Genomic DNA, 135,357 nt, shown 5'->3' on the forward strand with positions numbered 1-135,357 from the left:
TTGCACAAAAGTTTGTCATGTGAAGTTCTTCAAGGATCTCACTGATTCCCTGTCAATACCAGCCAACTCTGAGATAGCTTGAACACCTAGGCGACGACCATTACGAACAATCTGATTCACCGTTTTAATGTTTTCATTCATCCGAGATGAGCATTGGCGACCTGGGCATTGAACATCGTCCACATTTTCTTGTCCTTCCTTGAAATGTTTGTGCCACTCAAAAACTTTTGTGCAAGACAAACTGGTATCACTGTACACTGTTTTTACCATTTTATAAGTTTCTGTGGCCATTTTGTTCAATTTCGATAGAAATTTGATGTTAATTTGCTGTTCGATTTTTTCACCCGACATTATAGTGGCAATTTGTGTAGCAATTGTTGTGCAAATACTGACTGGGCTATTCACAGGATATCGAGAGGGCATGTAGGAGGGGATATACTTCTATGATTGAAGTCCGGCCGACCTCCAGACGATTTTCCAGGAAAGCCCCAAGCCCAGTCCAGTTATTTTTGTGTCTCACCTTGTATATACATTAAAATATGATATTCTTCATGAATTTTCAATGATCATTAATGTCTTTGTTTTCTCATCCTACTTTTCTGGAAAACGTCACCACCACCTGGTCAAGGTGCTGGCCAGTCGAATGATGGTGGATGCCCCAGCTGTCCATGAGACCCACTGCATCAGATCCTCTAGGATGAAGCTTAAAATACAATAAGGATGACGTAAATTCATTTATGTTAGGTAGAATGCCCAGTGGGGTCTGGGTGGTCTTTTGTCAATGGAACCCTGCAATTTTATTTTTTTCTCCAGGTTAACTGAAGTTTTTTAAAAACTTTTCTATCCTCCCGGCCATCTGACCTTAACATTGGACTTATCTTTTCAGACTTAAAACCAATAGTCTATATAAGGACTCTACTTTATCTGTGACTTGAATGTTTATGTTATGTACAGTAAGTGCATATCAATTTATTCTTATGTACTGATCTTAGTATGTGATTTATTCATTCCTGTTCTTATCTATTTTTAATTTCCTTTTCTTAAAACCTTTTTTCTTTGACTTCTTGTAAAGCACTTTAAGCTATATTCTTTGTATGAAAATGTCTTCTAGAAGTAAATATTGTTATTGATATTTGGATTACAGTTTGGACTTGTTAGCTTGCATTTTTAGACATATCTCTGTTGCCCTGTCTTTGGTGTTTTTCCCTGGTTTGCCATTTTTGTTCTTCTTTTTGATATAAGTAAATCCACCATTTATAAAGACTCGGCAATGAACTTGCCTCTCAACCCTTAAGTTTTATGGTTTTCCTCTCCCTTGAAGGGCACCATTGGGATGTTTATAAAACATTTAAGTTATATTTTTAAATGTTGAAAGGCAGGCTCCATTTTGGGCCTGTGTAGGCCATTGCCTGCTTGTGGAGTTTGGTGTTAGGCTGCCTTTTGTGAGGCCTGTATTTAGGAATATCAGTGAAGATCCTGGCCTAGTTTGTGGTGGGTTTCTTGAAGGCCTTTCACCCTTGTCACCTTTAGTGTTGCTGCTATTTTGTTACATTTATATTAACTAATAGGACTGGAACAGAGCAATGTGAAGGTTAAACATGTTAAACCATGAAGTCTTAAAGATGTCACCCTGTTAGGCCAGGCAAACACTATGTGACTGACATGCTACACCATGAGTGCTCAGACAAGGACAATTTTTACCAATGACATTTTACAATAATTGAATAAAAGTAATATGGTCACAGGTTTCTCAAATGCCAACACAGAAAAGAGCACTGAACATGTTAGATTTCAGCTGGGGTTCAATGCCTTGTTTTTTGTGTAATTTATTTATGTTAATGTTATTTTTGTTAATTACTTGCTTTCTTCTATGCCTGTGTTATGTGTCTTGTGTCTTGGTGGTGGTTCCTCAAAAGGTGGGACCACCTGCTCATCATCGCCAGGGACTACCCTTGGCCCTAGTGGGCATTTTTAAGCATTTTTTGGGACTTGCTTGTGTTTTGGAACACTCAAGTCATAACCGACTCTCGCTGTAATGTGCTGTGAAACTACAAAGAAAAGAAAAAGGCGTAACTGGACACATGGATGGTTGAGGTGCAGAGAACGCGGTCTGTCGAATTTCCAGAAAGAACTGGAGGTACAGCTTCATCTTCTTCATCTTTTCCTACTTCTGTGTCAAATGCTTTTGAATAATTAGCATTTTGAAATCAAAGAGGCGAATATGAGGATGATAACGGCAATACCCAATGTACAATGTCCAGCCACCACACTACAACCTGCTGAAATGCAATATCAGTCATTTTTCACGGCTTCTATAAATATCCTCATCAAAGTCAAATTCAATATGGCATCTGGCCAACCTGTTGAATTAATGGTGGTGCTCATTTCTTTTCATGTTGTGATATAGATGGGAGATATGAAAGGGTTTCCACCAATGTGATTTGAGGACTTCGACTACCTTCTGGAAATTGTCACTCCTCAAATCCAGAAGCAGGACATCTAGGCATGAGGTTTGCTGCCAGCAGTCGGTTAATCTGGCCTCCATGCTCTGTCTATTGTTATTACTGTAGCCACATGCACATTCACAGCAGTTGCTACACAATGAATTTCAGGAAGTTTGATGTCAACACCAGAAAACTGAGATGTCAGACTGCTCAAACTACAATACATCCGACTAACATTTCTAACATTACAAAAAATTCTTCTGATTGTACAACAGCTCCATCGTAAGATACAGTTGGGCATCACAGCCCCTCTCATACTGCACGTGAATGATAAAGAAAGGTGAAATTCAGGACGACTCAGTTGGCGACTGCAAATTGGGCTTAAAATTTTGCCAAAAATGCCCAGCTAAACAGACTTGGATGTTGGAAGTCATGTGGCAGTACTTGCTACTCATTGGGACTCTTCATTTAAAAATGTGTTGGGGTTTCTTCTGGGCACTCTGGCTTCATGGGAATGTGCCATTGATGAGCAAGTCCTAGTTCACCAAGAACTGAAATGATGGAGCGGGATGATGGGGTTAGTTTGAGGGAAGGCGTGATTTCGACAGAAGATGGCGGAGGGCTGATAAGGAAACAGGACCCCGCAGGTGACCACTTCTACTACATATTCTTGGGGTATATACGTGAGTAGCAAAGCTGTGAAGATACAATGTGAAAATTTAATGTATTTCCAAAATAAATTTATCAACCTGCCTCACCTCTTCTGTGGATCTTTAGTGATGGTTGATGTATTAAGACAGCCACCCATACATTTTTTCCTCTGAAGTCAACATATACTTGCTTCAAATGACTTCAGACATCTACCCCATGTCACTCTCGTTTTGATCACAGCTGTCTCGACGTTTGATTATTGGACTTTTTGGGGACGTGGTTGTTTTATTCTGCGGAGTTTTCTTGGGTTTAATCATTTGTGGCCCATCTGTTCTGTCAAGCTGCTACGAGATCATGTATGGTGTACAGCAGACGCAAACCATTAAAGGAAGCAGCAGACACTGCATATTTGGGAGCAGCAATGGCTTCTGGCCAGACCTATATTGGACCCAGCTGTGTTGGCCTAAATCCCAGCTTCTGAAAGATCCCAAAAGGAAAATTTTAATAATTTTTGTGCCCCCTTGTATGCAATGACTGAATAGCCCTGCAAATGATGCTTTATTTTTTTATTTTTAAGAAGGCAAAAGCAACCATTTTGCTTTCTTCTCTCATGCCAGCTATGCCCATATACATATTCCATCCTGCAGTACTACATGAAGTGCAAGCTCACTTGTCGTAATCCCAGCACAGCAGTTATGTAGTTCTACACTTAAAGGGCCTCCTTAAAGCTACAATAGAGGGTACTGGTGTAGTCTGAACACCAAAGTTTTGCTCTAAGTGTACACATTATGAGAAGTCTCAAAATGATCATCAGGGGCCTCATGTATAAATGGTGCGTATGCACAAAAATGGTGCGTAAGAACGTTTCCACGTTCAAATGATGTATAAAACCTAAACTTGGCGTAAAGCCACGCACATTTCCACGGTAGCTTATACCCTGTCGTACACAAGTTCTCTGCTCTGTTTTGCAGACTGGCGGCACCCAGCGTCAAAGCAGTGCTACAGTTCCTGTGTGGTTATCCTTTCTTTTTTAGATCCACATCCTTGGCGTGGCTTTATAAATACACTGAAATTAATCGCATATTGTTTATTAGTTTAATGCATCTGATTGTAATTAACCTGTAACAATATAATGGTCCACAGAATGGTCAAACTATTCCAAATACCATAACTGCTTTAGCGTTGTTACTCTCACTGCACCTTCTTCTTCTTCTTCTTCTTCTTCTTCTTCTTTCAGCTGCTCCCATTAGGGGTTGTCACAGCGGATCATCTTTTTCCATATTACTCTCACTGCACCACTCGGAGTATTTATATCACTGTATCTGAGTGTGAATCACAGCTGTACAGAAGCTGATCGGAAAGAGAATTATCAGTATACAGCATCAAGCACATGCTGCCTTAGCCATTTGCTATTTGAACTGCTCTCATACGACAAACGCTTCAGAGCCTCACGGTTCACAAACAGTTTCATCCCAAGAACTCAAGTGCTCCTTGTAGAACTGTTTGTACTTATAAGTACAATCACCTCACTGTAAACTTGCGATACAGTTATAATATTGCACAACCTGAGCCACTTTATAAAGCGCGTATTTACATATGATGACAATATCATTTTTAAGATGAAATGCAGCAAAATATGTTTATTATATTATACAGATAAAACTTTAACTACACGGTGCCACAGCACTAGATAGCTGCTGGCACTCCTTTCACAAATTGTTTCTGCCTCACGCTGTATTCTTGCTGGTGCTGACACGACACTGGAAGGATAGATGGATAGAATGGTTAAACACGTACTACGAAGATATTTTGATGTTCCATAAAAGTTTTGAAGAATCAGCGTTCTAAGCTTTGTGGTGCGCCCGGCCGGGACGCCCAGGAGGAGTGGAGGGGGGCTTGTGCCTCCTTCCAGGACACGAGGGGGCGTCCTCCCTGGTGGCTTTGGGGACCACGGGTACAGAGCTTGGAAGCTCAACCCTGTAGGGGCCCGTGGTCACCGCCAGGGGGCGCCCCGATGCCTTGGGAGCGTTGGGCCTCAGTACTTCCGCCACACCGGGAAGTGCTGGGGGGAAGAGACTTGAGGACACCCGGTGGACTTCCGGCTTCACCATGGGAGCTTCCGCCACACAGGGGTGTGGCTACGGAGACCCTGAGGATGCACCTGGAGCCCATCCGGGGCACATAAAAGGGGCCGCCTCCCTCCAGTCAGAGCGAGAGTCGGGAGGAAGAAGACGAAGCGTGGTGGAGAGGAGTGGAGGCGGACCAGAGACTGTAAAAGGCATTGTAGTGTGGCCAGGACTTGAAAGGGTGATTGGTGCTTCGGCACTGGGTTTGTGCACTTTACTTTGTAAATAAACACGTGTGGTTAAAATCATCGTGTCTACCTGTCTGTGTCTGGGCTGTTCCCCACAGCTTACAGATGGCTTAACGTCTATTACAGAGCTGATTGTGTGCCGATTGGGTATTTGGAGAAAGAAAAGTAAGGACAGGAATTGAGGGTTAGTACGTTTGAAAGAGACAGTACTGCTACAATAAAGTATTTCATCGAAGGTCGCGCATCTTGTGTGAGGCAGGAATAATCACTGCACCGCCGTGTTCCCATGTTTAATAACATGCTTTAACTCCTATCATCATGAAAATGATAACAAGTATACATCTCAGTATTTTAATTATTCAGAGAGCTGTAATATTACAAATGTAATGGATTCTGTGTCCTGTCGGAGGAAAAGAAAGCCTGGAAGCACGTAGTGATTCACACACATAGAGCACATAGAAGATCAAATACAAAACAAAGCATTTAACATGCTACTTTAGTTACGATGGGATTTGAGAAACTAGTAAATTAAACGATTTTAAGATGAAGTTTATGATGTTCTACTTTAATGACAAAATAAACTATGTGATTAAAGTGGAAATTTCGAGATTAAAGTTGACATTTCGTGCTTTTTCCCCATTGTGTGCCTATTTTTTTTTTTTGCTGTACCCTAATAAGCTTTCATATGACACTCAGACGGTCTGCTACGAGTCGTCTTTTCACGGCGCGGAATTTTTCCATTGTGCCTGTGTGCTTTTGCCATTGCCTTTTCACAGAACACTGAGCTTAAGGGCTATTTATATTGATTTGCATATTTAAAGAGGCATAATTCTGGGAGGAGATGGGGCGGGACAGCAGGCACGTGCACATGCATTACTTTTCACGCTGACTGGGATTTATGTAGCAGAATAATGTGGAAGTTGGCATTCGCACAGATTTATGCATCTGGATTTTTTTGTGCGTAAGCACATTTCCGTTTTTGTGTTTACGTCATGTTACAGTGTGAGTTCTACGCACGGCATTATACATGAGGCCCCTGGACTTGAATACTTTGGACATTGATAGTTGCTGTTAATTAGAGTCATAAGTCAGAGTGTTGGCCAAAAACAACATTAAGTAAAATGAATGCATTTTTAATCCTTGTCTATTAACCCAGACACAGGGGATGCACAAACAAGTGTGTTTCTTCCTGCTGATCCCAAGCCTGGATAAATGGAGGGGGCTACGTCAGGAAAGACATCCGGTGTAAAATTTTGCCAGATCAACATGTGGACAACAATAGAGACTTCCATACCAGAACAGTCTAGGCCCAGGTTAACAACAGCCGCCACCAGTACTGTTAGACTACAGGGTGCTGACAGAAAATGTTCTACTCAGGTCCTTCCAAGATCAAGGTTCCAGTCCCAGGAGTTCATGAGTACCAGCAGGTTGCCACGCCACATTTGCTTGAAGGTCAGCAGATGCCAAAGCTGTCATTTTTTTTCTTGTGGCTTCTGCAATTTGCTTCACACTTAGCAGATGTTGCTGCTCTTCTTTTTATCTCTACCATGTCACCTTCTTTGGATAGGAAAAAAAAAACAAGCTGGTTAAATTTGTAGGTGAGACCAAGCTAAGCAGACTAGAAGATAATCTTGAATAACAAGCTTTATAATGCACTGGTGAGGCCTCATCTGGACTGCTGTGTGCAGTTTTGGTCTCCAGGCTGGAAAAGGACATAGCAGCACTAGAAAAAGTCCTGAGAAGATCAGCTAGGCTCTATCCAGGGCTACAGGGGATGAATTATGAAGAAAAATTAAAAGAGCTGAGCCTTTTCAGTTTAAGCAAAAGAAGATCAAGAGGTGACATGATTGAAGTGTTTAAAATTAGGAAGGGAATTAGTACAGTGGATTGAGACTGCTATTTTAAAATGAGTTCATCAAGAACACTAGAACACCATTGGAAACTTGTTGAAATTTTTTTTTCCCACATAGACTAAGCTACCAATAAGTGTGATAGACAGTAGGATTTTAGGGACTCATAAAACTAAACATGATGTTATTTTGGACAAATTAAGTGAATAGGACTGGTGAGCTTTGTTGGGCAGAATAGCCTGTTCTCATCTAGATTCTTCTAATATTCTAATGTCCTTGGTCAGTTTGCCTTTAATATTTGCTGTAAGGATGACAGTAACCTCAATAACTTTGCCTCGGTTGCCACCAGCCACATTTTTGCTTCATGACATAAGCTTTCAATTAAAATCAAGATCAATTTCCTAGCCACAATGACAGGTGAGTAATTGAGCAACAGACAGGTGCAGCCCTTAGCTTTTTATATTCATACTAGCTGTGTCATCTAAGACGGGTTGAAATCTAAGTAAGTAATCTAAGTAATCCCCATAGACACTCAGTGCTAACATTTGCAGTGCACCATACATACCATACCATACCTGTTATATGCTGTTAGAGCATTAATGTAAATGAACATTTTCATTTAAGCAAGTGTAGTTTTAAAAATTAGTAAAACTGGTCTGTGCTTCCAGATGTTGTGGAGGAAGAGCTAGTTTCTGTAGAGAATGCAGCGATAAAGACTTTGAACGTGTTTTAATATTTACAAACTGAGCTATAAGAATATTTGGTTATTGTTGTTCAAAATAAAGTTGAGGAACTATTAAAAGAAAGTAAAAACTTCTACTCACCAGTGCATTATAGCTACTCAAGAATTGATTTTTTTTTTATAGATAATAATTTCCTGCCTACGATCAAATCGTGCAAATACGACACAATTGTTATCTCTGACCATGCCCCTCTAGTCTTGGAGCTAAAATCATTAAGCCCCTCACACTCACCTCGCAGATGGCGTCTTAACCCTCTTCTACTGGCAGACGAGAACTGCACAGAATTTATATCCAAACAAATCAGCTTTTTCCTAGAGACAAACACGCCCACAGAGGTTTCTGCAGGAACACTCTGGGAAACTCTAAAGGCCTTCTTAAGAGGACGGATTATTTCATATCTTTCCCACAGAAATAAATTAGAAACCAAGAAAGTGTCAGAGCTAAGAAGTGAAATTACTAGAATAGATGAAGAACAAGCCAGGCGTCCAATTGAAGCTCTTCACAGGAAAAGGAAGGCCCTGCATACAGAACTTAACATCTTAACAACTAAAGAAACTGAACAACTTATTTATAAGTCAAGACATCATTACTATGAACACGGAGAAAAAGCTAATAAGCTTTTAGCTCAACAAATTCACAAACAAGAAGTTTGCAATGCAATACCAGTAATCACCAACACGAATGGAGAAGAAATCATTGACCATAAAAATATAATGCACGCATTTAGAGATTATTATAAATCCTTATATTCTACTGAGTTCAAAGAAGACAACACACAATCTAATGCATTTCTAGATACATTACAGACACCACAAATAGATGCTTTAAGTGCTGAGGAACTGGATAAACCTCTGACACTAACAGAATTACTAGATGCTATAAAGTCACTTCAAAGCGGGAAATCAGCAGGCCCGGAACGCTACCCCGTAGAATTTTATAAGAAATTACAGAAGCTAGAGACAACCAAATACTACCTCAAACATTTCGTCAAGCATTAATCACCGTCTTTCCTAAACAAAATAAGGACTTGTTACAATGTGCATCATATAGACCAATTTCACTCCTGAATAATGATGTTAAGATATTCTCAAAAATTCTAGCTAGAAGGATGGAGAAAGTGCTGCCCTCGGTAATATCACAGGATCAAACTGGATTTATTAAAGGCCGCTATCATTAGACGCAGAAAAAGCATTTGATATGATTGAATGGAACTAACTTTTCACTGCATTGGGTTTGGCCCGAATATTTGTGCATGGATCAAACTACTGTATACCAATCCAGAAGCTTCAGTTTGTATTAACAACATTTGTTCAGACTACTTTAAGCTAGAATGTGGTACCAGACAAGGATGTCCCTTGTCACCACTGCTGTTTGCAATCGCCATTGAACCACTGGTGGTTCACTGCCGTAATTCTTATCAGATAAAGGGGATTATCAGAGAAGGACTGGAACAGAAAATTTCTGTATATGCAGATGATATGGTTTTATATATATCAGACCCAGAAAACATTGTGCCTGCACTTTTAACAGCACTAACAGAATTTCAAAAGATATCCGGTCTCAGAATTAATCTGAATAAAAGTATTCTCTTTCCAGTGAATTCACAAGCATATAATATTAGATTAGACACCCTACCTTTTACCATAGCAGATCAGTTTAAATACCTAGGGGTAAATATCACAAGTAAACATAAAGCTCTTTATCAACAAAATTTTGCCATCTGTATGGAAAAAATTAAGCAAGACTTGCATAGATGGTCAACCCTTCATCTCACTCTAGCCGGAAGAATTAACGTTGTTAAGATGAATATCCTTCCTAAACTTCTTTTTTTTATTTCAAAACATTCCAATATTTATCAATAAATAATTTTTTAAGCAATTAGATTCAACAATAACCTCATTCATTTGGAACTCAAAACACCCACATATCCGAAGAGCGACCCTACAAAGACCTCAGGCAGAAGGTGGCATGGCTTTACCTAATTTTCAGTTTTATTACTGGGCAGCAAACATACAAGCCATAAAAACCTGGACACAAAAAAATGAACATACACAGGCTTGGTCAGCAATAGAAGTAAAATCCTGTAGTACTTCTTTATACTCCCTGCTCTGCTCTCCAATAAATGAAAGTTATCGCAAATATACTAATAACCCAATTGTGCTTTACTCACTCAGAATATAGAACCAACTTAGAAAGCATTTTAAGATGGAAAATCTTTTATCCGTGGCACCTCTGCAAGAGAACCACCTCTTTTAACTCTCGCAAACATATCCAGTTTTTAATACCTGGAAAAGTTTTGAGATTAAAATGCTCAGAGATCTTTATATAGACAACATATTTACATCTTTTGAACAATTATGTTACAAATTCAACCTCCCAGCTACACATTTCTTTCACTATCTTCAAATTAGAAATTTTGTTAAACAGAAATTGCCCGATTTTCCTCACCTCGTACCCTCCACCATGCTGGAAAAAATACTGCTTAATTTCGAGGAATTAAACACCATTTCCACATTATATAAAATCTTATTAGAGTCCCTACCTTTCAAAGACCCAAGAGGACATTGGGAAGAAGATCTCTTAATCAATATATCAGAAAAGGAGTGGAAGGTAGCAAAGCAGAGAATTCACTCGAGCTCCATATGCACAAAGCATAGAATTATTCAACTAAAAATTATATATCGAGCTCATCTGTCTCGCTTAAAACTGTCCAAAATGTTTCCAGGGCAGGATCCAACCTGCGAACACTGCAACCAAGTTCCTGCCTCACTGGGTCACATGTTTTGAACCTGCACCAAACTAACATCATTTTGGACCAAAATTTTTAAGTGCCTTTCAGACAGCCTTGGGGTCACAATCCCTCCTAACCCATTAACAGCTGTGTTCGGTGTTCTTCCAGACGGACTTGAAGTGGAGAAGGACAAGCAAACGGTGATTGCATTCACTACACTTTTGGCACGCAGACTTATTTTGTTAAATTGGAAGAAACCTAACTCTCCTCTGATAAGTCAGTGGGAAATCGATGTTTTATATTATTTGAAATTGGAACAAATCAAATTCTCAGTTAGAGGATCTGTACAGAATTTTTTCAAAACCTGGCAGGATTTAATTAATATTATTTTAGAATAAGAGAAATAACTATTACCGCATTTAATTCCCTTCTCCATTTTTTATTTACCTATATATATTTCTTCCTTTCTTTTGTTTATTGTTGCCTTATTAAAAAGCCCTAAGCAATTCTCCTTTGGCTAAGCTCTCCTTCTCAGGGGTGGGGTTTGATATGTCTTCAATTTTTTTTTTTTTGTTATAAATTGATCTATTTGTATGGAATGATTACAATAAAATTAATAAATAAAATTTAAAAAAAAAAAAAAGAAAGTAAAAAGCAGGGTGTATCCCAAGGCCCACCAGAGCCGAATGATTAGTGAGTCATTCTGGCCCAGTAATCATCCCCTGATTCTAACTGGCTAACTATCTCCCACCACTTCACCACAAAACAGCTCATGTGTGGTGAGAATACTGGCACAATAATGGCTGCCATTGCATCATCCAAGAGGGTGTTACACATTAGTGGTGGTTGAAGTGGCTTCACACTCACTGAAGTGACTGAGTAGTGAGAAAAGTGCTATATAAATGTAAAGAATTATTACTTATGATTATGCACGACCAGTCCTCTACGATGAACACCCTTTTCCCTCTAACTGAGGAGCACACAGTGATGCTAGCTGTGCCTCACGTTCCCCCTTTCTGGAACTCAATTTATAAATTGACTCTCCCTCACGCACACGCCTGTTTGCAGACTGCCACACAAACCTGTGCACTTTCTCCCTTTCTCTCTGTCTGTCCTTCCTACCATTCAGTAAGCATTTCTGTAAACCATTTACCTGGGCCTTTCAAAATACAGAATGCATGCTGGCTCTTTAATAATTTTTCACCTTCTCCAAAGTTGCAGTAAAGCACAGGCTGCCATCTTCTCCTGACCCAAGGCCCATGTATCCCATGTAATACTCCATGAACCTCCATACCTTGCATTTGCTCCTGTGCAGCCATTTACCCATTAACTTACCGGAGTCCCAGTCGCACTTCCTTCTCTGCAAGGTACTGTAAGGACTGTTTATTAAGGTCAAGTAAAGTAATAAGTAGTTTTCATTCTTTGAAAAATACATTTTGTGATGCAACCCATGGGCCCACCATGACAATCAGCTGGGGGACCACCTTCTGTCTATTTATTCAAGGCATTGCAAGTACTTTTGTGAGTTTTATGCTTCTGCTTATCGGATGTTACTATTGGTGTATAGACTGAACTTGTTTGCCTTGGATTGTTTTTTTAATCTTACCTATTTGTCTTATTTTTTTGCTATTTTTGCCCTAACAAATTCTTGCTTTGCTATTGTTGTTCTTTTTTGTTTAATATAAATCTTTCATTAATAAAGATTCTTTATTAACCCTGTCCTTTAAGCCAGAGGTTTTATGATCCAGAGCCAGGGACTTATGCCCAGGGTGCTATCCTGGAGAGGAGAGCCAGAGGCCAATAAGGAACCAAGGCCTCAATCCAGAAAATACTGAGCCAGAGGCCAGACACAAGCAGAAAGGTCCGGAAGGGAGGACAGGAACACCTTATATGGCTCAAAGTCCTAACCTGAAATACAGGGAGGACCAGTACAGAGACAACAGCTGATGTCCTGCAGTGTTAGGGACAGCCAGTAAAGTACACAAGTAAAGCATGTGACCAAAGGAAAGAGATCAGAGTCAAATGGCTGCCGGACAAGGGTCAGGAGCCCCTTCAAGTCTACAGGAAAGCAACCCCCAAAGGAATGTTTTTGTTGTTGTTGTTGAAGGGCATTTTTTTAAATATATTTTGGACCTTTGGGATATTTTTGAACTTTAAAAGCCTGTTACCCATTTTTAAGGTGTGGACAGGCCAAGAAATGTCAATAGAGTTTGGGGTTTGGTTGTCAGAGGCGAAGCCTATTTTGAGAGGCAGCCTGGAGTACAACTTATGAAATCCTCATTTGATTAAATCTTGTTTTTTCAATTGACGCTCATTCAGTTTCACAAATCAAAAATGTTTCTCATTAACTTAAGACAGGCTTCAGTAATCCATGATTATGCACACATGCGTGAGATTTAAGCAGCCTTGAAAAACAACTGTCATAACATCTATCACAGCTAAAAACACCCAGAGGAGAGTGCATTATTAAATGTTACTCAAATAAAAAATTTCCTGTCCGGTTTTATTTATTTTGTGTACATCATACTTGAAACACTTTAAAACAAGTAAGTATTTACTGGTAATTTGAAGTGAATTTAGCAGGAAATGATATCTATCAACAAGATCATACTGTCGAATTACTGGAATATTCTGTACATTTACAGACGTGGACAAATGTGTTGGGCCATATGCCTCCTGAAACGAGATGGAATGAAAAGCGGTTGTCCCCTTTGTACCTGCACTCCTTAGACATCGAGCAAAGCAAAGAAAGTATGAAACGAGATCAAGCATCGCTTATTCTACAAAGAGATTCTAGAGATGCTGTTTGGTATCCTTGTGTGTCTCACACTGAACTTGGAGCAGAAAAGGCAAAGGAGAGAGCTGTCTGAGGAGATCAGAAAGAAATTTATTGACAAGCATGTTAAAGACAAAGGCTAAGAAGACCATCTCCAAGCAGCTTGATGTTCATGTGATATCAGGTGCAGGTATTATTAAGATGTTTACGGTCCTTGGGACTGTAATTAACCTCATTGGACACGGCCATAAATGGAAAATCAACCACAGAATGGGCAGAAGGATAGTGAGAATGGTAAACAAAAAGCCAAGGACAACTTCCAAAGACGTACAAGCTGATCTCCTAGGTCCATCAATGTCTGTCGCTTTTTGAGAGAAAGTGGGCTCAAAGGTAGAAGACCCAGTAGGACCCCACTGTTGGAAGACAAACATAAAAAAGCCAGATTGCAATTTGCTCAAATGCACATTGGCAAGCCACAATGCTTCTAGGTGAATGTCCACTGGACAGACAGGACAATCTGGAGCTTTTTGGCACATCACAACGGCTCAATATCCACAGATGAAAAAAATGAAGCTTTTAATAAAAAGATCACCATTCCTGCTGTGAAATGTGGAGGAGGCTCGGGTTATGTTTTGGGGCTGCTTTGCTGAATGTGGCACAGGGGGGTGCCTTGAGTCTGTGTGGGGGCAACAATGAAATCTGAAGACCATCAAGACATTCTGGAGCAAAACATACTGCCCAGTGTCGGAAAGCTCAGTCTCAGCCACAGGTCATGGATCCTCCAACAGGATAATGACCCACAAGACACAGCTAAAAGCACCCAAGAATGGCTACGGTTGGACTATTCAGAAGTGGCCTTCTATAAGCTGATCTGCATCCTATCGAGTAATTAAGGAAAGAAACGTGTAGTCTGGAGAAGATGCCCTTCAAACCTGACAGATGGAGCAGTTTGCTCAGGAAGAGTGGGCCAAACGACCAGCGGACAAGTGCAGACGTCTCAAGGAGAGCGCCAGGAATCGCTAGTGTGCACTGATTACCTTTAAAGGTTGTACAAAAATATTAGGTTAAGGGTCCCATCATTTTTGTCCATGCCATTTTCATTTGTTATTATTTGAAATATTCTGTTGAATCAAAACACTAAAGTAAAGTCTGATTTCTGTTAAATACGGAAAAAGCAATGATGGCTGCCAATTACTTTTGTCAGTTTCAAGTAATTTCAGAGACAATTGTGAGTTCTTCTTACTTCATGGAGGGGTTACAACAATTCTGCCCACATCTGTATATGCAGATCTACCATAAAGCGCACATTTAGTAACTGCCCCAGTTCCAGGCCCCAGTGGCACTCCTGCTGATTAGTTTGACTTATCAGAATGTCTGATTGCACAGCACGACTGGCCATACACGTCAGTGTCACTTCAAAGGGCCGCATTGTGTTCTGATGCTGCAGAATGATTCACGTTTTATATAGTGAGCCTTTAATGAGCTCGCTGGCGCCGGTATTCACACACAAGAGCAGTCTACTGCGTCTATAACGTATGGGAAGCCTGGAGAACATCATCTAGTGTCACTGGTGTAACCTCCAATAAATGCATTTTACAGTGATTGACTTATCAAAAAAAAATCTAATCGATGCAAACAGTTTGCACAGAGGTCCGGCATTTGTTGTGGCAAGTTGATGTCCCAATATATGGCTTCAGCTGGTTTATACAATTCTACGGCCGTCAGGGAATGCCAAGAGGTCTGTGCTCTCCATTTTTTTATTACAGACAGTCCAAGCTTCCTCAATGACTGGACACTCCATGGACGACACTACAGGGTTGTTGAAAGGAACCTGACTTTTTATTCATTGAATGTAACCACAAACATCGGTTTGAAAATCATCAAAACGAACGCCAGACCAGGCTTGCTAATTTTTATAGTGAGTGCTTCTGTTTTACTGGTAGATCCCCAAGTACACAACATTTTTAATGGCTTGGTTTAGTTGTTAAGACACAACTCTTAATAATTTTACTTCTTTCAAATATCTTGCCACCACTATTAAAAGTAATATGACTGTTCTTTATGAGCCATCTGTCTTTTGCCTAAATATTAAATATTAAAATGTCTCACTTATTCATGTGTTTTCAGATTTATCATCATTACTAATCCATCCATCCATCCATTTTCCAACCCGCTGAATCCGAACACAGGGTCACGGGGGTCTGCTGGAGCCAATCCCAGCCAACACAGGGCACAAGGCAGGAAACAATCCTGGGCAGGGTGCCAACCCACCGCAGGACACACACAAACACACCCACACACCAAGCACACACTAGGGCCAATTTAGAATCGCCAATCCACCTAACCTGCATGTCTTTGGACTGTGGGAGGAAACCGGAGCGCCCGGAGAAAACCCACGCAGACACGGGGAGAACATGCAAACTCCACGCAGGGAGGACCCGGGAATTGAACCCAGGTCCCCAGATCTCCCAACTGCGAGGCAGCAGCGCTACCCACTGCGCCACCGTGCCGCCCATCATTACTAATTCCTAACTATAAGAGAATTATTATAGGCAGTGATTTTAATTTTAATGGAAAGTAATGGCCACCAGGGGGTGCTGCAGCTCCCCAAATACCTGACACAAACAGGCTTGCACACAAGTTGCCAATAAACAAGGGAATTTTTATTTGTGGGAAACTCTTTCAGGGAAAAGTTTCTCACAGCAAACTCTCTTTGCCTTCTTCTCTCTTATCCTCCTCCTCCTCCCAACTCTGGCTCCTTGAGATGAGGCCGGCAGCTTCTTTTATATAAAACCCAGGAGTACTTATGGTGTCCCATAATTATGGCCCTGGGAGCAACTCTGGGTTAGGCTGGAACCCGATAAAATAGGGCTCACCAGTCCCCATCGATCTCCCTGATAGCACCCACTGAACCCAACAGGGCTGAGCCAAAGAACTCCAATTCTCATGATGACCTGTGGCAATCTGAGTCACTGCCACAAACCCAGGGGGGCTTCTATCTAGTGATCTGGGGGAAGATAATGCCCTGTGCAATCTGTCTCCCCCTGTCCTTCAACACTGACAGCATCTCGGCCACGTAAGGCTCCCGTATGTACCTCATAAAAAATTCCTGAACATTTTGCACTGCTTTGATTTTTTATTCAGCATGGTACGGAGGATAAGACAAATTGTGGTCACATGTTGGATCTACAGTGCCCTCCATAAAGTTAGGGACAAAGGCACATTTTTCCAGAATTTACAGCTCTGCTCCACAGTTTAAAATTACAAATCAAATAATTCAGATGTGATTAAAGTGCACATGGCAGATTTTCATTTAAGGGGATTCGCATACATTTCGGTCACACCATGTAGAAATGATGGCACTATTTCTACATGGTCCCCCCATTTCAGGGCACCATAATGTTTGGGACAATTGTTGTCACAAGTGTTTGTGAGTTTCATGACTTCATAAGATATCTGGGATTGCTTCTAACCTTTGGAGTCTGTAGTTGCCATTGTTCAACATGAGGACCAGAGCTGTGCCAATGAAAGTCAAAGAAGCCATTATGAGGTGAAAAACAAGAATCAAACCATTAGATGCACCAGGAAGACCTTAAGATGACGTAAATCAACTGTTTGGAATATCATTAAGAGGAAAGAATGCACTGGTGAGCTCAGGAATAGCAAAGGGACTGGTAGACCAAGGAAAGCCAATCCTTGCTATGGTAAAGATAAAGACCCAAACGCCTGCCCAACAGATCAGAAACAGTCTTCAGGTGGCAGATGTGTATGTGTCAGAGACAACTATCTGCAGGATGTCATGGGCAGTAAAACAGAGGCCACACTGTACTAGTTAGCTAAAAACAGGATGGCCAGATTAGTAATTCAAAGAGTCTGCAGAATTCTGGAAAAAGGTCGCGTGGACAGACAAGACAAAGATGAACCTGACAAGAGCAAAGTGTGGAGACAAAAAGGAACGGACTAAGATCCAAAGCAAACCACCTCATCTATTAAATATGGTGGTGGGGATTCTTAACACTTGGGCATGCTCGGCATTGCACTCTTATCTTCATTAATGATGTAACTGCTGATGGCAGTGGCACAATAAATTCTTTAGACATTGCTTCATCCTACAACAAGATAATGTCCCAAATATACTGCTAAGGTAACACAACAGTTTTTCAAAGCTAAAAAGTGGAAAATTCTTGATGGGCCAAGCCAATCCCCCCCTATTTAAATCCAATTGAGCAGGCCTGCCATACACTGAAGAGAAAACTTAAGGGGACAAGTCTCCGAAAACAAGCAAGAGCTGAAGATGGCTGCATTAGAGGATTGGCAGAGCATCTCCAGAGAAGATTCTCAGCACCTGGTGATGTTTAGGAAGCGCAGACTTCAAGTAGTCATGCGACAAACATGCAACAAAGTTCAAAATATGAGAGCTATAATAGACCGGCCACTGCTGTGTCCCAAGCATTATGGTGCCCTGAAATATGGTGGGGGGGGGGGGACCATGTAGAAAAACTGTTATCATTTCTGCATGGTGTGGCTGGAATGTATGCAAATCCCCTTAAATGATAAGTCTGTAATGAGCATTTTCATCACGTCTGAATTGTTTAATTTATAATTTTAAACTGTGGACCAGAGGCATAAATCAAGGAAAACCATGTCTTTGTCTGAAACACCATGGAGGGCACTGTAGTCATATCAAAAGGCCATAATGTGGATATGACGCAGACTGTGGATACAAGTGTCTCTGATCATTGTGTGTCTTCTTCAATACAAGAAGGTCTAAAAATAAACAGGAACATATTCCATCCATCCAATATCCAACCCGCTATATCCTAACTACAGGGTAACGGAGGTCTGCTGGAGCCAATCCCAGCCAACACAGGGCGCAAGGCAGGAAACAAACCCCAGGCAGGGCGTCAGCCCACCGCAGGGCACACACACACACACACACACACACCAAGCAAATACTAGGGACAATTTAGGATCGCCAATGCACCTAACCTGCATGTCTTTGGACTGTGGGAGGAAACCGGAGCACCCGGAGGAAACCCACGCAGACACGGGGAGAACATGCAAACTCCACGCAGGGAGGACCCAGGAAGCGAACCCAGGTCTCCTAACTGCAAGGCAGCAGCGCTTACCCACTGCGCCACCGTGCCGAGGAACATATTAAGAAACGTTATTTTGATGCAAGTTCTACATGCACATTTTTAAGTACCATTTCACACTGAGACAGATTTAAGTACTCCTGTTGATCCTGGTAGTGATGTACGTGTCAAGGCTATCGATTTAATGCTGGACTAAAGACTGCTGCTGACATTGCAGCTCCAGGAAGACTTCAAAATAAACCATCAAGTGCTGTTGTACCACAGAAAACTCAACCTGTGTGCAATCAGAAGCAGATCTACTTCAGAGCCGAGTATAAATAGTGAAAGCATTGTGGATATATTTATAGCTATTGCTAAAATAAAATATCCAATCATTATTTGCAGAAAAAAAGGAATTTATTGTGTATACTTTGTTGCTAATATTATTTCGGTGCCACTTTACTAGCCATCTGTCTTTATCTTCCTATGGTGACTGACAAGGAAATCTTTGCATGAAGTTCACCAGGCTGCATTTAAAGTTTGAAATATGATACACAAACATGATATTAATATTATATAAGCCTACAGTATTCATTTTACAACTTCCTCAGAAATCTGGAATTGTGTAAGCAGATTCCGGCATCTTGAGCTGCATAGCAGGCAGCAAAATAAAATACGAAAAATCCTTCTATATTATTATGTAATGTGACACAGTGGTACCATGTTTAGTGCCACTGCCTCACAGCTCTGGAGGAATTGGTGAAAGTCATCGTCTGTGCAGAGTTTCAATCTTCTGCACTTGTGCCCACTTTAGGTTAACCCTAAAGTGACCTGGCACTGTATGAGTGTCAAAGCCAGACTTTGGTCTCTGCCTTACACTCAGCAATGGACTCCAGGAGCCTCACGATGCATGGATTCAAGCATGAAAATATGCTAAGGTGTAGGAGTTACGCATCCAATAAACTTCTTTCAGCACCACTCTGCTTCAGGTCAATTCAGAAGACTTTTTAATCTGCACAAGTCGTGTAAGCCTGTAGCGTTTTCTCAGCAATCCTTTTCTAACTAGAGGGTTGCATTCCCTCATACCCACTTCAGTGGTGCTTCTGAACTAGCGCGCATCTTTTGCTTTGTCTAGTCTCCCTCACAACTGTTCTCTCACACACACACACACACACACGAGGACCTAGCCATGAGCTTTAAATATCATTATCTATATACTGTAGACTGTTACTGACTGGGCCAATATACCTAATAATTGATTTAACATTTATATTATTACATCTTTGAATAAATGCAGGAACATGATTTTGTGAGTAAATATATTAGTAATTTTGAAATCTTAGGTAGTGCAATGAGCATGGCCCTGTGTAAATAAAACATATTTTTATCTTTAACATAACACTCTCAGACACATTGAAGTAAAGCATATGTGTGAATATAAAATTGATTTTTTTTTCCCCAGCTGACACTGCATTTCTTTGGGCTTATAAATCTGAATTTATAAACATTTCACCATAGTTTTGTCAAAATTTGCTCTGTTTCAGTAACTATCCTCAAACCTTTTGATGCAATATGATGTTATTTAAATGGAAACATGGCTGCTACCAGTAGTTCAAAAAGTGGTGAAAACATTTTGAGGATGTGTGTGTGTGGTCAGGTCAGGTCAGGGAACAATGCACTGGTACAGCACGTTGTCGCACCCACCACACGACGAAACAGCCTGGGATCCTGGTTGGCAATCCCCCAGGCAGATACGCAGTACAACCTCACCCGCTAGAAATGACCCTCTATCTGCCACAGCCAGGTGTTACATGGGCGTCACCTTGGCCTGGTCCAGCCACTCGGACCCTCAACAATGAGGTTCCTGGGAGCCAGATCACCGTCGGGGAATCACACCACATGGCCGTAGTGCCATAACTGACACTCCCTCATAATTCAGGACTCCATGAGCAACCACTCATTCGAAACAAAATTAAACCAACAGTACCCAAGAATTTTCTGCAAAGACACAGTACCAAAGGCGTCCAGTCTTTGTCTCAGGTCACTGGATAGCGTCCATGTCTCGTAACCATATAGCAAGACAGGAAGCACCAGGACTCTATAAAGACTTAGACCTTCATCCTTTTACATAGATAATGGAAGCGCCACTGATAACTCATGCCTGATTTTCGAGGGCATTATGAAGAGATATTTTACACTGTTAGTAATAAAAAGCATGAATTTCAATTGGTAACAGATTAAACAAGTCAAACAGAGTTACAGCTGTCACTTATCCATCCTGCAGTCATTCATTCATTTCACATGATGTCAATTTTTGTGGATTGTTTACTGTTATACTTAACTTGCTGTGTAAACCCGTGCTGTAAAAAGCACAGGGCCCTAGAAACTATTGAATTGTCAGAAAAAAAATTGAAATATAGAGATGTCAGGTAATTGAAAGGAACTACTCTGGGCATCTCTCTCCTAGGAGGATTTGTTTTGCCAATGTGCTCGCATCGCTTGTACATTAGTGGCGGGAGGAAAAGTAAAAGGGATACAGTTTTGCTCATGTTAGCGGCTAAGCGACTTTGTTCTTCTTCTGAGGTTTCATTTTGCTGACGTGCTGGCCTCGCTTGTGTTATTTGTGGCTAAGCGAGTTTTCTGTTTTCTCGGAAGCAAATCCCTTACCCTGACTCCATCTCACACACACACACACACACACACACTTCCACGCATAGACGTTTATATATAAGATGAACAATCAAGTGTAGAAGGTAGTTAAGATGTGTGTCACAGTTACTATAAACAATGTCTTCAGAACAATTAGATTACTCCAGATAAGTAAACTTCAGAGGTATATAAATAAATATCAAAATATCATTCCATCTTCATTTGCCCAATGAAAAACAAGTGCCATATATTACAGTTGTTTAAGAATTAATAAAGCATGTAAGCCTGAAACAATAAAAGCAAACAGCAAGAGTATATCATAAATTGTGACACTGTCAAATGTTTAAAAAAAAAAAAAGATAAATATATTTCAAGCAACCAAGACCGTTTATCAAACATAGTACAGCTTAGTGTTAGTCATGTGTTTTATCACAGAACTTAAGTTTTATGCAATGTAGAAGACTTTACTACACCACTATGATTGTTTTATAATAAGCAAAAGAGCTTCTGATGTAGAGCCACATCTACAAATTTACCGCATCTACTGCTGAACATTATAATAATACTGATATTTTCCTAATTATCCAGGTTGATACCTCCTCCCTGGTTATATTTCTTCAGTAAATGTTTTACAAACTTTGTGAATTCCATCACAATTCTGGAGGACTATTACATGGTATGCACCATCTTTTATAGAATACTATAAACGAATCTGCAAAATTGCTCACACAAGTGAAGGAATGATTTTCTTTATTTAAGCTAGAATACCAAGCTAGCTGTTGCACAAAATGTAAATTACACGTAACTACATGAACAAGTACATTTGTTATATATACACACAAATAACAAAAGCAGTGCAAACAGAAAGCAGATTTTAAGTGCTAATACCAGGTGGTTGTTTTGAGAGATTGCTCATCATTGTATTCTCTTTTTAAATTTTAATTGCATTTTGTATATGGATGTTTTGGAGTAAATAATCATTTTGTGCAGCAGATGGCAAGATACTCAACAGCACACGGAGAAAAGTAAACTATCATCATCTTTCAAATACAGTGGCCCAATTTCATCACTTTATAGTCCCCTTTGCACGTTAAGAAGTAGAAAAATGAGGGTGTAACAGAACAGAGTGTCATATGAGAAAAATTATTTCACTGAAAGCTTAACCACATGTCTAATAATCAAGAGAAAACAATTGGAAGATAAACCTGTATTTCACAATTTTTTAATGGTTTCTTAACACAGTACCTGTTTGGCCATGGATTAGACATGTAAAACAGGTAAAACAAGAACTACTTTATCAATTTTAAAAGAAATTACTGTTTTTGCCAAACTTGTATGAATAAATACCCCGCCCTAACTTATTCTTAAAAATAATTTATTACTAAACCTTTTTGCTAGGCTCTCCATAGTTCACAATTCATTTATTTTACTGGAACATAAATGATGATGTAAAAAAATAAAAAAGGGAGACAAAAAATAGCCCAGTGAAATAATAGCAACTCTTATGACTCCAAATTCTAACTATGCTCCAGACTGATTCAACTCAACATCATCTTTCATGAGGATTAAGTGCTTTGACTAGATTTAACCAAATCAGCTGTAAGCTCTTATCAGAGAACTAAATGAAGTACTGGGGTTATGACTTTACAAAAATTGACATTTAACAAGTACTGGGTAAGTGTTACATTTGTTTAGGATGAGGATTTTTTTTTGTTTGTTTAGAATTGCTTTTACATAGTAATAAAGAGAGAGGAACTTGTGGCATGTGCTAAATTTCCTTCCTGGCACAGAACCATCTTCTCTGCATGAAATTAACAAATGACTAGAGGAGGTCAAAGCATCAGAATCCAAATCACTTTCTACAGCTGAGCCTAAGTCTCATCATTCAGCTGACAACACATCCTTATGATGTCGCATGATATGCTGGTTCTTTTCAGAAGGTCTACGGAAACCTTTTTTGCAGTATTCACAGCGGTGTGGATAGTCCTTTGTGTGAATAGAAATAACATGTCGCTTGAAGCCAGAAGCATCTGCAGTACTATATTCACAGTATTGGCACTGGTACATTCGCCTTCCACGGTGAGTCTTCAGATGCTTTTTAAGTTCATTTCTCTGGGCAAAATGTCTTTTGCAGCGTTTACATGCAAAGGGCTGTTCTTTGGTGTGTACAGAAAGTATGTGGCGACTAAGAGTGAATGGGTCAGATATTTTAAAGTCGCAGTGCCTGCACTGATGTATTTTTTTGGTTTTGTGGGACATCTTATGCTTCTTGAGTTCAGATGGTCGATGAAAGCCTTTTTCACACACATCACATTTATGAGGATAGTCTTTTGTGTGAACAGAAATTATGTGCCTTTTTAAATCACTGGAGTTGGAGCTTTTGTGATCGCAGTGAGAACACTGGTGAGTTTTATTTTCTTCATGAGTAAAGTTGTGCTGCAGCAGCTCTTCAGCCTCTGAAAATGTCTGAAAGCAACGCTCACACTTGTATGGCATTTCTTTACTATGCTTAGTCTTTATATGGGTCTTAAGGTTTGATGAATCCGCAGATTTGTATTCACAGTACATACAATGATATGGTTTTTCTCCAGTGTGTGTTCTCATGTGTTTTTTGAGCTCTGAAGGATGACGAAATCCCTTGCCACAATCTACACAAATGTGAGGAAAACTTTTGCTGTGTACTGCAAGAAGATGGCGATTCAACAAACCTTGCTCTGCAGTTTCATAATCACAGAATTTACATTTGTACATCTTTGTAGATCCTTTATCCCTGTGGACCAACTTATGCGCAAACAACAAAGCAGCATTGGAAAATTCCTTTCCACATTCCTCACATTCACTGGTTTTCTCAGCTTTGTTCATCAGCTTGTGGCTCTCCATGTGATTATGCAAACTAATCTTCTTATTTGTAGTAAAGTCACAATCTGTGCACTGATACTTCTTTCGATTCATAATTTCGGGATGATTTTTCATGTGCCTCTTTAGAAATCCTCTAGACTTAAATTTCTTTCCACATATTGCACAAGGGTAAACAGTCAATGGCTGCCCATAAGGACCAATTATAATTGCTGGAAAGAAAAAATAAAGTTTACAATAAATATATTAGGAATTTTCTAATATCTTTAAGTGGAAACTAGGATCAGAAAGCAGAACTACAGTACGTACAGGTAATATCTAAAAAAATATTTTAAACCATAGTAGTAAAATTACATACACAAGAGATACAAAACAAAATCTACAGCATTCAACATTCTTAAACCTGATCAATCCAATCCAGTGTCATGGAGGGCCAGATCTAGGAGCAAGCATCAAGTCCATCCTAGGGCCCACACACCCACATCACCCAATAACCTATCAAAAGTGTCTCTGAGATGTGGAAGGGAAACCAAAGTGCCAAGAGAAAAACTCATGCAAACTCAAAATGAGAATTAAATAAAGCTGTGAAGAAAATTTACATAGCATAAATTTTGGGGTATTAGAATTTTTATTGGTTTATTTAAAAATGTTATTGGTTTATTTAAATGTGTATTTAAAAAAATACACATTTTAATTTTTTTTAAAATAAAATACATAGCAGATTATTTAAAAAAAATCACACCTAAACAGCAGGAAAAATATAAAAAAAAAATACTAGAAAGTATTTAAAAAATTACTGAACTGAAAAATAGTAATCATTTGTAATATTCAATTGATGAAAGTGCTGCCACCACCTGGACATTTGTGAAAAAATTAATCTATATGGCAAAATAAGCAAAATTTGTACTGTTTCATATTTCAGTAGAACATCTGTCTGAACAAGATTATATATTTAAATGTGTCCCTTAAAACAGAAACTATACTAAAGCTGTATAGGGCACTTTTCAGACATGTTTCTTATCTAAAAATATTTTCTTATGTCATTTATTTCAAAATACACATTTTCACCACAACTACTTTTGCTCTAGAAACAGAAATACTTTCTATTTCCCTCTAGCAAAGGTAGGGTTTTATGATCAATGGTTTGCACACAGCTACTTTCTTGAAGAGGTTTTACGGAGGCATTAATCATGATTTTACTTCTATGGCTATCAGCCATTTAAGTTTTCTTTCATTTTACAATCATGTTGTTTACTAATGAGCAAAATGTTTTTATATATTTAAAGGTCTTTGTTTTATACCTGTACTTAACACCATAGTAAAACATTGAATATGTATATAGGATTTTATTATGAAATGAAATTTTAAAAAATCCATAACTACCTGTCTGAAATTGTCTAGCATCCAGCCTTTTCCTCCTTTTTGCTTTTTGTTTTAAAAGCTTTTCACCATCATCTGATTCATCAATATGAAGAAGCACACTCGCAGCTCCATTTCCATTTTCTACAGTTTTGATATCTTCGTGGCCTTAAAAATAAACATTTTTAAATAAACATCAGTTCAAATTTCACATTTTAAAAAACATCCTTTACTGAACCAACAGCTTTCCATTCAGCAAATACAAACTACACCTTTTTTTACTGTATGTATGACAGGTAACGTCTAAAACATACTGAAAAATATTAGGTACCTGCCAATCTGATTACTAAAACTTAATGAAGAAATATTATTATTTTACCAAAAATGCTTCTTCATTCAGTAATTGTTTAAGATCAGTTGATTAAACTGTTCCACATAAAAAAAACTTGTTTCAACCATTCTCATCAGACAGAGAAACTTGTCCTAAATTAACATCATTTTCTGTGCTACTTATGCAAGAGATGGTAACACAAAGGTGACTAAGCAATTCAAGTTGTGATTGTTGTTTTTTCGTAGTTATAAATATAAAAGATACCAGCACATCTAACAATATACAGAGCAATCACTGATACTTCTTTGCCACAAAACCGAGAAGTCAGCATCAAATAGTGGAAGAAATAGTCGCTTAATACCCGGAGTGAACCCTGTAGGTCAGACAGTACTTAGCTACAGGAGCTAACAATGAACAGTTGGTGTATCTAGTAGCAATTTTGGCAAGTCTGTACAACTATGGAATTTCTAAGGTGAGGAGTGATTGGGTTTTTCTTCATATAAACTTTACTTTGCCTCATAAATTCTTCTGATTCAGGAAATATCAGAGTCAACTTAATCTATCAAAGTACAACGTTTTTTAAAACAAAATTCATTGGTTTTGTTACTCTGTGAAATATTTTTCTCAATGCCACGCAAGTGAATGTTCTGTAAGCATATATTTAGATTCTAAAACATTATATTCCATTATTATTTTTTTTATCGAGTATAGATTAGACATGGCCAGCAAAAGGTTCCAAAATATTTATTCTAATAACCAATACTACTGAAGTCAAAAACTGATTTGCTGCTGTCATCCAAGACCTTTGCATTTACCAGTGTAATTACTGCTTGTAGCATGCATATCAGCAATAAAGCATGTTATTAGGGCTTTCTTGTACAATGTATTTAATCAGATGGGGGAATGGCAAGGCTGGGTGGGTGCTGTTGATTAACCAAATCAAATACATCTATTAACTCATCTACCCAATGCAAATTCTGGTGTATATTTAACATTTTCAAAAAGATTTCACTTAGGGTATTGAAAATTATATTTAATAAATGTTGCAGTTATGTCATTAAATGGTAACATTTTCTTAGGTGGAATGGCCCATTTTTGTCATGCACATTCTGACTGATTGGTCAAATGTTATCTTTTGCATAGGTGCACACTAAAACTGTTTCATAATGGGCCTAAAAATTATTAGCAATGGGCACTGAGGGACAGAGCAGCTGGGGTGGTGAAGGGATGGGATGTGGAAATGTTACCTATTATAAGAGGTCTGTCTCTTATGTTACAATTCATTAAAATGTATTAAATTGTAAGGGAGTAATACAGTAGAAAACCTATTTTTCAATAAAACAAACTGAATAACCAACCATTAGCTTAACTGAAAAATATAACTTAATAATGATAATTATAATTACTGGTACCCCTCCTTTAACCGTCACCTTATCGTGGTGGAGGGGTTTGCGTGTCCCAATGATCCTAGGAGCTCTGTTGTCCGGGGCTTTATGCCCCTGGTAGGGCCACCCAAGGCAAACTGGTCCTAGGTGAGGGATGAGACAAAGAGCGGTTAAACAAACCTCCTATGAAGAAAAACAATTTTGGACGGCGTTTTCCCTTGCCCGGACGCGGGTCACCGGGGCCCCACTCTGGAGCCAGGCCTGGAGGTGGGGCTCGATGGCGAGCGCCTGGTGGCCGGGCCTGCACCCATGGGGCTCGGCCGGGCACAGCCCGAAGAGGCAACGTGGGTCCCCCTTCCCATGGGCTCACCACCTATGGGAGGGGCCAAGGAGGTCGGGTGCAGTGTGAGTTGGGTGGTGGCCGAAGGCGGGGACCTTGGCGGTCCGATCCTCGGCTACAGAAACTGGCTCTTGGGACGTGGAATGGATGGATGGATAATTACTGGTAACTCTTGTTTTCAGTCTCCAACTTCCATAAAAAGAGTTCTAATTTTGATGCTGTCAAGTCTTATAACATGTTTTTAATGTGACAAGTAACAGTATGTCATTATAAGCAAATCTGTTTAAACTTGTCTGTATTACCAGGGCACTTTCCCATTTTTTAAAATCATTACTTTTTTGTTATAATTAGCTTTTGAAGTACTCTCCTGCACATGTGAGACTTTAGGTTCAATGCTCTATTTTAGAGATGTGCATCACTACAGTCCAATACATCATAGGGTTATGGGCAGTAAAAGAATAAGGTGCAGAACTAACTTAATTGCAATGTTAAAAAGCATGTTTGATTTTTTGAGCTGCTGAGCTAAGAATAAGCATAAGAATACAGACACTCTGGAAGGTCCATTTGTTGTGTGTTAGTGGAAACACACTTTAAAACTTGTGAATGTAAAGCCACCAATAGAATTTAACATTTTATAGATTTCTTTCTGCTTCTACCCCTCTCCATTTTCTGAATTTATGACATGTGTCAGGTATACAGTATTGCGTAGATAATAAATATGGACCCATAGTAGACTTTAAGACTGTTAGAGAGAAATGATAATGAAATGTCCTGTGGAACAAAAGAATGGTCAAAGCAGGCCAATTAAGGCCCATGGTTTGAGCAGATATTTTACACTTTTTAGACTAGGTATGACACTTTGTAAAGTTGTTCTTTTTCCAAAATTGTGGTTTCTTGAATAAAAATTTAACATTCGTCTTTCACTTACCACTCTTTACCATAGAATACTTATTTGGCTTTTAAACAAATGTGTGATGACTGATGTGCAAATATTGTTTGCTTTTAGTTAACTTTAAGCTGTCATGGGTTATTACATCTGTGAAAAATAACACCTTGTATCACAAAGCTGTTAAATCTCTACTTCATAATTTCAGCCTAACATTTCTGCTTCATGGCATTCTCTTTATCAACAAATTCTACTTATTGCCCTTGCTTTTGGCATCCACATCACCACTATATCTAAAAGCTCTAACTTACTGCCTCTAGTCTCTTTGAAATTTGACAATTAAACTTCAAAGTGTAATGCTTCAAAAATAAGTTGACTTATCATTCAGCCAAATAAGCCACAAATATCTGTTGGAATACCTGTCTTTAAGACATTAAACTGAACACTGTTATGAAGACCTCATGAGACAACATAATGAATTAGTGTTAGGAGACACATCTACAGGATACAGGTAGAGAATTAATTAATACATTATGAAATACATAGCATAATATAAATAAATAGTATTCCTGGTATTTCCTTTTACTAGACCTTAACAGAAATACCCAGTTTCCACTTAGTTTGAGAACCATTATTCAACACATATGCAAATACCACATATTGAACCTCTAATATAATTCTGTACTAAATACAAAATTTGTAGAAACACAATCAAAAATACTTGAAGAAACACATTTTTTTTATAACTTTGTGATGAGTGGTTGCATTGAGTAACTTCAATTTATTTTTGCTCTTTACGAAAGAATCGTCACAATGAGTATCAACTTTAAAATAGTTTTAAGTTTATATAGCAATAATCATAAATTAAAATTCATTGTCATAAATACTAACCATAAGCAGCTGCCCAGGCTACAGGTATGTAGCCCTTATTGAGCACTGATGCATCATGTTGCCTTTCTTGTACAACTGCCTCTTCTCCTCCAACAACCACTTCCATATACACCTGATCTGCTATTTCAGACACATCTAAGAAAAATAAAAGTTATGTTACTTTTAAAAAAAATATCATCTCAACATTTTAAATATCAGTTAGTGGTCAGAATAAAAAAAAAAAACCACACACGCTAATATTGCATGCTGCTGGGATACATACTTAGTTCATCATCTTGCTGTGGTTCACCAACAGTCATATAAACCATTTTTTCTCTGCACATTCTTCCAGTATCACCTTGATCTAGTAACCCAACCTCATGGTCATTCTCCCCTTCACTTTCTTCTATATCTACTGTGCCTCCTTCAAAAACAAACAAACAAACCAATAAATAAGTAAACAGAAACAATGTATATGTTATTCTTAATACTTGAGCAATACTAAGGCTTCCCTTACCAAGATCCTCATCCCCAGATTCAGCTTTAAAAATATAGACCTTAATAACCTCATGTCCATCTTCTTTTGAAAGATCTTTAGGTTCTGGAATCCCCGTGTCAGCGGAAACATCTTCATTTCCATGATGTACAATTTTATCGGTTTCATCCACTAAGAGAATAAAAGGGTGATAAATGTTCTGTCAAAATGATAGCCACATAAATCTTATAATTTAAAAGGATGTTGAAAATATTTTATAGTACAAAAAAACATTTTAAATCAGTTCAAAGATGCACCATCAAAAGAAAAATACAATTCTCTAATATGTTCTACTGTGTACTTATTTTACTTTCACTAGTTTTCCATCATTATTTTTCCCAATAGTCATTTAGTTAATGTTGATATTACATATAATAATTTCGGGTGAAAATGGCAAATTTAACATACGATTTTACTTATAAAATTTTAAACACACATAATTTGATTAATGTTATTCAGTAAGATTTTGCTATAAATTGTTCAAAATATCCCAATGTTTACAAGAAAAATAAAATAAAACCCTATATTATCACAGTAAAAAGAGGTCTGTTAGAAATACAGTATATCATGATTACATTGAAAAATCCTCTACAAACAATTTCATCTATGAATGTCCCAGCTGTTACAAAAACAGTCTATCAACTTGTAAATGACATGTACATATTAAGAACCTCGTATGTAAAATAATATTTAGCTTGTATATGATGTTTGCTTTTAAACAGAACATCTTCAGCATTTTCTGCTTCATTATATATTTATATTAAAGAACATCAAGTAAAAAGACAATCCTGACATATGAGCTAAATTCCTCATATAATACATATCTGAGAGTATTTCATAAGCATACTTTTCTCCCCCTGCCCAGAGCTGGTACTACTATTTTTGTGTTTATTTCTCTGAACCATGATTGTTACAGGCAATGTTAAACTACACCAAAAATCATAATTATTAATACATATGCAGAATACATGAAAATGAAACTCAGTTATAGAAATCAAAACTGCAACAATGTGCATATCCAATACTAATCCTGCATTGTCTTGGTTCAATGTGCTTATTATTTTACTTTGTGCAAAGTAAAATTCAATTCACTTAAAAAAAATGTTTCATTATATTGTATTTCCACCATTATAATGAAGAATAAAATATTTTTACATAAAGTGATGCATCTACTACTCATTAGTAATAAGTAAGTATTAAAGAGTCATATTTAAAATAAGGAAGCAGATTAGCATTTTTGCTTATTTTTGGATATCTCATGTACTTGTTAAAAATCAAACATTTAGTAAAGAACCATGGGATATCTTTATAATAACACATTAGAATTTTAATTTAATATGTGGGTTGAAGTAATCTAGTTTTTATATTACATCAATTAAAGGTTAACTTTTTAATGTTCAATAACTTGCAATCAGCAAATTAACTATGTTTCACATTATAGTTTTGCAGATATGGGGCAGAGCTACTGCCAAATACAATGTTTGCATGAATGTCAATTTAACTTTAAAAAAAAACAAAAAACTTTGTACAATGTAAAATTATTCATGCAGGGCAACAAGTAAACATGATTAGTACTGGTGCTGCAAAGAACACATTATTCAAAGTTTTATAAAATAGCAGCTTTTGTCAAAAATCTCAGTATTATAGCAAATAATCAAGAGACATATAATGGTAGAATTAACTTTAAAATCGCATATTTATATAAATTTGACTTGATTGTACGGAATGTTATTTTCTCCCAATAAAATAAAAAAATTAAATGAATAAATAACATCACAAATTTCAACTACTTTAATGTTCCAGTTAAATGTTGTGTAAAATATTGAACACTGATGTTGAGAAAAAAGAAAATCCAGGGTGGCATGTTGTTTTTGTTTAAACAAATAAATGTACGTTGACAATGACAAAAAATAAGAAAACCTGCTGAAATTGGTTATTTTGGCCAAAGAGATATTGTAAATGCTAATTCACTACAGATAACACTTACAGGAAATCATGAGGTAATCTCCACAGTTACTTTGATAATCTGGCACTGGAATTCCATCGGCATCAATCACAGCTTCAGTGGCATTATTTGTCACCAGTACATCCTCAGGGATAACATCAACCTGCAAAGCACTCACAGGAATTTCCATTTTATTGGTACTGTTATGTAAAATCTTTTCTGCAGATACAATCTCAGAGATGTGCAAATTCTGATCTACCAGTAATTGTGTGTGTGTGTCAGACAAAACCTCTGATGAAACATCTGGAGATAAAACATCTTCTGGAACAGTACAATGATTCAAAGAAATCTCTGCTTTTATGTCAGTTCCAAGAACATCAACTGTATGTGCAAAGTTTTCAGGATCATCAGCCTCTGAGCATTGTACATACTCTGCAACAACATCCTCAACTGCATCTTGTATAACAACAGCATCCAGATCTTCAGAGGTAAAATTATGCACTGTTACATCAGAACCAATGACATCAGAAACAAAAACGGTTTCTTGTAATTCCAGCACGATTTCATCTCCATTTAGATGGGCTCCAGAAGTTGTATCTGTGTCTAAAAATAAAGAAGGTTATGTAATTAAAAATATTTTAAAATAATTTACGAAAAAGCTATCAAAATAAATGTGGAAATTTAATGGTAATATCTTTGATGATGTTCAAGTCTATTATTAGGAAACTATGTTTCTTACCTAGAATGACAACTACAACACATCTTAAAGTATAATATAGGATATTTTCTGATTGACACTTCTCAGTTTAAGCCATATTATGTAACTGTAGATTTTTGCTTTAATTGGCTACAGTCAAACTATATTAAAGAATGTACAAAAAAATAAAAACAGACAGATAGCTAAACAGACTGACTGAATATACAAAGTACGGTAAGATACAGAGGACTCCAAATCTCAGCCAGATCTGAGTAACCTGTTTGTCCCATTAAAATAAGTCAATCAAAACAAAGTCACCCCTTAAGAATGCACAGGCATAAAACTAACCAAATCATATAAACCAACCATAATATTTATTATAAACACCTCAAAATTACTGAAGAAAAATTGTTTGTACACTAGAAAATGCTCACCTGATGTGTCAAATATTATATTTGCCTCCGATGGATGCAATTCTAGTTCAGTCACATCCTCATCCATTGTCTTTATACCTCATCTGAGACCTTTCCTTTATATATATGTATGAATAAAAAATAAATTCAGTTATTTGATAAAAGACTTTAGCAGACTTTTAAAGATGCCATGACAACTACATTGCATGGTAAGATAAATATGGAATCAATACAGCAATACTGATCCTAGATCATTCAAAGACCCATTTATGAGAGCACTAGGTCTTAAAATTTCAATCTTTGTACACATCAAGATGTAGATACTTTCTATAACAAATCTTTCAATTGCAACCCTTCAAAATATGACTATACATTTTAAAGGAATTTGTATCTTAATATTGATCTAGACCAATGTTTCTTAACCTTCTTTGAGTCATGGACCCCTTTAAGAATCTGATGAAAGCTATGGACCCCACTCCCGAGAAATATTCACATAAACACAACTTTGCATGCAATGAATATAATGCACTCTATTTATCAAGATTTGATTGTCCCATACATATATGACACACAAAGTATTATTAAACTTTAAAGTAAGCAATCTAAAAAAAAAACCACTCCTTTTTTATGCAAAAAGTAATGGCTGCTCATTATAATTATGAAATACAATCCTAATTAAATTAGATCTACTACTATGTTTTCTACTACCATTACTACTACTGCTACATCTACTCTAAATCAACAGTACTGGGCTATATAGTGAATATAAATGTTAATTTTTATCTGATCCTCACGGATCCCCTGAAACCATCACCTCAGGTTAAGAACCCCTGATCTAGACTAAAAAAAACAGAAAGCAATCCAGATCTACTGTAATATTTCTTAATGAGGCAGCACACAGTCACTGTTTTTATGTGTGAAAAGAGCACAAACTGAATAGAACAAAGCAGTTGTGTTTTTAAATTAAAAAAAAAAACTAGCCTGCTAAGACCATGACAGGGCTGCAACGGATAAGAAAATTTTAAAAATACTGGTCTTTCCAAAATAAATTACTGATCAATCACTGTAGAGAAAAGCCAAGCAAAATGACACCTTTTATTGGCTAACTAAAAAGATTGCAATATGCAAGCTTTCGAGGCAACTCAGGCCCCTTCTTCAGGCAACATGTAATCACCGATAGTAAAATACTTGCAGACAGTTACACTTAAATCAGAGAGGTATCGGGGATGATGATGATGATGATGATGATGATGATGTGTGTGTGTGTGTGTGTGTGTGTGTGAGAGAGAATTTCAGAAAAAGAACAACAAAACTAAACTACACTTAGTAGCATGCTAATCAAGCATATGTGGGATATTTAAATTAGCTAAGGAATTTGGACTGTACTGAGAGCAAATGGGGCACTAACTGAGCATTAAATTAGAACAACTAATGAAGCATCCAGTAAATAAAGATTAGATGTAAAAACTATAAATTAAGGCATTCATCCAATTTTTGAGCCCACCTATAAAAGGCAGGGTGGCAAGAAGCTAATGCTGTTTATTCGCAAGCACCTAGGAAAAATAGATTTTTCAGATTTTTTTTTCCCCTTAAACATTGCTGCATTGCTTTGTGCAACATTTGTTTTTCATTTAAAATTAAGTATAATGGACAGATGACAAAATGGAAGCAAGTATTGTCAATGATCCACATAACTTGGAAAATTCAGTCCATAGGACACAGTGGCGCACATACAAATACTAAAGTTCACAGAAGAGACCACAATGGAGAAAATACTGAAATTTGGAAAAGAACATAAAAAGTAACAAACTTCATTTATAGTTCTCATCTGTAATGGAAAAACACTTGCAACCAGTCGGTCTTGTTCTACTTCCTTTTAGCAACAAAAAAGAAGAAAAAACACACATTTGTGGATTCAGAAGTCTTACATGAAGGCTTCCTACTCTTTCTTTCATTACAAACATAACAGCCATCAATTATTAGGAATTTTCCCCCAGAGGGCTTCTCACAATTGAAATGGAATTTTGGCTCTGAGTTGGAATGGCTGAAAAGATACAGACTGGGAGGGACTGATGGGCTTTATGAATCAAACCCACAGGAATCAAGGCAAAAATATGGTCTTTGATTAAAAGACTGAATCCAATAAAAATCTTTTGGCTATTATGACATCCTCCAGAATAGAGACTTGCCATGCTGTTACAGACACAAAGAGTAGCATAAGCTATATCGTTTAACAAGATGTAATGTTCTCAAAAAGAGTAAACAAAAAATATATTTCTGAATATACTGACATATTCTAATCTGAGTCACTCTACCTTTAGAAATTAAGAATATGACTTGGCTTCTGTCAATAGCAATATTACAAATTAAATTTAAGCAAGGCCTTAAGTAGTTAATGAAACTGTTTAGAAAATGACAAGAATGCAGGTCAAGGGAATAAGAAAATACAATACACTCTTCTATCTATAAATTTTAGGAACCTGCTTAACCCACTTACAGGATCACTAGGGGCAAGGCAAGAGCCAATCCTAAACTATATGCTTATCCATTCCAGAAATAAAATAGATACAATGCTAAGACCTACCTAGTCAAATTTAGAATTACAAAGAGAACAATTCAGGAACCAAAACTGGCAGGATACTCATCTATCATGGGGACTACTCACCCACACTCACATTGGGACATATAAGATCATTCAAATGTAAGGATATAATAGAGGCCAAAAAAAGCAACAACTGTAACAATTTTACATAATAGATGGAAAACAGAAGTAGATACAAAACACAGTAGACAGTTATATGTATGATAGTGTAAAAAACTAAAATCAGTTCCCTGAGCCTCCATCTTTTCAGTTAAGCTGCTGGTTCCTTAATTTATCAGCTTCCAAGGAAACAGTCTATAATTAATGCTTCAGCAGACAAATTCCATCTATATACGAAACCAGTGTTTCTTGGCCTTTTTGGTGTTGTGACTCACCAATCACCATACAAATGAATCAAGCGTGATAGTCGGAGTTCCCCCTTGGTGAATTGAGGCCGATCGGAAAAGTGGGTAACCCAAAACCATTACAATGACAACTATAACTGTAAAGCTTTAAACATTATTAATATTTGTAAAGTTTGTAATGTTTTCCAGAAAAATGTACCCCTTGCAATCCATCTATTTCTTGTATGTTTTCTGTTACTGTAATTTTTATAATATAATAAAAAGTTTAAAAAAATGGGAAATTTAAACCCACCATAGGTGGAAAAAAAATCCAATTCCATACAGTAACACAATTTTAAACCTCGTGCATGTATAATGCGGTCAAATATATATATATATATATATATATATATATATAAATATATATATATATATACACACATAGTGCAAAGTTGATTGAGTGACTCACACATCAACAAAAACGCAATTTCCCATTTAGCAAACAAGATGCACTGTACATTTAGGGCAGTACGTATCTGCTAAAGAAAAAGGACATTTCACTATATCACTATTAGGGGTTAACCCTAGAAAAACTGAATACCACAAAATCTCAAAAACATTTTGACTGATTTGATTGAAATTTAGTGACGTTATAAAAAATATAATAAAAGAAAAAAAGAAAATTAATCAACCCATTTTTTTATCAATATATTTTTTAGTTATTTATTCACTTAGAGTGGGTTTTATGCAACTGAAGGCCAGAGCAGCAGCAACTGACGGACCAAACAGCAACATTAACCGAAAGGTTGGATGGAAGAATGAAGAAGGGGTGGTGATCTGGACAGAAAAAAAAGAGATGTGGTCACATTTGTGGAGTGCAGTGAGATGTGAAATGTAAGAAAAACGTTTGGTGAAGCTCAATGGTTAGCAAGCGCACTAGACACCTTGATTGTTGGTGCCAAGGACTGTGGCTGTAGCATAGACATTACCTTGCTAGAAGCAAAAACTGAAAGAGAGAGAGAGTCAAGAGGGAGAAGTGATGTCCTCAGATCCAAGACAAACCTGAAGCGGTGGGGAGGAAATAAATGGGGATGTTGAGGTTTCAGAAGCTCAAGTCCCTGATCTACTGCACCAAGACCCTGATGATCAGCCCCTGATCTTTTTGTCTGTCTTATACAATATGTCCCCTGATCAATGCAATACCATCACTTGAACGTGCATAAAAGCCCCAAATGAACCCACTACCCTATTCTTCAATTCTATATACATCTTCTTATATAATACGCTACTGTGGCTGTCCATTTATCTGTCCAGGATTTTAAATCACCTGTAGCTCAAAAAACGTTTGACATATTGACCTGAAATTTGGTACACTTATACTATGTGACTTCTCTTAAATCATTCTTGAGGCAGACTGAAGTGAAAAATTAAGGAAAATGTACTAAGTAATTGCAACACAAACTGACTTAATCAGTTTTAACGGAAAAAGATGTAGACGAAAGAAGAGAAGAAGTGGGCCGTTAGGGTGGACAAAAGAAGAGCTGATCAGGAATCAGCAAGCACATACAGAGAAAGAGTATGAAAACAATGAATGCTCAAGTCAAGTGTATTCACTGCATGTTATCATGCAGTGTGTGGTTACTGGTGTATGATATTGTGCAACAATCACAGAGGAGGCTAGGACCATGGAGCCTGCAAATTCTAGAAATACTTTTGGCCGACAGCATCACTTTAATCTTAATGGGGCTCCTACGAGCTACTATACAGTATTGTAATAAACATTCACATATACAGAATTTGAAAGTCATTTACATGTACCTGTATATGCACATCTACTTACTTTGAACGCCCTGCCCTTCACCATGGTGCTACAAAACTCTTTACAAATACATTTGCATCAGTGGACTTATAAGGGAGACCCCATACAAATGACAAAAAACACAAAAAGATATACTTGCCTAAACATACATGAAAATTGAAAAATATCAAATAATCATAATACATCCTCAGATGTCACATTATTCCTATAGATTACCTGTTTTGTTTCAAAAGAATACACTTCCTGTATAAATGTATGTTTTCAATGACCATCAACAAAAACCAAGTCAGTAGGAAAAGCAGGAATTAACTCTTGTGCATAGCATGTTCCGGTTTCCTCCCACAGTCCAAAGATGTGCAGGTTCGGTGGATTGGCGTTTCTAAATTGGCCCTAGTGTGTGCTTGGTGTGTTTGTGTGTGTCCTGTGGTGGGTTGGCACCCTGCCTGGGATTGTTTCCTGCCTTGTGCCCTGTGTTGGCTGGGATTGGCTCCAGCAGACCCCTGTGACCCTGTGTTCGGATTCAGCGGGATGGAAAATGGATGGATGTTTAAGATTATGCAGCTCCAGTGACCTAATAATATTATTACATTTTTTTTGACTAGTTCCTTTATCCAAAAGGACTTACAGCATTTGAAATTCAATTGGTTGTTTCTTTTTGTCTTCCCTGTCGGAGTACACAGGCCGGTGAAGTGACATACTTGTGGTCACAATGTCTAACAACATTTGAACGCACAACCTCAGTCTGAAATCCACAGCCTTAACCACTAATAGGGCGGTCTTATAACAGCATCATGGGCCCCCAGGGCAAAGTAGTCTGCAGGGGCCCCTAGTTTTGACTGCAAAACAGAAAAATATATAGGTATCGGAAAAATTGTGGGCTCCTAGGGCCCCCGGCCTGTGCCCATACTATAAGACAGCCCTGCCCACTACACAGCACTATCTACCAGACATTATACTGGCATATAAATATTATCCATCTGTAAATGATAGTCTACAGAATGGCACTTAGTTACAAAGTACTGATACACCTGATTAACCTAAGGCAATCTAAGTGACACCCATTGCCTTATGCAACTTCCCAGGTAACAACGGTTGTGTAACACACGTGTCACACATTTTCTGTTTTTTTTTAGTTACTATTGTAATGACACCGTTAAGTTCACTGAAGAGAGCAAACTGGGCATTGTGTGTCCTGGTTAAAAAGGGATACTTCTCGCAACTGGACTGAATACTTCAAATGATATTCGTTTACTTGTATCCCTGCCAGCCAACAAAGGAATAGCAATTCTGCATCAGGGTAGCAAGCAGGTGTCTTGGTTCAAGCAGTTTGTCAAATAATAACAGTAAAAAAAAAGACGAGATCGGCCACTTAAACACGAAAACGTGGGACCTCAACAAACGGCCGATTAAAGCGTAGTAAAATTGACTTATTCGAACACATAACAACCCAGGAAAGCGCGGCACGTTTCTTGCTCCGCCCAATCTGTTTCACTTTTATTTTTGCTCCAATTGCGTAGTTCCTCCTTCTTTTCTGTGTAAGTTATTAAAACGCAATAAGAAGGAGCCAAGATGGCGTTTAATCCCTCCTACTTTTCGTAATTCCGTTTGGAAAAAAAAATCGCCATTGTGTTAAACACAAGCACTCAAAGCGTTTTAAAAATACCAATAAAGACAATCAAACCGACGTTTCCATGCCCATCACATTATCCCTCACAGACCACAATACTTTATTACTGTATATTAACTGTAAACTCCTTTATTTCACGTTAACAATGCACCCAACCCGAGGCCTACTTGCGGCCTCCTCACGGCCTGGGCCAGCACACAAAGCCTTAGGCCTACTAAGCGAATGCGCTACACTTTTCAGATTTTAAATAAAATTACAACAATACGACACAAGACAGATGTGGTAGCTTCCCCGACTCGAGAAGTCCCGACTAAGCCCAGCTTACCAGCCAGCCGCCTTCCTTGTTATCGCTCACCGGCAACTTTGTATGTTTATTTTGGATTTTTATTTTCCGACAAACCACAGTGTTCAAGGCCGTTCGAATGCCCCCCAGTGTCGGGCCTGGCTCGATCGGGAGCTCGTCAGTGGCAGGGCGGGCCGCCGAGACGGGAGGGACCGGGGAGAGATACAGAGAGGGAGGGGCCGACAGCCTTTCCGAGCTGCACTGACACGCACAAACAGACGAGCGAGCGGCCCCCAGCTCCTCCAGCGCTGAGCCCGCCGTCAGCGCGCCACGTCACAGCCACAGAGCCGCAGGAAAATGCGGAAGGAGGTTTAACGCGAGCAGCTGTGCGGCGCTGCTCAGGCCGTGGGGCTTCTCGAGGCTGGCAGTGGCATCTCACGGACAAATTAGTGCGGTTGGGACTTACGGCTGCTGTGCCCCGTTCATAGAAACGCATCGCGACAGTTGTATTGGGAGACATTTCTACCCGCTTGTTCGTTTGGCATCGTTAACGGCGGTTACATGTTAATAAGGCTCTTGGACTGACGTTGCCGCATTTTAGACGTCTGGCCCAAGAACTCCCATACTGCCGAAACTACAAATCAGCTTTATTATTTTATTTTAAGGAAACAAAAAAAATTAGATGCTTTTGAACTGTAACATTTGTTAGAGCGCTAGACGGGTAGGTGAGAGTGCCGTTATTCTTGATTAGAACACAAAAGTGATATTTTTTAATTGCAAAGTTAAGTAAACGTTCAGTTTCTTTTAGAATATTTAAAAATAATAACCATACCCTCGATATGGTCTAACAGTGTTGTTCAATCCATTTTTAGGTTAATATGGAGAAATAAATCACACAGCTGTGGTGTGTAGTATTTAAACAAAAGGTGGCTGAGGTGCTATCAATTTTAGCAGTTGAGAGTGCATTTCAAATTAAATGGATCAAGAAGATGTTGTTGCATAATGAGTCCAACCTGACCCCAATTCCAAAAATAATCTTTAAAATTATTATTTATTTTTTTTGGTGTGACTTAGAATGTAAAAAATCTCCAACCCAGCTCACCTTTAATTTTATTATCCCTTATAGGGAAATTCATTTTGATTAGATACACTTAATTAATCCAAAGGGGACATTTAGATGCATACAGCAGCATAACAAAAGGTACAGACTTACAGGGCAAATAATACAATCAATCAATAAATAAATGTATATTTATTGAATATAAACACTTAGTTTGGGATGTCAGGAGGAAGCACCGAATTGCCTGATAACAGTGGGCAGCAAGGATCCCCCATAGGCTAAGGGTACTCAACTTTGGTCCAGAGGTCTGCAGTGGCTGCAGGTTTTTGCTTCAACCAATTTTTTTTACAGTTAGAATCCATTTATTCACTACTAAAGTAATATGTTTTCTTGGAATTAGTTTTAGTTAACTGGTTTATTACAATTCAGAATCCTTCATTGCTTATTTTAATTTTAAATAGTTGCATTAAGGTTTTAATTGTTGCAAGTTCCTGCTTTGTGCCCTATGCTAGCCAGAAGACCCCTGTAACCCTGTTCAGGACTACGCATGTTAGAAAACGACTGACTGACTGTTTTCTTAACCAGCCATCAGTTAATAGCTGATAAATGACAAAGGAGCCACCTGCTCTCCAGCTAACACTCTTCCATTGAAACATGCTATTATGCATCATGAAGTATCTGTGTTAATACAATATTTTGAAAGAAATGAATGAGAAGGGAAAGACCAAGAGGTACAAATCTATTCCAGACCACAAAATATATGGATAATGTTCTCAGAAAAATGAAAACTCTACAATTTGATAAAATTTGTCTTGGAGAAATGAAAGCACTAACGACCCATATAATTAAATACCAAGTTTCATTATCTGCCAGGCCTAGATACTAATGGAAAAACTGGCAAGAATGAAAACCTGCAGCCACTGTGGCCCTCCAGGACTGGAGTTGAGTACCCCTGCCACAGGTGCTCTTTAGCACACCATAGAGCAAGGGACCTCAGCTCCAGCCATGTAACGCTAGTGTGGCTGCAGGTTTTCATTCTAACCCCTTTCTTAATTAGCAACTCTTCTTTTTTGCTGCTAATTAACTTTTTTGCCTTAATTGTAATTGTCTAGGTATTTAACACTCAGAATCACCAATTGTGTCTTGTTTTCTTAATTAGCGGCCAGACAAAAATGAGATGCAAAACGAGCCAACAAAAACTAGCTTATAACTATGAAACTGGTTAGAGTGAGGCCCCAATTTATCTGGTCATGTGTTGGCTCACTTCACATCTCATTTTTGTTTAGCTGCCATTTATGAAAAACAATAATCAATTCAGAGGACCATGTCTTAAAAAAGAAAACTATTACAGTAAAGTGAAAAGAAGTCAATTAATAGCAGAAATTGGTCACTGGTGAAGAAATTGGTTGGAAGGTAAACCTGCAGCCACAATATTGCCCTCCAGGATCAGAATTTGACACCCCTGACCTATAAAATGGCTTATATGAATCTGCCATGTCAGTGATGGACGTGTATTCCAGTTACCTGTTCTCTTCAAACAGCCCAGCTGCTGATGGTACAAAACCTGTCTTTTATGTGGAAGTTTTTATTTGACATTCTAAAAATCTGTTTTAATGCCACAGAGCTGAAATTAAATTTACTATGTAGTACCTGTGTAGGATCATTGAGGATTTGATAGAGCTCTGTAAGAAGCTGGTCCTCATACAGCTGTTGCGCTGATTTTTGTTTCACCCCAGTGACCCTACTCACTGCTTTAATCAGGCGCTGAAGTTTGGCTTTGTCTCGGGCACGCTTGTTGAAAAAGATGCAGATTAAGCCAAAAGAAAGAATGCTCTGCAGAACAGATAAGTAAAGCGTATGGTAAATGTGACAGTTCACACTAAAGTTGTTCAATTTATGCAAGAAATCAACCTTTTCTGGATTTTTTTAGCTGTATCTAAAACACCTTCATCGATACATAACTGGTCTTCAGTCTTCACCATTAAATATGTGTAGGATGTGACTCGTTCTACCAGTTTGCTATTTATTTCCATAGATGTGGCCTCATCTTTATTTTCCTAAAATCAAGGACCATCTCTTTAGTTGTTTTTTTTTTTGCATTCATTTACAGATTATTTATTCTGAAACATAAGGGCAGCAAAATGATGTTTTTCACATAACTAATTGTGCACTAAATAAATTGACATTTGGAATAATAAATTTATTTTTTAGAAGCTAGGGTTAATAACAATGTTATTTTTATTTTAGATTTATTTTTACATTGATGGCAGTATTAGATTTTACCTTTTTTATAGTCCCATTTCCAGAAATCTATAGAAAATGTCTATTTGGATTTCCCAGAAATTGTTTTTTTTTCTTCTGTTTTTTTAATAAAATATATTATGAGAATAACTCTATGAATTATACCACTTCATTTCTGATCATTTTTTATTATTTAGGAAATATTTAATTCATAAATGTAAGTCTATCAGATGCAGCCCTTTGTTTAACCTTTCCCTTCCTGGATGTTTGGTATATGTAAATCTTGATTTAATTAAGTGCGACAAAGTTAAGAAGCTTGTTAAAGTCTTTATGTCTTTTATTCAATGATTCCTATCCTTATGAGAGTATTATTGTTCATGTCTTTTTTTGTGTTCATAAGAATTACTTAGGAGTGCTTTGAAATAACTTCAGTTTTATTTTGTCCAACACCTGCAGTCACCGGTACGAGAAAGTCTCCACATACGATAATACCGTTCAACTCATCTTGATGTTTTTGTTATGTAAAATGTTGCTTTTTGGGGTTCCCTTACATTTTTGACCATTTAGACCCCAAAAAAAACCCTAATGTTTAGGTCATTTTTAGAGTATATTTTGTGCGGGAAATTACACCCTTATGATAAAGAGTAAACATATAGGTGTCTTTAGCAAAAATTATCAGAAAGACTTGAAGATGTACATGCCACATCGACAAACCCCTAATAGGATACGAGAGGTCAAAGTCAGTCCTTTTCACAAAACTTGGTGAAAAAATGGAAATCTATAATATAGGAATGTGGAGTGAACTTTTATGCCATTTAATTGTTGCTGACCTTGAATATCGCATCTTTTATATTTGGTTCTTTACCGGTGGTCCTGTCCCTTTAATAGCCATTCCTAGAAGGTTAAAATGATGAATTTCAAACATAAGCCTGTGGGGTATGGTTGCAGATTATTTCAAGGTCAGTGGTTATGAATATAATGATACTTTACATGGGATGTAGCTCTCTATGTACCTCTGTCATAGGGTGAACAATGACAAATTAAAATTACAATCAAGATTATTTAGGCTGTAAACATTTAAAGCACACATTTCAATATTTAAAATAATTGACACAACTTTAAGAAGGGGGACTGGAGGGTGTGTTCCAACTACAGAGGGATCACACTCCTCAGCCTCCCTGGAAAAGTCTATTCGGGGGTTCTGGAGAGGAGGGTCCGTCGGATAGTCGAACCTCGGATTCAGGAGGAACAGTGTGGTTTTCATCCTGGTCGCGGAACAGTGGACCAGCTCTACACCCTTAGCAGAGTCCTGGAGGGTGCATGGGAGTTCGCCCAACCAGTCTACATGTGTTTTGTGGACTTGGAAAAGGCGTTCAACCGTGTCCCTCGGGGAATCCTGTGGGGGGTGCTCTGGGAGTATGGGGTACTGGACTCCCTGATAAGGGCTGTTCGGTCCCTGTACAACCGGTGTCAGAGCTTGGTCTGCATTGCCGGCAGTAAGTCGAACCTGTTTCTAGTGAGAGTTGGACTCCGCCAGGGCTGCCCTTTGTCACCGATTCTGTTCATAACTTTTATGGACAGAATTTCTAGGCACAGCCAGGGTGTTGAGGGGGTCCGGTTTGGTGGACTCAGGATTGGGTCACTGCTTTTTGCAGATGATGTTGTCCTGTTTGCTTCATCAGGCCGTGACCTTCAGCTCTCTCTGGATCGGTTCGCAGCTGAGTGTGAAGCGGCTGGGATGGAAATCAGCACCTCCAAATCCGAGACCATGGTCCTCAGCCGGAAAAGGGTAGAGTGCCCTCTCAGGGTTGGGAGCGAGATCCTGCCTCAAGTGGAGGAGTTCAAGTATCTCGGGGTCTTGTTCACGAGTGAGGGAAGAATGGAGCGTGAGATCGACAGGCGGATCGGTGCGGCATCTGCAGTGATTCGGGCTCTGCATCGATCTGTCGTGGTGAAAAAGGAGCTGAGCCGTAAGGCAAAGCTCTCAACTTACCAGTCGATCTATGTTCCTACCCTCACCTATGGTCATGAGCTATGGGTAGTGACCGAAAGAACGAGATCGCGAATACAAGCGGCCGCATCGAGAGGAGTCAGGTGATGTGGCTTCTGGACGTCTCCCTGGTGAGGTGTTCCGGGCACATCCAACCGGGAGGAGGCCCCGGGATGACCCAGGACACACTGGAGGAACTATGTCTCCCGGCTGGCCTGGGAATGCCTCGGGATTCTCCTGGAAGAGCTAGAAGAAGTGGCCGTGGAGAGGGAAGTCTGGGCATCTCTGCTCAAGCTGCTGCCCCCGCGATCCGACCTCGGATAAGCGGAAGAGGATGGATGGATGGATGACACAACTATCCTTATTTATTATGTATTTGTACCCCATGAAGTAAACTATTACATCTCTTATGAAGAACCTAAATTAAGGCGGCTTAATTTAGTCTTATTCAGACTTTTCTTTGTTTACTTTATTTGACTTTAATTATTGAATATATTATTTGTATTGTTATATATATTTTAAAATGTTTTTATAATATTGCATGTACAACTTGATTATTCAACTAAAGAATTAAAAGATAATAATAATAACCAGCATAGTAGATGGTCTTTAATTACAACTTTTAGTAATGTAAGTGAATGCTAATACAGCTAAAGAAGAATTAGCCTTGAAATTGTGTAACCATTTATTATCTGAGCTGATTAAAACTTGTAGTTTTGATCAGCAACAAGAATAAAAATAAGGTCAATCCACGTGACATTAACAGAGGCCTTTTGGCTAATCATCTCCGATTTACTTCATACTTTACGGAGACAGTGTCATTTTACCCAATAACTCAACAACAACAACAACACTCTAAAACCAAGAGCACACATCACAGGTGAACTTCAAACAAAAATACTGACATGGGTACAATATTGAAACAAGGACAGTTTTTAAAAAAAGCTTTAGCAATTTAAATAAGGATGAAGTCTGTACTACTTTCATATTTTTACGTTCTAAAATAGTCTGTGGATACGCTGTCATGTCCATTTTAAAATGTTCAGTGTGTTTTCAATCTGTGTATATTTTAATGTGTCAATATAATACATTAATTACAAATTACTTTTTTATTTTCAGTGGGGTGGTAGTTTCACATAATATATATTTCTTCAAAACCAATATTCACATTAGTCTTTTTTTTAGTTTTCAAGTTTGTAACTCTGTCCAGAGGAGACAAGAACAAAATAAATGCTAAATAGTTTCAGGAACGCTGTCACAAAAAGTACTGTTATCATCCATATTTACAGTATTTTAAATCGCTTTGATGAATTATCACGTATGTGAGCTCTGTAACTTTATTACTTTTACAGTACTTACTGGGTATCGTTCATTTTTTCCAAACAAAGAATTTGAATATACTGTAGCAGCAAGCATGAGGTTATCTTGCAATAACGACCTTAAAAAGAGATCATTACATCCGTAATGCAACTTAATACAAGCTTCATCCATCCATTATCCAACCTGCTATATCCTAACTACAGGGTCACGGGGGTCTGCTGGAGCTAATCCCAGCCAACACAGGGCGTAAGGCAGGAAACAAACCCCGGGCAGGGCGCACACACACACCCACACACCAAGCACACACTAGGGACAATTTAGAATCACCAAAGCACCTAACCTGCATGTCTTTGGACTGTGGGAGGAAACCAGAGTACCCGGAGGAAACCCACGCAGACACGGGGAGAATATGCAAACTCCACACAGGGAGGACCTGGGAAGCAAACCCGGGTCACCTAACTGCGAGGCAGCAGCGCTACCCACTGCGCCACCATAGCCACCCTTTTCCATAAGTTATAAGTTCCACATAACTTATAGAATGTTAATGCTAGATGCATGGCATTTGTAGAGGTTGTTCATTTTTATTAGAAGTCTTTAATGGCTAAAATAATTGGCACAGTGATATTACTGGGTACAATGACATTATTTTCAGCAAGTATTTGAAGATTGTTGGTCAGAAACATTTTCTAAAATTTGTTGATTTGATGCAGATTGACTCAATATGAGTTGTTTGATGTGTGTTTAAATATACTGTAATAGATCTTTTATATATTGTATTTTATATTGATAATAATAATTAATTACATTTATATAGCACTTTTTTAACCTACTCAAAGCACTTTACATAGGGATTGGTGGGTGGGGGTGTGCATTTCACCCACCACCTGGATGATGCAATGGCAGCCATTCTTGTGTAAGTATGATCACTACACATTACCTTTTAGGTGGTGAATGGGAGAGTGATCGTTAACCAATTAAAGACAAGGGACATCGAGGTACACCCTACAATTAGAAGGATGCCCAGGGTTCTTTTATGACAGCAGAGAGTCAGGACGTCAGTTTTATGTCTCATCTGAAGGACAGTGCCAATTTTTACAGCGCAGTGTCCCCTGTTACTGCACTGGGGCATTGAGATCCACACACAGGCTACAGGGTAAGTGCCCCCGATGGCCTCACCAATACCTCTTTCAGCAGCAACCCAAGCTTTCCTGGTTCGTCTCCCATCCATTCTGCATGTATACAGGCGGTGCCCTAACCAGAACAGTACCTGAGGAGGGCTCAGACGCAGAGCCGGTCAATCCGTTAGATGACATTGGCCGAACACCCCCTACCTGACTACACTCTGTACACCTGCCTAGTGCTCCATACTGTATGAGCTTTGACCAGCAGTGCTCAGATGCCTCATAATCCTGTATGAATGTTATGCCTTAAATAGCACATAACATTAAAATGTAACAGATCTTACTACCTGCCTGAATAAGTCATAATTTATTTGCACATGTACAACGCTGAAAAAAAAACAAAATACAAATGAGCTAGAGTCAGTCCCTTCAGAAATTGGCCTGAATATGAACATATTGTTTGAACCATATCATTTAACTTTTACACAAGGCTCTGGATTTAATAAAGCTGCCATTGTTAAACTTTTAGATATTCATAATTGCAAAGCTTTGTGTGGTTACACGGCAGGCAGCATAGTAGTTAGTCCTGTTGCTTTATACCTCCAGGGGCCTAGGTTTGGTTTCGAGCCCAGCCACTGTCTGTCTGTGTGTGTTTTCTCAGTGTGCTCTGGTTTCCTCTTACATCGTGCATGAGCATGTCTGGTTAGTGTTTGTGAGTGTGCATGGCAGTGTTCTGCTTCCCCATAATATAAAGCATTCATTTCTGCTAGCCTCCTGTTACTGCTGTGGTAAACTCCAGCTTATCATTATGTCATAATGATTTTTTAATAATGTCATATTTTATGTCACAAAATAAGAGGGCTTGGAAGATGGCTAGTTAGGCAGCAGTCCTGTCACACACCTGTCCATTTGAAAACTCGTGTCTACACTCTGGTGTAAAATGTTAATCCAACTTGCTCTTTCCTTGTTCTTTTTCATTCACCTCAAACATCTCTATGTTTAACTAAAATCACATTCATTCTTTTTAGCATTGCTTAAAGTATTCACAAGGAAAACGTATGTATGATATAATATAAAATGGACTGAGATAGTCTTTCACAATTGCTTTTCTTATAAAAAAATGTGTTTAATATGCATAAGGTAATGTTCATATGCCATATGGACAGTGACAGTGTTGGGAAATGAACACTGGGGCTGTTAGACAGAAGCACTAGCCACTTAGCAGTTGTGCTGCACTACGCAACAAATGCCTTTTTAATGCTGTGGCGGACGGCAGGGGCCCTTACCCGGCTGGGGCGCTTTGATAGCGGAAGGCTTATTTTGGACACTATCTCCCCTGGAATGCTACAGGGCAGCCCCCCTGGCTTGCAGTGGGGTCACAGGTTTGGAGCATAGAAGTTCAATCCTGCTGAGGCCCATAGCCACCGCCAAGGGGTGCCTGAACATTTGCCAAGCCCTGTTAGGCAGCACATCCACCACACCCAGAAGTGCTGCCAGAAGACGCTCATTGGACACCTGGAGTGCTTCTGGGTGTTCTATAAAAGGGGCCAGCCACCACTACTCGAGGAGCCAGACAAAGCTTGCTGGGAGAGGAGTGGAGACGGCAAGAGAAGAAGAGGAGGAGGGTTTTGTGCCGGACTGTGCACTTGGTGCTTTCTGTACAGCTGTACTGTGATGAGTTATAGGACAGTGCTTCCCCACGTGAATAAACGTGTGCTGTGTGGCAAACTCGTGTCTCTGCCTGTCTGTGTCAGAGTTGGGGCGGCTGGAGCGCCCGTGGGCTTCACAATACTCATCTACATTGTATTTATTCAAATTTTACTTATTATAATACTGAGTCACTCTTGATGTTAGTCCATCACATGGCCAATTTAAAGATGGTAATTTACCTTCAGATATTTGAGTTTCTGGGAGAAAGATAGAGTACCTGTGGAGAAAGAAAAAACAAAACACAACTAGAGAACATTAGAACTCCATTTTGATAGCACTCGTGGCAGAATTTCAACTGAGGATTCTAAACCTACAGGTTTCCATTGTAAAACCTATCCTAACATCAGACACAAAGTGTGAAATAACTCCAGAGGAACCACAAGACAGTGTTAGTGTTTTACATTTTTTTCACCGTAAATCACTTTCTATACGGGTCAAGTGGCCAGCTTTTTATACATGACGCAATTTCTTGTAATTAATATTACCTGAAGTATTCTGCACGAGTACATTGCGTTCAAAAGAATTACTTATGGACACTTTGAAATCACTTCATATGTTTTGTCCAGCGCCTCCTGATGCCTCCTGAGTTACCGATATGAGAAAACCCCCAAATAATATACTGTTTGATGCATCTTATGCCAAGTGACAAGCTTTTTGGATTTCCCACTATTATTGGCCCTCTAATTTAAAAAAAAACAACTAATTTTTAGACTATTTTTGGACCATATTTTGTGCAGGAAATTACACCCTTCTGATAAAGATCAAACAAATAGATAGATAGATAGATAGATAGATAGATAGATAGATAGATAGATAGATAGATACTTTATTAATCCCAAGGGGAAATTCACATACTCCAGCAGCAGCATACTGATAAAGACAATATTAAATTAAAGAGTGATAACAATGCAGGTATACAGACAGACAATAACTTTGTATAATGTTAACGTTTACTCCCCCGGGTGGAACTGAAGAGTCGCATAGTGTGGGGGAGGAACGATCTCCTCAGTCTGTCAGTGGAGCAGGAAAGTGACAGCAGTCTGTCGCTGAAGCTGCTCCTCTGTCTGGAGATGATACTGTTTAGTGGATGCAGTGGATTCTCCATAATTGATATGAGCCTGCTCAGTGCCCGTCGCTCTGCCACGGATGTCAAACTGTCCAGCTCCATGCCTACAATAGAGCCTGCCTTCCTCACCAGTTTGTCCAGGCGTGAGGCGTCCCTCTTCTTTATGCTGCCTCCCCAGCATACCACCGTGTAGAAGAGGGCGCAGATGTTGAAGGATACCAGCCTTCGGAAGTATAGTCGGCTCTGTCCTTTCTTACACAGAGCATCAGTATTCGCAGTCCAGTCCAATTTATCATCCAGCTGCACTCCCAGGTATTTATAGGTCTGCACCCTCTGCACACAGTCACCTCTGATGATCACGGGGTCCATGAGGGGCCTGGGCCTCCTAAAATAAAATAAAATTGGTGTCTCCAGCCAAAATGAACAGAAGGACTTAAAGCTGTGCAGGCCACATCAACCAACCCACGAGAAGTCAAAGTTACTCTTTTTTATAAAACTTAGAAAAAAATGTAAATCAGTAATAGAGGCATGTGGAGTGTCATTTTATGCTGTTTCAAAGTTGCTGATCACAAATCATGAGTATGTGACATACCATCTGTGGTCTAGCGACCCACGTCCTGCTTAAATAGGAATCGAAGCATTACACACATCCAAATCTGTTCCTCGGAGAGTCGCAGTCAGGGTGGCTGATGGAACGGTCCTTACGGATGACACTGCAGTTGTGACCCGCTGGGCTGGCTACTTTGAGCAGTTGTTCAAAGCTGATCCTCCGTCTAGGACGTTGGATAGCTCTGGGTCCACGGTTCTTGAGCCTGATCCTCCAATTAGCTGTGAACCACCCAATCTCACTGAGATTGCACAGGTGGTGAACCAGCTGAGGGGAGGAAAAGCTGCAGGGATCTGTGGTATCCGGGATGAACTTCTCCAGGCTGGTGGTAAGGTTGTCCTCGTGAGCATTGCAGGCAATCTTTGCTTCCATTTGGGAGACTGGCATCATCCAAACTGACTGGAAAACAGGACTTGTCGTCCCTATCTGGAAAGGGAAAGGTGATCGCCTGGATTGTGGCAACTACATGGGGATAGCACTGCTCTTGGTTCCGGGTAAGGTCCTTGCTAGGGTCGTCCTCAATAGGTTCCGTGATCACTTGCTCACGTACCAGCGACCAGAACAGTCTAGTTTTACGCTTAAGAAGTCTACCATCGACCACATCCTGGCCCTGAGGGTTCTCATAGAGCGCAAACGCAAATATCGGCAGAGTTTCTTTGCAGCCTTTGTCGATTTTTCCAAAGTGTTCGACTTGGTTGATCGAGCTGCCCTGTGGAACATCCTAAGGGTTTGAGGGATCCCCTCGAGGTTGCTGGATATCATGGCTGGCCTGTACACTGGTACTCTGAGTGCTGTACAGAATGGAGGCAGAACCTCTGTGTTTTTCCCAGTTGATTCTGGGGTTCATCAGGGGTGTGTTCTTGCTTCTACTCTGTTCAATGCTTGTATGGACCGGGTGTTGGGCAGGGTCGTGGGGTCCAGCAGCTGTGGGGCATCTGTTGGTGAAGAAAGATTCACGGATCTTGACTTTGCTGACGATGCTGTGATCTTCGCGGAGTCAATGGAGGCTCTGATCGGGGTGCTTGAGAGACTGAGTGAGGAGTCTGAGTGTATGGGCTTGCATGTGTCCTGGATAAAAACCATGATTCAGGCCTTTAATGACCTCTTGGGCACAGCCATCAGCAGTGTGTCTGTCTGCGGAGAGAGTGTCACCCTTGTCGAGAGGTTTACTTACCTTGGCAGCAACATTCATGTCTCTGGTGACTCTTCCTATGAAGTCAGTAGACGGATTGGGAGAGCATGGGGGGGGTCATGAGATCACTGGAAAGGGGTGTGTGGCGCTCTCGATTATCAATGCAAAAGGACGAAGGTCCAAGTCTTTAGAGTTCTGGTGCTTCATGTCTTGCTATATGATTGTGAGACATGGACGCTATCCAGTGACCTGAGACGAAGACTGGACTCCTTTGGTACTGTGTCTCTCCGGAAAATCCTTGGGTACCGTTGGTTTGACTTTGTGTCGAATGAGCAGTTGCTCATGGAGTCCCGAATGAGGCACATTACCTGCATTGTGAGGGAGCGTCAGTTACGGCACTTGGGCCATGTGGTGCATTTCCCCGAGGGTGATTCAGCTCATAAGATCCTCATTGTTGGGGACCCGAGTGGCTGGACCAGGCCAAGGGGTCACCCACGTAACACCTGGCTGCAGTAAATAGAGGGTCATTTCTGGAGGGTGGGACTGGACCGTGTGTCTGCCTGGGGGGTTGCCAACCGAGATCCAGAGTTGTTTCGTCATGTAGTGGGTGCGGCAATGCTCTGTACCAGTGCATTCTTCCCAACTTGACTTGACTTCATCATAAATATTTTAGATATTTGAGGTCCTGGCCGTCTAAGAGCCACTCCAAGATGGTTAAAAATTACAAATTTCAAACATAACTATGTGGGATAACATTTTAGACTATTTCAGGGTCAGTGATTGCAAATATGGTGTTATTTTTGATCCTTTGCTTGGCATCTTCACATGTAAGGACCTCTATCAGTGGGTGAAAAAATAACAAATTTCAAATGCAATCAAGAATATTTAGATTTTAAATGTTTAAATTGAAGCATACATTTTAGTATTTCAAATTTTTGACACAACTATTCTTGTTTATTATTTACCTCTACCTTACAAAGTAAATCATTACATTTCTTATGAACTCTCTGAATTAGGGCCATTCATGCTAATTCTGACTTTTTAATTATTGCAGTCTGCTCATTTCTTTTTGGTTCAGAGCTTAAACTTCCAGGGGCACTCTCAGGATGAAGTGCTAGACTGTTGTTGCAGGGCATGTTAAAAGCGTTAACAGTCTCACTCTAAAAAATGTAGAATTGTTAATTGAACTAACTGCACAAATGTGAAATGAGGAGGCAAATTTATATATACAAGAATGAGAAAATTCTCCACCGAAGATGTCCAGCTAGTTACTAAACTGAGATCTTCAGGAGTTAGAGACACCCCAAACACTGTGAATTACTGCAGTGCTCGATCTGGTGGATTTGTGATTAGTTTTGCATAATTTAAAATGAAAAATAACAGCTTTTGTTAATCCAGTGGCGTTAGTTATAGGGCTGCTTTGGTGTGCATCTACAGTGTGTTTGAGAGGTATGCAGGCACTGTAGCTCTCAGTGAACTGAGTTCAGTAGGTAGGTTCCAGAATCTTCTCAATCCATTTCAGGGTTGCGGGAACCAAAGGCTATCTTGCCAGGATTGGTTGAAAGGCTGAAAACAGGACTGGACAGGACCCGAGTCTATCACAAGGACCACTCCAGCTCAGGCAGGCCTATAAACACACACACACACACACTGCCAGTTAACTTAACCTAAATTAAAAGAAAATGTAATAAATTCCTTCTTTGCTTGACCATTTCTGACCATTGTAATTTTCATAAAATGGGACTTGCAAAGCTATTCAGGTATGGCAAATATTAGAGAATAACAGAAGTGAAAGGCAAAGTTTATTACAGTAGCTATAAATATCAGGTGAATGCAAAATGAAGGGTCACCAGCCTCTGATGTTGCGCCACTGTGGCTGGTTCACTTATGTGAAGGGGTGAGGATCTGAGTGCTACATTCATACGTATGAATTGAAATATGATTATTTGGATGGGCTACCTATCAGGTAACGCTTGTGGTTGGTCGGCCAGTCATTAAATATCTGATCATAGATATGTGATACAGTATATATAATGTTTTGTTTTCCTTGCTTGCATTTTATAATTTTATGGTTAGGAAGATCATTCAACTTACCTGCTACGAGTTAAAGCATTGGGTGGACTGAGATGCTGATGCACTGCTCCTTTACTTCTTGTGTTCAATCAGCCAGTGACAACGACTTCCTAAGTTAGACAAGTACACAAATTCGCTGATGCTCTTCAATGGGAGATTTTGAAACTTTGTAACTGTGTACAGTGCGATCTGTTTAAGATAATATCAACAACATTTGAACTGTCTTCTCAAATTTCTTTGAAGAATAAATGTGCCAGGTTTCAACAAAATTGGTCCATGGAGGGTTGGAGGAATGTGAGTTGTTTCATGCTGACAGACAGATGTGGGCTATCGCAATAGGGGTGAACACACCTAAAAAGATAAAAGTTATTCCTTCACTGAAAAGGAAAGAAGGTCAAAGACACTTACTAAAGATACAGAAGCAATGATTGACCTCTTTAAGGCTAAGAAGCTTTTATTTGTTGCTCCTATATACCAATCAGTCACAATATTAAATCCACTTGCCTAATATTGTGTAGGTCCCTTTCTTGCCCCAGAATCAGCTCTGACCCATTAAGGCATGGACTCCACAAGCCCTCTGAAGAAATTTACAGCAGATCCTTTAAGTCCTGCGAGATGGGGCCTCCATGGTTACCACTGATTTTCCCAGCACATTATTGCAGATGTTGAAGAACGCCAGCCTTCTAAGGAAGTATAGTCAGCTCTGTCCTTTCTTACACAGAGCATCAGTATTGGCAGTCCAGTCCAATTTATCATCCAGCTGCACTTTTAATGATGCTAGGGAGTATTGGGAAAGGGGTCTCTCAAATAAAATTTCAGAGAAGGATTCATCAAATACATTTTAGCTCAATAGATAGATAGATAGATATGTCATATGCATGGCATAATTCAATTAAAATTTTTATTGATCATCTATATCTCATTTAAAATTTTCAAAAACATAGCCAGGCCAAGATCCCAATTGTGAGTGTTACCATCACTAGACCATACGTTTCGAGAATGTCCTTAATTTAAACCATTTTGAGCAAACATTTCTGCCCATCTCTTGAATAGCCTTGGATTTAATATCATCTGTAACGCATTAATGGCAGTATTAGACAGACTACTAGATAGGAAAAAAAAAATGTACTATGTAAAATCACTTGTAATGCCGCACTGCTAGCATGCAGAGATTACTCAGCTGGAAAATTCACAATCCAGAGACAAAGCAGCATATTATGTTATCTGAACTTGGAATAAAAATCAAAATCTCTATAAGATGGATCTGTTCAGAAACCTTTTCAAAATGTGGCAAGAACTCATTAATATGATCTTAAAATTGGCACACTGGGCTGGTGCTTAACTTCCCTTAACTTTTTCTGCAACTTACAGGATGACTTTTCTACGCACTCTTGGGGTAATTTTGCTAGGCCAGCCATTCCTGGGCAGATTTACCACTATCCCAAGTTTTCTCTAGTTGCACATGATGACTGTCATGGTGGTTTGCTGGAATGCCTAGGTTTTAGAATTTTCTTTGTAACCTTTTCCTGACTGATATATTTCAGTAACTTTCTCTCTCAGATTTTATGGCATTTCTTTAGATTGAGGTACATCCAAATCTATTACTTGGACAGTCGCAAATAGGATGACACTGCAGTTGCGACCCACTGGGCTGGCTTCTTTGAGCAGCTGTTTCAAGCTGATCCTCCAGCTAGGATGTTGGAACATCTCTGGGTTCATGACGCTGATGATCCAATTAGCTGTGAACTACATAGTTTCGCTGAAACTGCACAGGTGGCAAACCAGTGGAGGTTAGGGAAGACTGCAGGGATCTGTGGTGTCCAGGGGTGAACTTCTCTAGGCTGGTGGAAAGGATGTTCACGTGGCAGTAAAAGCAATTTTTGCTTCCATTTGGGCATCGACCCATCTGACTGGAAAATGGGACTTGTCATCCCCATCTGGAAAGGGAAGGGTTGTTACCTAGATTGTGGCAACTACACAGGGATAACACTGCTCTTGGTATCGGGTAAGGTCCTTGCTAGGGTTGTCCTCAATAGGAATTGTGATCACTTGCTCATCTACCAGCGACTGGAGCAGTCTGGTTTTACTCCTAAGAAGTCTACCACTGACTGCATCCTGGCACTGAGGGGGTTATCATTGTGAACAAATGCAAATATCGACGGTTTCCTTACAGGTTTTGTCGATTTTCATAAAGCGTTTGACTCAGTTCATCAAGCTGCCCTGTGGGATATCCTGAGTCTTTGCAGGATTCCCCTGAAGTTGCTGGATATCATGGCCGGCCTCTACAATGGTACTCTGAGTGCTGTGCAGAGTGGAAGCAGAACCTGTTTTTTTCCCCACTTAATTCTGGGGTTCATCAGGGGTGTGTTCTTCCTCATACTCAGTTCAATGCTTGCATGGGCTGGGTGTTGGGCAAGGTCATGGTGTGCAGTGGCTGTGGGGCATCTGTTGATGAAGAGAGATTCACCGATCTCGACTTTGCTGATGATGCTGTGATCTTCGCGGAGTCAATGGAGGCTCTGATCAGGGCACTCCTGAGACAGAGAAGTCCGAGTGTCTGGGCTTGCGAGCGTCCTGGATAAAAACCAAGATCCAGGCCTTTAATGACCTCTTGGGCACAGCCATCAACAGTGTGTCTGTCTGCAGAGAGAGTATTGACTTCGGCAGTGACATTCATGTCTCTGGTGACTCTTTCTATGAAGTCAGTAAACAGATTGGGAAAGCATTGGTGGTGGTGGGGGTCATGAGGTCACTGGAACAGGGTGTGTGGCACTCCCAATATCTCTACAAAGGGACAAAGGTCCAAGTATTTAGAGATGGGGATTCCCATTTTGCCATACAGTTACAAGACATGGACACTATCCTGGAACCTGAGACAAAGACTGGACTCCTTTGGTACTACTGGTGTGACGCTCACTGTGAGGGAGCATCGGTTATGGCACTAGGACCATGAGGCACGATTCCCCAAGGTTGATCCAGCTCACAAGATCCTCACTGCTGAGGACCCCAGTGGCTGAATCAGGCCAGTGGTGACGCTCACATAACACCTGGTAGAGGCAGATATTTGGTAATTTCTGGAGGATGGGACTGGACTGCATGTCTGCCTGCGGGGTTGCCAACTGGGATTCTGAGCTGTGGTTGTGTGGTGTGGTAGGTGCGGCAAAGTGCTATACAAGTGCATGCTCCCCAATCAGAGGCATGGTGTGCTGCTTGTTGAGATCTTTTCGCCAACTTTAATTGTTGGAAAGTTGTTTAAATTCAGTAGGGCTATCAGCAATCAAGCTTGGGTGGGACTAGTCTAATTAAACCCATTATTTAAATTTGGCTCATTGGTTGATTGGCAAAGGAGGATAATTACTTTTTCAAATTGGTGATAAAGATGTTGAACGTTTGAACAAAATAATTTAAAAACACTATTGAGTTTACTCAGATTGTCTTTTACAGTATGTTAGCAAGTTCCAGCTAACATATTACTTTACCTCATTTTCACAAGTGCAATATTTGTAGTTAGTGCCTGCACATTCAAATATATTTGGGAAGAGTATGCAATGGAAGTATTTGACTTTATCCATCCATTTTCTAACATTCTCACTGCAAGATAGCTATATCTACATAAAAAAAGACTTGCAAATGATGTATGAATATTTTGAATTAAATGTGTATATAGAAAACATTTTGTACAGAAACTCCCAAACAAAATTTCAGTAAAATGCTATTGAATGCAAGTAAACCAAACGCAACAGATGCAATGCGACATTCTACTGCTGTTATGAAGCAACTACAGAGAAAATTAAAGCGAGGCCACCTGCTAACAATTATAATTATGAGTCAAGACATTTCCAAACCTATTTAATCCAATTAAACTTTGCAAGGAAACAGACCCTATATATCAGCAAGATTGCAAGACAGAAAAATCTCACTGTACTAAAATACATCCATCACCTAAACTAATAAGTTTTTATTGTTTCAGTATTGGACTATAGCCTCTCTCCACTCAAAGAGATAGATATCTATCTGATCTAAATTTCCTCCTGGGTTTGTTTCTACAGTCCAAAGCCATACTGGTACTCAGACTGCAAACATTGAATTGGCCCGACATGTTCAGCATCCCATTCGGAAAGTGCCTTGTAACCTCTAACCCGGGGACACATCACATGCTTCTCTAGGATCAAAGCAGAATACAGAAAAGACCATAGAATATATTTGGATGCTATAGATACAACATGCAAGGGAAAAGTATGAGAATTCATTTTATTGTCATATTTACTCAATGGCACATAGTTTCACATCTGTCATCCAGTATAAAACAAAAAACTTTTTTTTTTTTATAAAGACTTCCCATGTCCTTAACAGTGCTGGTAGAAAACCTCATTCACATGTTGAGTAAAGGCAAAAAGCACAACCTTCCAGCCATAGAGCCTTCATGGCAGACCAGTCAACTTTCCAGTCCTTCCATTTCTTAAGCATGTAAAATAACCTCTACCTGTTGTATTCCCCCCAGTTTTCACAGGTTTGTTCTGATGACAAATTTGTAAGTTTGGCAATTAGTCTGAGTGCATGCAATTTAAAATAAAAAAAAAAAAAGTATTTTCAAGTTTAACATGCAGGATTTTTATAACATATACAAATAAAATGGTTTCTCATTTAAAAAGTAAACAAAATATAGAACAATGCTGCAGATCTTTATTTTACATATACAGTACTGTTCATTAAAGCAATGAATCACACTTTGAATGTATTTTTTATGTAACATTTAATAACTAATTACCAAAGTTCTTGTGACTCTAAAGATCTGTAAATATACTCACAAGTGGTTAAAATACAGAAAAACATTTGTTGCCAGGTTTGTTACAGTAAGCAGTATCAAAATGGACATGACAAACAATGATTAATATAATGCCTTATAGACATTATTTATCACAAGGTTTTAAAAGAAATGGAAAAAACTGATATTCATAGAATGTCCAAGTTTTTGCAGTGTCATTAACCGTGAGCAATATTAATTAATGCCACTGTGCAAAAAATCATTTTATTTCAAAGTAAGACTACGTAAAGTCCTGTAAAAAGCAATTTAACACATAAACACACACACAGAGTAAAGGTTTATATAGTGTCATTCACAGAAGACACTATTAAAAGGCACTAGCCCCCACCCCCCAAGTCCCATCACGGAGAATTGTCAGATCAAGAAAAAAAGGTGATGAGACTGATCTGAACAGTTTGATCTGAGGCTCCACATTCCTGGTATTTACGAATAGTTTGTAGGGATTTCCTGTATAGGATGTGTGGTCTATACACACACAAAAATTACTGTTAATGAAAACAAATGCACAAAGGAGGAAACTACTGATAGAGAGTCCTATGTGACAGTGCCAACTTATGGTTGGATTCATTCAAGGTCTTGCTCTTTGGTAAGGACAGGTACAGTCTCTGCAAACAAATCATTTACATACCTCACCTAAATATCCCATGTTACTGTCTCTTAACATAAAAATGTACACAACTTCCTTAAAAGTTCAATTTAATGACGTTAATTACATTTTTCACTTATCTAAAACACCCATCAGTTCATTATTAACTGCAAATAAACAAAGAGACAAGGGAGATCTTCTGTTGATTACCCATGGAATAGCACATGGCTGGGCAGTGAAGTACATAACCCGAGTAGAGTTTAGACTGAAAGAGAAACTGACACACACAAAGGTCAGGTTCATTTTAAGGATGCCAGTCAGACAATGAACTGGTAAATCTTAAATCAATACTTCAAAAAAAACAATTCAAAGTTAACACAAAGCAAGGGAAGTAAATGGGGGAAGGGGCTCACTATAAAAGTAAACCCAAATATTGAACAAAAAAAATTTTTTTTTTTTTTTTTTTTTTTTTTTAAATGTCTCCTATGTTAACTATAATACTGCCGGAGTAGACCTCTGTTTTTATTACTACATGCTTTTCTAATAACGAGAAAGCAAAATCAATTTTACCGGATTCAAATTTAAGAGGAAAGGAATTGCAGCATGAGGTGGTCTCGAGTTCAGAAAGGTGATCACCACACCCATTTCTGCAGCAAAATGTCAATGGACTAACCTTTTTGCCCTACAAATAGTAAGGTCTATTTATTTACTGCTTGTGGATAATTTTTTTTCTGTTTTTTTAAACATTAAAAGACGTATTTTTACTGTTTAATATTTGACAAATACAGTATTAGAAAGACAACTCACCTGAACATTTCTGCATTTTCCACAGAAATTAATTTCTACTGCATTCATAAATATTCCACATTTCAATAAATTCCACAGGGTGGCTCCTTCAAGAGTGAATACCCAAAGCGTTTTTTTTTTTTAATTTAAAACAAATACACCAAAAATGAAGACAAAGCCTACAAATTTGTTGAAAACATTTTAATAGGTATTCCTTGACAAGTGTGACAGGTCTATCAAATGTCCACGGTGATGTCAAAAGTATTTTGAATATAAATTAGACCAACTGGTAAATTGAAGATATGGTAACTTCTTTAAAAAGAAAAATTTTGGTTCCAGGTCAAATCGCAATTGTATAAATCTTTGTTGCACTAATAGGACTGATATGGCAGCAAAACCATACACAAAAGCAAATGCAGGCAACGTAGGATTCTCCATTGGTTTTTCTTTATGGGGGTTTAATCGTCATCCACAGTTGGCTTAATTGTCACACCTCTTCTTATTTGACCCCAACCAATCAATCTAAATAAAAGACAAAAATATACATAAACAAAAATAAGATTTGCCTAAACACATGGAGGTTAAATGTTTAAAACAATTTTATACAACTCAGAATCAATGGTGGAGAAATTTAATGTTGCTTATAAAAATCTAAATTAGAAATATACACACACAATACATTGTTAATACTAAGTTTACTATCCATAGAGAGAGGTATAGGAATTAATACAAGTTAAAAAGTGATATTTGTCTCAGCTAAACGTTCACTCTGAGATGGCCAAAAAAGCTGTAAACTGCAATGTGAATACACTGACTTTTACATCTCTAGAAGGGCTTAGACCAGGGGTGGACAAAGTCATTCCTGGAGGGCCACAGGTTTTTGTTCCAACCCAGTTGCTTAATTAGAAAACAATCCTTTCCAATAATTACTTTTCATGGCTAGTTAGTGCTTTAACTCTGCTATGTCAAGTCATTCTCATATCCTAGATTTTTTTTTTCCATTCTAAGGATAACATCCAAATACTTTTAAGTGTAAAACGGATGGGTAATTCTCAATCCTTCACTTTTTTCTCTTCTCTTTCCTTCCAAGTATTTAATTAAACCAAATAGTGCATGATAAATACACACAGGTGTAAAGGGTAACAAGCAAAATGGATAACTGCTGGTTTCTTTTGTCATTTGCATCTTATTGCTAATAAGGAGCAATTAAAAACCAAGAATGCAGCTGTTTAAGACCTAAATAAGCAATAAGGGTTCAAAATCTTAATGAGGGAGATAACTAAAATGAAGCAGAAGTGTTTCTTGAGCAATAAGTGCTTCTTATTAAGCAATTGGGTTGGAACAAAAACCTGCAGCCACTGCGGCCCTCCAGGAATGACTTTGCCCACCCCTGGTTTAGACTGTTACACTGTTAACATACAATTAAGTCCATAAATATTTGGACAGACACAACTTTTTTCTAATTTTGGTTCTGTACATTACCACAATGAATTTTAAATGAAACAACTCAGATGCAGTTGAAGTGCAGACTTTCAGCTTTAATTCAGTGGGGTCAACAAAACGATTGCATAAAAAGTGAGGCAACTAAAGCATTTTTTTAACACAATCCCTTCATTTCAGTGCTCAAAAGTAATTGGACAATTGGCTCAAAGGCTATTTCATGGGCAGGTGTTATGTCATTATCAATTAAGCAGATAAAAGGCCTGGAGTTGATTTGAGGTGTGGTGCTTGCATGCTGTGAACAAACAACATGCGGTCAAAGGAGCTCTCCATGCAGGTGAAAGAAGCCATCCTTAAGCTGCGAAAACAGAAAAAACCCATCTGAGAAATTGCTACAATATTATGAGTGGCAAAATCTACAGTTTGGCAAATCCCGAGAAAGAAAGCAAGCACTGGTGAACTCAGCAACGCAAAAAGACCTGGACGTCCACGGAAGACAACAGTGGTGGATGATCGCAGAATCATTTCCATGGTGAAGAGAAACCCCTTCACAACAGCCAACCAAGTGAACAACACTCTCCAGGGGGTAGGCATATCGATATCCAAATCTACCATAAAGAGAAGACTGCATGAAAGTGAATGCAGAGGGTGCACTGCAAGGTGCAAGCCACTCATAAGCCTCAAGAACAGAAAGGCTAGATTGGACTTTGCTAAAGAACATCTAAAAAAGCCAGCACAGTTCTGGAAAAACATTCTTTGGACAGATGAAACCAAGATCAACCTCTACCAGAATGATGGCAAGAAAAAAGTATGGAGAAGGCGTGGAACAGCTCATTATCCAAAGCGTACCACATCATCTGTAAAACACGATGGACGCAGTGTGATAGCTTGGGCGTGCATGGCTGCCAGTGGCACTGGGACACTAGTGTTTATTGATGATGTGACACAGGACAGAAGCAGCCGAATGAATTCTGAGGTGTTCAGAGACCTACTGTCTGCTCAAATCCAGCTAAATGCAGTCAAATTGATTGGGCGGCGTTTCATGATACAGATGGACAATGACCCAAAACATACAGCCAAAGCAACCCAGGAGTTTATTAAAGCAAAGAAGTGGAAAATTCTTGAATGGCCAAGTCAGTCACCTGATCTTAACCCAATTGAGCATGCATTTCACTTGTTGAAGACTAAACTTCAGACAGAAAGGCCCACAAACAAACAGCAACTGAAAGCCGCTGCAGTAAAGACCTGGCAGAGCATTAAAAAGGAGGAAACCAAGCATCTGGTGATGTCCATGAGTTCAAGACTTCAAGCTGTCATTGCCAGCAAAGGGTTTTCAACCAAGTATTAGAAATAAACATTTTATTTCCAGTTATTTAATTTGTCCAATTACTTTTGAGCCCCTGAAATGAAGGGATTGTGTTCAAAAAATGCTTTAGTTGCCTCACATTTTTATGCAATCGTTTTGTTCACCCCACTGAATTAAAGCTGAAAGTCTGCACTTCAACTGCATCTGAGTTGTTTCATTTAAAATTCATTGTGGTAATGTACAGAACCAAAATTAGAAAAAAGTTGTCTCTGTACAAATATTTATGGACCTGTTAATAGTTCCAGTTTTGCAACATTACTTTTGAATTGTAACCATTTTGAAACTGGAACAGTTTAGTTATATATAATATTCTCAAACGCATTTAATTCAGGGAAGTGGAAATCTAGGCCTATTCCACCAATATCAGGCACAAGATAAAAACCAAAGAAGCAATTTAAAATCATTTGTTAACATACACACACGAACACACATTTTGTGTTTACCGATATCATCCCCCACTGGTTCTGAGACACTTAGGAGTGAATGTAGTTCTTGATGTTGAGTAAGTCCACAACTGGCCACATTATATCCTGTCAGTCTATGGAGGCTGTCTCAGAGTTTCAAGAGAAACACTAAATGCATTTCAATTATATACTGCTAACTTGTCAACGTAAAACAAATTCATATGGATTTCAACGATTATAAAACTGGCTTTGAATAAGTTGTGGAAACATTTTGCCATTTGACTTGATATTACCCTTCAGCATGCTACAAGTTCTATTACATCAACATGGTCAAAGATCTTAATATTACTAAACTAGATTTAAAATTCTTGTTTCACTTTGCACACAATTTCAGCAGTAGTAATAATACATACAAATTTGGAAACATTTAAAACTGATGAATATTTTTCTCTATATGGAAAAACCCATTTCAAGCTAGTTTTTTTTTTTTTTTTTGTATACAACATTTCAATAATCATGTCAAATACTGCTGCATGAGTGTTTGAAGAATTGTTAAGTAGAAACAGTATTGGGAGAGAAAGTACTGAAACCACAAGGAGTGCTCTAAATGCCTAAAGGAGATGGATCCACAGTCTGAAGGTGGAGTTTGAAAGATGACCTGAAGTGGGTACAAGGGGGCACTATGGCTGTTCTAAGGTAGAAGCTGTAGAAGTGAAAATGCAACTTTCATGAATTCTAGCATAAACTACTTTAATTTCCTTGGAATTGGTTAACATTTCTCTCTGACTAACATTCATATGCATAAATGCCTTTTCCAAGATTTCTTCCATTTTTTTCCCTACAAGGGTTTTTTTTGGGAGTTTTTTCTTGTCTTCTTAGAGAGTCAAGGCTGGGGGCTGTCAAGAGGCTGGGCCTGTTAAAGCACATTGCAACATTTCTTGTGTGATTTTGGGCTATACAAAAATAAATTGTATTGTAACTGTTAACAGAGTGCAGCTTGAACTGAACAGGAATTTTTTTATATCTATAATATATGGAATGCTTCCAAAAGCCTAAAGGTAATAAAGAGAAAGATGTTAACATGCTTTATACACATTTGCAAACTGACTAAATACCATTCAAGTGTGGAAAATACTTGTCTGCAACATGTCCACCCTTGTTCTTTTTTTGTACTACAGCTCATAGTTCAATTTTCATAAAGCAGTACTAACTCTTAAACTGCCAGATACTTGGGGGTTCACGCACCCCTGGATGCCAAATACTTTTTTGCTGCACTGTTTAAGTAAATGTCACAATTCACAAAGAAAATGTGAAATTTAAATGGAACACATTTTCTTTCATGCAAGGAGCATCACAATTACTGTAACACTGATCATTTTACACACTGTCAATGAACGGTAAAAAAAAAAAAAATACTCCAACAATCAATTATTATATGTACAAAGTGCAATTGATGCCATTGATGAAATTCAGTAAATCACTGAGCCAACTGCGCTTGAACTGACTGCACACAAGCATACAGAGGCAAGCGCTGATGCTTGCAGGCTACTCTAATGCCGTGGCTGAATCCTAGGGACAGTGATGCTGCAGTGCTGCCATGGCCGGCAGTGGTCATGAGCTAGCTGCTCAACGAATATATGACACCGACTGATCAGCTCCGGTGTGCTGGCAAATTGCTCCGTGAAGCGACTTTAACCGGTTGCGGCATTCAACAAATGTACTTTGCCGAATATACTCTGCTCTGGCGTGCTGGCAAATTGCATTGGGAACCGAGTATAGCCAGTTCCAGCAGTTTAAGGGTTAACTGAGAATGGAGAGTGGCTTAATACCTACTAATGCAATTTTAAGGGATTTTACAATTACTATAATTTTTTTTTTTTAAACTTTCATATCCTTGGTCACTAATGGTATTAGATACTCATAGAAGTCCAATGCAGCCTTATAAAATTGGAAAAGTAATTTTTTACTATACCATTTTAGTTTGACTGTATATATAGATGTTGTTTTATAACTTTGGCATTATTCAGTCACTTGTTCTTAACTTATCCACCAGGGCTAGAAGAATGCCCAAATGCTTAGTTTTTGCACTTGTTTCTTGATCTATGACCATGTGCAGGCTGGGTGGAGTTAGGTTGCAAAACTGGCTTAAAGTAGAATCATATTCAACCTCAGGTAAAAGAATTCCCCACTTTAGCATTAATACTGCCTGCAGGTTGGGATTTCAGAATGCAAAAATACCTTAATCATTTTTCACTCCTTTTACATCAATACTGACTTGGTTTATACTTTAGAGAAAAAAAAAAAAACTTCATTTTCTAAGTTGCATATCCAGTCTATCACAAAGCTCATTTAAAAAAAACAAAACAAAACCAACAGTTCTAACTATGCTGGGTTTAAAACGGTTTCACTGGCTGACAGTACTTTGCTAAAGAAAAAGAAGCAGGATTACATCTGTGGTGAGTAGGCAATAATTATGACTGAGCAAAGAGGCAGTATGTGGTGTCAACTAAGTTGTTGGAATTTGAATTCCAGATTTGCTGTGATCAATTACTTCCAATTATTATTATTTAATAAGTAACCCAGAGCAACCCACTTAACCATCTTAGGAAAAACATCTCAACAATTGTCCTTTACGCTGTGATGGTCTCTCCATAGATTAAAAGATAAACCAAACACTGTTTACCACTTAATTATTTGCCCCCATTATTAAAATATCCTCTCATTCGAATATGAAAATCATTTATTATCACAATTAAAAACTTTAGCACGGGTAAAACTTAAAATATATATATTTTTTATAATAGGCAGTTCTAGTACAACAGTGCTATAGTATTCTCTATTTCTACCAAAAAAGTGAAGGAGGGAAGAGAAAAAAAACACATTACCGCCAATGTTTTTCCACTCTTCTGCTGAGGGCAATCTTTTCTCCTACTTCAGTGCAGACTGGGTTTGTGAGGACAATCTTTCCCAAATCAGCTTTGACTGCACTTACTCTACCACCAGTTGATAATGAGCCTATATTTACCATCAATACTTCATTCTTTGACAGCTTTTGTACCTACAGAATAAATTGGAGAAAAATTTCATTAGAGGGGTCAAGTTTACAGTATTTCGAAACAAAAAAGAAAGTAGTTTGGAAATTGAAGCGGCATCTACAATCTTGCAAACTTTAGAACTTAAGGAAACAGTTCAACATTTGACAAGAAAAACACATGTTTCTGGATAAATATTTTCAGTGTCTCTTTTTGATTAGTTTTTTTGAATACAGGCACCAATAGCTCTCGTCATTAAAAGAGGGTTGCCATTAAGAATAATTTAACTTTAAGCTCTTTTGTGGTCTATACACCTTCACCGTTTAGCATCAGACAACAATTTTCACAAATTCCATACTTTACTTACCTTTCCAATAATGGAAAAAATTAGCAAAAGATGATAAATGTATTTGATTTTCCTGCCTATTCTCTAATAAAATGAACCAACTAAATCACTCCATATCAATCAAGTTTATTATAAAATTTCAGTTTGATTTAACAAATTAAATCAACTTCTCACATTCAAATCATTCAGAGACAAAGATTCAGTTTTAATCACAAACCTTTGCTGCCTTCTTATCACCTTCTGTACGAACACCAAGAAGTCGTCTGAGAAGAAAGTAGGAAATTTCTAACTCTGTAAAAATCTCTGGTAATGCTCCAACTGCCCCTAAAACCTGCCCCACCATACGATCTGCACGGCAGAGAGTAGGATCAATCTTTGTCCCGACACCTAGACACAAAATGTGACATTTACTTTTATCAGAAGGTTAACTCATCCACAAAGTATTTGAAAAAAAAAAAGCAGCAAATAAGAAAAAGATTAAATGATTGTAACAATTTGCACTCTTAACATATTTGTAATAAAAAGACCATGGCAGAGCACCACCGGGGAATATACTCAGCACCTGGTGAGGCCTGTGTATTGCAGACTTCAACCAGTCACTGCAGGCATAAATGTAACTTCTTTAATATACTGTACTATGTCCCAAACATTATGGTGCCCTGAAAGACCATGTATAAAAAGTGTTGCAATTTCTACATGGTGAAACAGAAATGATTGCAAATACATTAAAGTCTACAATGTGCACTTTAACCAAATCTGCACTGTTTGACTTGTAATTTGAAAATTGCGAAGCAGAGTGGTAAATCAAGGAAAATGTGTATTTGTCCCAAAAATTAGGGAAGGCACTGTGTAAGGCAATTTTTTTTATACAGATGTTGAGGGGAAAATAAAATATCTTGGATGCTTAGTGAGATTTGAGTTGTTGCTTCTCTGTTAGGATTTTAAGGAATTCAAACAAGTTATCAGTTTTCTTACTTTAACTGTACGTGGTATCTGATAAGATAAAAAATTGACATATCACATCATAGACCAGACTTCTTACATTAGTACAGGACAGAAGACAACAGATGATAGATGAATCTTGCAGTAAAATGGTTACCGCAATCCATTTTTTGCATACTGGAATGTATTATAACCATAACACAAGCAGCTTTTTAATGTGGGACAATCACAATCTCAAAAAATCTATCTCCTTCCAAACTGCATACCTAACATGACTAACACTAGGTCACAATGGGATTTTAGCTCCCTGCCCTGAACTAACTTATTTAAGTACTTAACAAAAATGTGTTCTTAATTTTCAGTTGTATTTCAAATAACCAATTTTATTTATTTTGTAAAATATTTTAGTGCAAATGCACTGTTGAGCTGCAAGGAGTCAACTGTTTTTTTTCCTCCTGGTAGTGATTTGATAATGAAGGAGCCAACATTAGTTTTTACTTAACAAGGTCCTTAACCTGAAAGTTGCTCCAGGGACTGTGCATAACAGCTGAAGCTATTGATAACAACACTACATTTGTATAGTGCCTTTGCAATGACCCTGCTCTCTGACACTAAAAAACGGTTATGCAAAAAAAAACTAAAAAAAAAAAAAAACCTCACACAATCATAATGTCTGTTTTATGACAAAAAACAAAAAATTTCATGTAAAAACAAAAAATAGCACAGCTGAAGTATATTGCCTCTTACCAATAAGGCCACCAGGTGCACCATACAAAAGATCATTGTGTTCTGCAAACAATGACACGATCTTGGAGAATATTGGTTTACACATAAGTTTGCCTTCATGGTCCTTTGAGACAATACCAGGCCTAACTTCGATTTCTTGTCCAACCTTAAAATTAGAAGAATTTTATTAATATGCTCTGCATAACATTTTAAAATCATGCTGAATATAAAAGGTACAGTATGATCAGATAATATGAAAATGATAGTAAAAATAAATGTAATTACTTTTTACAGATCTACTAAACTAAGTAATAGTTAAGCAAAGGGCTATTAACATAGCTCACTAATAAAAACTGATATAAATAAGTAATAAGCAGTATTAATAAAATTTAAAGTGCTTAACATACTAAAATAATAATTTTAAAAGTTTATTTTAAAATTTGTTCTATCAAAGCATAACACTGTACTTTAAAGCTGCAGCAGCAATAGAACCGAAGTATGCACCTTGCTCCCACTTGTTAGGGACAATCTTAGAGGGTGCAGAAATAGTGATAGTATTATGGCTAAGTCGCTGAATATAGTTGGGTAAATTTAACCCTGGACGATCACTAAGGCTGTAATTTTTTTGTGGCCAAACTCAAAGAACACTTGATTGGAACCAGTGATGGAACTCCTAGCTTATTTCAACCACCCATTTTCAGACTTACATCACAGACTATTTTTTCAAGAGAAAATGATATACTTGTGCCTCTAGGTTTCAGTCAAATATTTGCTGTAAGTAGGGCTGGTACTAGTATTAATAATGGGAAGTATAATATCACGTTAAAAAAAAAACCAAACAAAAAACAACTGCATATCGGATTTTTCCATGTAAGCCCTAGTGTCATTTACAGTTGACTTACATCTTGAAATTTTGCACAGATTGGAATATCCTTAGACAACCCCTGACCCTTTTTAAACAGTTTAATTTCTACCCATCATGTAAATACACTAGTCACTTCATTTATGAATATGCATCAGTAGTTACAAATACAATGTCCTGTGTACTGTAACATTTTATTGCGACTTGGGCTGCATGCAGGAAGTTAACCCATTGCCTGGATTACTCCTAGTCCTGCTGTCACAAACATAGGACATTCCACCAAAACAAAATTCTGCAGTATCCCTGCAACTTGGTTTTGGGCCTGACCTTTCCTCCAACCCCCTCCCCCCATGCTAACCTACTGTTCCTTCTTTAAAACTATTCACTCTCCATATCTCTGGGTATTTCTGCATTCCTTTAAAACTTGCACATAAAACCACACACCAAGCCTCTGCTCAGCAGTAACAGGTTTTTTCGTAGAAAAGCAAGAAAGTAAAATAAGTCAGTTCTTATCTGAAGATCAAAAAACAAACAAAAAAAAAAAAAACTGACAGACACATTCATGAGCAACTTAAACCTATAGGCACTTGGGTCTTCCACAACTGTTACCAACATGATAGGGACAGACATCCGAGCCCTTATTCTACTAATATCAGCAGCCAGAACTACAATGTTGACGTGGAAAAGTGTTGTTTTTTCATAAATAAACACAAAAACCCATACAGCACATTATGGAAAAAAGTTCTTACACTGATCACCTATATTGAATAGTTGTTCATAGTGCTGTCAAGTCAGGTTGAGTGCAGAGCTGTTCAAACAGAATGAACTTTGAATGAACAGATAAGGGGTTGGAGGACTACAATTTTATTGGCTGTACGACAAAATGTCCTGAAACCGAAAGGCACATCTTTTCAGCCATGTACTTTGTGTTTTTTCTTTTTTGTTTAACAAAGAGTTACTAAACAAATGACGCCATTAAAGCATAAAAATATGTTTGCAAGTTACACTCAACCATCTCCCATTTAAATAGGAGGCTAATATTTTGTCACACACACTTGGTAGGGTACCTGGAAATTAGGGACATTAAAATCCAAGATAGGTAGTAAATGCCTAGCCTAAAGAAACAATAATTTGTAGCCATGTAAACAGAATTCTGAGCTTAATGTCAAATTACAGCTGCTCAAAATTTGCAGATTTAATTTTTCAGTATGTTTGTGTATATTATGCTGTTCGCTGGAAGGCCCTTCTAGGTACTTCATGTTTTATGCTTATTTAGCTGGTTGATGCTTAAATGTTGAGAGGTGTGGTTTCAAATGTGCAGCATGTGTTCTTCAGTTTGTTATTAGGATACTTTTCTTAACCAGCAGTCCCTCTCTCTTTTTTGCTTGCTCTCTCTCTCTCTCACTCTCACTCTCACTCTCAGTTGCTCCATACTGGAAGTCACCAACACAGCAAACACTTAAGAGGAGGGTTGTGAGTCACCTGTAGATTCTGCCTGTTACTTTTTATGCCCTTCAAAGTCATTTCAGCTTGTTAAAAAGGGAACAAAGTAAAAAGGAATTTGAATGGTGGTTTGAGATAAACCTTATTAAACTAAAGACGACGTATTTACACAACACAGAATACACCAGCTTTTAGTTCACACACACACACACACCTTGCATTACAGCAAACAAAGTAATAAGTGACCTATGCAAACAAGGGCTACACTTACAAATACATTATTTGCAAGGGAAATTTGCTTATCTAACAAGGGAACAAAAACCAATTGCAGAAAAACTAATCATTATACATAAACTTTAGGAAACCTGAAGGAGAGCAATTCGCCAAAATGCAAGAAACTAAACAAACCAGTAAAAGTAAACGTGTCATTTAATATGCTTTTGCTAATTTACTATCTGTAACACAACACTAATGCTTTTTTTTTTTTTTAATATATAAAGTAAAAAGAATGTAGACGTTTTGAAAGCATTCAAAGTAAATGTAGAATTACAATAAGCAGTTTAAATTTCCTTTAATAGCGTAAACACAAAGAACACTCACAGGCAGAGAAGTGCGACTCTGTTGCAACTCTACTAGTAACAATAAGTGAACGAAAACTGAAGGAGCACAAACGCTTCAGATTTAGAAGCAATGCTCAAAAATAAATAAATATATAAACTACTACCAACCTAACCTTAAACAGAAAATGCAGCCCGGCTACAAGCCAAGCTATCAGTGGCTAAAGCTGGAACAACTCATGGACACTAACAACTGCTACATTGTGATAATGATAAACATTCAACATGCGCTTCAATAACAGACTTATTCATAGAAACCTGATTTGTAAAATTCCATGTAAACCCTTATTCTGGTTACAGAAATCAGAAACCAGTGTAAAAGAAGTAGATTTCTCTAGGAATACCCCAATTATATTGCCAAGTGAACACTTAATTGGGTTATTGTTAAGAATTCTGTAGTACAAGCATGTCCATTGCACTCAGTCAGCCTGCACATGTATTTTCTTAACACATGCTTTCAGCAGCAACAGGCAGAACCATTGACAAAAATTTTCAGAGGCTAATGTACAGGCGAGAGAATGAGTCCTTACTATTTCAAAAATCTCTACATTTTTATTGAAATACTATACAATGCTAAACTCAGCAAAACAATCTTGAGAGCAGTAATGTAAAATATTAAAAGTAAGGTGCATTACAAGGTCTGGTTACTTTTTAAAGTAACAAGTAACTGAAAGCATTACTTATCTTACTGAAGTAAAAATTCCCGCATTATCATCCCAACAGCACTGGGTGTAAGGCAAAAAGCACATACTGGGTTGTTTGAAGGGCTCGCTCAAGTAGCCAAGTAGAAAAAGAGTGTGCTGTGTGCATTCTGCTAACAGAAAGCTACTGTCAAATTGACACTTTGTTTAAACATATTTATAAAAATACAAGAAATCAGGGGTGTCATTCTTATTTCGAATTTCATGGTGGCCAATAATTACATTTAACTTTTTTTTTGGATGCAGTTTAATAATGTTGGTGCATTGTTGACAAAGGACAACTCCAGACGTTCATGTAAAGATGGATTTAAAAAAAAGGTTTCTGCAGTAACTGGGTTATTCATCTTAAACCAGTTGTGTGTGCAAGTAAATACACTTATTGTCTGCATTGAAAAGATCTGAAAATGTTCTTAGTGCGCCCATAGTACTCACTCTAGTAACTCGAACAGTGAGTGTACAAAGTACAACAAAAGTTTGACACGGACTACAAAATAACTGTTGCTTCCAAGCCTATCTTATAAAAGGTGACAGAATGGGAACACAGCACACTGTAATCATGGGAGTTGGAGATGCTGGGGTTTAGGGTCTAGCAATTTTGTAATATCCTAATTTTTATATTCAAATCCTCCAAATGTTTAAATGGACCTTTATTCACATTGCTACATTAAAAAATATGCTCTCTCTTACATTATTTCAGATGATTGGATAGGGTTCATCAAGAACATACATTTTTCAATTTGATTTTACAAAGGTTCCTCACTCATTACTTAATGTAACATTTGCATCTAAAGAGATACTGGACTAGCATTTTCTACACTGTACAAAGTCACAGGAAATAGTTTCAAACCTCTTAAACTGCAGACCTGAAATAGTGCTGCCTTAACTCAAAAAAAAAAAAAATCATGTAAACTTTTATATGATTTTTTTATGTCCTCACCCATTTTGTTAATAGCCACCAACCCTTTGAATCTGTCTATATTAAAGATGTTATATTTTGGAAGATAGGTTTAATGCAAAATGCTTGTTTGTTTGATTATACTGTATATATTATTCTTTATCACAGATTCAGATTCTTCACCATGTTTTGCTGCGTGTTTCAAGGATTAAAAATGATCAATAATCTATTGTACTTTAACGTTTTTGGCAGATGCAAACTAAAAATCAGATGTACTTTGCCATTTTCTTCCTTTTAGTGTAATCTGAAGTACATTAACTTTGTATGCTCTTTTAAGCAATTCGTGTCTGTTGAACAAAGCTGACCAAATGCTCACCAGCCACAACAGGCTGTTAAGATTCAAAATGTAAAAGAGGGCCAAATCCTTGGAACACATTCTTTAAACCAGTGCAAATTTGTGTAAATTAAAAGCCATATGAAAATTTGTACAATCAGAAATATATTTCTAAATGCCAGGTAATTAATGGCAAAGAACACTTTGAATAGTTCTAAATATGTGGTTGTTTTTACTCAACAAAACTGTAGTCTTGTGGCCATACGTAAAGCTACATTTAGTTTATTGATTTACTGCCTCTGGAAAGACTCAACTAGTGCTTAACTTTTCCCAATTATAGAAAATAATTCCTACAACATCTGCTTTGATGGTAAAATTTGTAAAAAGTACATAAAGAATAGCTTTCACAGAAAAATTATCAGTCTACACCTGGACAATTTCCTTTAATGATCTCCCATAAATTACATATCTTAGTGTGACAATTACTTAAATCTTCAAGTATCTACTGTTCTAAATAAAATTATTTTTTTTAATTATCTGTTAAGTTCTTACATAAAAGCACCACCACAAATAACTCTTTGGGCAGGTACTTGGGCTTTGTGATTCTGGAGTGAGTAACACTACTTTGTATAAGAAAACATCGTTATATCAAATGGAATCTAGTTAGCCTTCTTCCTTGTGTTCTCTTATGTGTTTGGGTACCACATGAGAAGTTAATTAAAACCATAGTTTAATCACAGACTTAGCCCAGCCTCTAATTAATAGACTAGCTACAAGTGAGTTTTGCAGAAACAAAGACCCCCCCCCCCCCTTATCAGAAACAGAGTATCAATTCCTTAAAACAACTGTAGTATTTGCAAAATGCTAGTGGTTGAGAATTCACTGAACATCTATCATCAGTAGCGCCTAATTTTCAGTCTTACAATCAATGTCACCAACATATGGCAGATTTAAAAAAAAAAAAAAAAAAAAACCACACACACACACACACACACTACTGACCCTCTTCTGTTACGTTTATCTTCTAGGTAACCTGTTGAACCACTTGAAAACACTATTTTGTCATGCTAATGCTCTTGCAAAAGGAATGAAAGCTCAGAGCAATTTTCCAACCTTGGAATTCAACTGATCTTGATGCAACATCAGACCTGTTGTATTTACAGTTGTATTTACACTCTCACCTCGGAGTACTGCACCCTCCACACATCCTTCTGCTGATACCAGCATAGGAAAAACATCCCCACCCATAATAACAACAGCGCAAGTGAGCAGAGAGCTGAGGAGACTTCGTGCCAGCAAAGCAGCGGGTCCAGGTGGAGTATCGCCACGACTGCTGAAGGTCTGTGCATCGGAGCTGGGGGGTCCTCTACAGCGCATCTTCAACCTGAGCCTGGAACAGGGGAGAGTCCCGAGGCTTTGGAAAACATCTTGTATCACCCCAGTCCCAAAGGTATCACGTCCTAGTGAGCTGAATGACTTTCGGCCTGTTGCTCTGACATCACATGTGATGAAGACCATGGAGAGGCTGCTGCTTCACCACCTTAGGCCACAGGTTCAACACGCCCTTGACCCTCTGCAGTTTGCATATCAAGAGAAGGTGGGAGCGGAAGATGCCATCATCTATATGCTACACCGATCCCTCTCTCACTTGGACAGAGGCAGTGGTGCTGTAAGAATTATGTTTCTAGACTTCTCTAGCGCCTTCAACACAATCCAACCTCTGCTCCTTAGGGACAAGCTGACAGAGATGGGATTAGATTCATACCTAGTGGCATGGATCATGGACTATCTTAAAGACAGACCTCAGTATGTGCGTCTTGGGAACTGCATGTCTGACATTGTGGTCAGCAACACAGGAGCGCCACAGGGGACTGTACTTTCTCCGGTCCTGTTCAGCCTATATACATCGGACTTCCAATACAACTCGGAGTCCTGCCATGTGCAAAAGTTCGCTGATGACACTGCTATCGTGGGCTGTATCAGGAATGGGCTGGAGGAGGAGTATAGGGACCTAATCAATGACTTTGTTAAATGGTCCGACTCAAACCACCTACACCTGAACACCAGCAAAACCAAGGAGCTGGTGGTGGATTTTAGGAGGCCCAGACCCCTCATAGACCCAGTGATCATCAGAGGTGACTGTGTGCAGATGGTGCAGACCTATAAATATCTGGGAGTGCAGCTGGATGATAAATTAGACTGGACTGCCAATACTGATGCGCTGTGCAAGAAAGGACAAAGCCGGTTATACTTCCTTAGAAGGCTGGCTTCCTTCAACATCTGCAATAAGATGCTGCAGATGTTCTATCAAACAGTTGTGGCGAGCGCCCTCTTCTACGCAGTGGTGTGCTGGGGAGGCAGCATTAAGAGGAAAGACGCCTCACGCCTGGACAAACTGGTGAGGAAGGCAGGCTCTATTGTTGGCATGGAGCTGGACAGTTTAACATCTGTGGCAGAGCGAAGGGCGCTCAGCAGGCTCCTATCAATTATGGAGAATCCACTGCATCCACTAAATAATGTCATCTCCAGACAGAAGAGCAGCTTCAGCGACAGACTGCTGTCACTGTCCTGCTCCACAGACAGATTGAGGAGATCGTTCCTCCCCCAAACTATGCGACTCTTTAATTCCACCAAGGGGGTAAACGTTAATATTTAACATTATACATAGTTATTGTCTGTTTTTTTTTTTTTCACCTGTATTATTATCATTCTTTAATTTAATATTATTGTATCAGTATGCTGCTGCTGAAGAATGTGAATTTCCTATTGGATTAATAAAGTATCTATCTATCTATCTATCTAGTATGTGTCTACTAGACAGCTAGTTGGTGTGCATCAGCAAAACTGTGACCAGTCATAATCAATAACCCAGATATTTATTTTCTCCAGAAATACTGTACTTTTAACTGGAGTTTTTCTGTTCTGTTGCCAACTGGTAATGCTAATTTTTTCAAACCCTAATTTTGTGCATTATCGCGGAGTCGGACTCTGATTTTTCAGAATCTGATTTTGTTGACAGTGATCAGGAGATCGAGCAAGAAAGTGAGGAACTGGCATCAGCTGATCAGACACCAGCTGATGCCGCCCCAGCTGATTGGCTGCCAGCTGAGCGCATTCACGCAGCCGATGCACCTACGACAAAGTTCGTGTTGGAGGAATACCCAGACATTGATCTGTGGGAGCCAAACTAGCTACTGGACATCACAAGACAGCATGGCTTGCTTTTGGACACGACAGATTACCAGCCACTGGACTACCTGAGGCTGTTCTTTCCTGAAGCTGCTTTTCAGCTACAGTCAGACGACTCAAAAAGGTATGCAGAGCAATTTTTTGAATCGCGGCTGCGTTTGCACCGCATTCACATTTTTCAAAGTGGAAACCCACAACAAGAGACGAGATGAAGGGCTTTGTGGCATTACAAATGGAGCTGGGACTAGACTGGTGATATAACTTCAGGGAGCATTGGTCCAAATGTGCTTTGTCCCCTGGTGGCTTTGGACAGGTTATGCCGCGTGATAAGTACACAGAATGTGAATTTCCCATTGGGATTAATAAAGTATCTATCTATCTATCTATCTACTCCTGCAAAGTTTTATTCACTTCTGTGATAACCAGAAGCAAATCCCAAGGGGTGAGCCAGGCCATAACCCCATGTATAAAGTTCAGCCACTGCTTGACATTGTGGAGCCAACATATCAACAATTTTATCAGCGTGGTCGTGATTTGTCTGTGGATGAATCTATGATAAAATACAAGGGATGCCTTTTTTCCCCACCAATATATGCCAGATAAGCCCACAAAGTATGGCATAAAGGATTTTGTACTGGCAGAAGCAAACACTATTTTCTGCCTGAAAGTAATTACATATACAGGAAAGTATTTCTTTCAAACAGAGAACTGTCCCTTGACAAGTCGGGTTGTGCTGGAGCTGCTTCAGGGCTATGAACTTTTGGGTTATGTTGTATACATGGACAATTTTTATACATGACCTGAACAACATGAACAACATGGAGCTACACAGCAGGGGAACTGGAGCTTATGGCACAGTGAGGGTGAACAGGAGACCCATGCCTTCACAGTTGATGCCAGACAGGCTGAAGTTGAAAAGAGGCGACAATACGGTTTTCATGCGGGCGGAAAACTTGGTGGCAGTGGCATGGCACGATATCAAACGGGTGACTTGTCTCTCTACAGTACACTCTTAACAAGATATGTGAGAAAGTGCAGCAACAGACAATTGAAAAGGAGGCACCAGTGGAACATGCATTGTAAGCCCCTGCTTGACATTGTGGAACCAACATATAAACAATTTTATCAATGCAATGTGGCAATGTATGCAATTGGCTGCTTTGAGCAATATCAGACTTTGCAGGACTTTGCTGTGTAACATGTATGTGAAATCATAGTACAGTGTATGTGGAAATCATATAGTATGCAGGCTCATACAACATGCAAGACAGTAACATTTGTCAAAAATAAATATTTTTTGTTGATTCGATATGTTATTGCTAGTGTTCTTATTTTAAAAAAAAAAAAAAAAAAAACAGATTTTGGAAAAAATATTCAGCCCTGGGAGAAAAGAAACAAAAAAAAAAAAAATTAGCCCAAAAAGAGTTAATATGTTTCTTAGAGATTTAGATCTCAAGTGTCAGTTTACTGTAATATGAACAGCAAGATTCTTACTTGCACGTCTGACGTCAAGACTTTTGCTACTTAGTATGTAGTAAATTAAGTATTATGCAGGCTTTTCTCAAGAGCTTTTTCAAATTACTACCAAAAGTTTTTTTTCTGGTAAATAAACAGTTACTTAAACTTGGGATTTCTGTTTTACTGGGTAAAGAAAGCTTTAATGTAGTCTTACCTTAAGAACACCTTTCAAAATACTGCCTCCTGCTACACCCCCTTTAAGGTCATCAACCTCACACCCAGGTTTGTTAACATCAAAAGATCGAATTACTGTAAGAAAACATTTTTTGTTTTTAAATGAAGAATTACATAATCATACATTGGTTTAAAAAAGACCCACTGAATATTTATTGTTATCAATGCAAGCACGTCTCAAGGAGGATTTGTTGTACTCTGGTTTGAAAAACCAAGGGCAAAGGTAGTATAAATAAAAAATATATATATTTTTTAGTTTCTCTATCAAGTCTACATTCAATACTAATCAGCATTAGACCAGTAAATCTGAGGAGTATTTTTCTAACTCTTAAGGAGGAAAAAACATTTAAAAAATTGTTTTGTCAAAGCAATAATGGGAAACACTACAGAAATGTTAACATATTTCTGCCAAAATAAGAAAATTTTAGGCTTGTAGCCAAAAATGACAGACAGCTGAAAATCATTTAATTTTAATGCCCTAGCAACATATATACAAACTAAACAGAAAGTTATTTTACCTGTACTTCAGGCTTAATCTGGTTAATTCACATATTTCTATATTGTAATAACTATATTAGAAGTACAGTTAGCTATGAATTTGGACTTATTTCATAAAAAACGGACATACAGCTGACAAGTATCCTTCTGCACACCAATGAAGCATTAATTTACACCATTGTGCCACATTGTTTTAACTTCTCAAGTCATTACTAAAAACTTTTAGTATGACCACATTCTTCAGTATCTCATCAAGATGACAGGTATAAGAGAAATTTCCAGCAGCTAATAATAAATCAGTTAACATTGTTTATCCACCGTATACTTGGATTAATGTGAGGATTCAAGTCAGTAAGTTAAATTTTTTATAGAGTTCCATGTAAAGGCTGGGACGCAAATGGCCAAATCACCTATTTGGTTGACATTTGAAGTGAAAAAATTAAATACAAACAAATTAAAAATAATTTCATTAAGAAATTGTTACTATATATTTACAATTTATTTTCTATTCTTTACTTCAAATGTCAACAAAATAAGTACATTTGGCTAGGGTGTCCAAACTTTTGTTTGGAACTTTAAGCTTAATTTCAAACTGCTTACATAAAAGTTTTTGTACACTGTTAAAATTTTCCTCTCTCTAACTCACAGCTCTGAGTAAAAGAAAAAAGAGAGACTGCTAACAGCCTTGTGTGTCTTCTACACCACACAGAACGTAAGAGAGAAAGTGCTGGATGAGCTATGGGGTTGGGGGCTACATTAATAAGTTACATTATCTGCTTCTTAAAACAAGTGTGCTTCAGCAACCTTGATATATGTCTAACAGCTATAAGCAATCTAAAGATAGATACTTTATTAATCCCAAGGGGAAATTCACATACTCCAGCAGCAGCATACTGATACACGGAGCTGCTGAAAAGGCTGCCACTGACAAAGTTAAGGAAGGGTAAAGTAGGACCTATCCTAAGAGTCTACATTACTGTCTTTGCCCATAGAAAAACAAATCCCGCTTTCCACACAATTTCTTAAACCTTTTCATTAAAAATAAATACAAGTTTCAAATAAATAGACTTGCATTAATTCAGGGGTGTCAAACTGAAGGCCCATTGGCCAGATCCTACCATTGGACCTCTTTAATGCAGCCAGCATCATCATTGTTCAAAATATATTACAAATGGCCCATCATGGCCACTGGTTTTCTCTAAAAATGCCTTTAGTAGACATTAATAGAGATTCTGTCCGTTATTGACATTTACATTTGTTATTCAAATACTTCAAGTGGCTGTCGCTTTTATGCACAGCACAACACAGCCACTAACCTGTAGTTACAATGGAAGACTGCTCATAACAACCCAACATGAACAAGTGAAAAGAAGGTGATGCTACATCGCCATGAAAAAAAACTTCTCGTTTAACAAGATGCAAAAGATTTGGCCATCTCACGAAGGAAATGTGAACTTGATTTCATATAGGATGCTGCATTCACTTTTTAAAATGGCCTCAGGGGTCAATGCTGGCTGCTGGTCCTTCCACTGCTTGCCTGACTGCTACAATTGCCTAACAATTCTTTTGTCTTTTCTTTCTCCTGATTGTCTTTTCTTTCTCCTGATTGTTATATGTGGGTACAAAATGCATTTGCATTCACACGTGCGTTAAATGTGATCAAAAACGGTTTCTGACCAACTCTGAATGTAGTCTTTGTGCTGCATCACTGGCACATTTGGAGTACATCAGTGTTCTAACAAGGTCAGATGCTATCGATCATGACGCATAGAACAATGCTGATGCAAACAGATGTATTCTGCTTTAGCAGTAGTTGTAGTAAGGTGTTATACCACACTAGCCATTATGGGTGAAATGAGAAGTCAAGCAAAATTACACCTTTTATCGGCTAACCAAAAAGATTACAATATGCAAGCTTTCATGGAGGCTCAGGCACCTTCTTCAGGCAAGATGTAACCAATTCTCATCTGTGTCCGGACAGCCACTCTCTCCTGACTATGTTCTGACCAGGACACCCTTTACAAGTGGTCTTCCAGATTCCATGGAGCAATGGCACTAGGCTTCACAGAGGCACTCTTTAGCTGAACATTCTTCTTTATTTTTTCCAGGTGCAAGTTTGTGGTTTTATTTTTGTTTTACTACAGTGTACTTTTTAGCATGTGTGTCCTTTACCTTCTCATCTACCGTTTAATCATTGGCTTGATACAAATTTTGGATACATACAGTACATAGATGTTTCTTCCTTTATTTTGTTATTTTTTTAACCACAGTGAACCTCCAATAGGAGTGGTTAAAGGATTTTTTCATGTGCCCATTATAAATCTTCAAAATAAGAGGCATCAAAATACTCTTACGGCTGTGGAGTTCTACCGGATAACTGAACTTGACAGCATACACTTTACAACTTTAGCACTTCTTGAACTGCACATTTAATATATGTATATTACTCCTGTATTATTATTTTTAATATTTTTATTATATATCTTAGTATTAATTTGAGCAATTAGTGAAATTAATGAAAATTATACAAAACTCCAACAGCATTGCCATCACAGGTCTCCTTTCTAATTAAACATTTACTTTAAAAAGCTGGTATTCCGCTTGTAAAATGGAACAACAATCAATTAACCTACCCATTATATTACAGTAGTCCCTCGCTATATCGCGCTTCGCCTTTCGCGGCTTCACTCTATCGCGGATTTTATATGTAAGCATATTTAAATATATATCACATGGGTCTTTTAATTTCTGGTACATGCTTCCTCAGTTGGTTTGCCCAGTTGATTTCATACAAGGGACGCTATTGGCAGATGGCTGAGAAGCTACCCAACCAGAGAGCGTATTACGTATTAAATAAAACTCCTCAAATATATTGTGAGCACGGGGGCTAACCCCTAGAGGATATGGCCGCTCCTCAATAAACGCTGAAAGATTACCTTCACATTGCTCTCTTTCTTGCTGGGCTTGCATATGGCTGATTTGTCAAGCGATATGCTTCCTGCACTGTGCTTCGCATACTTAAAAGATCAAACAGCACGTATTGATTTTTGATTGTTTGCTTTCTCGCTCTGACATTCTCTGCTCCTGATGGAGGGGGTGTAAGCAGGGGGGCTGTTCGCACACCTAGACAATACGGACGCTCGTCTAAAAATGCTTTCATGTTGCTCCCTTCTGTGCAGCTGCTTCGTGAAGCGACATGATGCACGGTGCTTCGCATACTTAAAAGCTCGAAGGGCACGTATTGATTTTTGATTGTTGTTTTTATCTCTCTCTCTTTCTCTGCTCCCGACGGAGGGGGTGTGAGCTGCTGCGTTCAACTGCTTTGTGCCACGGTGCTTCGCATACTTAAAAGCCAAACAGCCCTATTGATTTGTTTGCTTTTCTCTCTCTCTGACAGTCTCTGCTCCTGACGTGCACTCCTTTGAAGAGGAAGATATGTTTGCATTCTTTTAATTGTGAGACGGAACTGTCATCTCTGTCCTGTCATGGAGCACAGTTTAAACTTTTGAAAAAGAGACAAATGTTTGTTTGCAGTGTTTGAATAACGTTCCTGTCTCTCTACAACTTCCTGTGTTTCTGTGCAAATCTGTGACCCAAGCATGACAATATAAAAATAACCATATAAACATATGGTTTCTACTTCGCGGATTTTCACCTTTCGCGGGGGGTTCTGGAACGCAACCCCCGCGATCGAGGAGGGATTACTGTACATTGTTATATTATTTTATTCACATTTATATATTATGTAAATAATACTCATTTGATGAAATGCTAAGTCAAATTTATATTTATTCACCTAAATATAATTAGTAAAATACTTGTTCTTAAGCATCAATTAATAATAATGGGTTTCACACGACTGGAGGCATTTATAGCTTCGCCCAGGGCAGCAAGAGAACTGGCACTGGAGCTGGTGTCATTTTGTCCACTCAATGTGGATTTTGGTCTAATGGCCACTGGTATCTTTCCTAATACAATGCAAAGTCAAAGGAAGGAAAAAGGTGATAAAGAGAGAACCGTTTTAAGACAGCATGAGGCAGAATATATGATTGTGATGAACACATAGGTACCTCTGTGACTTGTTTGTTAAGAAAAAGTGACAAATATTCTAATTTGTAGAATATATCACTGAAATATTGCATAAAATGTACTACAGAAGAAATTTAGTGTATATCAGTTCTGAAGGATGATGCAGCTTTCTTACCAATGAGTCTTGGCTCTGAAGTGAAGTCACGAACTGGAACTGGAATTTTCTTAACAATGTATTCACAAACCACCTCAATGTTATATTTCAGCTGGGCAGAGATTGGGATAATTGGAGCGCCTTCTGCAACTGTACCTGTTTAAAAAACATGTTAAGCGCAATTCAATTAATAATAATAATAAAAAAACAAAACAGCTTTTTACAAATGAACCAAAACAAACCACAAATGAAAGGGACCATGAATAAACATCAATATATCTAGGTTTAATGAATTTAATGTAATTAAAAGTTAAAACAGACTTCATGTTCATAGAACTTCATGCTTTTGTTTCCTGATATTTTGTTAAAGTAGTTTAGGGTATATTCTACATAATGTCTGTAAAAATGTATTATACTACAAATGTCCAGAGCACAGTAAGCATCTTCCTTCAATAAACCACTTTGATTTGATGATCTAAAAATTAACTTTAGGATAAAATGTAGAAAAACGGTCTTATAGACATTAATATTTCAGTGGGTATAAAGGATACAAATATTTTTTTTCCCTAACTGAAGATGGATTTGAAAATAAAAGCAGCACTAATCCAGTCTATAAATTTAAAGAGTTTAAATCATTCTAGGTATACCTTTACATTATTGGCAAAGTATTAGTAGAAATGCAGTAACTTGTTTATTCAACATACTCTTTAAAATAAGGATACATGTAGATCTAAGTACAACTTACATTAATTCTTTTTATTAAGTTTGACTGCAAACAATCACTACCCTAATTAAGTCAGAAGAGAAGTAAAATGTTAAATAACACCATCACACAGCATGATAAAAGGGTACAGGACTGTACTTTACACAACAAACACCTCTCCCTAGCAACTGTAAAACAGCTCATCTCTAAACAATTAAACCAAGGTGTTAACATTATTGTGAAAAGCAGGCATGAAACATTTTTTAGTCCAAAAAGAACACCATTACTAAAGCAACAAACCAAAGACCTACCTTGAACAAATGCAAGAATCTGCTCGTACTGTTCTTTTGCTTGGCTCTCTTTTACCAAATCAATTTTGTTTTGCAGTATCAATATATGCTTCAGCTTCATGATTTCGATGGCAGCCAAATGTTCAGATGTCTGAGGCTGTGGGCAAGACTCATTACCAGCTAAAACAGTAAAAGAAAAGAAGACTATACTACAATTACTTGTATATAAATTCAGATTTAAAAAAAAAATTGAACAACTGAAGAAACAGTATTTTATATTATTCACTCGCATTCAGGCAACAAACAAAACAGGATTTAAATCAGAAACAAGTTTGGAAGTCAAAGTGAATGTTGACCTATAACAGCTGAACTTTAACTTCAAAGTTCTAAATTAAACACTTAAAATTTTTATTTTTTTTTAATATTGTGAATCTAAGATTCAAGTCCAAACACTTGAACCTTTAATATCAATGTAAAACAAACAAAAAACAAGACATGCAGAGATGCATTCTTAATGTGGATATCTAGAATATGAAGGTTAACAGAACATGTACAAATTTTCGTGCAGGGATATATTTTACACACACACACACACACACACACACAGGAAATTTAAATATATTCTAAAGCATTCTTTCATGCTTCTGAAATGTTTTTCTCATAGTGCACAGAGTTTGGAAAGTGGTTAAATAAAGTTATATGGGTATATTTTGTCGTATTATTGTCAAAGCACAGTATCACTTGAATAACCAGACTTTGAAATATTTAGGCTACTTCTTGCATGCACTTATTAAATTGTGATTCACTCAAGTAGTTGCATTAAACATATTTCTTGTCATCTCTGTATTTGGTTTTCAGAATATCTTTTTTGACCCTGCAATTTATAAATGACGGTTTAATGGGGGACATTTTGCAAGGAAAGCATACATGCTTGTAGACATGAAATGTTAACACCAGCAGTATTTAAACTTCTATTGTAAGATGTCATATTGTACACAGATTCCTATGCTACAAAAACAAAACTGCTTTTTAAGATATCATACTTTATGAAAAGACTGGCAGTGCACTTCAACAGTAAGAGAACACACATCCCAGTAACTAATCACCAATAAAAATGCCATATGATAGTAAAGGGTTCTATAAAGCTTCAGCCATGAGAATGAGATTTAACCTCCTTAGCGTTAGACCCAAGCTGTCAATTGGGCAACAGTATAGGTGTGTCCTGCGTAAGCGTCAGGCCCAAGCATTACCCAAGCAATGGTGTAGATTTGTCTTCTCCTAGCCTCCTAATGGTGTCTCATAAGAAAGGCCTGTCATCAGTAGTGATGACAAGGTGAATCTGTCTTCAGGCAGCAAAACTGAAATGGTCAGTGAAACCAAAACGGATTATGATGAATTCAAAAATGATGATTGCATCACTCACACATGTGCAGTGCCCCACTCATTTTATTATTATTCATTATTAGTATTAAAAATTCTTAAATACTCGTACTATTTCTCATAAGTACTTGCTTGGTGTACTTTATGCACCAGTGTTAAAAAGGCTATTTATATGCATGCTGTGAGATTGTAATATAAAATTACAATAATTATATTGTACATGTTTTTAATGTAATTTAATACCTAATTAGTGAATAGTATGACACAGTTTAGGACTATCAGAAAATAATCCTGAACCACTTCTCCAGAGCTCATTCGTCACTGGTCACACTTTCATCCACTACAGGATCTGCACATATATCACATTTCACTTCAGTTGTTGAATGTTCTTAGCAGACATTGTTGTCATGCATACATAAGTACCTGCGCAGCGTACCAAATGCACCATACGGAAGTTGCAACTGTGCATCCACTCATAAAACCGGCTTGGGGCACACTGGAGAGTAACTGTACTTGTAGTAAATCAAGCCGAAGACAGATGATGGATGCTGCCAGTAGGTTCAAGTAAAAGGACTTTGGACAAAAATAACTAAGATTGGTGTACAAAATACACCAGTGCGAGTAGTTAAGGGTTAATAAAAATGTAATTTTTCAAGACAATACAAAAATCCCAAAAAATGCTTGGGGATTCTATGTTAATTATTTCAATGTTTTCATACCATGACACTAATTATTTGCTATAGGAAATCAAAACCACAGTTGGATTAAAATTAAAATGAAGCTAGTCAAGTAAGTCTAAATATGAACATTTCAGTCATAAGAAAAGTCCACACCAACAACATTTTTGTAACTGTACTGATCATCTTTTGTTCCGCTGAAATGTAATAATATATCTTTAGTCTATCACATTGGGATTAATAAAGTATCTATCTATCTATCTATTCTTACACCATGACAAACTACTGTTAGAAGGAAAACAACATATTATACATTACCTATTAGTAGCAGAGCAGCATCCATTACTGCGGCACCATTTAACATGGTAGCCATCAAAATGTCATGGCCAGGACAATCCACAAAGGACACATGCCTATAAGGGGGGTGAAAAATGCAGATTTTTTTTTTGCTTTTAAGAAATTTATAATAAAACTTTAAATAACTTCCCTACACATAGTCATTACAACTAATAACTTTTTGAACATATTTGAACAGGCAAACAGAAGATATTAATGCCAACAGTGATGACATATAAAGGTGACATAAATGAACAAAGAAAGGCGTGGAAAACTTACCTCTTTAATAATTTCATTCAACAAAAATATAAATACATTTAATTGTCTACTAGTGACAAAGTACACCCTTTGCTTCAGAAGCTGATATTACTCCCTTTATCAAAAATTAGTTTGTATGCATTTTATTTGCACACAGCAGTGTTTAGGTGTAACATAACATGTATTTACGTTTCATTTTGCATTTTAGATTGAAAGTTTAAATATAACCTTTGAACTATGATGACTGTGTTAACAGGTTCTCACTGTAATGTAATTCTTTATATTAAGTATTTCACTGCCAAGTGTGTATATATATATATATATATTACACACACATTTTTTTTCCACCAAAATGTTAAACTGTATCTCAACCCCCCACCCCCTTAACCTTGTAAAAGTAAATTAAATTTTGGATACTCAAGATAAGGTGGAAAGCTAATAGTATAGTAAAAGCTTCTGAAAATTTCACTGCAACACTATTGCATGATGAACAAACAAGAAGCTGACATTTCACTGAAAAGGGCTATTTAGAAGGTAAGGATTTATGAGGAGTCCAAATGTGATCAACAAATATGCATAGCTTTCAAATTGAACATTAGGTCAAGGAGAGAGAGTGAGATTGAAAGCATCACATTTAATTTACAGTTGTGAGCTGAATTAACTCTTGTCTGGCACTGATTGAGAAAGAAAAATATGTTATTTACATGTCTGATAGAGATCTCGTTCCTAATGATGTATTAAGTTATCCAAGGTTTAATTTTAATGGAAGGACTAGTAAATATATATTTCACCTAGTTACTATACTGCTGGATCAATTTCACAGCAATATGTAAAAATTAAACATAAAAGAAGAAAGGTTAATAAACTGAGTAATACAGATTCAAGTAAAAGCCCACCTCGCAATTAAGTAATTTCTTTTAGCTTTACCAAAATGTCTATTAATACCATATGCAGCTGGACTCAGCTGTATTTACAGTACATTTACTTATTTGGCTGATGCCTTTAACCAAGGCGACTTACAACATTTATGATGCAATTGGTTACATTTCATTTGGTTTTCCAATTGGAGCACAGCCAGGTCTAGTGACTTGCTCATGGCCACACAGTGTCAGTAGCAGGACTTGAACCCACAACATCAATGTATGAAGTCCAAATCCTTAACCACTAAGCCACACTGCCTGTGGCCTGCCAGTACATCACAGTACATAGGTGTAAATTAAAGAGTGACCATCTTCTCTTTAAGAAACCAGTCTGATTATGTGATACAAGGTATGGCAATATTTTTTCAATTGTACTGACAAGCGTCTTTGCCAATATCCTGGCATCTATGGTTAAAAGTACGGACTGAAAGGTTCACAGCTAAAAATAAAGATTGAGGTAGCAAAGTAGACTATTATTAATGTACAGTTAAATTTCTTATCCAGGTACCTGACCAGCTTAAAATTTCCTTTAGTGCCAGGAATGTCTGTAGGGAATTCATCAGGTGTGCTGCTTCCACATGATCTATAGCACTCTGGTCTGGGACAGCTGAGGTCGTCTAGTTTGTACACCTGTGCAATAAATAAGTTAATTTAAAATTAGTGAAATTAATGGAAAGCAAACAAAGCACTGTTCTAACAGATTACCTGGAAACATTGCAAAGGATTTGTAAATACAATAACTTGTTTTTGCATGACTGCACTGTGGATGGAGATGCACTCAATGTCCAACACAATTTCTAGTAAATAAAACCAAAACTATTATTAAAGGAGACTGGATTTAAATATTGTTCAAGAGGTACAAAGCTGGTGTGCTTACAGTACAATAAGTAGCTGCTCTCTTTTACAAAAAAAAATCAATTTTTGCTGAACAAAGTTCAAACCCATCTGGTAATATACTAACCATGTGGAGACATAACCGATTGATTATACTTTTCCATGCAGGTTTAAAGTTTTGCACAGTAAATAAATTAGGATTGTTGAATGTATCATAAATTAAAAGAACAAATCCCAAAACAAGCTAGTTAAATAGAACCTACAATTGAGTTAAAAATCCATCCTTGTGTGTACCAAGAGGGCCTGTTTCACAATCTAGCACTACTACCCATCCCTAAAAATACATTTTTTTTCCATAATTAAGCACTCATGAAACTCTACTGGAGGCATCAATGCCTTTACACCAGACATCGCAACCAGATTCTGCTTGAGAAAAAAGTTGTTTAGTACAGACAAAACAAAAACAAGCACACAGATGAGGGGCTTCTGTTCCTGCCAAAGTTTGTAATATGTACAGTATACAAGTTGTGATTTGCTCCAAGAACAACCATTAATGGAAACAGAATAATATGCATTTTTGTCATTATTACAAAAAAAACGAAGTATTATGTTCTAATACTCGGCTAAACTGCACACTCTTCATCAAGCTGCCTACCTGTGACAGAACTTGTAGTGTAGCTATCAGTTACATTAGAAAGCACAAAATGCTTGAAAATGGTTGCAAAGTCTGCAGGGGTTATTTCATATTATATATAAACAGTTGAAATTCAACTGAAAGGAAAAAATTCTAGGATTTTATGCGATTACTTGTATCTGTGGAACCCAAGACCCACCTGTATCCATTTGCCTTTTTGGTAAATTAGCCAGCACTGCAACTCACCTTTGCATTAGCATAGCCGAGTTTAATGGTAATATTTCTCTCAAGTTCATTTTTAAACCGGACAGTGTGGACACCAGAGATAGCTTTCACTACTGTAGATTTGCCATGAGCTACATGACCAATTGTACCTGAAAAGACAGGAAAAAAATTAAAATTTAAAAATGAAACAGTCATGTATTGGGGGCTTCCTTTAAAACTCTGCAGGTAGCAGACATTAAGTGACTTGTATACAATTATAATATTTATGGAGGAAGAACATTGGATACAGAATAAAACATCAGGCCCTTAGACAGAAATTTATCAAGAAATTAAACAAAATAGTTTAACATTCAAAGAACTCCACCAAATACCCAAATTTAATGTATGGATCATATTGTATTTACATAAAACTTACATAACTTTTTAGAACTTGCACTAATAACACAGTTTTTAAAACATCTACTTTAATCCCAAGGATGTAGAATGGAAAATACACAAAATACACAAGTTATATTTCTTTGAACTCTTTAACAAAATTCATTCTTAAGCTCACTTAAAAACTACTTTTCAACATAAAAACCAAACATAATGAAATCGACTTCAGGTTCAAATGAGACAGTCCAATCCCAGGCAGCACATAGCACAAAACAGGAACCATCCTGTTTCCAAGATCAATTTCCATCTAGTACTCAATGCTGTCAATACTGGCATTAGCTCCTTTTGATTGGCTTTACAAAATAAAGTATGTGTGTTGCCCACTTCTACAAATAAGGAATAATTTACATATCTCTCTATTATAAAAATATCCTGCGACGAGACAAGAGTTTTTGGAAGATTTTTTCAAGTCCTGCAAATTGAGATCCGGGCCATGAGATTTTTTCAAGTGACGCCCTCCTGTCAACCATTTTCAACCATGCACATGGTAAGAATGCTTGACAGACACAGTTTCTGCTCTCTCAGCTCTTAAAAATTTTAACATTTTCTTCACTTTAAGTTCCCAATTAAAGACGTATTATGTCCAAATCTTATTGAAGAATTTCATCACGAAGGGTTATCAACAGTAAAAAGGAGTACACAGGCAATCCTAGGAGCGAGAAATGAAGTCAAACGAATTATCGCCAAAAATGGCGATCAGTTACATGGCAAATTGGTTAAATGCGTATCAATACACTAAGCTGAAACAGTTGGTGGTGATCATGCGGAACATGAAATCATCAACTTACAATACTCCATCCATCCATCATCCAACCCGCTGAATCCGAACACAGGGTCACGGGGGTCTGCTGGAGCCAATCCCAGCCAACACGGGGCACAAGGCAGGAACCAATCCCGGGCAGGGTGCCAACCCACCACAGGACACACACACAAACACACCCACACACCAAGCACACACTAGGGCCAATTTAGAATTGCCAATCCACCTAACCTGCATGTCTTTGGACTGTGGGAGGAAACCGGAGCACCCGGAGGAAACCCACGCAGACACGGGGAGAACATGCAAACTCCACGCATGGAGGACCCGGGAAGCGAACCCAGGTCCCCCAACTGCGAGGCAGCAGCGCTACCCACTGCGGCACCATGCCGCCCAACTTACAATATTCCAAGGAATAAATAAAACCATTAACACTGTCTGGTCTTCCATCGCCCGAATTACTGTAGAAAGAAGGATGTATCCATGAAAGGTAATGTAGTACATCTTCAGGGGATAACATTAGACAACATTATTAAAACGTTAACATTTTCTTGTAAGAATAGCTTTTGCGAAGACAATTAACAAATCTCAGAGCCAAATATTCAAAAAAGTCGTTTTATTTAATAGAGAGAAATGAAATGCAATCATGGGCAGTTATTCGTGGCGTTGTCACGATGAAAGTCCAAACATAGAATCAAAATTAAATGCAATATTGACGAAAATTTAATTAAAAAAATTGTTTTTACTGAAGTTTTACAGTAAAAGTGTAAGTTTAAAAAGTATTTGCATGTTAATTTCAAAGCCAAACAGAACAAAACCATATTATCAACGAATAACTAATGCAACATGAAACATAATTTACTTTCAAATTATTACGTTTTACTCTTTTTTAATATGGTTAATTACTCGCTGTAATGTAGTTCTATTATGCATATGTAACAATTCCCATGAAAATAAAATCTGTTTAAATTGTACATCCGCATTCCCATAGCCGAGCAACAGAACAGCAAAGAGGCTAGCGTGTAGCGCAGGCAAGGGGGGGCTGGCGAGCAAAGACAGCAGGGGGCAAAGTTTTTTTTTTTTTTTTTAAATTAAAGTCACCACATATTCAAGTGTTCTATTTGAAAACAAATTATACTGTAGTAAAAATTTAAAAATGTTATACAAATAATTTACAAAAATTCTTTACTTTTGCAGATGCATTTGAATCTTCCAAATAAAATACACAAATTAATTCAAATGCAATATTTTCAGACAGAGGGAATTATTCTGTAATCGGCACTGGGGCGACTCCCAATGTAACTTGTAAGGAACCAGAGATGCTTGACCACACACTTAACAAACACACTCAGTTCTTGAACAGATACATCCATGAAGGAAAGAATGAAACAATTTATCAACCAGACAAACACGACAGCCTTACCAAGAACCTAATAGGCACCTTGAGGACATAATGACTTCTGGGGAAAGTAGTTAACTTTCATCATGATAAACATAAAAAAAAAAACACCCACAACATACACACACAGCGCAAATACTAACTCAGCCAATACAGAAAATTGGGCATCATTGGCATGTTTTGCTTGTATAATGCACTTCTAAGTCAATGACTGAATTAGCACATCTCTTAACTGTGTCTAGAGGGTCCTTGAACATGCTTGAAATATCAATTCTATGAGAGCAACTGCTCTCAGTTTCTAGCCTGATGGCTCACAGGTTACAAATAAAATTGATCACCGAGTCATACACACAATTTATATATAAAAAAATTTCTGAGAAATTTGTCAATATTTTCATTGTTATTAAGCAGAGCGTTATTTTTTTAATGATTTTTTTTTTTTTTTTTTTTTAAAGGGCAAGGGTTCAACTTCTGATTATGAAAGGTGACAAAAACAAAAAAAAACCCAAAAAACCACACAACCAGATGTACACAATGTAAACACCATTCATGAAGCAAAAGTCTTACATTTACATATTATACAAGTTCATATTTCTTCCTTGTAAATAAAACCCTTACGCACCTGGCGCCTCATTTATAAAACGGATTCAGACCATGAATATATGTATACATACACACGCCCACAAAAAAAGATTTATAACAACTGCCGTACACACATTTATACACAATTTACCCTTTATAAATCACAATCACCTTGTAAATATGCATAAATGAATGCACTTTAGCATGCTCCATATACAGTATGGATGTTTCAGGGTGGCATTCAATCAGCCGAATACATTATGCTATCCTAATGCTACAGAGCTTCTTTGGCCTCCCTCTTGATGCATCAAGACCCCACCACCTGCATTTAAGAGTATCTGGCTATGTTCTGCAACAGAGAGCACAAGATAACGCAGGGCATTATAGCATCTCTCATCGGAGTTCTGGGGGTCCATGAAAGGTCTAAGACGCCAGCATCTGAGTAGGAAATGACCATCATGTGGCTTGATTGCTGATACAATGAATAGTGCAAGCCATATGAAACACTGAGTGTTGAGAAAGTTACCTTACCAAAAAGCCTACCACCACATACAATACCTTCACTTCTTCCAAAGCTACTTTGTCATAAAAATAAATGAATCATAGTTTGACACAAGGCCACTGAGCCATAATGTTTGTCAGCTACATCTAGGCACCACAGATTACTTGTACATTAATGGAATATAACAATAAGCAGTTTCATTCTCACCAAGTGATTCTGGGAGTTGCACACATACTTCTGCACATATTATACTTTATTGCCATAGTAAAGGAGGCAATAGCATGAACTAAAGCCAGCCTATATAAGGGGTGTGTGTGTGTGTCGGAGGGGAAATCATAGCAGTATGACCTCTATGACTTCAAAACAGTTTAAGTTGCATAGCCTTCTCTCCTGATTGCAACCGTTAAGTATGTACAATATCCATCCACATCCTGCACAAGTGCACCCTATAAAAGTGAAGTATCTGCATGGTCATCTTGTATTCAGTCTAGATCTGACAGCTGGATGAGCAAGTGCTTGTTAGGACAGTAAACCTTAATTCCTGAAGAGTCACACATATCCACTATGATGCCAGCATTTTGGGGATTTCTGTACCAGAAGTAAACTGTAGTGTAGAAGAACTATGGGTTGCCACATAATTGTGCATTAAATTTACAAAAGTTTGTCCAAATGTGACTTGTTTGCCAAGTGAATTGCCTTCCATTATTTATCACACTTTTTATTACAGCAGTATATGAAACAATGCTATTGAAATATTATGGAGCACTTTCATTTCTGTGGCACATAAATGTTAGCTTCTGGGATGGAAGGTGAGGAAAACTATGAAACAGTCCATCTGAGAGAACCGATAAAGACATGCATAAGATTGTGAGAGACAGAAGAGGAAATGACAGAAATGGCACGTAAGGTGAAGACAATGTGGCACTAAATTCAAATGTTAAAATGAAAACAGGCACAGGGCAAGTGAATTGGTTGGAAGTGTGTACATCTGTGTCCGTGTTATACACAAAATACAGTTTGAATGGCAATGAATAACTCCTCTGTACCTAATTGCATGTTCACTGTTATGGCATAAATTGAATCCAAATCTGTAGCAGAGGTACAAAAGACCATTTTGTATTAACTTTAACAAGACCTGGCCAGAAAAAATTCCTTCACGTCTCACTGTTAGAAAGTGGTCTAAAAAGTCTCTATGAACTGGTATTCTAAAGTGTGTACTAACATATAAATTGTGCCTTGTTACCCTAACATTACTTTTATTTATTTATTTATTTTTTTGCTTTTTTAGCTGCTGGGAGTGTTCACAGCATGAAGCATATTTGACTTGTGCATTGTGAAGTGAATAGTGTACCCTCTAATGGAAAGTGATGCTTGAAAACAGACCTTAACAAAAACAGGATTGTCTGTGCACACTAGTGTTTGAGCAGTACTAAAATTTTGACTTTGGTATTGATACCAGCTTTCGGACCTCTTATCAGTACTGAAGCAAAATATCTCCCGACCATATTCCTCCATCCCCTTTAAAAGGCACTTGAGTCTAGTTCATACAATAGTTGGATTAAAGGTGGAGTGTGGGGAACATACATATGTGAGTAAATTGTTTGACTTTTTTTCTTTTCACAGTACAGTTAGCTGATCTATTGATATCATTCTCAAAAATAGATGAATAGATAGAAAGTGACCAGACATTCTCTTTCTCTCTCTCTTTTTGGGGCTTGATACAGTTGTCTGGCTGATATACAATATAACATGCAAAAAATTCCCTGGATTTTTGTCTTAAACCGTGTAAGCAAACAGTAGACCTACAGCTTTTGTCCAATCCATTTGCAACACATACATGTTCTGTAGTCAGTGTTACTAACATGCAGTGCAGGGCTTGTTTGGGGGGAAAAAAAGCATATATCGCCGATTGAATCAAGTGATAGCTTGGAGGACAGGGCAGAGCCTTGTTCTTACTCAATACCAATGCAAAATAAAAAAGGTGCCCAATAAACTACAATACGCATTTGCAAACAAGTAAAATAATAATAGCTCCACCACCCCTAATGTTTCAATAGGGCATAACTAGTGGGAAGTCAAATGTGCATTTAGAAGAGCAAGAGCTTGATGTCCAACTTACACTTCACATTTGCTTTCATTTCACAAAACTACTTTAAAGTTATAGTGATCATCAGCATTAGTGACAGACAATTTGTATTGAGAAGAATTAATATTGATAGCTTTGGTATCCAAGGGCCTCTTGATATAAATTTTTTTTTTTTTTTTTGTTCAGGGGTGAGAATGTAGCGGTGATCTATTTTCCAAAAGTGTAGGTAAGGTATCTCTGGTGAAGTGGAAGGCAAATACGCTCAACCGTCAAATGTTGCCACTGTATCGTGTTCAGCTCTTGATGGGAGAGCGTCCCTCGTGTGGGGAGAACAGCATGTGGCCGTGATATATCTGCCAATGAGCTGTTACCCTCTAAAACACATGTAGCTGTGATCTCTCTTTCAAAAAACGTCAAAACTCTGTAACTAAAAATGAGAGCTGGTCTCAGTACGACAGGCTGGTGTAAGAAATGCGGGTGTGATAAAGTCCAAACGACTGCAGATACGATCAGATGTCTGGCCACGGGAGGTGCCGCTGTTAACTCCACAGTGGTACAACTTTGTTTGTAAACTCCCCTTTCCAATAGCGATGTAAGGATTAATTTCAAACACAATCTGAACTCTGAAAGTACTTTTAATTCCTGTTGCTGTGGTCTGTAAACAAAATTAAATACATACACTAAGTTACAACGTTACGTACAATTACGCATTTTAAATACTCTGAACGTGCAAGTTTAACAAACATTTGAACCTCTTTATATCAAATTATCTATGATAAACTTACTTTTCCGCAAGGACGCACAGCATTAATGGCTTGAGTGATAGGAGAAAAGGACAAACTATTCTCATAACGTGCAGCAAGTAAACGAAGGTATGAAAAACATGTGAAGCCTGAACTTTGACCCGGAAATATTCTGCCATTAGAGGTCGCAATTCAACCTGACAAAGGACTTTCTGACAGTAACAATCTCTAAATGATAATGTCTGCTGAACAAACTGGCATTGTTAGCTAAGCGGAGGCAAGGTACACTCCAACATGTGGTGAGAGGTAGATCGACTCGAACGGTGGCTGGCATGTGAGTGGGGTTGGCCCCGCCCGGCTCCCTACTCCAGAGGTCCCACCTCCCACTCCCTTTGGTGCGCAGCCTGTCACTCGGATTTGCACATATAAATTGGCACTGCAACCGAACTATGATACTTAATGCAATGAAGTTGCAAAATCAACCAGAATGTTCAAACAAATTAAAGAAAAAACCCGATCTAAATCTGTTAAGTAGTTCTGTTATGAAAAGCGGACAGACAAGACGCTGGATTTTTTTTTTTCTTAAAAAAAAAAAAATAAAAAAAAAAAATAAGCCCACACCACACACACCTTTAAGGACCCTGCAAGTCCCAAAACAGTTTAGTTAATAATTGAATATAAACACATTTAAAATGATCAAATTGTTTCATAAAAAAAAAAAATGAGTAAATGATCCAATGAATATACAGATGTGAAGTTTTGATTATATCCCTGACACTTTTAAAAAGAAATTTGCCCATCCTTACAGACATGTTACATACCACTAAATCAAGCAATTAAATATATGCAATTCATTCACGCACATGCAAGATTAGAGCCAATCTCAGCTCAGCAGACCATGCTGCTAAGCCTGAACACATGAAGGTAGGGCAACACAGATATGAAGGGATCAAACACCAGCACTCCAACCAGTAATCTCTATGGTGCACATGCCCTAACATAACAGACGCATGTTATCTTTTCCAATATCTATATATAATCTTCATTTGGATCTTGATCTTTGTTTGTCCGCGAATGAGTTAGAAGAAGAAGCACTAGATGGCAGTAGACAGACCGCTAAAACATAGGTATTGCATTAAAAATCTCCTCCAGGCTTATACTACTGAAGACTGTAGTACTCCAGTCAAACCTCAAAACACAGACATTCAAACTAAACAAATTGTTGTGCTTTAAATTAACTAATATTTATATATAATCTTCATTCGGATCTTGACCTTTGTTTGTCCGCGAATTCCACGCATGTGTAGACCACATTCCAGTTTAGTACGTTATTGTTACTCACGGATGTCAACAATGTGCCGGAATAACGAAAGGGGTGGTGGACAGTATTACGCTGGTTAGCTCCTGAGGCCTGGTTAGAGAATGAGATTGCTGAAGATAAAAGGTACATGCCTACATAACATATGAATGAAAGAAAGACAGTGGGTAAAATGAATGACAACGTAACAGCACGTTCCGGAAATTATTATTGTTACGTTGTAGCCGGCGAGTGCTGCGCGTCTCACAGTTGTATCCTGGCTTGCTCACATGTCAGTGAAGTGATCCCTATTTATGCTTTAAAGAGCCTGGATACCTATGTGTCCCCCTTTTATAACCATTGCTCAGTGTATATTGCCTTACTCTTTGGATTGCCACAAAGCAACCTGCGAGATTGGAGAAAGGTTGAGAAGAGATCGTGAGAGGAAACGACAGCGTCGTGAAAACAAGACGGACTGTGAACGGAGAGAAGCAGAAATGCTCTACACCACCACATAATTACAATTCGAACAGTGATTCCGAGTAGGCCGTTCCTATCGAATCAATGTCCAAGGGTTTTGTTTTGTAATTTTGTTTCCCTTATAAAAAATCATAATGCTGTGCGACGAAGGGCCCAGTTTACGACTGGCAGCCGTGTTTAAACAGGGAGCCCTTCACAGACAACTTTAACACGCGTAACGTAGTTGGGCGCACATGGCTAGTTGTATATGATTATTCAGTGAAGCCATATAGATAAGAATGGTAATAAATCCTATTGGGAGTTATTTTTTATTCATCAAAACTGACTGTACGTTCAGCACCACAGGAGTAAAGTCAACTCGCTCACTTGTGTTCACTACTGTTAGATTTTAGTCCATTACCCAGAGGAATGAAAACCTCTAGTCTACAGGGCCAATACAGCACATGTGAAAGCTGAAGACAAGCCAAGTGCAAAATTACTCTACTTCCAGTTACAAAAGTATTGAACGGCTGGTACCACACGGTTTTAAAAATTGGGCTTTTCGTTACTTTTTCAGTAACGGTATGTCACTCAATCCTAGTGTATAAAAAAGTGACAAGAACAAAATAAAAACTAGATTCACATGACCTGTGCGGCACATATGAAGTCCAGACAAAAATTACTCAAAATTAAACAAACACACTAAATTCAGTTATTTTATTCTTCCCCCAACTATGAGACTTTTTGGTCACTGTGGCCAGAAGACTTGAACTCACTGTCCATTTAGCTTTATACAAACAGAGGCACTGCTAGTCTATTCAGCTAGTATTTAGTCTTCATTATAATCTTTATTTGGCACGTTTTTATTCACAGCACCTTAAATGCTGTAAAACAAGTATGGGGGTTTACCAGGTAACTACTAAGTTCACAAATGTTAAAGCAGCAAAATTTTTAAGCAAACCACAAGGGGCATAGGATGTAGTTAGTTAAAAAAAAAAAAAAATAATGCAGCTGGTATAAAGTTAACAGGGTGCATTGATCTGATTGAATACGTTTGTAGTGCAGAAGGATATAAGTTGAGTGCTTTTGGGGGGGGTACCGCTAACAATGAATAACAGATGGGACTACGCAAATGAGGTCTTTTCCATCCTTTACAAATACAGCACAAATGTAATAAACATGACCTTAATATTTTTAATTACACCTTATTATTTTAGGTATTAAGGATCAAGTCAACAGCCACACAAGACAGAAATCAATTGTCTGACACCACATGCTGGCTGAGGCAGTTAAGTGTGCATTGTTGACAGTAAAAAGGCTCGTTTTTCACTCCATTATTAGGATAGTGACACTTATTTTCCATTTGCATTATTAAGAATAGGGCGGCACAGTGGCGCACTGGTACCGCTGCTGCCTCGCAGTTAGGGGACCTGGGTTCGCTTCCTGGGTCTTCCCTGCGTGGAGTTTGCGTGTTCTCCCCGTGTCTGCGTGGGTTTCCTCTGGGCGCTTCAGTTTCCTCCCACAGTCCAAAAACATGCAGGTTAGGTGGATTGGCGATTCTAAAATTGGCCCTAGTGTGTGCTTGGTGTGTGGGTATGTTTGTGTGTGTGTCCTGCGGTGGGTTGGCACCCTGCCCGGGATTGGTTCCTGCCTTGTGCTGGCTGGGATTGGCTCCAGCAGACCCCCCGTGACCCTACAGGTGCTGGTCAAAAAATTAGAATATCATGAAAAAGTTGATTTATTTCAGTAATTCCATTCAAAAAGTGAAACTTGTATATTAGATTCATTCATTACACACTGACTGATGTATTTCAAATGTTTATTTCTTTTAATTTTGATGATTATAACTGACAACTAATGAAAGTCCCAAATTCAGTATCTCGGAAAATTAGAATATTGTGAAAAGGTTCAATATTGAAGACACCTGGTGCCACACTCTAATCAGCTAATTAACTCAAAACACCTGCAAAAGCCTTTAAATGGTCTCTCAGTCTAGTTCTGTAGGCTACACAATCATGGGGAAGACTGCTGACTTGACAGTTGTCCAAAAGAAGACCATTGACACCTTGCACAAGGAGGGCAAGGCACAAAAGGTCATTGCTAAAGAGGCTGGCTGTTCACAGAGCTCTGTGTCCAAGCACATTAATAGAGAGACGAAGGGAAGGACAAGATGTGGTAGAAAAAAGTGTACAAGCAATAGGGATAACTGCACCCTGGAGTGGATTGTGAAACAAAACCCATTCAAAAATGTGGGGGAGATTCACAAAGAGTGGACTGCAGCTGGAGTCAGTGCTTCAAGAACCACCACGCACAGACGTATGCAAGACATGGGATTCAGCTGTCGCATTCCTTGTGTCAAGCCACTCTTGAACAAGAGACAGCGTCAGAAGCGTCTCGCCTTTGGACTGCTGCTGAGTGGTCCAAAGTTATGTTCTCTGATGAAAGTAAATTTTGCATTTCCTTTGGAAATCAAGGTCCCAGAGTCTGGAGGAAGAGAGGAGAGGCACAGAATCCACATTGCGTGAGGTCCAGTGTAAAGTTTCCACAGTCAGTGATGGTTTGGGGTGCCATGTCATCTGCTGGTGTTGGTCCATTGTGTTTTCTGAGGTCCAAGGTCAACGCAGCTGTCTACCAGGAAGTTTTAGAGCACTTCCTGCTGCTGACGAACTTTATGGAGATGCAGATTTCATTTTCCAACAGGACCTGGCACCTGCACACAGTGCCAAAGCTACCAGTACCTGGTTTAAGGACCATGGTATCCCTGTTCTTGATTGGCCAGCAAACTCGCCTGACCTTAACCCCACAGAAAATCTATGGAGTATTGTGAAGAGGAAGATGCAATACGCCAGACCCAACAATTCAGAAGAGCTGAAGGCCACTATCAGAGCAACATGGGCTCTCATAACACCTGAGCAGTGCCACAGACTGATCGACTCCATGCCACGCTGCATTGCTGCAGTAATCAAGGCCAAAGGAGCCCCAACTAAATATTGAGTGCTGTACATGCTCATACTTTTCATGTTCATACCTATCAGTTGGCCAACATTTCTAAAAATCCTTTTTTTGCATTGGTCTTAATTGATATTCTAATTTTCCGAGATACTGAATTTGGGACTTTCATTAGTTGTCAGTTATAATCATCAACATTAAAAGAAATAAACATTTGAAATACATCAGTCTGTGTGTAATGAATGAATCTAATATACAAGTTTCACTTTTTGAATGGAATTACTGAAATAAATCAACTTTGTCATGATATTCTAATTTTATGACCAGCACTTGTATGTTCGGATTCAGTGGATTAGAAAATGGATGGATGGATTATTAAGAAAATCTGAGCACAATACAGTCAATCTTAGTTTAAGAGCAAATTGGGATAGGATTAGATGTAGAATGACACTTGTAGCATACCAGAAAAAAAAGGGAAAAAAAGCATTAAGGCAGAAAAAAAAAAGCCCAAAGAGAGATGGGATAATCACTAAGGGCTATTCAAGCACACAAAAGGGCTAGTGGCTAAAAAATGGCTCAAAGAGCAAGCAGCTGACACAAGAAAAATGAAAGCAACTGAATAGCTGGTCAGACAAATGACTAGACGAGGCTACATGGTTAGTGAACATTTTTGAATGAAAAATGATGACAAGTCAATGTTAGGGTGTTTCTTCAATAACAATGTTGACTAATCACCAATTATTATAATACACCATTTAGTACATTTTAATTGTTCAACTTGTTAAATAGAAACACTCAGTGATGAAACATATATACAGTAGAGACTGGCAATGACACTGTGTGTTCTAGCCTCTGGCATCAACTAAAATGGTGACTGCATAAAGCGTTTGAACACTCAGTGGAGTTTTCAGAGGTTCTACTACAAAAGATTCCTGTAACATCTCTATGTAGGATAGGCTTGGAATTGCTTTGCTACTTCAGTGCCTGGACATTTCACCCTCACAAAAGGAGCCATGAATTCTGATCCACAAGTAAGCCCGCGATTCGCTAGTAAATCGGATATCCAAGAATGGCAATCAGTTTCTGTTCCGTCCGATATTTGGATGGATGACATATCATGGAGGATGGGTGCGTCTGGGGAAATGTCATTTAATTAAATAAGCATATCTGTACTAAAGCGGTTTCGTTTTGTGGAGACGTGATTCCGTTGCCTTTGCTGACACCGACTGCTGGCAGAGTGGACCACAGCAAGTTTAGTTTACAGGTTGTGGTGTTCGCGTGCCAGCCACGGAGTCTGGGAAGCCGCTGGGTTAGAGTCTGTGACCGTTATGTGATCTATATTACTGGCACAGTGGATTAGAGCAAGTGTAGCTCACAGGTTGTGTTGTTTGGGTGCCACCTACTGACTCTGGAAAGCCGCTGCGTTTGACTCTGGGGCGGGCGCCACAGCGCAGTACGTTGTGTTATTTGGGCGCCACCTACTGACTCTGGGAAGCCGCCGCGTTTTGGAAAGCCGCTGCGTTTGACTATGGACTCTGGGGCGGACGCCAAGGCCGCAGTGCACATGCGCCTCGGTGCGTCCGCCGTGCATATATTAACTGTGGTTTAGTAAGATAAGATGTCACAGACATCTTTAAAAAAAGTATTGGGTCTTCAGTCCAGAACTTGAAAGGCAGCTAGGGCTTATAGCAACACAATGATACATAACATACTCAATATTAGGTTTAAGTTTTAGAACGACCTAGACCAGGGGTCGGCAACCCGCGGCTCTGGAGCCACATGCGGCTCTTCAGCCTCCTTGCAGTGGCTCCCTTTGGCCTTGACAAAAAAATAAAAACCATGAAAATGAATAATGGCAATTTCTTAATTTAACTTGTATTTATATATATATATATGTTTATTTACTACTACTACTACTGTTATACATTTTAACATCTAATTTAGAGAGTTTAATTCTGCGTGGACAGAAGCATTTGCCTTCACCGCCAACGACGCTGGCTTACCGGTGTGCTTAATATGTGGCGATAAATTATCGAACAACAAAAAATGTAACGTTGAAAGACATTTTCAAAACAAGCTCTCAGCATTCACTGAAAAATACCCAAGTGAAGATAAGCGAAAGAGAGCAATTTCGGAACTGCAACGGAAAGCTGAACAGAGCAAACATACTTTCAAAAAGTGGATCACTTCTACACAGTCAACTACAGCCGCTAGTTTTGTGGCAGCTCAACAGATCGTAAGGAGGGGTAAGCCGTTCACAGACGGAGAATACATGAAAGAATCGTTCATAAAAATATCAGAGCATCTATTCTCCGACTTTAAAAACAAACGGGAAATTGTTCAGAAAATGCAAGCTGCATTTAGAGAAAGATTCAGTGAGTTCAGAAAGGAAAAACACACACTCTCTCCTTCCCTGTCACACCCCTGGACATCGACCCATCCCTGCTGAACACATCCGCATTCACAGGAGTAAGCCCGATCTAGAAATTGAACTGGATGACATAGCAGATAAAGATTAATGGGTGTTCAAGTTCAAATGCCTGACAGCGGATCTTGAAGAAGTCACCCGTCAGAAGGCTACTCTCGCTAAAGAGCACAAATGGAGTGATATTGAAAACCTCCCCAAACCTGACAAATTTGTTTTCGACACATGGAGTGCCATTCCCGAAACGTATATGAACATGAAAAAATATGCATTTGGAGTCCTGTCCATCTTTGGCACAACATACTTAAGTGAGCAAGTTTTCTCAAGCATGAACTTCATAAAGTCCAAATATCGCTCCTGCCTCACACATGAGAGCCTGCAGTCCTGTGTGAAGGTCAAAGTCACATTGTACAGCCCCGACATAGAGATGATCAGCAGCGAACTTCAGAAACAGAAGTCACTTTAAACAGGTGACAACAATAGCATTTAATAGGCTATTATTTTTCAGAAAAACAAAACACATTCATTTCGGACCCGGAGCTGATGTAGGTTTTTTTGTATATTCAGGTGCTTCAGTTGATTCAGCACACTGAAATGGAATTTAATGTTTACTTTTTTAAAGCTGCTAAGCTACAGCTAAATGTTTTATTTATATTAAAGTGGGCTAGTTTTTATTTTAATTTTACACAGGTATAGGAAGGACCCAAATAGGCCTGCATAGTTCAGTTTAATTTATTTCAAAGTAGCCCTACACATGCACACTGCACTTCTGTTTGTTGTATTCCGTGGTTGTAACATGTAAAATCTAAAAAAAGATTAAAACTTTTAAAAGTTTATAAGCTGTGTTATGTTTTGCGGCTCCAGAGTATTTTTCTTTGGAGGAAGAGGGGGCAAAATGGCTCTTTTGATAGTGAAGGTTGCAGACCCCTGACCTAGACCAAGTCCAGACTTGTATCTCAGAGATGTTGTTCACATAATAAAAATCAATAGTTGATTCGACCTGATGACCTTCAGGAAATCTTATCCTGTATAACACTGAATTGTTATTTTATGAAATGAAAGGTGACGTTTTATAGTAGAGGTCCTTAAAATGGAATGGAGACTGGAATTTAATCTCCCCTACACCTAATCAAGCACTTAAGTAATATGGTGTTGTAGCATTAAAAGTATGGAACAACCATTACTTGTTACTTACAGGCACAATAGTGAGGCAAATGCTACAAAATACCTGCAATTAAATCAAAACCCTGGGTTTGAAAGCTAAATAGATTGCTATTATTAATGGTACCCCCTAGCAACCATTTTTTCCTCCTTTGACAACCATTTTATTAAAATACTGTTTTATTCATACATACTAGTAACGGATTAGTAATAGTTGTGCATATTTATGATAACATGAAATGCAGTGCTCTATGTTTGAGGAATTGAAAAGATGAGATAATCTGAGCTTTTCAGTTTCTCTAATTGCAATATTATATGCTTATTGTATTAATCATATTAAAATCAGCAGATTCTGGTTTGTCGTTTAAAAATAAAATATAAATGGAAAGCTATAAAAAAACTTGGCTTTAAATTTGATCAGGCAAGCTTAAATGGAATTTGATGCCAGGCACTTGACCTGTTTGAAGAAAGAAAAAGCAACTTACCAATGTTAATTGTGGCTTGCCTACTGATGACTTCTGGAGAAAGGGGAGTCAGTTTAGTCACATCCTGAAGAAAAAAAAAAGACATTTATTAAATTTCAAACATAAGACATGACCTAGCAGATCAAAAAAATTATGCTAAAATTAAAAAAACATTAAGCAGATTAGTGTTTCTCAAACCTTTTGCTACTATAGCTTATAAAACTGATTCAAATTTTGCAGAGAAAAGGCAACATTGGATTTCTACCTAGGCATAATGACATTGTGGAGATGCATTTTAAATGTTATGTGTAAATGTAATCCTGCTAAATTACACATGGATATATTTCATAAAAAATACCTGCATTTAGGTGTAAGGGGGCATGATGGCACATTAACTGCATTGTGAGGGAATGTCAGTTACAGCACTACGGTCATGTAGCACGATTCCCCCAGTGTGATCCAGCTCACAGGTTCCTCATTGTTGATGACCCAAGTAGCTGGGCCAGGCCAAGGGGATGCCCATGTAACACCTGGCTGCGGCAGATAGAGGGTCATTTCAGGAGGATTTGACTGGACCACGTGTCTGCCAACCAGGATTCTGAGCCATTTCATCCTGTGGTGGGTGTGGCAACACTCTACCAGTGCATGCTCCTCAACCTGACCTGACCAGTAAAGGGGTGTACATGCAGGAGTGTGATTTGGGGTGAATAAAGCTAAATGGTGCAATTTAAGTCATGTTGCTACTTTCAGAAACAAATAATACGCAAACTCTGTTTACTTCTTGTAAAAGATGATGTTGGCATAAAAATGACAACTACTTCTGGATTTATTGTCTAGTCTGCCACCTCATTTAATTAGGTTAAATACTCCTGTATATATTCAAATATATTTAAAACTAGTGTGGGGCGTTATGACCAAAATTCTATATCACGGTATTTTTTCAAAATTATACCGGTTTCACGGAATTGGACGGTATTTTTTTCCCCATGCATAAGTGGATGTTAACCACATTTTCCACTGCAATTACTGGCTAAGAATAACCTATTCCACTGTCATGAGAGTTGTACATTGTACAAAAAAACATTTTAATGTGCACACAAGTATTAATACAGGTTTGCATGGCCCCATAAGGTGATAGTTTTCAAGGGGGTGCAAGGGGGTGGCACTAATGAAGAGAAGGAATCGCACTGCATGACAGATGCAGTCAAAATATAGAACCTTTTTATTGAACAATGTTTGCAAACAACAAACTAAAATTTTGACAACATATTTTCAACCATCCAAAGAGGCATTTAGATGTAATAAAATATCCAGAGATGCTTGTCAAAAGTTGTATTGCACTGAACATGTCTTAGAAAAGGAATAGTTAATATTTTCTGTAAACCAACTACACTTTGTTTATGTTAACAATCTCTGTCCACTGACATGTTAGTCACTTTTTAAACAACTTTACCATCATTAAACTGCATAATATTTAAACTAATAAATAATAATAAAATAATGGCGGCACGGTGGCGCAGTGGTAGCGCTGCTGCCTCGCAGTTAGGAGACCCGGGTTCACTTCCCGGGTCCTCCCTGCGTGGAGTTTGCATGTTCTCCCCGTGTCTGCGTGGGTTTCCTCCGGGCGCTCCGGTTTCCTCCCACAGTCCAAAGACATGCAGGTTAGGTGGATTGGCGATTCTAAATTGGCCCTAGTGTGTGCTTGGTGTGTGTTTGTGTGTGTCCTGCGGTGGGTTGGCACCCTGCCCGGGATTGGTTACCTGCCTTGTGCCCTGTGTTGGCTGGGATTGGCTCCAACAGACCCCCGTGACCCTGTGTTCGGATTCAGCGGGTTGGAAAATGGATGGATGGATAATAATAAAATAAATTATAGTGCAACTTCCAATAATAATACTATTACTTCCAAGACTTCAAGCCCAGGTGCATTACACAGTATTCACCAAATAAAAATAAAATAAAAACAAAACAAGTGCAACTTGGTGATGACATCTTTACCAACTAAACCATCATTAAGGCAAACTGCATTAATATGGACCTTGCTTCAAGCTAAGCTATATACATAAATAATAAAACTGCAACTTGCATTTATAATTCTATTTGTGGTATAGCCCTATGGAAGTGTATTAGGGTCACGGTAAAGAAAAAAAAAAAAAACTGTCAAGATTAAAGTCAACATTTCCACTTTATTCTTGTAGTTTATTTTGTCATTAAAGTAGAATGTTGTAAACAAAACTTCATCCTAAAAATCAATGTTTCATTTACTAGATTTTCTCAAACCCCGTCATAAGTTAATGTAGCACATTACATGCTTTGTGTTAAGTGTTCCCCGACCCAGTTGTTAATCGCTACTATCTTCTTAAACTGACTTCCTCTTGAACTAAGAGGTAGCGATCGCCGCACAGAATATACATTTCATGATATTCCTGCTCTCTGAAAATGTAGAATGCCAAGATAATTTTTTATGATGAAATGAATCAAAACAGGTGTTAAACATGCACGGTAGTGTGGTGGTAGTGCTGCTCCCCTGCAGTAAGAGGTCCCCAGGTGTACGTTCAGTGTAGAGAACTTTATGGCAGGTGTGACGAGGTTCCAAAAAACTGGATGTATGAATGGGTATGGCACAGGTTTAACTTAAATATTGTGTAAATGTTGGGTTTGTGATCTGGTGGTCGAAGACACGAACACAGAATTCAATGGATGTTCTTCTGAGCGGGCTTTCTTTATTGCATGCGTGCCGTCTCTTTCTGACGTACTAAACCCCCAGTTCCTATCCTTCCTTTTTCTTTCTCCATATAACGAAACGCCACACGATAAACGTCCTTGTGAAATTAGAACTAGTTATAAACCACGGAGTGTTCAGAACTTTAAAAAAAAAAAAAAAAAAATCTTTGTTACACATGTTTAAATTATGCCATCCTTTCAGGGTTGCATCCATTCCAGCAAGCATTGTGTGCAAGGCAGGAGGAAATCCTGAACGTGGCGCCAGCACATTGCAAAGTGAATACGAGCATTACATACACTAGCAGGGTTAATATAGCATCATAAAACCGGCCATTCTACACGACTTTGAAAGGAAACTGAAGCACGCAGAGTAAACCCACCAGAAAAACATGCAAATTCAAAGCAGGGAACACCCGGGACCACCTTGCTATGAGGCAGCAGTGCAACCTCTATGCCACCGTGCCCCCACATGATTAATACATGCTTTAATGCATTTCATCATGAAAATTATATCAAGTATTTACCTTAGCATTCTAAATGTTCAGGGAGCAGGAATATCATGAAATTAATGTATTCTGTATGCTGTCTGCGCCTCCTCTTAGTGCAAGAGGAAGTCAGTTTAAGAAGCATATAGTGATTAACATTTCTCCGGGAACACAACACAAAGCATTTAATGTGCTACATAACTTATGACGGGGTTTGAGAAAATCTAGTAAATTAAATATTAATTTTAAGATGAAGTTTAGTTTACGATGTTCTACTTTAAAAATAAATTACGAGAATAAAGTCAACATGTTGACTTTAATCTCGACAAACGGCGAGAATAAAGTAGAAATGTCGATTTTATTCTCGTCATAAGCGTCGACATTAAAGTGGAAATGTCGAGAATAAAGTCAACATGTCGTCACACTATTACACAGTACCCAGGTACATTACACAGTATTGAAAAAAATAAAACAAGTACAACTTGGCTTGCAGTATTATCCAGTAGTATAGAAACAGTATTCACATTTGAACATAATGGTCCACATCAGACCTTTTAAATCCAATCTCCAGACAACAGACGTGACTCCTTTTTCCAGCAAAAGTTCTTGTGTGTGTCATCATGTTCAACTTTATCGTCTGCTACAGCTTCAGTTTCGGAATGTTCTCTGTCCATTTTCACTGCGCAATAATTACACTACCGCATGTACTCCGTTTTATGCTTGTTTAGCAGTGAAAAAGAGCCCCCGCGTAACACCTCCACTAATGTAAGTACTCCACTGCATGTGTTTAGCGGTGTAGCAGTGAAAAGGTCCCCCTTAAACTGTTTCCCGCTGCACCACGTTTCAAACGTTGTTTAGGCAATTTATATCGGTGTTGAGGTATAAGAAAAATCCATATCATAACAAAAATAAAAAACGGTTTTCAGTATGAACCGGTACAATCGCCCAGCACTATTTAAAACTATTAAAAATTTTAGGATATTAAATCGACCCTTAGGTTTAACGCTAACAGAGCAATAGATGGGCTGCTAGTCTTCAGTCCTGGGCTTTATTGTTATTTACAAAAACCAAGTTACACAAACGGCTAATAACGCTGAGTGTCATGTGAACAATTAGACAGCTTAAGTCCACAAACGGCACCATTCCCAACCTCTTGGTCAGACAACCTTATATTTAATAAAGTGGATCGCATAAGCACCACTTTGCACATACAGTTAAATGCCTTCCTTGGAGAAAGTCTGAAGTATCTTTAAGTCAACTGGGGCTTGAAAACTGAAGGATGAGCCGAGTACCCTTTACATATCAAGTTTTTCATACTGAAAAGACAATATTTCATTCTTGTTGACTCCAATTTCTTTTCACTCCTGTGTCAAACTGCCAATAATCAAATACATATTGGTGGCATACCTGAATTATTTTTTCCTCAAATGTGCCACTGCTCATGGGGTATAAGCATTTCCTGGACTTTGGGAGAGTCGCACAGTACCCACATGTGGCATACCAATGACCAACCATACATAAAATTATAGGTTCACAACTGGTCTGGTACCTAAAAAAAAAACAAATTCCAGAACACACCTAGCCCTAACAGCATGTTTTGGTGGCCAGATATGTACTCAGTGGCTTTGCACACTGGTAGTACTCCAATGAATTTGCTCAATGTATTCCATAAAATACATTTTATTTTAATCTTCAAATAATATACATGCTTCTTCCTGTTATTTCAAATGCTTTGAATACAAAGAAAATTCTTTGCTTAAAACATCAATCAGCAAAAACATTTCTAAATAATGTCCAATGCTTTGTTGCAGAAATGCACATTCCCAGCAGGCAAGAATGTGAACACTTGTGAACTATTACAATAAAACCCAGGAAACCCATCTATGTCAATTCAGGTTAACTGGGGGCTGAAAACGACCCTAGACAGGAAGCCTGTTTATTATATAAAACACACACATGCACAAAGTAAAGCACAAAATGTCCTGCGGGCAATTTTATCACCATTTCACTTAAAGTGAATGCCTTTTGATGATGTGGGATTGCTTGGGATGGTATTAACAAAACAAGGTGTGACACTTAATGCCAAATATTTCCAACAGTAATTGACATCAAAGTATCAAGTTATGGCATGCCACCACAAACCACATATGTGATAAAACTATGCTGGACTTAGTTTAACTGCTCTCTTGGAGCTAGCTCCTGATAACACCTCAAGCACGAAGATACTGAACTTGAGAAGGAGGTAGTTCATGTGCATCATAATATTGAGCTGCAAAAAGAAAAATGTTTTGTTTGTTAAACATTGTTTAAGGTTATAAGCCACAGATTTAGAGGTCTAACCGTTTTCAGTGTTTTATGATAATGGACTGAAACAATGATGCCTTTGAGTGGCAAGTAGGAGATTTGACGTCCTTGGCATGTGGTTAACCTCTTGGTCAGAGTTTCAGTAGATCCAGCTGCCACTATCCACATGATATGTATAAGTACAGGCAGAGCAGAATTATCAAGGTGACACACATATTGCTCAGATGTTTGTGTTAGATAAAGGGGCAAATGTTTGTGGGACCAGTACTGCCAAAATGGGGTACATCAGAAACGAATGGGCAATGATACATTGGGAAGTCTTATGAATAGTTTAGTTGAGAACTGTGTAAATCTAAAGAAGCATGGTTAGGGAGATTAGGACACGACAGATTAAAAAGTCATGAAACGTGGAATAGAGTAAAAAAAAATAATAAGTGGAGACTATGACTGTATCTGCTTCAAATGGGTAACAACCCTCATCTTAGGGAGGATATCTGGATTAGATGAAAAGACACAGTAGCAAGCATAGTGGCCTCAAGCTGCAAGTGTATTATAGATAAAAAAAGTGTCAATTTGAAACTTTTTAACAATATCCAAAACTTTACAGGTTAATATCAACAGTATCTACAAAGCAGGAAAAAATCAGTCATGAAAGTAAGGAGAACTACAACATCCCATACTGTTTAATGATAACACCCTCTCATGAAAGCAAATGTAAAGCTTTCAAAATTCTAATTTCCTTTTATTACAACAATTTAATACCCCAACTGTAAGTGCCTCTTCACCAAACTTGCCTTGTCCCACAATTAGTCACCATCTTATGCGCCTTCCAGTTTGAGATATAATGCCTAAAAAACACAAGGTGTAATTATATATATCCAGGCCATCTTTATTAAAATATTGCTGCATTTGTAAAAAAGAAAAAATGACAAATTATATGAACTCTGACTTGATAATGCAACAGTCCCATTTCTCTGGGAGAGTCTAGCTATTTATTTTAAATGTGACTTCCCACTGGAAACTTCAGAAATAATAGGCAAATTGAAGGCAGACTTGTTCTATCTCTTGCTCACTCTTCTCAGCTTCTCACTGCCTTGCTAACTAATCAGTATTCCCTGATGTAAAACATCACAATATGTTTACACCGTAGGACTCATGCAACAGTATCATGTGTGCTTGAAGATTTGCAGATGCACAAGTTTTAAAAAAAACAATGTAGCAAAGCATAGTACCAGCATGAGTTGCTCATATACATTTCAACTTCTTTCCATGGATGCTTTTATGGCTTGCTGTCCTGAGAAGGACTTTTGCACCCAGCTGTCAGTACTAGTCTGATGGGTGTAGAGTGGCCACACATGTGCTTAAGATTTTGATGGCTCTTATATTTAAATAACAGTTGCCTAGAACTGTTAGGATTCTCTCTTTTCTTTTTGATAGTGCAGCAAAAAAAAAAAAAACTACATGGAAAAATACATGCAACATCAAGAAATATTAACCCAAGTTTGAATATTAACATTTTTATATGAATATTCTAACCTTATCTTTTGACTAACTTGACAACTATAATGATCAGTAATACGTAAGATGTGATTAATGATATACAGCATATGTATATATGAACAGTAACATAGCATAGTGTGTAACTATTAACACCTTCTGAACAAACCAGAATGACTAAAAAAAAGAAGTTACAAAAAAAGAAAACTTATGACTTGGCAGTCACAAATAGACATTACGCAGGTACACTGCTGCTGATATAAAGGAATCACAGCAGCGTTTCTTGACACTCATCTGAATAATTTGTTGACTGAAAGTATTCTGTGTTAGCTTGTTTGAGTAGGCACATGCATCAATGTTTATAACGGCACTCAATTCTGTTTTAATTCTCTCCTTCATTACTACCTCCAGGGGGTCCAGAGCGCGTCATATAACGAAGCATGTGCTTTTTATTAGTTTGTTGATTCAGTGGGCCTTTCTTGAAGTTACGTTACCAGCACAGTTTACCACGGTGTAGAAAATTGCACAGGCCATCACAGCGTAGGAGATGTGAAGAGTGTCATTACTGATATTAAATGAATGTGGTCTCCTATGGGAGTGGAAGATAGGGGGATAACATAAAAGAGCCAATTCTGCCTTTTCTTATACAGATGCTCTTGTTACGAGACTAGTCCAACCTGTCGTTGATGCAGACCCCTAACTACTGGTACGAGCACACCTCATCTACAGCCACTCCTTGAAGTGTCCAGACATAGAAGCTCTTTGTTACAGTGAAAGTCAATAACCAGGTCCTTGGTTTTGCTGATGTTAAGTTGCAGACAATTCTCTCTGCACCAAGAGAGAAACAAATCTATAGGACTCTGTCTCATCCCTCTTATCAATACACCCCATAGATCTGAGAGTTAACTGGATATCAAAAATATAAATACAGTCATATGAAAAAGTTTGGGAACCCCTCTTAATTCTTTGGATTTTTGTTTATCATTGGCTGAGCTTTCAAAGTAGCAACTTCCTTTTAATATATGACATGCCTTATGGAAACAGTAGTATTTCAGCAGTGACTAAGTTAATTGGATTAACAGAAAATATGCAGTATTAATCATAACAAAATTAGACAGGTGCATAAATGTGGGCACCCCAACAGAGATAGTACAACAACACTTAGTTGAGCCTCCTTTTGCAAATATAACAGCCTCTAGACACCTCCTACAGCCTTTGATGAGTGTCTGGATTCTGGATGGAGGTATTTTTGACCATTCTTCCATAGAAAATCTCTCCAGTTAGTTAAATTTGATGGCTGCCGAGCATGGACAGCCTGCTTCAAATCATCCCATAGATTTTCAATGATATTCAAGTCAGGGGACTGTGACGGCCATTCCAGAACATTGTACTTCTCCCTCTGCATGAATTCCTTTGTAGATTTCAAACTGTGTTTTGGGTCATCGTCTTGTTAGAATATCCATCCCCTGCGTAACTTCAACTTTGTGACTGATGCTTGAACATTATCCTGAAGAATTTGTTGATATTGGGTTGAATTGATCTGACCCTCGACTTTAACAAGGGCCCCAGTCCCTGCACTAGCCACACAGCATGATAGAACCTTCACTAAATTTGACAGTAGGTAGCAGGTGTTTTTCTTGGAATGCAGCGTTCTTCTTCCGCCATGCAAAGCGCTTTTTGTTATGACCAAATAACTCAATTTATGTCTCATCAGTCCAAAGCACTTTGTTCCAAAATGAATCTGGCTTGTCTAAATGAGCATTTGCATCCAACAAGCGACTGTTTGTGGCATGAGTGCAGAAAGGGCTTCTTTCTCATCACCCTGCCATACAGATGTTCTTTGTGCAAATTGCGATGAATTGTAGAACAATGTACAGATACACCATTCAGTCGACTAAATTACTGTAACGCACTCTTCTCAGGACTACCCAAAAAAGATAAATCGTTTGCAACTAGTGCAGAATGCAGCTGCTAAAATCCTAACCAGGAAAAGAAAATCCGAGCACATTTCTCCAGTTTTGATGTCACTACACTGGTTACCTGTGTCATTCAGGATTGACTTTAAAATTCTGCTTATGGTTTATAAAGCCTTAAATAATCTCACCCCATCTTACATATCGGAATGTCTGACACCTTATATTCCAAATCGTTACCTCAGATCCTCAAATGAGTGTCTCCTTAGTATTCCAAGAGCTAAACTTAAAAATAGTGGTGAGGCGGCCTTCTGCTGTTATACACCTAAAATCTGGAATAGCCTGCCAATAGGAATTCGCCAGGCTAATACAGTGGAGCACTTTAAAAAAACTGCTGAAAACACATTATTTTAACATGGCCTTCTCATAACTTCACTGTAATTTAAATCCTGATACTCTGTATATCCAATTCATTATAATAACTATTCATGGTGGCTCTAAAATCTGTACTAACCCCTACTCTCTCTTCTGTTTCCTTTTCCGGTATCGTGCGCCACCATCTACTCAAAGCACCGTGATGTTCCAACAATGATGGATGGATTAAAAGCCAGAAGTCTGTATGACCATCAGCATCAAGTGACTCCGTGAGAACCCTAACTACAAAGAGGACTATTCAATTTATGTTAGGTAGAATGCCCGGAGGGGACTGGGTGGTCTCGTGGCCTGGAACCCCTGCAGATTTTATTTTTTTCCTCCAGCCGTCTGGAGTTTTTTTTTTTTTTGTTTTTTCTGTCCACCCTGGCCATCGGACATTACTCCTTTTCTATGTTAACTAATGTTGTCTTATTTTAATTTCTTATTTTGTCTTTTATTTTTCTTTTCTTCATTATGTAAAGCACTTTGAGCTACTTTTTGTATGAAAATGTGCTATATAAATAAATGTTGTTGTTGTTATCTGCAGCAAGATGTTCTTGCAGGTCTTTGGAGGTGATCTGTGGGTTGTCTGTGACCATTCTCACAATCCTGTGAATATGCCGCCAGACCGGGGTTTAACAGGAACTGTGCCTGTGGCCTTCCATTTCCTGATTACATTCCTTACAGTTCAAACTGACAGTTTAAACCTCTGAGATAGCTTTTTGTAGCCTTCCCCTAAACCATGAGACTCAACAATCTTTGTTTTCAGATCTTTTGAGAGTTGCTTTGAGGATCCCATGCTGTCACTCTTCAGAGGCGAGTCAAAGGGAAGCACATCTTGCAATTGACCACCTTAAATACCTTTTCTCATGATTGGACACACCGGTCTATGAAGTTCAAGGCTTAACGAGCTAATCTAACCAATTTGGTGTTGCAAGTAATTAGTATTGAGCAGTTACATGCATTCAAATCAGCCAAATTGCAAGGGTAACCAAATTTTTGCACAGCCAGTTTTTCACATTTGATTTAATTTCATACAGTATAACTAAATACTGCTTCACTAGAAATCTTTGTTCGGAAAAGACCCCAGTACTCAGATGTTCCTAGGAAATGAAAAGCATACTACTGTCATCTTTTTTGTTGAGAGTAAATTATTATGCAGGCTGAGAGAGGTTCCCAAACTTTTTCATATGATTGTAAATTGGTCAGGTTTGCCAATGACAAACACAGTGGTATGGCAGTTATCCTATAGTCAATACACTCATTAATCAGATCTAGACAGAATTTTGACGAGAAAATATGTTTAAGATTAAACTTAATGCAAATAAAATTGCTCTTATTGTTATTATACAATAAAAACAAATTTGATTTGCGTCTGTAACAGCTGCTGTAAATTTACAGTGCTTGTCAAAGTTAGTGGTTTTTTTTTTTTTTCCAGTTTTATTCTCTCACTCACGTTCACGCTCCCACAACACCTCCCTGCGCCCCTCAAACCCCCGATCCGACGCTGTTTTCAGATAAAAGATGTGTACTTGACTGAAAAGAATTGTGGATGTCAGTAGTGCGGCTGTTACAGATGCAAATCAAATGTATGTTTTTATTTTATAATATTAACAATAAGAGCAGCTCTCTACTCAAAACGGTAAACTTGAGAAGCTGCCACCATCGAACCCAGAAGCTCTTGATTGGGAGTCAGCAGTTCTTAGCATTGCAATACGCAAGCTGTTGTATCAACTGCCTACCGTAACCTGTTTTCTTTTTCTTTGGTTATATTCTTGAATAAAAGCGCACTTGTTTTGTTATGCTTGTACCTTTTGTGAAAGTGTTTATTTGATATTTGGACTTCACGCTTCACACCTGTTACACAGGTCGTAAATGTAGGAAGAATGGTCCTTGGGTGTGTGTGGGACTTGTTAGAATCTAATGATTGTAAATAGTGCGGAATTGACCTCTCTGTACTATTCTGTCCTCTGCATCTCCTGGAGTTCAAAAGAAATACCAATATGCAGCAACATATGGACACTGGCCATGATCGGTGGGGGGGGGGGGGGGGGGGGTTACGTGCCCACTGACTACAACTGCATGAAGGTATGCAAATGAATAATGTTGCATTAGTGCAACAACATTTTCCGAAATGTACAATACAGGTCATAAAATGAATTATTCCAAATGTCATATATACCCAAGTCTCTTTTTTTTGTCAGTGCGGCTTTGACATCATGGATCAGAAGGTGCATACTAATTCAGCGTGAGCAGGAACACTCAAGAATAAAACTGAATAAAAAATTCACATCCACAGTCATTCTCAGTCACGCACACCACTCACATCCACGTCCACAATTTTCCCAGTCCCAGTCTCGTTCGCGCAGAAGATCTGACATGGTTTTCAAATAAAGAGGGGGTATAACAAAACAAGTTTGTTTGTTATACCACGTCTTTATCTGAAAATGGCATCAGATCGGGGGGCTGGGTTTGTGGCAGCTTGAAAATGAGAATAAAAGCTGGGAAAAAAAAAAAAAAACGCTAACTTTGACAAGTACTATAAATTTACAGACGCAAATCAAATGTATGTTTTATTGTACGATATTAACAATAAGAGCAGCTCACTACTCAAAATGGTAAATTTGGGAAGCAGCTGATATTGAAACTGCGGCCTCTTGATTGGAAGGCAGCAGTTCTTAGCATTGCACCACGCAAGCTGTTGTATTAACCGCCTACCGTAACCTGCTTTCTTTTTTCGTCAGTTATATTCTTGAATAAAAGTGCACTTCATGTCTACATTTTGTCAATTATTACTAAAACATGAAAAACGTTTGTGTTAACGACGTTTTTACATAGATTGTTGTTGACATGGAACACACATGAAATGTATGTATTCCAAATGACGATGAACTTTTTAACCCTATAAAGCTCCGGCATGTCACTTGAAGATAAACACTGAGAAACTTCTTTGCGAATTGAACTGCAGCCTTCCGGGGGGGGGGGGGGGGGTTGGTGGGGAATGGGATACCAGGCTGCTTGCCGACACATTTACAGGACAAAAGACACTGACGGAGAGGCGAGAAAGGATTTATGGTGGGCCAGATTTACGAGTTTTCTCGTAGGCTCTGGTAATTCTAGTGTTAAAAGTATGATCTGAATCATTAGATTTAATTATTTTAAGGAGGTTAATCCAAAATCTGGGTGCAATAGAGCTGAAAGCTCTATCACCCACAGCACAGATTAGTTTGGGGCTTGACAAGATTGGTAGAAATCAGTGGACCTTATGTGGGTAGAATATGAATGGGAAGAGTCAAAAAGGAAATTAAGATTTCTAGCAGAAGTAGAGGTGACCTCATCACCAAGAGTGACTGAAAAGGAGCTAGGGCTGCCACAATTAAATCACTGTAAAATTGACTAGAAATTTCAATCAAATGATAGTTTCTTATTCAACAAGTTACCCGTCCCTGCCCCTCCCGCACACTGTATGCTGGCATTCAGCGACACGCTCTACTATTTTTGAGTAAACTAATCATGACTGCAGGTGCACAACATTTAACAGAAAAGGGTTCCTGCAAATATCAGGCAAATTTCTTCCAAAAATATGTGAAAATGGTTATTCATAGTGTAATAAAACAGCACAAGCTCAATGCGTGCACTTGAAAAGGAAGCTTACCAAAGAATAACAAACAAGCCAACAATATTTTACGTACACCACCACAGACATTTCGCTCTTCAGAATAAAGCGAGAGTTAAGTCCACTCTTCCAGAGATATGTGGTATCCATTTCCTGCAATTTTACTTTGACTTATACCATACAAACATTACTGTTTCTCTATGCTAAATATGCCTAGCACACATCTCAATTTAAGACAGACTTAAAATAATACATGTAAAAAGAGAATTAGTGCGACTAAGAAACTCATTTCTACAGCACATTTTCATACATACAATGCATCTCAAAGTACTTTACAAGATGTCAAAGATAGTGTATTAAAAAAAAAAAAAAAAACAAGTCCACTTCAATAAAAGCACAAGTGTCTGTCATTCCAATGACATCGCAAATATTAACACTGCTTTTATGAATCCCGTACCAAATGGCATAGAACACAGACATTGCACGGTACACTGCAAACGTTAATGCTGAGGTCTACATTGATTACTTAGCTTTCAACCCAACTTAAGACAGGTAACACAGCTACATTGAGAGAGAGAAAAAAAAAATCAATACAAGCTGACAAAACACAGATATACAATTACAATCAAGGCCGAAATTATCGGCACCCCTGGAATTTTCCCAGAAAATGCACCATTTCTCCCAGAAAATGGTTGCAATTACAAATGTTTTGGTATACACGTTTGGTATACACATTTCCTTTATGTGCATTGGAACAACACAAAAAAACAGAAAAAAGCCAAATCTGACATGTCACACAGAACTCCAAAAATGGGCTGGACAAAATTATTGGCACCTTTTCAAAATTGTGGGTAAATCGTTTTATTTCAAGCATATGATGTTCGTTTGAACTCACCTGTGGCAAGAAATAGGTTCTGGCAATATAGCAATCGCACCTGAAAGCCAGTTAAAATGGAGAAAAGTTGACTCAACCTTTCTGTTGTGTCTGAGTGTGCCACACTAAGCATGGAGTACAGAAAGAAGAGCAGAGAATTGTCCGAGGACTTGAGAACAAAAATTGTGGAAAAATATCAACAATCTCAAGGCTACAAGTCCATCTCTAGAGATCTTCATGTTCCTTTGTCCACTGTGCACAACATAATCAAGAAGTTCACAACACATGGCACTGTAGCTAATCTCCCTGGACGTGGATGGAAGAGAAAAACTGATAAAAGACTGCAACGAAGGATAGTCCGAATGGTGGATAAACAGCCCCAATCAACTTCAAAACATATTCAAGCTGTTCTGCAGACTCAGGGTGCAACAGTGTCAGCTCAAACTATCCATCGACATCTGAACAAAATGAAACGCTACGGCAGGAGAGCCAGGAGGACCCCACTACTGACACAAACTTAAAAAAGCCAGACTGGAGTTTGCCAAAATGTACTTGAGGAAGCCAAAATCCTTCTGGGCGAACATCTTGTGGACAGATGAGACCAAGGTAGAGCTTTTTGGTAAAGCTCATCATTCTACTGTTTACAGAAAACAGAATGAGGCCTACAAAGAAAAGAACACAGTACCTACAGTCAAACATGGTGGAGGTTCCAAGATGTTTTGCTGCCTCTGACACTGGATGCCTTGACTGTGTGCAAGGCATCATGAAATCTGAACACAACCAAAAGATATTGGGGCGCAATGTAGGGCCCAGTGTCAGAAAGCTGGGTCTGCGTCAGAGGTCATGGGTGTTCCAGCGGGACAATGACCCCAAACATACCTCTAAAAGCACCCAGAAATGGTTGAAGACAAAGAGCTGGAGAGTTTTGAAGTGGCCAGCAATGAGTCTGGATCTAAATCCGATTGAACACTTATGAAGAGATCTCAAAATTGCCATTGCGAGAAGGCGCCCTTCAAATCTGAGAGACCTTGAGCAGTTTGCAAAAGAAGAGTGGTCGGAAATTCCAGCTGAGAGGTGTAACAAGCTTGTTGATGGTTACAGTAAACACTTGATTTCAGTTATTTTTTCCAAAGAGCATGCAACCAAATATTAAGTTAAGGGTGCCAATAATTTTGTCCAGCCCAATTTTTGAGTTTTGTGTGAAATTATGTCAGATTTGGCTTTTTTTCTCTGTTTTTTCAATGCACATAAAGGAAATAAACGTGTATACCAAAACATTTGTAATTGCAACAATTTTCTGGGAGAAATGGTGCATTTTCTGGGAAAATTCCAGGGGTGCCAATAATTTCAGCCATGACTGTATATTCTAGGTCTTTGAAGAGGAGTTCCATAATAAGGTCAGATAGCCATGAGTACAGTACAGAAAAAACAAAGCTTGGGGGGGGGGGGGCTGTTTGGGGGGAGAAAGAAAGAAAAACTGCAGGAGTTCCAAAGTAAAAAAGACAACCCAGCCCCCACTGGACAATCTACCTAAAACAAATGTTAAGTCATTTCTCTTTGTTTCCAGGATTCATTGTAACACGGAAGTCTAAAAGAACCCAAAATCCTAATTATTTGCTTGTTTAAAGTTGCACTACTGATGTCAAGTTATCTTAATGAATATATTATTAATATTACTTTTTAGGTTTTTTTTTTTTTACATAAATATTTTATGGTTAACATCAGCAATGTGGTCTTGTCTTCTTGTTGGAGTTATTTTACTTGTATTTTTTTCATATCCTGATGTTTTCAAATTCTACATACCTCAAATTATTCAGTATTTAAATAAAGGACATATTTATATCAATAAAGTATCTATCTATATTCATATGCCTGGTCAAAGTTTGCCATTAGGATAATCAAATAACCAATAAAGTAGCTGATAGATTATTTTGTAAATTCTTGTATTTGTGGCAGCCGTAAAAGGAGTGAATATTCTTAAGCAAAGCTTTAGTGCCAATTAGCATGACTTTTTGTTGCAGTTTATTTTTAAAGAGGGATATTCCTTCGAAATTTTAAGATTTCGCTAAGGCAAGCTGCAAAAGATCTGACTGAACTTTCACTTTTAACAATGTAGAGAGAAGTCAAGCAAAATGACACCTCAAAAGCTTGCATATTGTTACATCTTGCCTGAAGAAGGCACCCAAGTTGCCTCAACAGCTTGCATATTGTAATCTTTTTAGTTAGCCAATAAAAGGTGTCATTTTGCTTGACTTCTCACTACATTCATAATGACTAACACGGTACAACACCCTTGAACTACTTTTAACAATAAAATTGATCAGAATATCATCTGCATAAACACAATAAACCAGACCAAAGCTACGAATACTATGGTCAAGATGAACAAAGTAGACAACGGAAGAGCAGAGGCCAGATCCTTGACATAGTCTTTGGACAACTGGCGCTGGACTGGAGCTACTGTGGCCACGAAAAACAAACTCTTGCCTATCAGTCAGGCAAGACTTAAACCACTGGAGGCGGCGAACAGGAGGTGTTCAAAGTTAAAAAGAAAATTAGTATGTCACACACCAAACGTAAATTTAAAATTATTTCTTCGTGTAGAGCACTGGCGTTGAGGGATCGAATATGGTAAGCTTTGGACAAAACGTTTGACATGTTTTGCCCTCGCACAGTAAACATATGTGGAAGAATTTGCTCAATAGTGAATTAGGCAGTAGTTATTTGGGGTCCTTAAACTCGATTTGACAACAAACTAGACAGATGAACAAGTGCTGACGAACTACGATAATCTAACAGCCTGTTCTGGCCAAAACTGTTCCTACGACTGAAACTGGTCAATTAGGAATTCACAACGGTTCCCAATGAAAGACTGATATGATTAAAAAACATCTTCATGACGTAGCAGATCTCATGGAGCAGCTGCGTTTTCACTGTCGTTACATTCTGGTTAAGTATCCATCTTTTAATTACAGCACACCTTTTGACACGTATAACAATCCACGCTAAACAAATATTTCAAGAGTAACAACATAAACGTATACCACAACAGAGCCCTTAAAGGGGAAACAAGTCCGAATTTCAACCACGGAGGAGTTATTCAGAAAGTGTGTGGTAAAGTGCCACGTAAAAGGTTAACTACGTTCTTCGCCACGGTTATTCTGCTAGGTTTACGCAAACTGCCAAATGAACGGTCAAATTCATGCACCAGCCGAATAGCTAGTTTTTGCCCGTCGTCGTGCTTTTTCTTTCATTCATACACGCACCTTCCCTACACATGCTGCTTTCATGGGCTGTCCGGGGTCCTTTCCGCTCTTCTCATACGCAACGCCACTCACCGGCTTTTCCCGGCACCGCATAAACCAAGTCTAAAACCCTTCACATCATACCAGAAACGTAGTAGAATCTTTCTGCAATACCAGAAACCACTTACCAAAGTGCTAAGATCTTGTTTAGAAAGATGAGGTTGTCCCAACGTTACTCCTAACTCGTCACCCGCCATCTTGGCTTTAAAAAAGAGGTATTTAGTATTCTATCACGAGCGCCTGAAACCTGGTATTTTTATCAAGAACCCCCTGCACGACTGACGGGAAAAATAAATACGATTTTTTTTAATGTAAAAATTCCTCGACGTATTAACTAGCTCATAACTTCCCACATTTCGAATCCATTTTTGTTACAAATTTTTCAACGGAGGCCGTCTAAAAGTCGAGGTCCTTGCATGAAAGATGATGCAATTGTCGTTTGTGCGGAAGTCCCGTCGCACTTCACCTTCAATTAGGCGCCTTCGGAAAACGTTAGGGTAGCGGCTGTGCTAATTGTATCCGTTATACTGGAAATGAGTCAAGACTGGATTCTTCTGCATGGCAACCACCAACACACATAGGCAAATTAAGAAAGATTACCCTGGCGTGAAACGCAGTGACAGAGAATGTTACACTTTAATGTTTCGGGTAGTTTTTCGTTCGCTCAGAATCCAGTATTTTAGTTTACAGTACAAGTTCACTGTGTGCCATAGATAAAAGCAAGGAGGAGCACGTACTTAAGAAAAGATAAAGAAATGAAGTGCTTACATATTTTAGGAAATGGTTTGAGAACAGTGGCTATAACGAGGAGACCCGAGACCCGCCCATGCAGGTTAGGTGCATTGCCATTGCTAAATGGACTCCTGATGTGGATGGGTCGGTGTGTGTTCTGCCTGCAATGGACTGGCGACACTATCCTGGTGTTGTTCCTGCCATGTGCCCGGTGATTGCTGGGGTAGGCCCCACGCTCCAGCTGCTTGAAACCCTGCCCTCGATAAGTAGGTTAGGAAAATGAATGAAGGCTGATTTGAGAACATCTGATTATGTTTCACGTTACTTGCAATTAAGTAGTACATGATTTAAGAATCAACGTGACAGCTACACTAAAAACATTTCCACAGAATCTGTGTATGTTAACAGTTAATCATTTTTAGATGAACAATATAATGAACAGTTAAGATGTACTGTATATGCTCTAATAATATTTCACCTACTACTAGACATTTTCAAATTGAATTTTTGCAGATACAAAGTGTGTTCAATGTTATATTCAGGTCAGGTTGGGGAGCATGCACCACATCATGAAACTGCTCAGGATCCAAGTTGGCAACCAGGTGCAAGCACACAATCAAGTCGCACCATCCAGAAATAACCATCTATCTGTCTTAGCCAAGTGTTATGTGGGTGTCCCCTTTGCCCTGTCCAGCTGCTCGGGTCCTCAACAATGAGAATCCTGCGAGTCTGATCACCCTCAGGGAATCGTGCCACATGCCCGTAGTACCATAACTGACGCTCCCTCTCAATGTAGGTAATGTGCCTCATTTGGGACTCCGTGAGCAACCACTCATTTGACACAAAGTCAAACCAGAGGTACCCAAGGACTCTCCGAAGAGACAAAGTACCAAAGGAGTCCAGTCTTCGTCTCAGGTCACTGGATAGCGTCCAGTCTCGCAACCATATAGCAAAACAGGAAGCACCAGAACTCTAAAGACTTGGACCTTTGTCCTTTTGCAGTGATATTGGGAGGGCCACACACCCCATTCCAGTGACCTCATCACCCCAAATGCTCTCCCAATCCATCTACTGACTTCCTAGGAAGAGTCACAAGAGACATGAATGTCGTTGCCGAGGTAAGTGAACCTCTCAACAAGGTTGACACTCTCCCTGCAGACAGACATACTGCTGATGCCTGTGCACAATAGGTCATTAAAGGCCTGAATCTTGGTTAATATCCAGGACATTTGCAAACCCAGACACTCAGAATCCTTGCTCAGTCTCTTGAGAGCCCCGATCAGAGCCTCCATTGACTCAGCGAAGATCACAGCATCTTCAGTAAAGTCAAGATCAGTGAATCTCTCTTCAGCAACAGATGCCCCACAGCCACTGGACCCTATGACCCTGCCCATGGTGAAGTTTTTGGCCACTCCTCTATGCAAAATTTCTTCAGTTGCAAGATGTTTCTTGGTTTTCTTTCATGTACTGCATGTTTCAAATTCCATCACAATATTTCAATAGGAGCAAAATTACAGCTTTGACTAGGAGGAGGAGGAGGTTGGGAGCATGCACTGATTACAGTGTGTTGCCATACCTACCAGACAACATTACCACCCGGATTGGGACCCCAGTGCAGCTAGTCCATAAACATCCATTTTTTCTTTTTGAGATGTTCCTTGTTGAAAGAACCAGTTCATGTTCAACTTCAAATTTTGGACAGATGGCCTCAAATTTTTCTCAAGAAAAGTTTGATATGATGCAGAATTCATAGTTGATTTAATAACTGGAAGTTTCCTTGGCCCTGAGGCACCAAAGCAAACGATAATATTTCCACTACCATGCCTAACAGTAGGACTTTCTTCTCTGAAAGTGCAGTATTTGATTTGTGCCAAACGTGTGCTGTTACTGAGACCAGGCAAATCTTTAATTTATTTGTACACAGCACATTATTCCACAAGGTCAAGTCTTTTCCTATATGTTCAATGGAAAGCTGTAGTCTTGCTCTAATGATCTTTTTGAACTGTAAAAGCTTTTTCCTGATGCACCTCACATGCAAGTCAAATTTGCGCAATCTCTTTCTGATTGTAGATGCATGAACATTGACACCACTTTTTGCAAGAGTTACCTGAAGATACCCCAATTAAATGTATGGGTTCTGGGAGACTTCTTTTAGTATGAAATAATCAGCTCTTGGGCTGAATTTGATGGGCAAGACAGTCCAGGACAAATATTACCAGTCATTTGACATCTATACTACTTGTAGATGATTTTCCTTAACAGTAGAATGATTGATTTCAGATAATTTGGTGATAATTTTAAATCCCTTGCCACACTCGTAGCCATCCATAACCTACTTTCAGAGGGACTTAGACAGAGAGTTAGTTCTTTTGATCTTGGATTGATGACACCACACGCATTAATAGCGAAAAGAATACCAGACCCTAGATATCTGTGTTTCAAATAAGGCATTTTCCACCTGCATACTCCCTAAGGAGGTTCCAATCACTTGTAACCTAATCTGGAAAACCTGATTCAAATTTTAAGGCTGTGTGGTGATAAATAAAGGGTGTATTTACAACAACAATTTATTTCTTGTATAGCCCTAAATCACTTAATAAATGCCTCAATAGGCATTAATAGACCATGTTTTTTGGAAGTCCCCAGCCTTGACACCCTAAGAAGACAAGAAAAAAATTCCCCAAAAACTTTTCTTACATGACAAATCTGTATTTTTGTTAATTTAGATTATGAGAATTAATACACCACGTCAATTTTATGTGTCATTTGTTCAAGTATATTACCTTTATCTGTGGGCACTCTTTGCATGAAGACCTACTCTGCCAATTTCATTATGTTGAAAAACGAAACAATTTCCATGGTGTATACTTACCTTTTAACATGACTGTAACCTATTCTCAAGAGGAAACAGGTCTACAAAGTTCCAGTCTTCATAGGCAGAATCCAATCCAACATTCTCATGTGTAAAGCTTAAATGAAGCACTACATCACCACCATTTAATTATGTCAAAACATGAGGACAATTAAAACTTGTGAACTCTGAAGAATTTAATTTATTTTGAAATGAATAATTCTGGTCTGTTTATAACTTGGTTAGTTTTAATTAAGTACTTGAATACTCTGAATGTGGTATATTGTTTTGTTTAATTTGTAGTAAAAAAAATGTTAAAAGTCTATACCAGCCAGCTGTATCTAGTGGACTAAGCCCCCCACCCCCACTGCTATAGGAATTCTCGTTGACCAATTTCTTAACTTTTAACCAACCTTTAATGGTACTGTGGAAAGCATGCACGTGCAATAATTCCATGGTATCAGATTCATACAAGTGTTTATTTTTCTTTTTTGAGAAATTGAAAAGTGTATACAGTATAGTGTATCAGTGTTTATTTGTAGTAATCTGTCCTCAACCTTTTTGTCTTATTTTTCCTTGTAATTTATTCACATTACTGATTACTTTATTATGAACACATGGATAAAAGTAGTGTCATGTTTTTCTGCTGCTCTGTTATCTATCAAATTATTTATACTGTATTGTTAATTGGCAGCTGACAAAGTAAAGAAAAAAATAAAGATTTCACATTCTAGCAGCAAGTGAAAGAAAATTAAACATCTTCTTAAGTTTAGAGAGAAATAAAATGCACACTGCCATCCAATTAAATTAGGGCTTCTAATTAAAATATCAATTACAATGAAAACTAGCAGTCACAGTACCTGTCTGGAACCAGGAATAAGAACTACTGAATTCAGGGTTAGAAATGAATAGGTTTAAAAAATTGAAAATGCCTTATTTTGACAAAGAAAGAATGGTACATGTTATAGAATGCAACCTACAGGCAAACTGAGATAACAACACATCAGTGTGACCAGGACATCTGATGAATGGCCATATCTGTGTACAATGCAAAGGAGCAGCGAACTGAAACTTTTTTGCAAGATGTTTGGTGATTCATCAAGGCAAGATATCACTAATCTTTTAGTCAATCTGGATTAGGAACACACCAAATAGAAAGTGCCTTACCCTTTAGTTGCATTTTAAGTTTACTGAACTTCAGAAATATGACTGCATACTTGGTGGTGGTTAATTTAATTTATACTTGACCTTTTCCCATTTATTTCAAGAAATGGTAATAAGGCTAATAAAAATAAGGAATATGAGAAGCAACATTTTAGTAAAAGAAGCCAAATTTAAAAATAAAACAGGAAAAATGAACCTTGGGCAACAAAGGAGAGAAATACAAAACAGCTGTGTATAAGGATCCTGAACAAAAATCATCCTACGACATAATATGGTATATGCTTTGATTCGTAACAATAGCATGATCATGTGATAGTCTAAAGCTATATCTGCCTTTTGTTGATGCCAAAGATTCTTAACTACATTGCTATCTTATATAGTAGTATCAAGTGCCACAGCAGGGTATCATGAAAATATAAAGAAATGAAAGTGGTTTGCAACAATTTCCATTTCAGAACTAATTACCATACTTCCTAGAATGAACTCCTACGATTTTTCTTTTTTTGAGAAATTTTTAGTACTTGAATCATGTGAAAGACCCTAAACACAGTGTGCTTTCAATTTAGCAGTTCCATAACTGAACTGTATTGTTAGGCTCTTGTATTTAATATACATTACTTGAATACATAAGCTAGTGAGGAGCCAAATGTAATGTCAAAACTGCTGTTTAAATTGATGTTATCATGGGAAAATAATATATATAAAATCCCCAGTGATGATGAAAGAAAGAAAAATAAAGTTATTATAGATTAGAAGTTTATAAATACACATTCATATCTAATGAAAAGCTATATGACAGAACAAGTCTAGAAAGCTGTTAGTAATTTTGATCTAAGCTGTGCAACTAATGAAGATGTGCATAACAGTAGTGTACTAAACAAGTCAACTTATTAAACAGGGAGCACAATTAAATTAAGTAAGCTGCTTTACACTAATACATTTAAATTAATAACAACAGATATATCAGGTTAGACTGTCATGGATAAACACCTGAATATCTAATGCTAATATCTGCAACATGGACTTTAGCTTTAAAGAATACTAAAAACTATCTTCTATGGATATAATATGGAATGATAAAAATTAATGCATTTAAGACAAAAAAAACAGGAAGTACGCTAGAATGGGCTGTTACCTTAAGGTTATCTGAGTTCCTAACTCTGCCTCTTTTTGTGGTATCAGACAAGTAAAACCAGAGTAACTTCAGTATTCATGGCTTTCATTTTGTTACAAGGAGAAGTACATTTTTCATATGTTCAGCATTTTATTTTAATGTTTAAAAGGTATGTCAGAATAAGCTGTTGACAAATGATACAACTGGTATGAAAATCTGTTACAAACTTAAATAAGAATAGATTCAAGATAGCAGTGTGAGTGAAGATGACAAGGAACATGTGGCTGTAATACAGACTTTTTGAGGTGACAAAAGAAGGTCCTTGATAATGGAACCTTTAGAATGCTGCTTTAGACCAGCAGTCAATACAAGCTTTCAATGTGTGGTTAGTAAGAAAGACTCATGGTAACAGAGGCACGCTTTAACTATTGCAGGACTAAATCAGACGTAATGTTAGAAAGACTAGCAAATATATTTATAGTAATACTGTATTTCAAATGTTTAAAACAAAATAATATTTTCGGAATATTTTTATTGTTAACTCTTGTAGTCAAAAATAAACTAATGGCAGTAATGAAAAATGCACATTATATTTTTGTGCCTTGTACATAAGCAAGTAAATGATATTTCATAAGTGTGTAGGACATGCTTTTCAATGTGCAACTGGCTATATAAAATTGGAATGGCAAAAGAGAACCTGAAAAGAACATATTAATGTTGGAAAGCCACATGTATTATCCTACATACATAGTGCAATGGAATTTTTACATGGATGTCTCCCATACACTAGAGACAGACAATAAATCCAACATCATAGAGTGAAAGTAACATCAAATGATATGCTATAAGTCAGTTCACAAGGCTGTTAAGGAGCCTTATGACCTGTCCTTAAAACTGTCCCTGTATCGAATGGTGTGAATGCTAATGGCCCTACTGTTTGCCAGAACAGACAAGAGTGGGACGTAACTGTAAAACATGACTACATTCTTTATAATACTGTATGCCTTTCTGAAGTAGTATGTGCTATATACTTACTGAACAGATGGGAGTGGTAAACCAGTAATGTTATATGATGACTTTACCACCCTCTGTAGTTATCTGCAGTCGTGAGCAGGACAGGCACGGCCCCAGTGAGAGTGGATTCCACAGTACACACGTAGAAGTCAGACCCATTGGAATGAAAAATTAAAAAAAGAGATCTCCTTATTATCTTTATGATATCTCGTAGACAACGATGAGATCACAAAAAATAAAATGCACATAGTTTCTTTTGTATCCTGCTTCTCGGATTTTCTCCTGATAAAAAATACCCCGGTATTCTCATTCTCAAGTGTCTCATCTTGAGTTTCAACAGAAATCTCAGCAAAGTCACACAATGGGCTCAGATTCTCCAGGCAGTATCTTGATATGTTTTTGCAATTTGAAAGTATTCACATTGTGTGCACAGTAATATATGATGACATGTATGGGTAGTTTTAGTAATAAATGCTTTATTGTGATTACAAAAATGTAAGTCCTTGCTTCTGAATAATACTATTAGTTGTTCTAATTTATATTGCTATGCTCCAATTAGATCATTCCCCTTCTGGAAGAAAAGGCAGTCAGAGTAGCATAGTGGGTAAACCTTTGAACCTCAAACCCTGAGGATGTTGGTTCAAATTCTACTACTGACACTGTGTGACAACTAGCAAGTCACTTCATCTGTCTGTGCTTCAACTGGAAAAACAAAAGAAATATATGTCAAATGTTGCAAGTCACCTTGAATAAAGGCAGAAGTCCAATAATAAGTAAAAAATACAAGGTTAGAAAGAAGTCTCACAAGATATAGCATATGTTTTAAACCAAATTCTCAACTTTGGATTCTGTGAAGGTGATAAATAAAATGCTTTGTCATATTCATTACAACAGATGACACACCACAAAAATTAAGACTGCTTGCTAGGCTTTATATTTCAAATGCTCATTCCATTTTTAACATTCTGCATTTGGGCTCATTATGGATTTCACTGTCTTACAACATCAAAGGTTAGCATAAAGCACAAAATTTGCCAGCACTGTCATATTAAAATCATGTTTTGGCAAACTACAAATTAGTCTCCAACTGACAGAAAGCAGATTTAGGCTAAATTTAAAATTTACAAACCGTTGTAATCAGAGAGAAAGCAAACAAGTGATAAACCTTACTTGAAAGTGTTTGTCATTTACAAGCTCCTCTGGATGATGTGTTTGCTCCCATGCTGTCTGGTTAAAGTCCATCTCCAAAAGAGTAGTCAATAAAGCTATGTAAGTAGCAGAAAAAGAAGTCAATTCCTGAAAAAGTAAGTGTGTGAATGATATCAAAGGGTACTTTTACATACACCTAAATGAAATATAGATATACAATATGTGGCCCCAAGGATTTTAATGTAAATATATATTCATACAGTAGTTTAAAAAAGAGTATTCTAGTATGTTATCAATTGACAAAGCATTACACGCAAAACGTCTCATTTCATAAGTTCTCAACCAGAAAAGAGGTTAAAATATCTTCTAATGTGTGTGTGCACTATGTACTATAACTGAATATTCTCAGTCTTACTCTACAAAATACTTAGGGTCACACAGGAGTGCTTGGCAGACGATGTAAAGGCTCATATAAATGTAATTACATGCCTAACCAGGGTTTGGCGCTGATGCCTAATGCCCTTTCTCTTCCTCCCACTGCAGAAGCAGTGATTGACGGTTGAACCTGCCTCTTACTGTTTTCCCAAGTGAAAAACATCTCTAATTCCATCTTGGGTGGATGAAGAACATCTTGCATCTTTATGACACATTTATTTTGATTTTGTATTTAATTTACGGACTGCATATTATATGAGGATCACCACGGTGCCCCAACACTTTATCTGTGTTTCTTTCTCGTTATTACGTCAGATGCTTAAAATCAGTTTCTTTAATTAAGAAAAACTAAATGGGATGGACTGAGACAAAGATATTTTTGTTTCGCTGTAACGGATCAACATTTTGCCTATGTGGTGTAAAGAGGGTGTGGAAGGACTTGTAATCTGGTGGGCAATGTTTGATGGAATGTTTTCTTGATGGGAAGCCAGTACAATGGAGGAGCACTGGAAGCCTGCCCTCCAGGGCAACATGTTCCCCCAGTACTCTAGGTTTCAGTATGTCTCCAGTATCATTCCGGATGTCATGGGTACATGGGAGATGGCAGCCCTTATTAAGGACTTCAGGAGTCCTGGGATGGAATTCTTGTGTAGCAGCCTCCATGGGTTATCCTTCTGACACAGTAGTACTTCTGGGGTAGGCTTTTGGTGTACTAGAAATACTCCCAGATTTAGTTTTCAAAAGAAGCCTCTCCTCCTTAGTCAGGTGAGTTGGAATCAGTAGCAGAGTGGGGACAAAGCTCACCTAGAGTGGTGGAGGAAAATAACTATTTTGTGACAGAAATATCTTGTATTGCCAAGGTATTGAAAAATAATGAGGATCTTTTACATCTGAGACTTGGTCTTGACAATGTTCTGGGTTCAGCTTGCAAGATGCCCTGTATATTCCATGAGAGTTAAAATTTCAACTGTTACAAATTTTTTTTTTAAATACATTTTTATTGATGTCAAAAAAATAGTAAGACAACAAAAAAGGAAATACATTTACAGGTAGAGATTTTGAAGAAAACACCCCCACCAGTGTCAATGCAAAACCCACCCCACGCGGGAGCTATTTAAAACATGGATTAAATTAGAACAAATGGAACATGCAGAACACTGACAGGTCGCAGAGGCCCACATGCCTGGCTGAGGAAAAAAAATCTAATAGGGTGGTGTCAAATTCCAAATCAGGGGCTCGCTGTCAACCACAACTTGATAAGTGAGATCAGTCTTTTCCCATTTACCGATAGCATGTGCAGGTACCCCATTAATCCTTGTGGCTGACAACTCTAATAAAGCAAGGCTGTAAAAAGAGGACTTCCAGACTGAGAAAGTGACAGGTTCAGGATTCTTCCATTGGGAAAGCATTAAACTTTTGGCTGCTATTTTAGCCAATGAGATAATGTGCAGGTAGTGAAGAGAAAGAGAGAGAGAGAGAGTACAGAAATCAAGTAGAGTGTTAGGATAGCAAGGAATAGAGATAGATAAGATAGGGGAGGTGGCCATAGCAATTGGAGCCCAAAGAACAGCAACAGTGGGACATTCCCAGAACATGTGGAGAATGGTGCTCTGTACATTAAGAGCGCACTGATGGCAGAATGAATCAGGGACTAAGCCCATCAGGAAAGGCTTCCTACGGTAATAATATACTCTGTGGACAATTCTACACTGGATGTGTTGGTGGTTAGAGTTCCTAGACGAATTGGTAATGTTTTTAAAAATTATGGTCCAATACAATGGCTATCTTTCTGATAGGGAAAGATTGTTGATCCATTTCTGAGTGACTAGGATAGGTGTAGTTATGGAATCACAAAGGTGGGCGTATAAACAGGAAATGTGTTAGTGGAACACAAGTGCAAGAAAAAGTAGTCAAACAATGGGTTGCTGGAAATGGGGGAAAAACAACTTACTCCACACATCCTGATAATGTATTTAACCTGTAAATAAAAAAAAAGGAGGAGGGTAGGAATAGAATATTTACCTTTCAAAAACTTAAAAGAGGCAAGCCCAGTTCCATCAAACAAATTGCCAAATGTGCTAATTCCACATGCAGCCCAAAGTGGGTAATAGACACCAATTTTATGAAACAATAATAATAATAATTCATTACATTTATATAGCGCTTTTCTCAGTACTCAAAGCGCTATCCACACAGGGAGGAACCGGGAAGCGAACCCACAATCTTCCACAGTCTCCTTACTGCAAAGCAGCAGCACTACCACTGCGCCACCTGTGAGGGAGTGCCAGTGTGGTGTGGAGCTAAGATGCTTTTCTGTTTTTGCCAAACACACAGATCATAATTTATAAGAGGGTTATATTCATCTACTCCCTTTTTGTTTTGAATCTGATAAATGGTAGGTGTTTCAGAGAGTGGGGACAAACAAGATTTGTGTCTATAAGTAGCCAGGATGGGGAGGATTTAACGGGGGGTTCAGCCATAGGGATAAGGATTGAAGAACATAAGCCCAATGGTACATTTCAGAACCCAGAAGGGAGATAACTCCACCTGTCCTGACTGGAATCAATAAGGAGTGTTTGATAGCAGGTCTTTTACCGCTCCATAAAAAGGAGCTGATAGCTGATCTGACCTGAATCCAAAAGAAGGATGGTGGGGGAAGAGGGAGCATTGAGCTCTCAAGTCTAAACTAGAGACAATAATAATTTTGATGAGTGTCAAATGGGTTTGAAAGGAAAGAGGGAGGTTATTCTAGGAGTGCATTAATTGTTTCACTTCATTAAATATGGTGTAGAAGTTTGACAGTATAATATCCGTAATGGAAGGAGTGAGTGGTAGTTTGTAATCCGGGGTGCTAAGGTGCCACCCACCCTCCAAATGTATTTTAAAAACTCCACTTAAATTAATTCAGTAATGCGAAATAACCATAAAATAAATATGTTTATTTGCACAACATACCTGGTTTTAGCTCATGTCAAAATCCATTAAAAACTGGTTCTGACTTTTATTTTTGTTTTTGTATTTGTTTAATTTCTGTGTGAATACGGTACCTCTATTTTCTGAGTGAATGACGCAGGCCAAATAAGAGTGTATGTAAGTCCTTGACCATTTGGCAAGCAGGTGACCTGAGGCTGCACTTTAATTGGTTGCTTTCATAATTTTACGGGGATGCTGCTTTCTGTGCCCCGGACACTCCAACGTTTATTGGCAGCGAATTAGTGTTGTTTTAGTATTTATAATCTAATGTGATTGGACAATCGTCGACGCAGAATTTCAGGTTTACCTCAATGGTTCACTGTTCACATCCATCATTAATGTAACTACAGATGAGCAAGCCAAACTTTAGGGAGGTGGCAGCTACAAGTGGAAGTTCAAAAATCAAAGAAAATTAGGTTATTTCTTTAATGAAACACCCCTTCATAAATAATGATCGAGGACAAGCTTACACCTGGACTTTTTTCTGCTCTTGTTATGACAAACGGATTTATCTAACCGGATATGGTGTAAATAATGCCATGGTTTCTCTATTTGTTGTTTCAAAGTGTTGTTACTGAAATGTTCTGAACAACGACGGGGTATGAGACCTAAAACATCTTTCTGAAAAATTCAAGAGGCATGAAAGTAGCTGCAGTCATATAGACTACATTTAGCCTGTTTTTTTAAGCCGGGTTATTTTTGCTGAACAAGCAAGATGAAGGCTATAGGCATTGGCATTAGAAGGCACAACGATAATGTGACCAAAAATCAACACATCCTGTCCAGAATAACAGACTGAAATTTTATAGGGCATATGAATTGACTTTGTTGTGGCCATGACACCGATATCTCCGATAAGCCCAGGTTTTTCTGTGGGATGGTGTATTTTGTTGCCTCTCTGAATGGAGTTTTGAAAGAACACTTTGGGAATGCCACAGTGTTTAAGTCAGCCAGTCATTGTCCAACCCGCTACATCCAAACACAGGGTTACAGGGTCTGCTTGAGCCAATCTCAGCCAGCACAGGGCGCAAGGCAGGAACAAATCCAGGGCTGGGCGCCAGCCCAACGCAGACGGTGTTTAAGGTAACGTCAAAAACTGTAAAGAACGAGCCTTTGGACTCCCCAGACCACTCGGCGCCTTGCATATATTTTCTAACTTAATTATTTAAAAAAATCGCAGATGTTTAGACTGGCATTTGAGAATAGTTCTGTCATCTTTGGGTGTTTTTTATACTGTCTTTCCTTTGTATTTTGTTTTAATATTTCATCCTATACTATGTTTCATTCAGCGCTTTGTAACTTTTGTCTGTGATAGGAGCTTTATAAATATTTTTTTACTTACCTACTGAAAAAACAAGGTTTTTATTTTGCCATACGTACAATAAGTAAACCTAAAAATGCTATTTCAGTATCGCTGATTGAACGTTTCAGAATTTCAAAGATGTTTGAAGTAAGATTTCTGTAATATTAACTTTATATTGCGAACAATTTATGACATGTGACATCCGATATGAAGTAAAAATGTTCAAGTTCTATTGTGACTCCAAAAATCTTTTTTTGTTTTTTTAAATGGTCTGTCTGCCACACGTTAAGATGCCTAAATTTCTTTTAACTCTTAAAACTCTTACTCTGTTGGGTGTCCTGCAACCTATCAAACATGAGTGATTTACGTATTTTCATTTCAGTATGTTATGAAGTTTTTCAAACACCATGGAGAAGCTGAATGCATTGGCCATGCAACAGAAAAGAGACTCAATTTTTAATTGAAAATAATTGAGAAATGTCCAGGCCTGAAGAAAAGGAGGGCACCATTTATGTTCAAGTAATATTACTAGGCAGTACGCAGTTAACATTATAGTTTGTGTGTGATTTTTCTTTTTCTCCTGAGCTATGAAGTTCTGCCCATTTAAAAAAAATGCGTCCCCGCCTATTTTTTTTTTAACCAGCCGCCACTGGAAGGAGTAATGGTGACTCCAAAGTATTTGAAAGAGTTAAAAACTGGAGTGACTGAAATAAAAAAGTGAGACTGACGGACCTGCTTTACATGGAGCAGCGCAGATTTGCTCATGTTCAAGTTATAGTCCGGTTTGGATTCGTACGTACGAAATGATGTTAATATGTGAGGAATTTCGGAAGGGGCGTTTCCTAGAAACAGATGAATGTCGTCAGCACGGGAAGATACTTTGTGAACTGTGTTATGAGCCAGAATAGGCGTAAAAGCGTTTAATGCACGTAGGGAGACAGCTAGAGGCTCGAGCGAGACAATAAAAAGCAGCGGAGATAACGGACAGCCCTGCCTAGCGCCCCTGAACACAGAAATTTTCAACTTTAACCCCAGTCAAATTTAAAAAAGAGAATTAATAGCAATATATCACATTATCAACTCGCAATACTACAAAAACATTTTAAAAAAATACAGTATTATTTTGTTGTGAGCCATGTATCAAAACAGTATTGTATTATTTGCTCCCTGGTAATTCTTCATGACTCCTGTAAACATTACACCAGCCCTTGCAAGAGCAAACACAGTCTGCACAGGTTATGTGCCTAACCAGAAATTTACAGTGCATCCGGAAAGTATTCACAGCA

The 135,357-nt window shown here is 38.2% G+C and overlaps 2 protein-coding genes across 2 annotated transcripts; both read right to left on the reverse strand.

Annotated features, from left to right (window-relative positions):
* Positions 1 to 21,966: 21,966 nt before the first annotated feature.
* LOC114650006 (zinc finger X-chromosomal protein) lies at positions 21,967 to 32,971 on the reverse strand. The gene is made up of 7 exons (XM_028799422.2): positions 32,872 to 32,971; positions 31,783 to 32,343; positions 29,778 to 29,927; positions 29,544 to 29,684; positions 29,282 to 29,416; positions 25,473 to 25,616; positions 21,967 to 24,301 (listed from the first exon to the last, which is right to left on the reverse strand). The coding sequence occupies exons 1-7, from the start codon at positions 32,936 to 32,938 to the stop codon at positions 23,115 to 23,117; spliced, it is 2,385 nt and encodes a 794-aa protein (XP_028655255.1). The 5' UTR covers positions 32,939 to 32,971; the 3' UTR covers positions 21,967 to 23,114.
* Positions 32,972 to 60,207: 27,236 nt separating this feature from the next.
* Positions 60,208 to 121,615, reverse strand: eif2s3 (eukaryotic translation initiation factor 2, subunit 3 gamma). The gene is made up of 12 exons (XM_028799424.2): positions 121,465 to 121,615; positions 104,229 to 104,292; positions 88,970 to 89,097; positions 87,764 to 87,885; positions 86,060 to 86,154; positions 83,706 to 83,864; positions 82,713 to 82,847; positions 77,991 to 78,085; positions 68,299 to 68,443; positions 66,827 to 66,996; positions 66,117 to 66,289; positions 60,208 to 60,543 (listed from the first exon to the last, which is right to left on the reverse strand). Exons 1-12 carry the CDS (start codon positions 121,531 to 121,533, stop codon positions 60,480 to 60,482), a joined length of 1,419 nt encoding a protein of 472 aa, XP_028655257.1. The 5' UTR covers positions 121,534 to 121,615; the 3' UTR covers positions 60,208 to 60,479.
* Between the last annotated feature and the right edge of the window lie 13,742 nt (positions 121,616 to 135,357).

The sequence above is a fragment of the Erpetoichthys calabaricus genome, chromosome 4 (assembly GCF_900747795.2).
Source record: "Erpetoichthys calabaricus chromosome 4, fErpCal1.3, whole genome shotgun sequence".
Classification (NCBI taxonomy): Eukaryota; Metazoa; Chordata; class Cladistia; order Polypteriformes; family Polypteridae; genus Erpetoichthys; species Erpetoichthys calabaricus.

Excerpts from the sequence above, each read along its gene's own strand:
- LOC114650006 (XM_028799422.2), bottom strand. The coding sequence starts at position 32,938 with ATGGATGAGGATGTGACTGAACTAGAATTGCATCCATCGGAGGCAAAT. Across the intron at positions 32,344-32,871 it reads TATAATATTTGACACATCAG|ACACAGATACAACTTCTGGA; the intron begins GTGAGCATTTTC and ends CTTTATTTTTAG. Across the intron at positions 24,302-25,472 it reads TGCTAGACAATTTCAGACAG|CAATTATAATTGGTCCTTAT; the intron begins GTAGTTATGGAT and ends TTTTCTTTCCAG.
- eif2s3 (XM_028799424.2), bottom strand. The coding sequence starts at position 121,533 with ATGGCGGGTGACGAGTTAGGAGTAACGTTGGGACAACCTCATCTTTCT. Across the intron at positions 86,155-87,763 it reads GGAAATTTTAAGCTGGTCAG|GCATGTGTCCTTTGTGGATT; the intron begins GTACCTGGATAA and ends CCCCCCTTATAG. Across the intron at positions 68,444-77,990 it reads TTTTGAAAGGTGTTCTTAAG|GTTGGACAAGAAATCGAAGT; the intron begins GTAAGACTACAT and ends TCTAATTTTAAG.